At 40.8% G+C, this 115,994-nt stretch overlaps 5 protein-coding genes across 5 annotated transcripts; 3 read left to right on the top strand and 2 right to left on the bottom strand.

The window, feature by feature from the left end:
- Nucleotides 1-1,632: 1,632 nt before the first annotated feature.
- On the top strand, nucleotides 1,633-46,401 carry LOC138725093 (netrin-4-like). Its single transcript, XM_069865625.1, has 10 exons — nucleotides 1,633-2,238; nucleotides 8,886-9,427; nucleotides 19,137-19,400; nucleotides 32,526-32,652; nucleotides 33,178-33,366; nucleotides 40,460-40,673; nucleotides 41,516-41,652; nucleotides 42,646-42,714; nucleotides 43,358-43,528; nucleotides 44,392-46,401. The coding sequence occupies exons 1-10, from the start codon at nucleotides 2,172-2,174 to the stop codon at nucleotides 44,526-44,528; spliced, it is 1,917 nt and encodes a 638-aa protein (XP_069721726.1). The 5' UTR covers nucleotides 1,633-2,171; the 3' UTR covers nucleotides 44,529-46,401.
- A 4,674-nt stretch (nucleotides 46,402-51,075) lies between these two features.
- Nucleotides 51,076-60,710, bottom strand: CHCHD4 (coiled-coil-helix-coiled-coil-helix domain containing 4). The gene is made up of 3 exons (XM_069865893.1): nucleotides 60,585-60,710; nucleotides 58,071-58,169; nucleotides 51,076-52,225 (listed from the first exon to the last, which is right to left on the bottom strand). The coding sequence occupies exons 1-3, from the start codon at nucleotides 60,604-60,606 to the stop codon at nucleotides 51,933-51,935; spliced, it is 414 nt and encodes a 137-aa protein (XP_069721994.1). The 5' UTR covers nucleotides 60,607-60,710; the 3' UTR covers nucleotides 51,076-51,932.
- A 182-nt stretch (nucleotides 60,711-60,892) lies between these two features.
- Nucleotides 60,893-73,279, top strand: TMEM43 (transmembrane protein 43). Its single transcript, XM_069865904.1, has 12 exons — nucleotides 60,893-60,996; nucleotides 62,254-62,403; nucleotides 63,448-63,582; nucleotides 64,072-64,166; nucleotides 65,139-65,188; nucleotides 65,876-65,945; nucleotides 67,583-67,653; nucleotides 67,816-67,937; nucleotides 68,532-68,606; nucleotides 68,688-68,789; nucleotides 70,287-70,404; nucleotides 71,368-73,279. Exons 1-12 carry the CDS (start codon nucleotides 60,985-60,987, stop codon nucleotides 71,568-71,570), a joined length of 1,203 nt encoding a protein of 400 aa, XP_069722005.1. The 5' UTR covers nucleotides 60,893-60,984; the 3' UTR covers nucleotides 71,571-73,279.
- A 1,252-nt stretch (nucleotides 73,280-74,531) lies between these two features.
- Nucleotides 74,532-87,604, bottom strand: XPC (XPC complex subunit, DNA damage recognition and repair factor). Its single transcript, XM_069866335.1, has 16 exons — nucleotides 87,511-87,604; nucleotides 85,140-85,338; nucleotides 84,255-84,376; nucleotides 83,958-84,072; nucleotides 83,395-83,479; nucleotides 82,767-82,924; nucleotides 82,435-82,555; nucleotides 80,980-81,063; nucleotides 79,606-80,541; nucleotides 78,978-79,138; nucleotides 78,638-78,719; nucleotides 78,056-78,190; nucleotides 77,400-77,569; nucleotides 76,567-76,660; nucleotides 76,351-76,440; nucleotides 74,532-75,708 (listed from the first exon to the last, which is right to left on the bottom strand). The coding sequence occupies exons 1-16, from the start codon at nucleotides 87,593-87,595 to the stop codon at nucleotides 75,496-75,498; spliced, it is 2,850 nt and encodes a 949-aa protein (XP_069722436.1). The 5' UTR covers nucleotides 87,596-87,604; the 3' UTR covers nucleotides 74,532-75,495.
- A 23-nt stretch (nucleotides 87,605-87,627) lies between these two features.
- Nucleotides 87,628-91,190, top strand: LSM3 (LSM3 homolog, U6 small nuclear RNA and mRNA degradation associated). Its single transcript, XM_069866336.1, has 4 exons — nucleotides 87,628-87,699; nucleotides 88,970-89,080; nucleotides 90,359-90,454; nucleotides 90,781-91,190. Exons 1-4 carry the CDS (start codon nucleotides 87,679-87,681, stop codon nucleotides 90,859-90,861), a joined length of 309 nt encoding a protein of 102 aa, XP_069722437.1. The 5' UTR covers nucleotides 87,628-87,678; the 3' UTR covers nucleotides 90,862-91,190.
- Nucleotides 91,191-115,994: the final 24,804 nt, after the last annotated feature.

Here is a 115,994-nt window from a genome sequence, read left to right as displayed (position 1 = left end):
AAAAACACGGGCACGAGCATGGACACGGGCACACACACAAGCACACACACACAGGGGCACAGACATAAACACATACACACAAACACACATGCACACACACACGTACAAATGCACACACACACATACAAATGTACACACACATATATGAACACACACACAAATGCACACATGCACAAATGCACACACATGCATACAAATGCACACACACAAATGAACACACGTGCACATGTGCACACACAAGTGCACACACACAAATGCATGCACACATCCAAATGCACACACATAGAAGTGCACACACACAAATACGCACACATATAGAAATGCACACACACAAATGCACAAGCACACATCCAAATGCACACAAGCACATCCACATGTACACGCACACATCCAAATGCACACCCACACAAATGCACATGCACACATCCAAATGCATACCCGCACATCCAAATGCGCACACACACAAATGCACACGCACACACACAAATGCACACGCACACATCTGCACACGCACATCCAAATGCACACACGCACATCCAAATGCACACCCACACAAATGCACACACACACATCCAAATGCACACACAAATGCACAAGCACACATCCAAATGCACAAGCACACATCCAAATGCACACATGCACATCCAAATGCACACCCACACAAATGCACACGCACACATCTGCACACACACATCCAAATGCACACACACACATCCAAATGCACAAGCACACAAATGCACAAGCACACATCCAAATGCACACATGCACATCCAAATGCACATCCACACAAATGCACACACACATCCAAATGCACAAGCACACATCCAAATGCACACCCACACAAATGCACACACACACATCCAGCTACACACTCACAATCGCGCACACATTACCGTCCAACCCCCCCCCCTCAACCCCGCACACACACGCACACGACCACACTTACACAAACACACGCACCGGCTCCTGGCAAAGAAGATGCGGCTGGCAAACACCGCCTGCACCCCAGCGCAACAAGGACCAGCCCAGCCGACGAGGAGGTGCGGAACCGACCCATCCTCCTCCGTTCTAAAAGGAAAAAAAAAAAAAAAAAAGGCACAGAGATAAAGAACAGGAAGAAGATCACATGTTATAATAATCCCCTTTGCAGCCAGACAGGACCAGAGAGGAGAACTGCCCAGTTAGGACTGGGAGATGCGCTAGAGGCTGACAGGGAGGCAGAGACAAAACCTGAGGATAACTCGGCGCTCGGGAGGGAAGGAGCCCCCAGCCCTAAGCGTCGCTGTAGCTGGAGGGAGAGAGGATCCTCCGATCGCCCCTTTTCCCCTGAGCATCGCACCTCCGGGGCAGCAGCCGCGGTCCGAGCCGCCCCGGGGGTTTGTTTTTCACTCGGATCCCCCGGCGAATCCCTTGGAGGGGGGGGAGAAGCGGCTTCCGCGGCAGCGGAGGGAGGAGGGAAACCGAATTAAACCAAACAGAAATAAAAAGAGAGGAGCGCCAAGAAAGCACTTGCTTCTCGGCATCTCTCGGGGAGAAAAGGCAACTCTGCTCTTCCTCTGCAGCGGGCAAAAGAGATTTAGCAAAAAACCAAGGAATAAAGGGGAAGGAGGCAGCCCTAACAAAGCGGGGTGCGCACCCCAGCGCTGTCCCGGGGCCGGAGGGTCGCCAGGCACAGCTAAAAACGGAGCTGAGCCAAAAGCGAGGAGCAGGAATGAAAGTTTGGGACTAGCATCCAGGAGGAGCGGAGCGAAGGGAGCCCCGCGCATCGCATCAGCCCCTGCTGGGGCATCCGAGGGGCTGCGGCGGGGATGTGAACGTCCCTGGTGCTACATGGAGAGGAGTAAAGGCGCAGAAAATCCCTGTTATTTATTTATTTATTGGAAGCAATGTACGGGTGACACCCAGAAGGCATCTGAGCCCTGAGGAAAAAAAAAAAAACCAAAACAAAAAAACAAAACACCACAAAAACCAAACCAACAAAACAACCAGACCCACCTCTGGACCCAAACGAGAACAAGAAGAATGAGAGAGCAGCCTTGAGCCCTACCCTGAGAGGAAGGTGAGCAGAAAGAAAAAAAGAAAATACAGAAAAGCCATGCAAACTCCAAACCTGTAGATTACTGCAGCTCTTTTTTTTTGCTTCACTGAGGACAGATATTTTACTGACAGCCATGCAGCATAAAGGCATCATGCTGATTGTGTTCTTGGAATATTTTATTTCTGGCCATGGGGAAGCAGGTAAGGAAAATAAATCAATATTGCCATTCATGAAACAATTTATTCTAAGTTTAGCAAGGGGAGAGGGGGTAGAAATGAGGTCTGCTTGTGAAAAAGTATGTTGACATCTTTATTTTAGATTGGTTTTTTACAAGTAATCCGTGTTAGTCAATGTATACAAGTGCTTCTTATTCCCTGCAATACAGAGCTTTATTGCTCAGCCTTCTCCCAAAGACATACAATAGGATGTACAGTTTCATACATCCTGAAAAGAATAAAATATATTGTTTTTGTGAACCAATGAAAAGTAAAAGAAGTATGTAGATGGATTGAGATATGCTGGATATTTGTTTTGAGGTTGAAACACTGCCTTCCTGGGCAGGACAAGAGTGAAATGATAACATCCTAGGACAGTATCACTGTAGAAATCTGAATTATTCTTTCTAACTTCTTTTTGCATCATTAAAAGTCAGAGACAGTGTTTACGAATTACTGTTTATCCAAGGCAGTGCTTTCACTCACTGTGTTCCCTGGCTTAATAGTTAACATGCAGTGGATAGGATTAAATTAGCATCAGAGAGAGAATGGATTAGAACAGAAAGAGAAGTTGATTACTTGTGTGTGTGTATGTGGGTGTACAAAGAAGCATATATAGGAATGATACAGTTGTAATGGTATTTTCATAGGGTCCTAAAAATACCTGGATTGTGATGGAGACAAATTCCTTAAGAGAAAGGAAGCAAAGCATTAGGTTGCTTTCCTCTAGCTGTAGTTTAATACATCTTTTAAGGATAAAAGGGATGAATTATGCAGATCAAGTCAGAAAAATAAAATTATGAATTGATAAAACAACAATACATCCTTGGTGAGTTTTCCTTTTTCTTTCTGTAAAGGAAAGCACATCAGTGGTTTAAATTTCACCTGTATGCTCAGAGTATTAGGACAGGAACAACACTCTACCCACAGTGATCTGAAAGCGATTGAAGTGTTGTGCCACCCTGCAAGCTCCAGTAAAGTCAAAGGCAGATCAGGTGGCTTCAGCTCAGTCTATTCCCCAGCTAGAACCTTTATGATAACACAGACATCACATTTCCATAACTGCAAGAGTTACTTTCTTTAAAACTAAAAAGAGCTCATGTATTTACAATCCTGTCCTGCCAGTGACTCATTTGGGAAAAAGGCTGGCTAAGCAATATTACAGGGAATGAGTGGAGGGAGGACATGGTACCTTAGTCCTCTTAGTGTCTTATCTTGGGCACTCACTAGTTTCGCAGGCTAGGACTCTCCCTATAGGATACATATGTTGATGAATAGCACAGAAAGTTAAAGAGATGTCTTGTGAAGATGCCGATAGAGTTGCAGAAAGCAGCCTGTTATAAACCAGCCTAAATTTGCTCTACGTGCAGCTCACAAAGTGAAAATCAGTTTCAAAGAAATGCAGCCCACAGCTGACTGCTTGGAGAGTGAATTTGAAGGGATGGAGCATGTTCTGTATGGAGCAAAAGTCACTCAGAACAGTGGTGTAGGATATAGTAAATAACAGCAAAATAATTGGATAGTGAATTTGATGATGCTGAGGATTCAGTGTCGCTTTAAATAAATATACACTGCTTGGTCAAAAGGTTGCACAAACCCACAGCCTGTGAAAGCACAAGGGTTACCTCTTCATTTTCAATTCTTTTTGTTTGGTTGGTTATTTTTTTGGAAGCAACAGGAAAATCTTGAATTAACACTGAATCTTTACAGGTCCTGTTACAGGCAGAGTCAATACTAGTCAGACTAAGGATAGTGTTCAGACTAAGGACTGTGTTTAGTCAGTCTGTGTAAAATTATTGGGAAGTCTCAGCCTTTTCCTGAGTAGAGAGTTCTACAGGGAAGTACGGTTTTGACATAACATTATTAGCCTATATAGTAAACTCCCTTTTCAGCCCTATAGTTGGTCCCTCCTGGTCAGAAGTGAAATCAAATGATGGAATAAACCCCTTAGTGGTTAGGCTGGAGGAGTCCCATAGGTTTTATATCGTGAGATGTGACACTTAGGTGATCCTTCCCCTGGGATTATGCAGGTGGAGGGTGTTATCCCTCTCAAATAAACTCTGCAGTGGTCTACAACTCTTGCATATTGCGTCAGTTAACAGGACTGACAACAGCGTGGGCTCTTGCTTCAGCCCCAGCCCCACCTAGGGGCGCAGCTCTAGGTCAGACCCCTCCCCATGGCAGCACTCCAAATGGGGTTGGAATGTGCTCAAAAATGGCCATTTCTAGCACTAAGCTTAACATCAATTGCAGGAGCTGGTTGTCCACAGGGTTTGGTTTCCTCTGGTCAGGGGTTTTCAGCTCACCTGCAAATGAGGCTGTAGGTGTTGGAGCCCATCCTTGTTCCAGGAGGGATGCAGGCAGGCAGACTGCGACTGGCCACAGTGGAACATTGCCGAGACCCGGGATTTTATTATCCTTCTGTCTGTGCCACAGGTCGTAGAGGTAGTTTAGTTTCATAGCACATTCAGAACTTCAGAACTTGATGGTATTTATGGAAGGCTTGCTTGTTAGCTGCTATTGTGAAGGCTATTTTAATACAGAAGGACATCAAGCTACTCATACATGGATGAGGACTTGTCAAACTTATTGCATGCTGGTTCCAGAAAAAAACAAGAGTTATATAGCACTTCTGTGTAACCAGCATTAAGGGGTGACGTTCTAGGTCTAACTAATAAAAACTTGAGGAACTCGGTGAACATTTTAAAGTTTACAGTTATTAAGAAAAAAGTTAAACAGATACAGAACAAGCGAGATCCAGGTTGGACATATATGCTGAAATGGCTGCATCAAAAGATGCCCAAAGGTTTTAGTGTTTCACTCTCCTGTCTCACTGTGGAAGACTTCAACACACAAAATCATAAATTTGCATGTGGAAGAGAAATAAAAATTCCAATTCAAATCACTCAGGAAACACTAGACATTTTTCCAGGCACATCAATGGGCTTTGACTGCGTTGCCATGTGATCTTTCTTCTGTTGGGTACCCAATGAAGAGTGGGAAAAAAACCCCCAAAAAATCTTGAACGTGTTTTTATTTAATGTCTACAAAGTTCTGCTGCATTACAAGGCCTTACAAGAGATGTCTGTTTGAAATGGTGTCCCAGGAATATCAGTAGTATGACCTCCCTTGAACTGTATGGTTCCCTAATCATCAGATAACACTGTTGTGATAACACGTGGCGGGCATGTGCCATTGACCTGCCACTTTGTGGCACAGCTCTGAGGGACCAGAAAACAAACAAATAAATTAATCATACCATTTATGGAGCCAAGCCATCCTCCATGGAGTAGAAGCTAATCAACTTCAATAACATACAGTGCCCGTGCACAATCAAAGTGTTTAGTTCTTTATGAATTATTCAGTGAGTCCTCCTGGCAGTTGTGGTAAGTTGTTTGTTCGCCTGGCTGCTGTTTCTCTTCTGCAGCAGTCCCCCCTTGCTCTCCAGATTCAACATTCCATGTTGTTTCCACAGAACCAATGAATGATAGACAGGCTGCGCTATCCTTGTGGCCAAGCAATGTTCTGCCAATTGATTTCTTTAAATGCAAAGCTTTTAATCGACTGCAGATTTTGTTTTCCAATCTCTCTCCTTCTCTCAAACTGCCTTCTGCTAATTTGCACTTTATTCTTCTCCCATTTTCCTAATGACACAGCAGTTCAGACAGGAACTGTTTATTGATGTTCCTGCACTAGCAGGCAGAGCAGATAAACCTTCTTGTGACTGCTGTTCAGAACAACCATGTTTTTCTTCATTTTCTAGGTTCAGATAAAAACAACTGAAAAACTCAATACAAGACTAATAGCCTATTTATGGGAAATACAAAAAGCAGCCATTCCCTTTATAAAATGTTTCATTTTTTCCTTTCTCACATTCTTGTCTGCAAAGCTTCCCTTGTATATCTCCGTAGAACTCCAGCATCCCTTTTCCCCTATGAAAACTTCAGAGGTGTGATTCATCAATAGAGATGGACTTTCTTTTAATTACATGGTATATTTTTATCCATAATCCAATAGCATTTGTAACATGGGACCCATTCTTAATCAAACCTAAGTAACCTGACTCTTAGTCAGAGCTAATGCTTGTTCAAAGCTCAGTTGTAAGACCAGTCACAGTTAAATTCTCTGGATGCAAAGATGAAACATTTCTGCAGCACTGAGCAAAATCAATTAATATCCAATCTACTTTAAACACAGAAATTGCTGTGCTTTCCTTATTCTTAGTAATTTTTACCAAACAACTTGGACATGAACCTAAATGTCACTTGCAAAGACATTCTTGAGGTATGGCTTATTATAGTTTTGCTGAACTGCAAGAACAGATTTATCTTTACTTCAAGATTTCTGCATGACTCAGTGAAATTGACCCTCCAGAGCAGACAAAAATATGGAATTTCAGATGCTCTGCAAAAAGGAGGAAACTATAAGCAACTCTTGTGGAAATCTGAGTACTTTCTTAGGACAAAAAGGCTCAGAGAAATTGCAAGAAACCTCCCAGATAAAATCTCTGAAGTTCCTGGTGTTCTAGTGTAACTGCAACAGGTTCAGATAGAATAAAAAGTTCATAACCAGGAAGCAAATACATTGAAACAGTCATCAAGCAGTCAGGATGATGTGAGGGCTTCGTGGTGAATCTCCAGTAGTGCTAAGAATCACCTGCTTAGTTCAAATGAAGGAGCAAAGAGCACTGATAGAGCCAAACATCTCCATCTTTCCTCCCTTCTTTCCTCTCCAGCTACTTCTGCAACTCATCCTCTCTCATGAAAATTCTTTTCTGTGCTGGCACATGGAGTGGTGGTGGTGGGACTGAGGAGGGACAGCTTTCATTCCTTTGATCTGAGGACTATTCTGTCTGAGCACATGAAATTCAGGCACTGCTGCCCTCCAAGCTCTGCCAATCTGGGACTTCACTGGGATACTGGAAAAGATCATGGCCAGCCCATTCTGGCCACTGGTGGAAGATGACCTCCACCAGGAGGAAACCTGCCGTCTTTCCAGACACTCCCTTTTTCCCTGAGGCTGCTGCTTAAGATGCCTGTAAGGCTTAAGCCTGTTAAGCCCAAGTTCCTTTGAAGGTGGCTTCCACCTGTTTCTAAGAGTAGTCAAGAGCATTTTTGCTTGCTAGTTTTACTTCCTTGCTAGCTGAAGCTTAAGACTACCTTATGTTGTATGTAAGCTAAACTGGCACACGTATATGTCCAATGAGACTCAGTGGACATAGAGCAACTTTGTTTTGTGTCCTGGGAAGCAAAATGCATGAGGTCTTTTCCAAAACAATGTCCATCTCTCACCATTCTCTCTGGCTTGTACAGAAATGTCACTAAGGAACTAAGAACACAAGCAACTCAGACAAAACCATGCACACTGGACACATATTTTCACCTTGAAAAAGTGACATCTGTTTCACCCAACTACATTTACAATTTGACTGTTTTTATAAGGCTGAATCAGAAAGTCTTTTGTTTAACCTAACTTAATTTTAAAGCTAATGTTGCCTGAGGAAAGGCTGAATATAAACCGAGTAGGGATTTTAAAAACTGACCTAGAATGTTGAACTAATAGCTGACCTCTGAACCATTCCTAGATTACCCAGGGTTTATGGTCATCCTATGTTTCATCAAAATGGTTATTTCCTGTAGAACTTACTTCAAGTCATCTGACTTATGACCTCTTGAATTAGATTTATGACTTTGCAAGGTCAGTCTTTAACTCCTTCTAGACTGTTAAGTTGCAAGGAGGACATTGTATGTCATTTGAAAAGTTTTCTCCAGTATGGTAATAAAGTTTTGGGACTGCCCAGTGTCAGTCACTGTGTCACAAGTGTCACAAGATACTACTGGTTTCCAAACAACATGAAGGCTTTGTAGCTATCCCTACCTTTTCTTGATTTAGAAATAAGTAGATATATAGATCAAAGGTACCAAAACTTTTGCCAGTATTTGCAACCTTGGCAAGCAGAATATAGTCATCTACCTCCACACCAAGGTATTTAAACAAAAGAGAGACTTGATTTTCAGCTCCGCTAAGTATTAGTGACTCTGAGTGATCTCAATAACAGCAGTAGAAATTCAGAACCCCTCAAAATCATGCCAGCAATGCGTAACCACAGAACTATAGAAATACATGCTTTCTTTATGTGTTTGGATGTGTGATTACTGTCTGTAATTTGTTGGGTAGGAATCCTCTATTTTCTTTGTGTTTCTACAGTGTATAGTACAGTTTGACTTTGCTTTCTTATAACAGTGAAAATTAATGCATTGAATAGATTCAGACCTTAGATACAGTGCTTTGCTACAGTGAAAGTGAGGAAACACAATATTTGTGTGGTTAAATATAAATTTCAATAGACTGATGCAACTGCATTTTCAACACAAATCAAAGTTAAGCACCATAAGCATGAGTTTTCTAAAGAGCTCAATTTCTGAGTCAGGCACCAAAACCAAGGACTAGATTTACTGAGAAAATCCCTCCAAACTTTTTGTGAAAAGATGAAGCAGCTCTCCTTAGAAGGAGTCCTTTTGGATGTCAATCCCCACATGAGGACTCCAAACATTTGCATGTTCCCCTGCATTACAGCCCGAGAACTATTTGAGAAATTCTACTTCATTGTGTTTCTTTTGTCTGTCTTTCAGATCCCATGAGGCTACGAGCCTTTCGCTGTGATGGCCGTTCTTGCAACCCTCCCGTGGGAAACCTTGCGACAGGGAGGACGCCAGTCACTCTCACCACATGTGGCCAGAACAGTACAGAGCTGTACTGTTCCTACCCAGACCAGAATCTGCTCCATCAGGTCTCCCATGGCTGTGGGCAGCCTCGCTGCACCAAATGCAATGCCAACCAGCCCGATAACTCCCATCTTCCTGCTGACATGACAGATGATTTCTTTGCAAACCCCATCTCCTGGTGGCAGTCTGCCCAAGGGGTACACAGAGAAGAAATCAGACTGGACTTTGAAACAGAATTCTACCTGACTCACGTCATTGCTGTATTCAAGTCACCTCGTCCAGCTGCGATGGTGTTAGAAAGATCCCAGGACTACGGCCAGACTTGGAGGCCCTATAAGTATTTCTCCGTCAACTGTACAGCAACTTTTGGGCTCCAGGATGATCTCATTGAGGAGGGCTCCATGTGCACTTCCAGGTATTCAGATGCAATGCCCTGCACCAGAGGAGAGGTAAGTGATAACCGAGGTTTGGACTAAATTAAATAAGAAGCAGCTGAAGACTGGCTGAAAATCTGAAAATATGTGCTCAAAGAGATAGTGTGCATATATAGTAAGAAAGGTAGCTTATCCCCAAAGGCTTTGTGTTAAGAAGATATAGGGGAAGAAAAAGATAAATGATATATCAATTAAAATGAATGGAAATACTTTAGCAAATTTCTTTTATGAGAGCTGGACAGGATAGAGGTAACATTGCCTAATTTTACATTGCAGATGCTAATAACCGAACTAGAATTCCATCATAATAGATGTAGGGAAATACGTATTTGTAGAGTCTGATTTATCTAAATATTTTCATTCTTTAGGATGACATGAAGTGCATGGTCTTTCTTTTTCTTCTCCATATAAAAAGTTCTAGGTTATTGGATGACCTTTAACTACATCCTTCCCCTAAATTTAATGTAACTCTTCTTGCTGGGGCTGACCGCTCTGATTTGACCAAGCTAGAAATGAAACCATTTAGAAACTGGAAGTGGAAATAAACAGGCAGGTTTCACAGTGCAAAAAGGTCCTCCCTTGGTGTGAATATTCTGATGTGCTATTAAACATATGCAGGTGGCTTTCTTTTAAAACAAACATACAATTACTCTGGTAAATTCCTCTGACAAGAACATTAGTGACTGCTTAGCAATCAGATACTTAGTTTAGTTATAACCCTTTTCATGCATCAGTCTTGAAAGAGTTTAGCTGGGAAGGATGGTAAATATAATTGATAACGTTTTATAGAGGAGACATAAAGGCGCAAAGGGAGATTATCAGACATTCCTATAATCACAGCAGAGGCTGAAATCCTTCCACTTCCTTCTCTCTTCCTTACAGAAGTTGCAACCTTCTTGGTTTCCCTGTCTGGAAGTGATCATGCAGGTCTGGCAGTAATACTTTTCTGCAAATTAAGCTCAGGTGTGAGGTGAATGGTCCAAATAGGCTTCAAAAAATGTAGTCATTTCAGCAGTGTACTTCAAAACGTGCTTGAGAAGAAACTACTGTACTATACCTCAGACAGGGAAACAGTTGTAAGGAGAGACTGAGTTAATCTTTTTGCAACAGGATGGGAAACATATCTGCATATTAGAAATCTGGAGCGGATGATCTGACTACTAAACTCTGGTTTTCCTGGAACAGTAATTCTGCTGCTGGTCAGTTATCATAATACAATTAAGTCAAATGTGTCCCAATATCTTCTATAGAGACACGATTTGCCACGTCAATACAGAATCTAGGCAACTAATAGAATTTTCCACTCTTGTGTGTCTTCCAATCAAAAATCTGGAAATACTTTGCAAGATCCATTTAATGGTCTTCAGTACATATATAAAGGTTCTGTTGCCATTTCAGAGATGAGGAAAGAGCAGCAGAGAAAGGTGAAGTGTTTCATGGTAAAACAAGACAATTCAGGTTGAGCAAAGAACAGAATACAGGATCTAAGGCAAACACCTTGGCCTTAATTGCAAAGCAACTCTCCCTTTTCTAGTACAGGAACCCCTGTTGCCCTGCACCATGTTGGCTTTTGTGCTTACTTAACCTCGGGGAATATCATTAAGACCATGTGTTGCTGCTACAACAAATCTGAGAAGTTGATGGCAGAAAATCGAATAATAAAACATTCATCCAACACAAGCCATTGTGATTACAAGTGTCAAAATGATTCCGTCAGCTTGGGCAGAAACTACACTGAAATGAATATTGTGTGTGCTTAATCAATCTACGCTGTGGTAGTAGATGTTAGGAAACAATAGTAATAGTAGGAACAGTCACACAGTCATATATTTACAGATCATACACTTGCAGATCCCAAATACTTTCATGAATTGAATATATACAGAGGCCATTTCCTCCACGGGATAGAGAGCTGAAGTTTTAAAGCAGCACAATGGAATCTGTATGGCAACTTAACGGAGCAAAAGACAAATACTGTTTCACAGCATATAATCCAAAAGGATTCTGGAGTTCTGGGCAGACTTTACAGAGACCTCTTGATCGATGAAATGCCACTATGGCAGGCTTTTCAGGTCAGCAGTATGACGCAGCAAATTCTTTTGTGAATGAAAATAAAGGAAACCAGAGTGTAGCTATTTAAAGTGATACCTGATCGGATTTGTCTCAGTGACACTGCTACTCTTAGTACAAGTCTCACAGGAGCTTTGCCCATGCATCTCAGAACTACAATTTCACATCTTATTTTAAAGAAGTCACAAATGTCACCAGGGCATCCTCTCAAGCACTGACTCACAACTGACTTGGAAGGAAGCTGATTGACTCCCCATCACTTTCTGTAGTGTTCTCAGCTTCTTTTTCACTTCCACTGTGACCTATCCAATTACTGCTTCTGGCTAAGCCTCGGATTGCCGAGGAGCTCACATCACAATCTGACATTTCTGAAATGATCAAAACATTTTCAACCTAAATGCTAATTAACACTCTGATATAAATGCCAGTTTTCTTTGCTAAGGTGGTTGAAGTAATTTCCACTGCGTGACAGTCAGTTTTTTCTTGAGTGTTGTCATATTCACTTGGAGAAGAGACACAAATTCCTTTTTAATAGGGCACAAAAGGAATCAAAAAAAGACATGATTTACTAAGAACACTTAATATAAACCCCATTTGGGACACATCATGAAACAAGATTTCAGGTCAACTGGCTTCCAGAACTGCAGTAGCTTACATGCATCTGTAAACCAAGATGCGTCTTCCTGAGTTAGCATGCTGTGGTGGACCTCTGAGACTACTGAAAAAGGCTTTACCTGTGAGCATGATGGGAAACTTGGCAGAGGAAATACTTGCAGGATAATAGAATGGAACCAAAAGACATTTGGATGACTGATGTGACAATGTCACAACAGATCATAATGTATCAATAAATTCAGGTTTATCCTTTGTCTCTTGTAGACTATCCCTTATTTTTCACCTCTAACAGGGTCACGCATCTCCATTCCATCTCAGAAAAGATACAGCTGCGACAGGAGTTATCATGCACTGGGGAACAAGTCCTGTAGAAATGAAAGAAATTGACTTCCTAATATCTCTTTTGCAGTCTTCCTTTTACTCCAGCATTTATTAAATCCCTTACTCCTGTCCAGAGTACTTCTGCAGCCAAAATCTGTCTGAGACCCTAGGCCTTCATACTTGCTCTATTGGAGATTTCTGGTCTAGGAGAGGCAGAGTAATTTATTCACTAACAATTGCCTAAACATTATTTTCTTCATAGGAAGCACTGTGAAACCAACACCTAACTTTCTATGCTATGCTCACCAGCTTCAGCATGCCAGCCTTCAACATAATATCATGAACTAAAACCAACTTTGCCTTTTTAAGGTCTGTTCTTCTACTATAAGTGCACCTATAGGTAATGATTGGATGGAGTCTTATTACCCGAGACCTTTTTTTACCTCCCTTTCCACTCATGTCTTTCCTAATTTAAAAACACTGTATCCTATAGTCATGGAGCTGAAAATAAGCCTTCAGTTCAGCTAATGTAAATCAAAACTAAAAAGGAGAAATTACCACAACATTGCATCAGACAGTAGTGTGACTTACAGTTCAAGCATCATATGGGTGAAACAGGGACTGAAATGTTTCAACCTGCATCCTGACAGCACATGCAGTCAAGGATCTGAGAGATTAAGAGCATGTTTTTAATAAACGAGGATATCAGGAAATGAAAACAAATATTCTCCTCCATGGAAGATGATGTTTGCATGAAAAGAAGACATTAGCATGCAAAGTAGGGTAGAACACTGACCTGCCTATAGCCAGCAGACCCAAAAAGGGACCCTTCCCTCTTGGGTCTGGCTAGTGGAAGGGAGTTTTGAATCAAAGGGTGCTTCATTTATGTGAGTGTCTGTGTGACAGATGACACCAATGAAGTGTGATATAATAAACCCATTACTGGAATTCACTGGGGGCTAGAAGAATTGTGTATGCTTGAATTAAGTAACTGGTTTCTATGGCAACATGTTAAGTGTGCCTTGCACAGGAGACCTGTTCGTTCTCCGTTTTGTATCCTGTGGTGACCTCTTTAGGGACAGAAGTCCCCAGCAGTGCCCTTTGTCAAAGATGAGTGGACTCACTTTGTAGCCAAAGGACTTTTAATCAGTCTTCTAAACACACTCTGCATGCCAGATCAAGACATGTTGTGATGGGATACGGTTCTGTCTGCTTTGAAAGCCACCAGGTTGTTCAGGCAGAAGGCCTTTTCCTCTGCAAGGATGCTGAACACCTCTGCTGCCTTTCTCTACATGCTTGGACTACTTGAGCAACAGTTATGGCACAGGGGGACCACTTACCCAGAGCCACCAAACCAGGCCAGGGCTCTGTGTGGAATCTATGTGATCCTGTTCCAAGGACCTACATTTTTTGCTGCCTTTTCTCAGGCTTGTTTTTTTACTACATTCATGCCAAACCTCTTGATAAACACAGGAGGATCCCCCGCACAAACACGCATACCTCATTAAGTGGCAACATCAATAATTCAAGAGGTCACCACTGAGGCTTCAGTGGCTTCTTAAAGGTCTGATCTCATATGGCAGTGGGGTCACAGAAAAGAAACACGCTCAGCACATCACAAGGTTGAATTCCTAGTAGCTGAGATGCAAGGGCAGGGTCTTGCACTGCAGTGAGTTGTCAAGCCTCTCAAACACGCAAGATCATAGAATCATAGAATAACCAGGTTGGAAGAGACCCACCGGATCATCGAGCCCAACCATTCCTATCAAATACTCAGGTTATTCCAATTTCCAGCCAGGGCATTAGTCACTAGTGAAGGTAAGTTCCTGAATGTTATGACTAGGGCTGTCTGTTCGGCATTTCATTTAATAGGAACTGTAGAGGAGACAGAACGCAGAGAGAAGTTGAGAGGAAGCAGTTAACACCAGCAGCGTAAACAAGCAGATAGCGCTGCCAGGCCCTGCTTCCCTGGAGGAAGAATTAAGGGGCTCAAAGATTTGTCTCTGAAGGGAATTTGAACTGACTAGACCAGTCCAGCATTCCTGTCCCTGGCATGTGAACTTCAGGAGGGTACCCAGTGTCCTACTCTGACCTGGTTTGTAATGAGCCATTTCACAGACATTTAGATCCTTATAAACCAGTCAGAAAGACACAGCAGGGTGGGGTTTTTTTAAGTGTTGCTTCTGCATTTCCTGAACATACAAGGCAGCAGATATCAAATGATTTTTTCTTCTCACCATGTCTACTAAAGCCTTAGTGGAGCTGCACCTATGAATTTTTTTTCAAGTCTTAACTGTGAAAAAAATCCCATCTGAAATGCTATCAGTCTTAGAGATTCATTGTTGTCATTTTCGAACTCCAGGCAAAGGAACACTAAACTGTTTGCTCTGCAGTTGTCTACACATCACTGTCATGGAGAGACTATACACTTCACTGTTCACCTGTAAGCTTTGATACAAGACCTAGAGATCTAAGTGGTTCTACTTCTAAGAAATAGATGCTCTCCTATGAGAATACAGCTTGGTTGACACTGACAGTGATGGGTTGTTTTAACTTTCCCTCACAATTCAGCAGAGAGAGTGAAATAACTCCTCATGCTGCCCTTTTCCATTTCAAAGCAAGTATCATTCCTCATAATGAAAAAGAACACTGCTTTGTGGGAGCATGGAAATGTTCTCACATCCCCACGTATGGTGGTGATGTATGGAGTGGAAGGAATTTTGTGCATTACGTGTATATAGACTGCAAGCTGAAGGCTTTTGTGCCTAACAGTCTAAATTTTGTACTCCAAATACAATACCTGGCTTAGCAGAAGGTAGTACTTCTCCCTGCAAATATTACCTTTCTACGCAGATGTAGAGGTTTATATCCCTGGATAACCTGAACCTACAGAATACATTTTGTTTGAGGAGAGAAAAAGGTCACATGGCTCTTCAGGTTTGCCTGCCTCTAACTTCAGTTTTGCAGTCTTTCCCCATCATCATATTGGCAGTAATGCCTAAATATTAATATTAATATTAATGCCACAGTGACTGAATTACTGGAATAACCTCAAAGCAAATTCAAATTGAAAGGATATTGACCCCTTCTGTTTTGGAAAACACAGAATGAATGCAAGATGTCACTGTCTTGGTAGTATCTGAGTTTACCAAGATCAGAGAAATTTAAAAAATTAAATGCACAATTCTTTAACAAACTATCATATTCTATACTGGCTTCTAAGTTTTATTCTCCAGAATGACAGAAAACCAGTGGAACTTGACTGAAAAGCACTGTTCTATGAATCATCAGACTGGGACTTCCAATAACTAAGAGAAAAGCTAGCTTCCTTTGTGCTCTGAATAGTATTTCAAAACAGAAAAAAGACTACGTCTTAGTACTAAGACTACTGTACCTTAAGGTGGAAGAATTCATTTTAGTCCAGGCGCTCCATCAAATAAATGAGAGGATACTTGCCACCGTGTAGGAAAAATTCTGAAACAGTTGTTTACTATTCCTTTATAAACAAAATCAACTTACATGAAAATCTCTTAATGAAGAGTATTTAGGACCAATGAGAGTTTTTATTGCAGCTTCCTTCTGACAGGCCTACTATAAGCACACAGACATTTCTAACCTCATTAACCTGATTGTTTGCAGCATGATCAGCATAGCTTAAGGATGATTTGTAATAACAAATTCTTGTTCTACACAAGGATCTTCTTTTGTAGGAGGCCATGCATTGGCACTGCCCTCCATTTATGACTAATATTCCTTGACCTCAGGCTGTGAGCTTGCAAGGGGGAATATTTGTTGTGTCCATATCTTTTCTGACTAATACTGGCTGGAAGATCAGTTTAAGAAAACAGAATTATCTGCATCAAGAATGGAGAAACAAAACACATGGCAAGAAATCAAAAATCTGAGACACTGTCTCTGGAATGAAGATGAACTCTTGATGGGTGATAAAACATCACCCCATGTGAACCTGTGCCAACTTGTGTACAGCAAAACCAACCCTCTAACACTGGCAACCTGTTTTACCTTTGCACGCTTACAGCATTCGCCAAATTTCCTTGCTCTTACAAAGGTCAGGAGAGGACAGAGTATTGACCATCTTTTTGAGGCGCAGCTGATTGACTTCTGAAAATGAGAATGACAAATATGCGCTTGATAGCAGATATGCAGATAAGCATGAATGTCCCACTCAGCATTCAGCTCCAGCGTCAGCTTCTGATTATAAAGGAAACTCAGGATCTAGGATGTATTTCCACAAAAGGCTGAGACTATAGAGGTGCTGAATACCCTCAACTTCTACCCAGTTTAGCGGAAGAAGAAATATTTCTAGGGTGTCCCTTAGCAGACTTAAATCACCATCAGATTTTCTTCTGCAGCTGTACATATGCTACTTTTATGAAAGCTGCACACCGATGTTTAGAGAAATGACTGGGAGATTTCAGAACAGTCTGTTACAGCAAAAAAAAAGAACAGAGCTTCCACAGAGCCTGATGCCAGATAGAGATTTAATTATATGAGAAATAGCTTTACAGTGAACATCATGGGAAGCTCTTTTCAGAGTTTGCATCTGAATTATAAGAACACACTTCATTTTCATTACTCTGTTCATGTATTTTACATGATTATAATGGCAAACCACAAATTTGAATGGGATCTCTAGGAAATGAAATATTAATCATATTTCTGCCTTTCTGCAAAACACAAAGTCAAATGTCTATCTGGAGAGAAGGTATCTACTCCATAGCCCTCAGAAACACAAAGCTTGTGAACTAAAAAAAGAGAAACAAATAGCACAGTGAAAAGATGGAGTGTCTCTTCCCATGGCTCATGACTCTGGGAATTCACTAATACTTAGATCCATTTCTAATCTAATTTTTAAATCATTTATGCAGAAGTGGTTGAGATGGCCAAACCCTTATTTTTTAATTATTATTATTATGAAAATTGCATGTATTGAACTTCCACTAGGGATTCACAGGGAATGTTACAGATATAATTTTTTTAATTTTCCTCCCATTCCATGAAGCACTTGAATAACTGTCTCCTATTTTTTTAAAAAAATAAGTAGGACATGAAACAGACTTCTCCTATTCCTACAGAATTTGCTGCCATACCAGAACAGCATAAGGCTTAATTTACTCGCTGAATATTATACTGAACAATTGCCCTGGGGCTCTGAACAAAGAGTTGCATTCCCAACTCTTGTATTTTGGTCACAGTGACATCTCTTCTTTTTTTACAGAAATAAAATTCCCCTGTACCACATAAAATTATCAACTCATATATACAACCACCACAAATCTGCCTCCTAATTTAGGATTCATTTTTCCTTAGGGAACATTAAACCCAAATACATTAATTTAAAATATAATCATGTATTTTTAGTACAGAAAAAATGTAGTGGTTTGGGTTTAGGGTTATGTAGGGTAAATTCTGCATTTATGGAAAAATAATTTAGGGCAAGTAAGGTGAGATACCAGATATGTTTTAAAAATTCAGCCCATTGTACAATTATTTTAATCAATAAAGATAGTAGACTAATGAGTAGAATGTACGGATTGTAGCATGCTGCTCTTTGCAGTAGGGCAACACATGCTCATGTGTTAAGGAAAACCTAATGGCTGGCACTTTAATGTGAGAAGAAACATCCAATCAGATATTAAAAATGAGCCAAGAGATGGTGATTACATTATACTCTTCCTTGAGCTCAAGGGTTTTAACTACCAGTATTTCAAGGAGAATGTGTCCTCTAGAAGGGAAGAGAGAGTAAAAAATCAATTTTCCAGTTTTATGAATACATGCAATAATGCTGCTAAACTGATATAAATATGAAATAAAACTCTATTCCTCTGTGCAAAATGCAGCTTGCCTAAACCCTCTTATATTGGCACAATATATCTGCTTTGACTCTGCTGACAGTAAATTTCTTTGTTTAAGTGGGTCCTCAATATCTTTGATTTTTAAAAAGTTAAGGAAGATTAATTCCTTAGTGGTTGAATATAAGAAGAACATATAAACACCACTCCCAAAAGACTTCACTAGTGTTATGTCACCCACATCAGATCTTTAACACTTAACATGCCTGGCCTTGGGAGAGATAAGGACAAACAAATTCAGTCTCACCACTGAGCTTATTCCAACCAGAAATGTGTCATGAATTAATCATACAAGCAAACTCTTGTACTTCAGCTGGAATGGAATACTGGTTTTTTTCTTAAAAGGATGCCACAATCCCTATGAGACATGTAAGCTATTAATATCTCCACTCATAAAAAATGTTCTGAGTTCTAAGGGGATTTGGAAAACGCCAAATCAACTCCCCTCAAGAGATGCAAGCCAGAAATGAAAATATTTGAAAAACAAAAAACTCACAGACAACTCAACTTTTTCCTAAGCTTTCAAGCAAAGAAACAAAACCCAATACAATGTCTTGAAAGCAAGTGGCCCTATGCTGAGAGAAGAACACCAAACAGCTGTTCTTTTGCCTAAAGAACTAACTGCTGTCTGGATGCCAGCTATGACACGGCAAGGATGGATAATTGACTGCAAATCCCAAAACAGGAATCCATCTTTGTAAACTTACCAAACTGTATGCAAAATAGGTTTCCACTAGTGCAATGCAATGCGTGAGATTATCTTCACAGTTGATATAGCACCTTGGGATGTTTGCTGTGTATGAGGTCCTACATCTATTCCTGCATGTGAATCTTCTGTCTTTCAGGTGATTTATCGTGCCTTAAGTCCGGCTAACAAGATTGAAGACCCCTACAATCTTGAGGCTCAAGATCTCCTGAAACTCACCAACCTTCGCCTCCTTTTGTTAAAAAGACAGGACTGTCCATGCCATGGTTCAGAACTGGTAGAGAAACCTCAGAGATTTGCTCACTATGCTATTTATGACCTGATCATCCGGGGAAGCTGCTTTTGCAATGGGCATGCAGAGGAATGTGAGGTTGCCAACAGGACAGGAGTCATGGAGAATGTGGTAAGTTTTAGATGTTCACCAGCTTATTAGACTTGTTACCTGCTTGTGCTTTCTCAGCCTGAATGAACATTTTATGTATGATCCTGTCCAACCCTCCCTAAGGCTAAATAGACCACATTAGTAAAATTTAAACCACTCTGGGTAAAGATTTCCTATAACCCTTGCTGTAGTTAAATGTGTATTAATTGTATTGGCGGAGATGGGTTCTTCTGAAAACTCTGGACTTCAAAATACATATAAATCATGAAAGGGCTTTGTAATTGGAACAGAGATCCAACCCAAAATATAGGAAATCAAAACTCCTGCCTGTATGCCTGCACAGAACGGAACTAATCCCTTTGATGCAAAGAATGCCCTGACCAGAATTTCAGCATCAGATCTCAAATCTCAGATTTTTGGAGTTTGTGTGACATGAACAGTTCTGTCATACTTAGTGTTTCAGCCTTTATTTTTGTTTTCAGCCTTCTGTGCTTTTGTTATTTTCCCTACATAGACAGCAGTCTTCAGGATTTGAAAATAATTTCCACTCTCCCCTCTTATCTATTCAGTTTAAAATAAGTTTGAATATTTTTTTTAAAAGCCAGACTTCATGAGATGATTCTTCATGAGATGTATTATGACAAGCTCTTGTTCACTCTTTAACCTGTGCCTGACCCTGGACATACAGAAGATATGAATTGTGTTTGTATGCATACTCAGATGTTGCAATTCAGGGGGAATGACTACTGCCTCCTTTCTTATTTAGCTGTCAGTATTATTCAGAAGAACTGTAACAACAGTCACAGGGAAATTATGCTAATCAAATATCCAGGTGCATCTAAATACCTACATCACAGACAGAACTCAAGCCACTTTAAACTCAATGGCTCTACTGGTTCCAGAAGGCTATCTGTCTCTCTAATGGGTTTTGAATAACTGTTGAGGGTTTTGTGGGAATAGATGTGGGACCTTTTTTGAATAATCAAAGCAATTTTTAGAACTCTTAGTCCCTGGTGCCCTCTAGCATAATGGATTCAAGAAATATATCCTCAGCTAATTTCTTTAGATATATGGAAGACTTGATATTTGGAGTTATTTTCTCCTGGAATATGTATTCAATTACTTACTTTCGACTTTTCAAGGCTCAGAGGTAGATGGTATAAGATAATTAGGACTGTATGAGTTTCACGATATTTGAAAAATCATTTCTGAATCAGATCCATCTGTGATATAAATCTAAGGTTCAGCTACAGAATTCTAGCATTAAGTGATATTATCAGGTTCTGTTAACTACAAATATAGACTCAATACATAACCCTGTGGAGAAAAGCTGTTTAAAGAGCGCATCATCCCTATTGTAAACTGTTAAATATGCACATAATGAAACCAAATATATGAGTAATATGCTAAATGAATACAGCTGATAGAAGAATAAACACTCTGCCTATCAGAAAAGGAAAACACAATATTGTGTATATTACTGGCATGACCATTGTAAACTACAACTGGATTTTTTTTTCCCCACTAGTCACAAGGGAATAGAATCTTTTGAACCAATGACTTCATGGGGCAGAAGGTGAAATAGTTTTGATGAAATGTGCTTCACGAGTAATTCGAGTCCCAGGAGACAGCAGGGTGGATTCATCACATCATTTGCACAGGCACAGATATTAGCAAGTCTTTGCCTAAGCAGGGATTCAAATGCTGCAGGAAGCAAAAAAAGCCTTCTAGAGCTTTAACTACCTCTAGAATCCTATATGAGGTCTGGAAAACAATATGAGTGAGCTGGTCTAAGTCTTTGCATTAAGGTACGATCAAGCATACCTAAGCCATTCACTAGGCAATGCTTGTTGAACTAGGTTTTAAAAATCTCTAATGAAGGAGATTCAATAGCAACCCTCAGCAGTTGTTCCCATTTTGAAATGTCTTCCTTAAAGCCTCTGCTGTAACCTCTGCTACAAATTAAGGTGATTCCTTCTTGCCCCTCTCCCACAATGATCATGGAGAGCAGTTAATGATCATTCTGCTGATAAGATTGGCAAGTTCTTGCTGCAGCCTTCCTTAGTCTGTGCTTATTTGTACTCACCAGAGAAGCATGAAACCATAGGTGTTCAAAACTTTAAACTCTATACGTAGGTCATACAAATCTGGACTAAAGATGATCATGTTATTCTGCTCCTCTTTTCTGTCCTTTTATCATTACACTTTAGCTCTCTTTTAAATAGGTGAAGAAAAACCACTCTTGGAAGTCCAGGTTCCTGGATCCTTTTCCATTTTACCTAATACTTACCAGTGACGATAGTGAAGGGAGAGTTCACGTAGGTACAGATCTTAGGATTTGGCTTACATAGCTAGCATGAGGGAGTTGATGTAAGCGTATAACTTTGTATTTTGCAATCTGCTAATCCCCTTGTCCACATGCAGAAGGAAAAGGCCTTTGTTGCTGAGTGGCAAACAGTGATGATACATTTCATATCAACTGAACTACTCTGCAACAAAAATCTCTGTCATGTTGCAATTCTCCTTTCTTGGCAGAGACTGGGAAGGTACTTTACTTTCAGTCACATGGTGACTAAAACAAGATTGAGGAAAAGAGATGTTAAAAACAACAAACACTGCATGTCCAATAATAATCTGATTCGTTCCAGTGGCTGCATCTAATATTTAATGAACACATGAGCAGAGCAAGCCTCAAGACACACCGTTTAATGTGGCTAGTGTGGGTGATATAACAGCATGAAAGCAGAGCAGCTTCATGTTTCCTGGGTTGCTGTCAAGTATTAAATAAAATGTTGGAAAAATACAGACCTCCAGAGCAAGGCTTAAGTAATAGGAGTTTCAGTCTCCTAAGAGTTGAGAGCCCTCCTACGATGTATTTATTCTCTGTAGTTAACAAAAACAAAAGCAGCTCTGTGTAGAAAACAACTGTAATTGTTTGCCATGGTGCAGGCCCAAAAACTGAGATCATTCTGCACTTAGGTCTTGGAAGACACATAATTGTGCTAACTTGTAAGTCTGCTCTTTTTGCTTTTGAAAGAAATCTGTTCCCTTTGTAATAGCTCTAACACTGCTAGACTGATACTATGTGGAGGCTAAACAACAGAGAAAACTAACACAAGTTTCTTGATGTTTTTGAACCAACAATTTTCAACAACATTTTGAGGGACTGGGTGATCTATGACTACTAGGTGAGCTGTCAATGACCAGTTTATCTGTGGATCTGTCAATTCAGTCGTGACCACTCATTCAGCTTCTGGCTTCTCTGCTGAGGCTGCCAGTAAGAAATGCAGCTTTATGAGAATCAGTGTCACAGAGCTACAGAGTCGTAGAAACCAATGTACACAAGACAACTGCAAACTGTAAAACCAACCTCCAAATGACACATCATTCCTCACAGCTTGAAATCCTAGATAGTTTCATGCACTAATTTGTGAAAATACCGAGTAGTGCAAGGTTCAAAGTAGACTTCCACAGGATCCAATGGAAATGTCTTTTGACTTCTTATTTTGGCAGCAAACCAGTAACAATTGCTCTCTCAATGTGTAGTGATAGGATGAGGGGGAATGGCTTTAAATTGGAAGGGGGAAGATTTAGATTAGACATAAAGAAGAATTTCTTCACCATAGGAGTGGTAAGGCACTGGCACAGGTTACCAAGGGAAGTTATGAATGCCCCATCCCCGGAGGTGTTCAAGGCCAGGTTGGATGGAGCCTTGAGCAACCTGATCTACTGGGAAGTGTCCCTTCCCGGGGTGGTGGGGCTGGAGCTGGATGACCTTTAGGGTACCTTCTGACTCAAACCATTCTATGTGGCTTTTTTTCCCAACAAGCCATGCATCCACTTCAATAATATTTGTCTAGATCACACTTCCCTGAGAATTCTACTAAGAATATCATGTCAGACTGGAGAAAAACTTTGAGAAATGAAGATGGGAGCTGTAAACAATAGGCTAGAAACTTCTGGACAAACATATCTTGAATTGCTATTGACAGTGATATTTTCTTGTTTTCTGTTTCCCTTCATAAGACCAAAAAAACAGAGACAAAGATTTAACACACCCAACTTAGATAGCTCTTATGAGAGCTAAAGACAAAATTCTCCTTTCTGAATTTCATGACCTTTATTATTCAAACTCTTACAACTAGCTCCTTTGCCAGTGAGGGAAATTATTGAGATTGCACTTTGCTGCAGAAACCACAGAAAAGCATTTTCTTTTAAATGGAACACATTAATATGCCCTTATAAGGGAAACAAATGTGAGGACCTGGCCACCTGAGTAAACCCAGTCTTCACCCACTATATGCAACAGAACACAGTCCTGTCCTGGGTATTGCTGTTGCAGAATGGACAAAGTTAAAGTTATGTGTTTCTCCACAGCAAATTATTTTTTTATTAAGCTCCAACAGAGTTAGTATGAGCTGTCAGGTTTAGGATCAGCTTTGATGACACATTTTAGCTGAGTCCAGAGGTGCTTCCAGAACAAAGTTTACAAAGCAGAAAGTGCACATGGACAGAACACAGAGGCTAGACCAAAGTCCTTTCTGTTTGCCAAACATTTCACAATTCTTTTTCTAGTGCATGTGAACTCAGTCGGGACAGAGAAAAGTGAATTTGGATTAAAATGTTTTTGTATAAAGCATTAGGAGGTTTTTGCTTAGTTATCGGTACCTACACTGCCAGGAAATTCTTACAAGTTGCCTCGGATGTTTCTTTTGCTTCTTTATCCTGTTTACAGAGACCAAATAGACTCCCTTTGGGTCTGACACTCCACAATGAAGCAAATGGAAAGTTTTCCACTTAATTCAAAGGAGGCAGGACCTGGTCCTAAGTAAGATTCCTTGTTTGGCATAAAGGAGGTTACATAAGGTAAAACTTGTTTTTCTACAGCAATTTTCTAGGTGACTTGGCTGTGGTATCCCTTGCAAATATTACCTCCTTTTCAAATATCTTGTGCAGTCCTACCGATAATCCCCAGCTAAGTTTTCACATTATCTGATCCAAGCTGTGCCAGTCTGTATGATGTCCAAAACTCCAAGATACAGGAGGTGTTCTCTGTTGCAGTTGGCAACTCAAAGAGAAGGTTTTGTTTAAAAAAACATCAGTCTATGTACATCAACTATGAAAATAATGTCAGGAATGTTTAAAAAAAAAAATACAAGAGCTTCTAGAGTACATTAGAATGAATTCTAGAAACAGCCCCATGTGCTGATTTTTTTCCAAAAATTAAAACTGAATATGGATGTCCAGCTCTCCCAATAGTAGTCTAAAGGTATAGAAGAAGACCATACAAATTACAGAGCAAAAAGTAGCTGTGAATTACATGAGCAACATGACACCTTTGAACTACAGTGACACCTTTGCTACCTAGAGTGAACCAAAGCATTTCACAAGAATCTTGGTGTGAACATGCAGATGGATGAGAAAATTTCAGATGTTTGTTTTCAGAGATGACAAAGAAGCTGACAGGGGACCATCACAAAGTTTCTCTTTAATTTTAGTAGATAATGTTAGTGAGTTCCTAGTTTCCTAGGGAAAGATGTGCTTCAAAACTGTGACTGTAAAGTTAATTTCTCAAACAATCACTTAGATAAAAGTTGGGAAAGGATATTCAGACTTGTCTTGTTGGACACGTCTAGAAGGTCACATTCTTGCAAAACTCACAAGAAAACTTAACTGAGGAATACCTAAATAAATTTGGAAAATGGCTTGCCTACACATCCCATGCTTCTCTTACTGTTTCAGAGTGACTGTGAGGAAGACTGGCACATTAAAGTAATGGTTCCATTACTGCCAGGAATTGGTTCTTGGCCAACTCACAATCAACACCCCTGTCCTTCTGAGTTGGTAAAAATTTGAAACCAACAAAACATACAATACACATTTCCCCTTTAATTTAGTCTGAGTGCTATTTCATCTTATGAAAGACAGCTAATCTGGCCACTTTGGTGTACCCTGAAATTATAATATATATGCAGTTTAACTTGATATACGAGAAGGCTCTCCATGAGCTCAACTGAGAACCAGTGGTTTGCAGCCAGAGCATCTGGCATTCATGCCACCAATATGATGTTTTGAGTATCTATGGTTTAGAGAATAACCACAATTTTAATGATATGATCCATATAGTGGTTCACTCAGCAGGAATTCTACAATTATAAAGTCAACAAATTTTTCCTACATTTTATTATTGTTGTGGAAATGCCTCTTACTACTACTGAAGTCAAAATCAGAAAAACGTGCCTGTTCAGGAACCGTGCTTAAACACACGCCTAAATGCATTCCTGAATCCAGGCTCAATGTAGATTCCTCCATGCAGACACTCACCTTACTTGTAGGAAACTGCCTCTTATTTTGTGGGATAGGGTAGCAAACAATTTTCTATCTGACATTATTAGCCTTTAAACACAGCTTTTTTTTTTTTAAAGCAATGGCTATGGGTGAGCTGTTAAAATGTGGTTTAATTTTACTGCTTAGCTGCTGTCATTAATAGTGGGTTTTGTTGGTTTAATCACATAAGCGATGGTCTCTGCTACTTTCATCTCTGTGAAAGAACCATAATAAACCTGCTAGCAGAAACACTGGATTGGAAGCACTTGTAAATATATTTTAGGGCTGGTAAAATATGCCTTATAGCTCTTTTAAGGATTGCCTTTCACATCAAAGCTACAAGACTCTGTGTAAGTCTGAGAGAGAAATAGTTACTTCATCGCACAGCTATCAGCAACTGCTTGCTACCAATACCATAGTACAGCACATTTCTGAGGTTCTTTCATTTAAGCTCCATGTAATATATACTGTTCTGTGATTCTAAGTTGAATTTGACACAGCCACCAATGCTATAAAGCTGCTGTGAAGTGACCATCATAGGAGCTGCTGTGTTTGGCCTCATACTTGAAGTTCTTGGTTTTTTAAGCTCCCTTGAGACTAAATAGATGGCTGTATTGTTCTTGTCCTCAGCTCACCTACACGTAAGTAGAACAAAAGTTTTCAGTCTTTAACAGGGTTTTTCAAGGCCTTCCAGCCAGTCCACTCACCACCAATAAATCTCCCAGTAATTTAAGAAAATCTTTCTGGAGTTATGCCTTGTGGGTGCATGGAGTTTGCATTCTAATGCTTCAGCAGCAGGTGCACACAAAATATGGAGAAATTTTTCACAGGATTATAAAGAAATTCCATATTGTTCAGTGAAAAAGTTATACAATTCTACATATATTTCCTTGCCTTGTTGCACTCACTGGGCTGGAAGGGTCTTGGGGATTAGCTTTGCATCATTCAGGAGTTTAGAATCCTTTTCTTCTAGACCACGGACTTTCTCGCCCAACTTCTCCCATTCAAAATTCCTTATAAATTTGGTTGGTCTTGCACCTTTTTTCAGTCCTGCCGTTACCTTCCCCCACTCTCCACGCTGTAGCCATCTGCAGAGAAATGGCAGAAAACTATTTTTCTCTTGGCTTCATCTATTCCATTACTCAACATAATTTCACTTGAATGGGAGCTACACATGCTGCCAAGTTTGCTCAGTGCAGATGTAAAAATTCAGAGTAGAGCTCACAGGCCCACTTTGGGAGTGGGTTTTCGATCACACACCCCTAAAGCCACTGTGGTTTAACCAGTAGAAACCCAGCTAATTCCAGACACTTGCTGGAGTTAGCCAGACTTACTACAAAGTAAATCACAGAATTATTTTGCCTATTGAATGAACAAGTTATGTCCAAACTTCTCTGAACTGTCCACAGTGTGCTAACCCATTATGCCTGACCTGTAAATTCACAAATCCTTGTCTCTATATCAAAGAGAGAATCTTGAGCATTGCTTATGTTCTCCTCTGCTGAAAACTAATTCTGGGTCTTTCTACAGCAAAGATTGGCAGTCAGGCCAGGCTATTCAGTGGCATCAGGAAAAAAGCCTTGGATAAGACCAAACTCATTTCTGCCATTTGCTTTCAGGAAATTTGAACGGTGGTATTAACTCGTTACACTGTGATTCAGGCATTCACCAATTAAAATATTGAGCCTCGCTCCCCTGTGCTTCCTCTGTTCTTAAGACACCCATCAAAAGTTGTGACCTGCTGTAACTCAGAGGTTGTGTTTCAGTGTGACAGCTGTTACTCGTACACAGCTTGTTACAGGTTGATAATGGAGTTGTTGGCACTGTAGGTAAAAATAAGAGAAGAGCCTAGACCAAAGATGAATAAAAATCAAGTTAGCACTGGGGAAAAAGACAGTAGGAGAGTAGGGTAAAATATGGGTGAAGGCACAGCCAGGCATGTGTATGAAGGTGGATGGAGACTGATTCAGGCAGAGGATGGAGTTGTGTCTTGAAGCTGCCACAGTCTGAGTTAGGTTCCCTCACATGAAGCATGAATTTTGTACCTCTTCTGGTCTATTTATCCTGGTTTTTTATTACTGTTCAAAAAGGGGCTTAGTGGTGCCAATCTGAATATTCAACTAAACACTATCATTGATTTTTCTTCCACATTACCTATTTAGTGAATTTGGAACCAGTGGCAGCTTATTCACTCACTGCTGTGGAGACCAAAACCTGCATGGGCTCAGATGGCCGTGCCACGAGTGTCCCAGCTCTGCTTATCCCTGCCAAGTTCCCTCAGACCTAATTTACCAAAGTGACCAAGAATGAGCCAGAAATTCAGTTCCCTCAGAAAACACTCATATGCATACTAGTTTTTAGGCACATATACTTATTAGACCTTTTCCCAGAAACCAGCAAGTGACATTGGAAAATAATGGCTTTTTCATTCCTGATTAGAGGAAGAATTTGAACTGCCAGTCTACCCATAGCAGACACTGCAATCTGGGACTTACTCCCAAGCCACCCATTCTTTTAGGTCTTTGTGAATTTGAAAAAGTTGAAGAACATTTTTTATTTGACCTCTTAAAACTCATATGTGTTCTCAGAATCTGATACTGAAGGATTTATTATAAATCTAAGTGGATACATATCTTCATTTGGAGAGCAAATAGAGCCCATTTGAACTAAAAGAGAAACAAAGCAGGATAGCAAACACTGTTTTATATTTAACCCCTCAAAATGAACGAGAAAGTAATTTAACTAAAGGCAGGTAAGGGACTAGCCTCTGATGTCATTGCAAACTGCTGCATTCAAAATTTCGCTGGCGACATTACAAAGTGAATACAGAGCCCAAAGACAAACATTTTCTCTGAATCAGCAACAGTTGCTCTGCCCTGGAAGGCTTCCAAATTTAGCCTTCATTCACTAGGAAAAACCCTCAAAATAGAATAGCCCAGGAGAAACAGCCACAACTATAACATTTACTGAAAGGACAGAAGGTAAAAGAAACTAAATGGGCAGAGAGAAAGCAAGAGGCTACAGGTATGATAAAATCTGAACAGATTTTTAAAAAAATTAAAAATTGTGGGACAAACAGATGAAAGATGTCCCCTCTCTCTCTCAGCTGCGAATCAGAATTCAGGTGAAGCAACTTTGTGCAGTCATAGGTGAATAAGTACCATGTAATTTCTTGGAACCATTGTATAAAAGCATGATATGGTTCTACACTATTTGCTATAAATCAACCAGAAATTACTGAGACCCATGGATGGACTACTAGATGAAATTCATGGCTTAGTACAGCATGTCAAGCTAAATGATTTGAACGAATCATCCTGGCATTAAAATCCATGAAGCTATAACCTCCTCTGTCCCGATTCAAAGCTGCTCAGGTGGTAGATGTACAAATCAAAGCCTTTGGCAGCAATACCAGACTTGTAACAGCACGATTGTACTGTGAGGCAGATGAGAGAATTAATCCAGATTAAAAAAACTAGTGCCAAGAAAAAAAAAAGCAGGTTTTACCTTTTTTTCACATGTTTTAGTTTCACAGTCCAATTTACAGATGACTCAGGGCATCGATCCATTCCTCACAATAACTTCTGAAGGCACCATGTAGTTTCAAAAAAATTTGTCAGAGGAACTGAACTCTCAATACAATGATGCTCCAATGAATGGGAATGATCCTTGGAGACAACTAGAGTTATCACAGTAATCAGAAAAAGCAGATGAAGGGAGGTGTCATAAAAAGAAATTCCTTAATATTTCTAAGTACCCAGTTATTCTAGTAATGAGCACTGTGGAAAAGACCATACAGGCCAAAATACTTTTGTATCTAAGGATGAGTGTATGTTGAATGATGCAGTGTCATATATTAAACATTAAGGATAAAGTGAAATATGAGAGATGCGAGACAGAAATCTGCTAGATCTCAGTTTTTCTCCTGTTGTACTAATACATTTATACATATTCATGTAAATCTCTGCCATAAACTATTCAGGTTTTAGCTGTGAACTGGCTAAATTTCTGAACTGATGGAATGAATCTCATGCAAACCCCTATTTCTCACACATTACTTTCAAGCTCCCTCCACCTGGATTACCAGATCCAAATTGAGAAAACTGAAGTATTATTTTGACTCAGATGCCTCTGGGTAGTCAGATATCCTAAAGCTTCCAACGGCATTAATCCAGTGGCAATGAAAGCACTGTTAGGATTTTGAAGGCACTGAAAGGACTTTTAACAGCCCTGACCAGCCCCATCTGGGACTCCTACCCACGTTCTCTGTCTGTTGGCGTGCAGGCTCCATTTAAGCTCAGCCCTGGGCTACTAGTCCCTGTTTGAGCTATGCTGTAGATGTGTTTGTTGTGTCTCTGCCTCTGAGCTTGCCTCCTAGATAGACCTTGGGCTTATGACGTAGGTAGCTTCATGGAAAAAATCTTCCATGAGACACCCATCCACAGATAATACATGACAGTCTTGCTTTCTCTTCCATTATCTTTTACCTTTGCCTCAACAGCAATCAATTCTTTTCTTTGTTCTCATACCTGTACAAAAAAAGGCTACTCCTCATACCTGTACAAAATAAGGCTACTCCTCATACCTAGCTCTTTTGAAAAAAGTTCTGTGCCAGCTCCACTGTTTACTTCTGCCTGCTCAGTGGCTCTCCTGATTGCTTGGCTTTTCAGTCCTTTTGTCTATGCCAGTCATCCTTCCACATTTATTTGGTAAACTGTTCAATAGCAGGGATCACAGGCAGGAAGCTTCCTTTATACCTCTGTCCTACTCACAACATGCCATTCCTAGACAGTCTCCACAAACTACAGTTTGCAATAAACCAGTGGGCAATGAGCAAACTAACACATCTACTTGTTCCAAAATTAAAAACAGACTCTTCCATTCTCACTGAATTTTCCTGTTTACTCTCAGAATAATTGTTCATGAATGTTCACACCATCTGTGCTGTGCACTGTAAGCATGGGGTCCTGTGGAATAATGAATATTTGATTATGGCATTCAAGGCTAAAACAAGATTGCAAGGTTTAATTCTTCTGTTTCCCAACTGTTCAATCTCAGCATTTCTCTCATGTAATTTTTTATATATGGCATGCACAATTTGTGTGTATATCTCTAAAACACATCAATGGTCCAACTTATAAATTTTGCATTGAAATACACTAGCATTTCCCTAAGAAGTGATGACTGGGTCAAAGATTTTGGTTCTGATGCATTTTGGAACGAGCTGTAAAGTTCAGGTAGTCTGAAGTTTGGGGGCATTAAACAGGGGTCAGGCTCATTTTATCTTTTCTCACTTAGTCCTTTTCTCTGTCCTATAGCTTCTGAAAAGCAGTCACAGTGTCCAGTGTGCACAGGGGGGTGGGAGTGGGAACTTATAAGCCTGAAGAGCCAAACTCAAACAGGTAGGAGCCCAACACTGTTGCTTATTAGTATTTTTGTCTTTGTCTCTGTAATTCGTCATCCTGTTTAGTGCTTTAAACACAGATGACTTTCTCATACAAAGATCTGGAGAGGCATCACACTATGTGCTGCATGCTGTACCCTCCTGAGGTTTACTGGTGCTGAGCTCTGACAGAAATGCATACCCTGAAGTCTGTGCTCAGTCTTCCGTGAGGAGGCAGCCAACCGCTCTGTGCAGCAGCAAATCTGCCAGCTGGCCATAGAGGGGCAATGGCATCAGCTGCAGCCTATCCCCTTTGCTAGCTACATGACATATCTGGTCTGGGAGGATTAGAAACCAGGGGAGCGGAGAGCAAATTGCTGCAGGAAGATGAGTTTTGGGGGCAGGGGAACACATTCACACAACTGCTCTTTTGACTGTTTCTCTCTTGATCCCAAGCTACCTGCTACATGACGTGGGGGAAGGGGCGACAGCAAAGAGTCTGACTTTCAGGAAAGACTGTGGAGAAACATAACTCACATTAGTGGCGAGATTAAAGGATTAGATGCAATTCACACCCCAGTCAAAATGAAATTTCAGCCTCTGCTTTTTGTATAACGTGCAGTGGGTCAGAGCTGTGATGGGGTTACAGAGCTTAGCATCCTCAACAGTGCACAGGAGGTCAGGGGTCTAGTCCCTGAATTCTGTACATCTTCCAATTTCTCATTTATCTGGTATTAAGATGTTCAAAACTGAACTTAGCATTGCAGGTACAATTTCCTATCCACTTGGGTATACTTTTTAGTATTTTTCCAGGTTTAATATCTTTTGCTACATTTTTTAACTCTGCTAGGAGGTTCAGGGTTACTTGCTCTTTCTTATAACAATTTATAATTTAGTAATTCATGGTGATTTCATTGCCCTATATTTACTCTCTCTTCCAGATCACTATTAATGCCAAATAAGATGGGGTTCAGCATCCTCTGCTAAACTACGCTCTCCTGTGACTCAACTCTGCTAGCCAGGAGTGTATTTTGACACTGCCTGGAGGTGGCTGCCTGCTCAGGCTGTTTGCATGGTCTTGCCCTGAAATTGTAAATCAAAATAAGCCGTGTTAGCTTACCCAGTTTAAATAGTCTAGAGGCTGTTCATTAATGCAGTAGTAAAATAACCAACCAGAGAATTAAATTGTTGAGAGTTAGAAAGAAATTGTTGCCACATGCATTTAAACTGGAAGACAGAGGGAAAATCTACATCATTAGTGTCTGTGTGAAGAGACAAAGCTACACATTTAAGCTCCAGGCTCTGTGGGTTTCCTAAGAGAGCCAGGCAGCTGTGTGGGAGTTGTGCAGAAGTCCCACCTCCTTGGAAGGCTGTTGGGTGCTCCTCCACCATGTTCTTGCTTGTAGCTATTTGAATGTATTTTCTTTCCCCAAAAGGTCCATGGGAAGTGTGTGTGTAGACACAACACAGCAGGGGACCACTGTGAGAAATGTGCACCGCTATACAATGACCAGCCTTGGAAGCCAGGAGATGGAAAAACAGGGGCACCAAATGAATGCAAAAGTAAGTGGTGGGGAGTTTACTGATCCAGGTTTTCATGATGAGTGCTCACAGTGCTAGCAGGCAAAGTTCATTACCAAAGACTTCTGTTGATTTACACAAGTGGTGTGGTTACAGAAACTGGTGATAAGTTGCTGGTCTTTGATGGAAATCTTCAGTATGCATGTTGTTCTGCTGCAGCTGACCCATTTGGGCTATTGGAAAGGGGAATTTACAAGGCAGAAATCTGTTCTTCATGCAACTATGAACCCTCACATGTGTTAGGATTCCAGGGCTTTGTGCAGGGCTTACAATACCATCAGATGGGTTTGTCTTACTTTAGGAATACCACGTAGCTCACCACCACCCAAGCTTTTCAGACCCACCTGGTACTCGCACTCTGCGTTGCAATTCTAGTTTTTATGAAAACCGAGAATTGTTACATTCAGGTATTTCCTCCGTGATTCACAGTAGGAAAATGATACCATTTGAATAGTATTGCTGTGTCCACTATATGAGCCTGAAATACAGTCTTCTATTTCCCACCAGAGTGTCGCTGTCACAACCATGCTGACAGCTGCCACTTTGATCTGAGTGTTTGGCTGGCATCAGGAAAGCGCAGTGGTGGAGTCTGTGACAACTGCAAGCATAACACAGAGGGACATCGGTGTCAAAGATGCAAACCAGGATACTACAGAGATAGAGGGAAACCCATGTCCTCTGCAGAGGTCTGCAAACGTAAGTGACAATTGCTATGTGTGGTGAAGACAAATGGTGGAAGAATCATTAAAGGAATGATTAAAAGAAAGAAATCAATAACTCCTACAAAAGTAACTCAGGAATATTACTATCCTTTCTTTGCAATCTCTTCCTAAACTACAGTTTTCTGATCAAAGGTTGCATTTTTGTGACAACTGCTATCATTCTCCAAATGCATCACAGGGGGAAAGATACAGTCTTGTGCTTTCATTTAAAATAAATTCCTTTTTTCTTGAGGCACATTTTATTTAGCTGGTTTTCTTCTGCATCTCTCAAGACTGTGTGCCTATGTGAAAGCTATCGTTAAACTCCATTTGATTGTGCAACTTCTGTGCACATAAATATATATAATAATGGCTGCAGGAGGTGTAGGAAACATGAGACCATGCATATCCACTTGGGAACAAATAGAGCGGAGCTCCCTCAGACTTATCTCTGGATTCTACAGCTGCATTATGGGGTGCTCTGCCCAAACTAATTGCCTCATTAACACTTCAGCAGGATGTGTTAGTAAGTAACTCGGGCGTAGAAGCATTAATGGCAGTACACAGAGGGTGTACAACCTCTGGATCAAGTTAGTTTGCACTGAGTCCATCTGAGATATAGCCCAAATCTTCCTTACTTAGTGTAAACATTTCCTGAGTATCCTGCCAGGCTTCACACATCTGATTCCATCTGGCATCTATTTGAGAGGCTGCTATGTCCAACAATATACATAATTTCACTTTTCCCTTTGTATAGTTTTCCTTCCCCATAGCTCAGACATCAGTTGCCATCACAGAGAACTTCATTCTCTGTCATCTACGCTCATGCCTACTGGCATCATGTGCTTTTGAAGCTTTCCTCTCCCTTTGATGTTCTTCATCAAGATTCCTCTTAAAGACTCAGGTTACAAACACTCCTCTCCTGCCTGTACGGCCTGTGATATTGCTTAAACTTTCTGCGCACAACACATCCTATGTTGCTGCTTTTTTGTATTCTTTACTCTGGATGTTAGTGCCAGCACAGACTGCTTCCACATGACTCCTCCTTTTTGATTTCACAACATTCATCACAGAACACTGATCAGCAGGCAGGGCTAGGGGTGAGCTTATCTAACTCATAGTGTTAGAACATTCTATCATGTTCTATAGTGGCCCCTTTCTAGTCCTCTTTCTACTCTGAGCAGATTTGCTAGAGGGAAATATTGTAATGAGAATAAATTGTTGTGCCAGAAGATTAGTTTTCAATCTCATGAAAGAATCTGTGTATGAATTCTTGTATTTAACAGCAGGGTGATGGTGTAGTAACCAACATCGTGTAATATTAGATAACTGGTAAAGTCAAGGAGCACTGGAGAGTGGCAAAGAGGAAAAAACATTGTTTGAAAATACAGCCTATCTGTGTGGAAACCCTAGAACAGTCTGCCTGGATGAAATCAGACCTTGCCTCTACCTCTGCCTCTTTTGTCTGGTCTGATTACAGGCCTCTCAGTACCTCCTGCCAATACTCTGCACAGCAAAAGAAACTTAACTTCTTGAAAGAGCTTTATTCCTCTCGTGCCAGTGAAGTACAATAATGTTCTTTTCACCTGGGAACATGCTGCTGCTAGCAGAAAGCTCCCAAATGCAATTGTTTCCACTCTGACTTGCAAGCTCAGGCCTAGATAGCTGCCATCCTGCTTTAGATGCATTAAATCATATGTCTTTTTCTGGTTTCCCTGTATAGTCAGAGGAGAAATAGTGGGAGCTCTGGGGAATGATTTGTTGCAGTTTAACCTAGATGCCCGAGGTAGATGAGCTGAATTGCCCTCTAGAGAATGTTTTTATTCCTTGACTTAAGAAATATTCTGGATCACTTGCTTGCATTAGCGTTTCTGTTGGTTGAGATGAACCTATGGTTACTGCCAATAGGTTAAGCATGACTCTATCAGAGCATGATTCAAGTCAATGGTGCCTTTCGCAGGTATGTAAAGGTATGCATGAATGCTTGCCATATCAACTATACAGAAAGGGTGCTGTAGTTTACTCCAGAGAGCCTGAGCTTTTACAGCAGCCTGATGTGTGCATGACGTTTGTACCTGTGTAGGATGCTTATACCTGTGTAGAAATAGAAGGGACACTGCAGATGTAACTACAGAGTTAAGAGAAACCTGTGAAGAGGGTGTTAGTCTGTGCCTTTTCCCTTTTATTTAGGGTTAGGAGAAGGATTCCAACAATAATATTTGACAAATTACCTGTATTTTGTATGATAAAAGAACTGATCCCCAAACACTTCCCCACCTGGTTTGCAGGCAGTATGTCAGTGTGCACTTCATTATGCAGAGAATTTTCAGGGCAAGTTTCACTGCTTCAGTTATTATCAGTGACAGACATGCAGACAGGCAGAGTTGTAGAACAGACTTGGTTTGGTAGAGACAGAACCCACAGAACCATCATCGGCTCTTCACACCTACAGCTGATATTAAAATGAAAGGCTTCATGCAGGATGTAAGATAGAGGCCCTCTTCAGCATCCTTTAGATCGCAAAACTTGTGCTGTTACTAAGCTTAATCTGGTGTGGTCTGAATAAATTGTTCAGGTTGTGTGACCCTAAAAAAATTCCGGTTATTCAGTAAAAAAACCAGTGTTTCGAGCATTGCTAATATGCAAGAAGTCAGGCAATCAGACCACCAGGAACATTTCTTTCACACCTCAAACTGCTGACCATAAATTGAAAAGCTGCCATTTCTGGATTAGCATGTTTGTGAGGACTTAAATGTGCTGATTCCAAGGCATCATCTCACTTTGAGAAAACCACGCAAACAGTGCCAGAAAAACAACTCTAAATGAAAAACACACTCACTGGGCAAGTGCTGAAAGCAGTAATAAACTGCAAACAGCTGGCTGAATAGCTGATTTTTGGTGAGAGCAACCTGGTCCTCAGCTTCCCATTTTAACTCAGAGGAAAAAAGAAACCCAAAAACCTCAATGGGAGATCAAAACTTGACCCTTGTGTACAGTAGATACTGAGCTGGGAAAGGAAATCTGATGAAAAAGCTGAATGAAATGCTGTGCTAATCCCTTTGAGAAAGCACGCTTGAAGAGTGCTCTGCCATCCAGAGCAAAGTCTAGGTTCAGCTGTGACATCCCCCTCAGGCTCCCAGAAAGTTAACAGGATACTGCCCAAGCCCAGAGAGAGTCTTTAAGCATTAGTCATAATAATGAACAGCATTCTCTCCTAATCACTGCTAGGAGAAAAAAATTTGTATAACAATTGGATGTCCTGGTGCTATCCAAACCATCCTTTGCTGACCTTCCAGTGTGACACTGCAAAGACATTCCCTTGGAAAAAAAATCCGTCAAAATTTGAGGTGTAAGTGTCAATCTGCTATTCCTTTTTGTCTGCAGAAGCAGCCTGCCTCTGATCCCTTTCCTTCTCCTGTTCCTAGCAGCTGGGGATAAATGACAGCCAAGTCGTGTGCAGAGCCTTGTTTTGAGGCTGCTTAGATCTATGTTAAAAAAAAAAAAGAAAAGGAAGGCATGAAAAGATCCCCGGAGCAAGGCACACACCTGCCTGTTATTGGGGGTGACAACACAGGATTAAGTAGTTTGGATATAGACTTGTATGGGAGCTTTAACTCGGAAGCCTAATCATTTCCTAACCAATGGTTAGAAAAGCTGCTGTATCCTTGGCTCTTTCCTGTGGCTTATTTGGAGGCTTAAGGGATCCTTCTGAAATGTCACTACCTTTTGTAATTACCCTTTGCTTAGATTAAAAAATAATGCAGGCATGTACACCCATTAAAAAGGGTCTCCAGGAAAACAAGCTTTTTTACTCTAAGCACTAGGGTTGAAAATTAAAATGTGCCCAGATGCACATGCACACACATGCTCTGAAAAGCTCTGCTCCTCATCCTTTTACTTCTGAGCAGAGGGAGTGAACTCCTAATTGTAATATCACAAAGGCCTGATCACATCTTGGTTCAAAGTCTCTCTTAATCAGCCCTGACCACACACACAGCTGTCTATCTTATTTCCTTCATTTAAGAAACATCAGTGGCTCAGTCAATCCCCACATCTGACGTCCTTTAAAAATTGCCCTGATTTGGTCACATGCTCCAAAGAAGATGCACATGTGTATATTTCAGTTTCAAAAAGCTTTGTTTGATTATTCATTTTGCCTGGTTTTCATCAAATAGCCAGAATCTGCTCATAGCTATATCTTATGCAGTATTATTAGGCAGAAGTTTAAGGCAAGATACCTTGAAGTCCATCGAATTACTTGGAGCACTTGCTGTTTTCCTGTAAGTTGGGACTATATTGTTACAACCAATGTTATATTTTACATTTGTGTCTAATTACATGGGAAGGACAGCTGTGCTGAGGGCAGACAGATTTATTGAGGACTTGACTGGAGATTGCTGTATGAATTATTCATTTTTTCATTATTTCTTGTCTCCTTTTTACAGTAGTTTCTGACAAAACAAACTTAGTACAGGAGTGAGAGTAAAAGGCAAGAGGATGCTTTGTGATACTTGATGACTGATAGCAGCCAGTTCTGAAGTACAATGATGAAAATTTTCATTACACTGCTGTCAAGGGGAGAACCCAAATAAACCAGCCATCTCTGAACCAGAACTGTCTGCACAACGTCCCTAACATAATTGATGATGCCTTTGACAAACAAGGCCATTGTCATGTCAGCTGGTGTTTTGTTAGACAGGGAGGAGGACGGAGAGAAAACTAGGGTTTGCCAAGAGAAAAGAAACAAAAATCAGCAGGGAAAGATGCTGTGTTGTTAAATAGGGGGAAATGTAAAAGGGTGAGGTTTGGGAAACTTGCTTTTATGTTTCTTTAATTGTGAGATTTATCTGCAAATCTGTGGTACTATTAAATAGATAAAACTCAGTCATCAGCAGCTGCCCCTTCAGCATGTGACATGTGGGCTCTTATTTTGGGAGTTACCTTAGATGCACAACTGGGATTTTGGCTGTAATACTCTGGAAGCCAGACAATGTACACACCCAAGCTGAAACGCTAAACAAACACAGACTGAGTAAAGCATTTGCAAGCCACTTGTGTAACTCATCTGAAAGTGTTGTACATTTATTAATTCAGCTTGCCTTCTGATCCACCAGAAGCTGTCCCAGTTTCTAACTGGGGAATATGCCCCACACTTGATTTGGGAATACCAGTTTTCCTGAACTGTAGCCCCCAAATGGGAGGGGAGGAGGAAGGCACTTTTTTCCTGCTTCCTCATCAGCTCTGCCAATGTTGTCAGTCACTGTCCTGTAATACTTTCCCTTACGGATAAGACCAGAGAAGTTCCCATCTTCCTGAATCAGGACCTATTCTTGGTTGGTGATAGGTGGTCTAATGCTTTGTCCATCTGTTACGTGACCCTAACTGATGAAACCTGAAAACTGGCAATAAAGATGGACCCAGAGGTTGCAGAAATATAAGAAATTTCAGGTGGAAACTCCACAAATAGATTCTACATATAGAGATACTACAGTGAAATGAGAAACCTGGATTCAAGCCAACCCAGATGTTGGCAACCTCTTCTTCTGGCTCAGACCTGTCTCCAGGAAAGGAAGCGTATGTTTCCCCTCCTTATCCTCAAATCTATGATATCATTTTTTTTCAGTGATGGAGGAACTAAATGTCCCCTCTTTTAGGGTGATGTAGCCAGCCCTACAAAAATCTGGAAGAAAATAGTTCAAGTTGAGCAACAAATCAGAACTTGCCTTTGAAACTGTCAGTGCTAATGAGCACTTCATTGTTACACCTGCACTCCAGAACTGACAGCAAAATCCCTGGGTTTGCTCCCAAAGTCAAGACTGCTTTGTGGCAAACAGGCGAGCCTGCTGCCATCCGCCAACCAGCTCATTGTGTTGAGTACATTGCCCATGACAGCACGCTTATTTTCTGTCCTTAGGCTATTGTGCTAGTGTCCCTTGAAAACAACAGACTGAGATCCATCTACGGCAGAGTGTAATAATGTTATTAAAAATATTGGCATAAAGAACACAGGGCATGGTGAAAAAAAATAACTATGTTATAAGCAGATCACAAGAGAAATGCCCTTTAAAAAAAAATTACTCAACCTATTTTCTCATACTATTTTCAAAAGATATTTTCATTTCTAGAGCATCAGATACAAGGTTGCAGATGAAAGGGAATCTGTCCCTGCTAAACTTAATGCTCTTTATAGTCATATACTTGCCCATTCCCTTTGGAAAATGATGTGTGGAATCAATGTTCATTTGGTCTCTTATCTATGAGCTCAGGAAGAAAAGTAGTTTGATTAGAAGCAATGATGGGCAAACTTCAAAAGCTTTGGAGATCATGTTTGCTTCAGATAAGCATCCAAAAGGCTGGCCCCTGATCCAAGCTATCTAAACACCTTGGGTGTCCAACATTTAACTGAAAATCTCTGTCAAAGCGGGTCTTGGCCACAAGATTTTTAGTTCTGCCCTCTTCCAGATGGATGGAGTAGTGATGCATTTCTTTTCAGTCTCTGCTACGAGCAAAAGCCAAGGCACACTGCTTTGTTAATACAAAAATGAGCTGAAATATGAAGCCTTTTTGTTCAGCTCAGTTCTCATTTTTATCAAACCTGTTTGAATATCAGAAATGAGTGGGTATGTTTTCAGGTCATCTGAACCTCCAGTATAAACCGCATCTAGCCCCAGAAGAAGCAGTAGTCTTGTGATTTCTCTGTTCACAGGGAAGACAACATAAGCAATAGCTGGTTTTTTTTACCTTGTCCATGCTAGTGAATGTTTTTTCAAAAGAGTTAAAAAATGAGCACACAGTGGAGGCTTCCTTCCACCACTTCAAAACCCCACGTTCCAGATTTGTGTAGTACAGAAGAACCCAATTATACACATAAATAAGTCCCAGTTGTATTTGGTTTGATGTACTTAATGAGTTAAAAATAAACAAAAATAATATTGCAAATGTAGGCTGCCAAAGCACTGTTTACAAGTTCTGACCTAAAACTACTGAGTGTAGGGAAGAGGGCATGAGTTTATCAGCCTTGTAAAAGTGTCACTTAACCAGATGACACCTGGGAACATAATCTGTCACCTCTTACCGTATTTCCGCAGCTTGTGCCTGCCAGCCAATGGGCTCAGTCAACGCAACTTTCAGCCGAAGCTGGCGATGCCATCCCAAGACAGGATTCTGCTACTGCAAGCCAGGAGTGGCGGGCCCCTACTGTGATAGATGTCTCATGGGTTACTGGGATTTTGGAGAAAATGGCTGTCGCCCTTGTGACTGTGCCAGAGACTGCGACCAGCATACTGGAAACTGCTTCAATAGGTAAAGAAGCCCTTTGGATTCACTTTGAGATGAGATTCTGTGAAATGAAACAAAGATTAATTGAAATACTGCTGCAAGGACAGTAATTGGAGGATGCTGGAGGGTGCACAATCACTTGAAAAGGTGGCTGCAGATCATAAAAGGTTTGGTGGCTGGCACACCATTGCATTATCCCAGGCATTCTTGAAATAATAATTTTTTGCAGTAATGATAGGCATCTCCACAAGCCCAAGGAAGTGTTCAAGACCAGGTTAGATGAGGCTATGAGCAACCTGGTCTAGTGGAAGGTGTCCCTCTCTATAGTAGGGGGGTTGGAACTGAGTGATCTTTCAGGTCCCTTCCAACCGAAACCGTTCTATGAAATACGTACTGTGTCTTCAAATACACCTGTTAGACTTGGAAATAGATGGAAGAGTCTGGAGAGCTTGCCTCTCATCTGTGCCCAGGGTAAAATGAATTACAGGGTCTCCCTCTTGCTTCTAGAGAGCAGGCATCTGTACCCCAAACATGCATTAATCAGCACAGAAATCCTACAATTTGCTGAGTGAGTGCAGTTTTATGGATCCTGCAGCTGTCCACAGTTCTAGTGACATCAACAAGTGGTCACAAAATCCAAAAAAGACCCAATGCATAGCTACTTTTTAAAAGGCTAAGCAGAGGTAAGGTCTAAGTAAAAGCCTAGATCTTGTGATTGCTGTATATGGCATGAAGCCTTGCCCTTATTTGCACTCCCTACCTGGAGAAAGCAAGCTCACCTGTCTGGATAGAGCCACAGGCTACAAACACCTGCTTCCCACCCATCTCCTGTCCTAACCAAGTCTTCTGTTTTATGTGTCCCCCAGCTATGAAAATGAGCCATTCTTTAATATCCCCATTGGGGGTCGAATCCCTGACCTTGTGCAAACACCAACCAATGAGAGTGAAGAGGACTGGAAATGGAATGACCATGAGCAAGGGTTTTCTGCACTGAGGCACCCAGGTACAGCACAGAGTCTGGGAACATTTAGTACCTTCTCTCAATGCCAGTTTTTCCTTCTCTCCACCCTGACTTACGTTTCCCTATTCATCTCTAGATTGTCTGTCCCCCATCTGCTGGCAACATCTGCTAATCTGAACTATATAGGTTATCATTATTTTTACATTGTAATTTTCCAAGCCAACGGTTATATCCCACTTTGGTTTGGGAAATTGGTAATTCATAAATAAGATTGTGCAGAAAATATACTCCCCTTTTGTTGTCACAATTATATCCATAAGGCTTATGTTTTTACGCAGATCCTTCTCAGGCATTAAGTTGCTGTTCACAAATTCCAATTATATTTGTAAAAAGATGGCGTCAGCCATCAGGTGCACCACCTCTGGGGTGAAATGCAAGAGTAAGGTACCACCGGTGCACAACAGCTGAAGAGAGAAAGTAGTACAACTGTCTGGCTAAAGTTAGAAAGTAAGTAGGCTCATAGAATGAAATGGAGACTTTAATACTTAGTCCTGAGTTTTGCTTGCTATGTATAAAGGTCAGCATTTAGCAGCATCAATGGCTTTGTAAGAGCCAGAAACAATAGTGCCACCTATTGCATATCTTGCCTTTTCTGTGAGGGGTGTTACCTTAATGCCAGCACGGGTCAGCATTTCTCATCTTACGAGATTGAACAAGGGTATTATTACTTACATGACTTACATCTGCATCTGAGTCTTACAAATCTCTTTATTAGTATCAGTTTATTAACTGTACAATAGACTCCATGAGGGTTGCATTTTATCTGAAAGTAGTGTTCAGATTTCAGAACAATTATTGTACCATCTGAGAAGAAACAGATCTGCAGAAAAGTGACCTCACTCTCAAACATACTCTAAGGTCCATCCAGATTATGGGAGCTGTATACGCAGAACTTTAAAACTGAGTATCATTTGCTTTTCTCTCTCATGTCATGGCTCTTGTCCAACGCTTTGTGTTCTGTGGTTTTCCTGCTAGAAAAGTGTGTGTGCAAAGAAAAGGTGCTTGGAAGTGTCACTGACTTCTGCCAAATGAAATATGCTTATGGTAAGTGGGTGACGTGCCCTCAAGGTATGATAATTTCACAGTGTTCTCTCTATGCATGTTATTAGCTGGTAGCTGTGAAAAATGACAGGACTGGCTAAGTCATGAAATAAGAGGCAAGATTTCTTCTGCTTTTTTTGACTAGTGACATGTCCAACTTCTGATCAGAATTGAATAGCATTTTTCACGCAAAGCTCCATGGTGTCTCCTTTCCACCCAGTTAGCTTCCCTCTTTATAGCAGGAGTGCTAGAACTGTAACTCAGTGGAATGGTTGGCATCTACATCAAGAGTAAAACCTTTGCACCTAAACTGCTATTGTTTTAGCCCTCATTACGCAAGTTTGAATGCCCATGCTCGTTTACCAAGACTGTATTTAATACTGTGGTTTATGAGCACCTGGTTCATACCATCATATGAAATAAGAAAGGAAAGCTCTGGGATCCAAAGGTTTGATGTGCCTGTTTATGGGGCCCACCTAGATGAGACTACCTTGCCAAAAAGTTACAGCTTCCTACTAACAGAACATAAATCTGTCATGGCAACTAGATGTCTTCTTTCAAGGTGTTAAAATTTTACCTTTTAGCAGCATAAACCAAAAATTTAGAAATTCATTGTTGGTCTCTATCTTGGTATGTTTTCTGGCAGTAATAAAAGCAAGAATCCTTTCAGCTCATGACAAAGGGACTCATGCAGAAGTTGTTGTGAAAGTGAAGAAGGTCTTGAAGTCAGGAAAAGTGAAAATTGCTCGGAGCAACAGAAGCATTTACCCAGAATCCTGGACCAACAGGGGATGTACATGTCCTATTCTCAATCCTGGTAAGGACAAAATATTTACCAGGTATTTTTCTTCCCCTGTAAACGGTGGTGACAATTCATTATGAACATTAGCTCTGGCTACTCAACACTTCAGTCTTTCCGGGGGCACCAAAGACCCACACCAAAGATGGAGCTTTTTCTTATTAGAGAACAAAGTTTTACCTAAAAGCCCAAAGATCCTGCAGGTGTTTTCAGTGACCTTATTTGGTCTTACAGAATATTTGTGACTAGAAGAATGTTTGTGAGAGTAAAAAATCCCTGTATTTTCATGTCCAAAGAGTTTTCTTCCTCATTCTGTCACATCATGCTTTTCTGCTTTTTGGAAAAACTAGAAATTATTATGAAAATATTGGAAAAGGGGAGAGAGATTAACTTCTTTTATGTCTTTGTAATGGTTTCAAAAAAGGAAAAGTAAGTTTGCCTTCTTCCTTCTGCTGTAAATTCTGCTGCATTCAGTGGTTTGCTACATCAAAGCCTAAAGCTGACAACCTGCAGCATATTGGAAACTAATCGTGGATGGAGATCATAGCACCAAATTAATTTAATTTCACACCAAGTAAGACAGGAAAATCTTTAGTAGTTAGAAAAAACATCTCTTAAATAAAATCACTGCAGCTAAACCAATTTGTAGTTGTAATTCCTGAGCATAAACATATGACAACATTGAACCTGTGTGCCCAGGAGTCAGCACTGGCAATATGTATATGAAAGTATGTTTACATATAAGATTGTACATACATAAACTGGATGAGGTTGGCTAAGATGCTGCATGTCAGATGCTTATGAAACAGAGAAATTCTGCATTTAGTTCTGCTTTCTTCTATTTATTGACTGATGTTTTTCCTATTCCTTTTTTAAACTAGGTATTGACTATCTTATAGCAGGCCAGGAGGACTCTAGGACGAACAAACTCCTTGTGAACATGAACAGCCTGGTGAAACCCTGGAAAGCATATTTGGGAAAACAAGTATCAGATATTCTTCGAACTGGGTGCAAATAACTTCTGCTTTGGAAGTTACAGTGCTGAACTTTGCCTTTTAGTAACACTGCAGTGAAAGGTGTAGTTAGTTCATGCATTCCCATTCAACACACTCCTAGCTGAAGTGATGAAAGCAGACTTGCCATCCCTTCTCCTTTCACATGCTTAGACAGGAAACTTGGGACTTGACTACTTTTTTTTTTCAGAAAATGCACAGCCTTATCATACAAAATTAAGTAGTGCATCACACAGATTACAAGTCAGTTCTTAATTTGAGCCTGATTATATGCAGCCAGAGAATAATTTTACATGGCAAAACTAAATATATGGATTAGCATTTCCATACTTCAGGTCAGAGCCTGATATTAATATGTATAAGCTGCTTACATAATGCATTCATTACTTGGGTGTAGGTTTTTTTATAAGTGACCACTAACAGGCAGCAGTTTCTTCCAGCTTTACAAGTGGCATAATATTAAACAAGCATGTCAAATAATACTTAAAAGAGCTCAGATTGATTTAATGTCAGACTGCAATTATGCCAATATAACGGGTTGCTTTCTAGAGGGCAGCTTTATCCCAAACTAACATGATTTATGTCACAACATGGTCCTTTATAAATGTAAACTTCTACAATCAATGCTTAGTGCTGAGATCTGCTGCAGAGAGCACCTTGGCTCAAGCCTGAATCCAAATCCTACCCTTGCTCCTGAGGTACTTTTGCTGTATTACTTTAGCCTGTAACACCACAAAAGTTTCACAGTGATTACCACTAAAAGGCCTTGTGTTAGGAAAGAGACAAAACATGTGAGGAACTAGTAATTGCTGTAACATTGAGATTGTTGACACTGCAAAAGCTACAAGGCAGGAGCAGGAGGAGGTAAATGGATTGGCTGGACTGTGTGTTAAATGAGGTATCTATAGTTACTGCGAGAGCAACCTGGCTATTCAAACTGTGCTCAAGTCCAGTGGAATTTCATTGCACTTTGTGCTTTCATTCTGCTTTATTTCTCTTGGTCACATTTCAAGTTAAGATACTGAAGCTAGGCTCCCTTCCCATTGTGCCTCGGGATTATTTTCCCCTCCACAGAAGTATAGGAGTGGTAACATCTGCACTCAAGGTAAAAATAGTTCGGTTCTGCAAAAGCACTCTTTCTAAATCAACCTTAGCCTACCCCATAGTATTTAACAGGTAGCTACTTAAATAATTCCCTAACATAATATTTTGAGGAAACTGTAGTTTAAGACCTGTCCCCTGTTTAAGGACTCACGATCAAATGAAGCTGGTTGCAGTATATTTCCACATCAAGTAAAGCAGAAATTATAATGAGTCAGTCTATTTTTTCAGGGGGTTACAGAGAAAAAGCATGCACACATGCTGGTTTTGCATATTTCTGTTCCATGTCTATATTTTTTAATGCTTTCAGGAAAGAGGTAGTATCTTCATTTAGCATTGTCTGACCAACACATGGGGTACCTAGAAAAGCCTAATATTAATGCAGAAGGATGGTCTTCTGTAGACCAGAAGCCCTGGTCTACATCTTAGGCGATCAGTTTGGTATTTTTATGACTGGGAACCTGAAAAACCAGCTTCTTCCATTCTAGTTGTTGCTGGTTTCCTTTTAACTTCACATTGGTTGAACAGCAGAAGAATCCTCAGCTCATTTGGAAATGGATGACAGGCAGATATTTACAAAATAAAAGCCCCACTTTTCTTCCGTGGTGCATAAACAGTCTTTCTTCCTCCCCCCTCTTCAGAGTCTCCCCTCTTCCATTGCCATTGCTTTCCCTCTTTCACGTCATTATTTATTTGTTGTTACCTGCTGTGGTATCCAACAATGTGGCATCTCCAACAAGCCATTTAATTAATGTAATAAAACACTTTTTTAACTAAGGAATTTGGCTTCATTTGAAATGTCAGCTTACAGAAGTTAAGAGCATAGCAACTGATTTCTTTACTGTCTCCAGAAATCGTCTCACAACAAAAAGACTGACTAGTTCTCTTTCAAGTATTGATAAAAATAAGTATGTGTACATGAATTTACAGTCTGTTCTCAAAGGGCCTCTCAGAATAAATGAAAATCAAGTCTAGGTTTAGAACTATGCTAAGGAACATGCTTTTCAACACAGGCCATTTGACCTGCAGGGGATCTTATTTAACAATGATGGTATTACATTTTGGTTTATAGTCAGTACCATATTAAAGCAAACTCCCATATTCCACTATTGCAGGTACCTATAATTTCCTCCATTAAGAAATACTGTATATTTTGTTTCAACGACAAGCTCTTGTTTAATGGTTTTGCTCAACAGAATAACAGGTATTCCATAAGCACTGAGTCAACACTACAAGTTGACTTTTTATTGCTATCACTACTTCTGCTAATAAGGAATCTGTCTCTGAGAATAAAGTCCCAACTCACACAGAGCTACCACATGCAATCTCTTTGTTCAGCAGTGCTAGAATCCAGGTAGCATTTAAGTGTCTAAATAGAAGTGAAGTGCATAAATCAATTTAGAACTGTTATTGATTCAAGAAGAGATGAGAACGTTGAAGTTGATCACCATGAGACTTTGGAAAGGAAAAAAGTTATTTTCTTGCGTACTGCTACCTGAAATGAGGATGAGTGCGAGAACAAAAGATGACAACTGTTCCATATTCCTCAAAACAAGCAAGCAAGGTCATACATAATAAATTCAAAGAACTACCATAGAATATTTGGTATCCCTGGACCGAAAAAAAGAATTGTTTTGTAGGCCTGTGTACGATATCACATACCTTGTAATCCTCACTGTGCCTGTGTGTCTTAGGTGGCACAGTAATACAACAAATACTAACATGGAAAAAAAGGATTTGTTTGCCCAATATATAAATGGCTGGACAGCTTTTTAGTACATCTGAAATAGGACCTGTCCTTAACATGGCCACAAGAACAACCCTACAGAACCCAAATAGGTAAGGTGTCTCACAACCACATGCAACGATGTATCACTCAGAAATCATTCATAAGGATGAAATACAAGCCTCTACCCACAAGAAAAGCCTGGAAAGCTGCAGAAAATATATATTAGGGCAGGTGATAGCTGGAAGCAGAAGCACATGTAACTTCCCACAGACAGCAGCAAACTCAGTCAAGTAGCTCTCTGTAACAGCTGTGCAGCACACATATCCATGAATACATGATCATTCTGGCATCATTGACCCTTAAAGCATCAAAGTAGTTTATTAAATGGCCATTGTGAGTGCTGAGCCCTAACTCCAATATACTGACACATTGCTGCTAATGCTTTTCCAGCTTCTGCTCCTGACAAGGAGCTAAGGAGGAAAATATACCTACGCAAAACCCTTGTGCACTTTCCGAGTGGCTCACTGCCATAAAGAATAACCTTCTTCTGTAATATTTACCATGTCTCTCAATTTTTCCAGGCTGCCTGATGTATGCTTTCTTTAAATTGACATAATTCACATGATGTGCTTCCGCAAGCCCCCCAGACGTGGAAAAGTCAGTGTGTTATTTGTCATGTGTTGTAGCACTTCTTTTTTTTTTTCTGGACTGAAAACTTTAATTAAAAATACTCATTTATATGGTTGTGAGGTTTGGGATCTAATTTTAAAATTTTAAACCGTGCAGTCCTCAAACCATGTGCATGTTAATTCTTTTTAAGTTAATAAACCACAAGCATTCCAACATCAAGCTCTTGCTTTGATAGTGTTAGCAGAGTCAGGCAAACAGAGAAATGCATTTAGCTAATAAGGCAATCATGATACGTGTTCCTTTTCTACTTAGTAACTTACAAAAACAAAAATAAACCTACGTTTGGTATGAGAACATGCAGATTAGAAACAAAACCAGTTATGGTTAATTTATGTAAATGGCATGTTGGTTCAATAACTGATCAAAACACAATCCTGCAAAATCTTACATGTAGGTACTTGCAAGTGCTTAATTACCCTAAGAAATATAAATATGAAGTTTTACTGGTTTGAAGTCTAATGAGGTCTAAAAAATACTTAACAGGTCCTAAACTGCTCCTTTACAGAGTTGATCTGTGACATGCAAGGCATGAAAACAGAAATGCATGACAGGTAGGAAGAAGATGCCTTACCTATAAATGCTCAGAACTCAGGTAGACAGAAGTCTGCTCATGTCTATCTCCATACTTAAAACCAAGCCAATGTACTACGGCGACATATCCTGGCAAGTCGACGGTCATAGGTCTTGAACTAGAATTCTAGTCATCTAACCATCTGCAGTCAGAACTAACCTACAGTGCAGGACACTAAAGAAAGGCCTAAAATCTTACTGTTCCAGGCCTTGAGAACCTCATCCTCTAGCTATGAATTCACCACCAAATGATCTTGTTTGACATTTTTAATAATTTCACAATGATCTATGGACCATATTTGGTTCTATCTTGCATTACTGGGAAAGAATTATAACACTGGTGTTATAAGTGTTGCTGAACCTTCTCCTCTATTCCTCTATTGGGTGGGTCTTCTCTCCAGTTCTCAGCATCACTAACTAAACATCAGCTTCAAAGGGGTTAAAACCAGTTTGAAAACAACTGCAGAGAGGCTGGTGCTGTTCAACAAAATGAAATCACATCCAGTGAATACAGCTGATTAAGAATAAATGACTGCTGGTGCCTTCTCTGCACTGTTCCACACTAATACTGCTAGAATTTTAATGAGAAGTAAAACAAGAGTCTAAGCAGCATATAATATCCTTTTTTTCTTTCCTAGGAATGGGAAAGTAGGTTCTACCCATTTAAGTAAAAACTTTCTTCAAAGAGATCCATTGACGTATGATCAGATAAGTGCGTTAGATGAACAGGCGATATCGCTGTAAGATTTAACAAGGACATTCTCAATAAGAACTGCGTGGGATATAGATCTTGTTTCCAACACAGCCCTGCCAGATCCCCAGATCTAATGATCCTTAGAATAAACTGCAAGATAAACATCTCCCTCTAGACACTGTTGCGTACATCATTCCTGTTGCAGGAAAGAAACAAAAAAAAAGGTCATTTTCACCCTGAAGCAAGGTCACCACTGTAGGAAAGTTACTAAACACAAGCTAAAGTTAGGTCTTTGAAACGCAGGTAGGCTGCAGAGAGAAGCAAAAGAAAAAGTAACGAGTAACTTCTCAACAAATTCCGAAAACGTGATTTTATTTAATTTTAACCGCTTTTTAGTAATTACATTTTAAAGTATATTTTATGATAAAACATTCCACTATAAGAGATGAGTTTTATAGGCAAACTTTATCAGGAGATGGAACACATGCTCCACAGGTCCAAGCTTACAGCCAATTACGGGAACAAGTTCCCCCTGACAGTATTAGGTTCAGGTCCACTGCTACTAAAGACCAACTCTTCCATTTTGTGTTGTGCACAGACGCTAGAAATAGCGCAACAGAGGATAAATCCAAAACCTGTAGAGCACCGAGGCAACGTGGGAAAGAAAAAAATAGGAGGCAAACTGTTCTTAGAACAGAGCACCCCTTCACAAACGGCTCTTGCTTCTTCACAAGTAATGCACTGGATTTCCATTTGAACAACCAAAAAAAAGCTTGGGTGCATGTGATGGGTTTTTTTGTATTTGGTGCCCAGTGTTTATCTGATTGCCTAAGATTTCATTTTCATGGTCCAACTGCCTACATGCCAAGGTTTATCACTGTTGCTTTTGTGCCCATTAACTCAGGTTAACTTGGCATTTGTCTTCCTGGGCCTGAAAGTCACACTGAGAAGCTCTGTCACATTTTGTTTCTTTTAAAAGCAAAGAGATGCTGAGAGTACCTGTTATCCATGCCCTCGGAACTGAGTAGTTGTCAGCCACTTAATTGCCTACCATCTTTTCTGAGGATTCAACAGCTGTACTGAAATATAAACAGCACAAACACACCATAAAATTTAACAGAAATTCCCCTCAAACATTCACAAGCATCATCACTAACCCTGAAATAACTTATGCAAACCACAAGATACCAAAACATCATATGGAAGCAAGGCTGCAGAGCACTGATACAGGGAAGCGTTTAAACATTAGTAAATTTACTGGGTTGCATTATTGCCACTACAACATTTTATAATTTGGTTAACTAATGCATAAGGAGAGAAAAAAACAACCCTGCAATGATCACTTACTGAAGCCTCAGGTACAATTTATTCTGTAATACAATTCTCAAAGCCTACATTTTGTTAGGAAAGAAAAACAACATAGCATTCCCTTACCCACAAGTATAAACTACTGTGAATCACTACTAAATTATTTGCCCCTCTAAAGTAATTTTCAAATATTTCAATAGCTGTTCAGGTCCTTTGTAGTGCTGTTTCATGATCCACAGCCTACTATAGCTACTGAGAATGCTTTACATTTTTTATGTCTTACTGCCTGGGGCTGGGGAGAAAAGAATGGGACAAGAACAAAAATCTGACAAGCTGAAGAAACTGATCTTTACAACTCACAAATGGATTCAAAGTCTGCTTACAATGCAGAAGAGTGCTTCAAATCCAAGCATTGTTAAGAAGAAAAAAAAACAAAACACAAAGAAACCGGAGCTTTCAATGGAGGTAAAAAGTATTTGCTTTTTAATATGCACTTAAGTCACAGTATCTGTTTTGAGATCATTACACCAGGTAACAATTTCATTGTATTCTTGAAGTATTTTACAAAAGCCTGTCTATACACTGAAGGAGCAGGTACTAAACTAAAGGAACCCAAAACCTGTGGTTTCAGGGCAAACATAAAAGCCAGTGGCCAGCATACATCCCATTCATCTAATCAACTGTTGTACAACACACCATTCTTAAAACTGCAAAAGCCATCACAGTAAGAAAATGAAATCAAAGGAGATATACATTTCAACATTTTTCTGGCAGACCTTACCTGATGTTAGTAGTAAAATGTAACCATAATCTAATAAGACCGTTTTGAAATTATTTCACAAGTTCTAGATTTAGGCCATTTTCAATGTTTTGCATCACTCTGGCAAAAAAAAAAAATCTTTAAGGAAAAACACTCATTTAATGCAATTTCAATTAATACAACAGAAGAGCTATTGATCAGCTATTGATCAAAACATACTGAAATGAAGACAGACCCAGTGTATTAGTGGAATTATACTTGATAGCTAGATATTTGAAGACAACTCAAGGAGAACCTGAGGGCAAAACCCAGCTGTTGAAGTTGTGACTGTGTCAGATAGCAGGTTATACAATACATACACACAATTGCTCTTTTTGCAGTATCTACTTGGCATGGCTGTAGTACTGAGATTTCTCCTTCCACAATAAATTATTCACTATGATACAGTGTATAGAAGAACAGTGAAACATTCCTTGGTGATTCAAAACACAGACATACTGCAAAAGTCCATGTCTCTGAAAATGAGAAATGGAGACAACAGCCTCCTCGCATCTTCATTAGCTAGATCCCTTCTCCTCTTTGGCAGAAGCCTCCATAGAAGCAGCTTCCAAGTCTTCGCTTGACTTCTCTTTTTCTTCATTTTCATCCTCTTGAGGGTAAAGATCTGGGTATTTTTGCATGCATTCCTGCATGGCACGAAATTGGTCCACACAGTCTGATCCCTTTATTTCTTCTGTGCTATAGTGGAAACAAGAAAAGGCTGACTTGAACTGTTCCCCACAGGGACCACTAGCCATTCCGCCCAGACACGGGCAATTCCAATTGATATCTCCATTGGGCAATATCAATCCTGAACAAACAAGAGAGAAGAAAAGTTCAGTGTTTCTTCCAAAAACTGATTTCAGTTAGTGAAAGCTGCTAGATTGCAGGCATAAGCTGAAGTACTGCCAACACTGTATTAGTTCTGTAGCTTCAAGGGTGTGAAAGATCTTTCACCTCCTGGCCAGTCTGTCTGTCTTTGATCTGTATCATCCTTTACTGGGCACAAATGAGATTAGTTCTATATCCATGCCTGAATTGAACCTTTTTCCTTGGACTACAGACCTCTTAAGAATATTCTAACTGCAAAACAGATCATAGTTAAAGTCAACCCACTTGTCAGACTGTCAGGGGAACATGCAAGCCTTAAAATTATGCCCCATTTGGTCACGTGGGCTTCTAGAGTCTCTAATAAATTGCTTTAAAGCAATACAGCTCCATTTCCTTTCCGTACTTTGCATGAATTCGCGTGTAGTTATGTTCATCTACGAAGAACAAGAGAAATACTGTGCTGTGATAGAAGCTGTTTTTTAATCTCTACCAGATTTCCCTAACTTCACATACAGATTGAATTTCTGCAGAAGCCAACAGCATGTGCATAAAAACCTAAAGTTTACATACTTTCCCTTTAGAAGCAGGTATGAAAACACCACTGTCGGAGAATAAAGTTGCACTTACTTTGATGCAAATATAAACTTGTATTTAGTGCCTGATGTAACTTGATGTTGCCTACAATACTCCACGGAATTCAGTAAGTCTACTTATTGTCTTAGTCCTGTGGGATCATAAAATTCCAGACCTACGTTTCACTCCCACTAGTAAGTCCTTGGACACAACACCATAAATCTTACGCATCAGTACAACAAAAGCAGCTCAATCATATTTAATGCTATATTTAAAGGAATGAAAGGAACATTTTACTGATTCACAATTCATCAATGACATGCTCTAACTCCATCAATTTTCAGTTCAGCAGAAAATTACACTGCGCCAGTGAAATCTCAGTGTTGATGTCTCCTTTTCATTACAGAAATTGTCTCCTTTGCGTGATTTAGTCAATTACAGTAATGCTGTCACTTTTCATAGATCATGCTTTATTTAGCAAGATGGTTTTGCAAAGTATGTGTAATAATCACTGTACTGAGAAGATACGCCTAGTACAGTGCATCGTGGCATCTCCAGCTGCCTGGAGGAAAAGCAGACCTGAAACAAGGAAGTAGATGACTGCTGTCAGATTCCTTATTGCCAAGGATGACAAAGCAGAATGATATTGATCACAGAGTGTAAAAGAAAGTCGGCTTGTCTTGTAAACTAGATTCTGAAGTCCTATATTCTTCCTCATCAAAATCAAGAAGTCATTTCGAACAGTCATTTTTCTAATACTTCAAAAAGAAAAAATACATGAGGAGTTCCAAAATGGTCCTGAAGACAGCACAGCAATAAAATTCTCTTAAATAATTAATAATTGTCTTGCAAAACAATTGTCTTAAGGTAAATTGTTCCTTTTAGAACTAGAACTGCCTTGTAAGCATGCATATTTTAACAACAATGTAAGAGTTACCCGATACACAATATATTCTTGCATATCTCATGAGCACTGTTCTGCACCTATTTGATCACCAAAACAGCATCAGTTTTGGGTGTTCTTTACACAGAAAGCATACTTTAAAAATCGAACCAAAAAAACAGATGAAAAAGGCAAGCATTTCCGCACTGATAATTACAGCAGAATACACGCTTCAATGACAGAGTGTATCAGCTAGCCTAGAACACAATTAAAAAGGAAACAGTTTTAATCAATCACTCTCCCTGAATTGCAAGTCTGCAATAGACAGGATTACTGTATTTAATTAAAACTGAATTAAAACTTTTTTCAAATGCAGCCTGAACCTCACTGATTCTGTGGGTCATAATCTACATGAACTTGCGCTTGGAGAAGAAAACACAACCCTGTCTACATCATAGCAGATCAAGGCTTGCATTAGCAATTAACTGCTGACATCACACAACCTAATCTCTCTTAGCTGATGGGATCTGTTAATATCATGGATGAAGGCAGGCTCCTCTGCTTTTGTGTCAACACTTGTCTTTGTACTTGCTGTAATGAAGTCCCACTGTTGTTCTGAGAACAGTTTCTTCCCTTTTATATGACAAACATTCCAGTAACATCTGCCAATGATTCACAATGTAATACATCAGACACATAGAAAGCAGGACTGAAAGGGACATCATCAGTCATAAAAATAATCCTTTACATCTGATCATTCATCAAGTTCTTTTTTAAAAGAATTGTGGGGCTTGCTTCATCGGTCCTCTGTGGAAAACTGTCCCTAAAATAAGATGACGGGGACAAGTTTGGAAAAACAGAGAAGGGAGAGGACAGCAACAACCTGTGTTTGAGGTGCTATGCTGTAAGCAACTTCAGCCAACTCCCCTATCACAACACTAATGCTAATAAAAATTACTTTTCGTGTATAAAACTCACCAGTGCCACCTTCATGTAAGCCTAACAAAACAAAAAATTTGTCTAACTGATGGGAGCAAAGATCTCAACAAAAATTTGAGATCTTTCACATTTAAATTCTTCCATCTGCAACACTTAAAACTCGAAACAAAATTTACAGTGAGAGTACTATTCCAAAACTGCTGCAAAAAGATTCTTGTTTCCATCAGCCACAGCTGTTAACAGACACATGCATTGAACTCTGAGATACGCTGCAGTATGAAATGTTAACTTGAACCTATGCTGGTTTGTCTGCCTTCCTGTTCAACGTGGCTTCATTACTTTCAATGCTTTTGGATTAAAGTGAGCCACTAACACTTTGCCTACCAACGTCTCGTAACTGACATGACTAATGAACTAACAGTCACGATTGATAGAAGTAAAAAATACCTCTACACAACTTTATTTTCCCCCAAGGGAAACAAATCACCAGTTTCCCTGAGTGATGCACTGACTAAAGCAGACGGCTCAAAGAGTAATGTCTGTTAATACCTGAACCAAAAATCAGAACTATCCAAAACTACCAAGCTACATGTTTACTTTAAGCACGAAAAAGACCCCTAGAAAAAAAAACCATCTCTGATACAGAAGTTTCAGCTGTATGAGAAAACAATATAGATTATGGTATGTCTATATGTCTATGACTGTTCTGCATACAGCACAGCAGGAAAGATGAAAAGAGCCATTACAGTTAATCATGCCACAGAAGTCGAACACTGGAAACCAAGTCTTCTATTCAAAGTAGAAGCCTAACTAGAAAAGTCTGCATGTAACTTTGTGTTCAGCAAAGCCTTTCCAATTTTCATTTAAATAAAAACCACTCAAGCCAGAGCTTCTGCACTTCAATCTACTCCAAAACATTTGCCCATATGTCTTTCCTTCCCAAAAATTTCACTTCCACTGGATGCAGCTACATTCTGTGATACGTCAACTGTATCCGTGTTTTGATCTGATGTGTTGTAGCCCGAGATAGTTTAAGTGGGACGTTTTCAGAGAACTCTTAAAACATGCCAGTAACTTACCACACATTAAGGAAACAAAAAATAAAACAAAAACTAAAAACCCCAACCCCAACTCACTAGCAGATTTAAATAGAATTTACAGAATCTTTTAACTTTCTCCAGTTTCTTCCCTGCTCTAGAGTTTAGGAAGCAAGTCACCTAGGATGTTGTAAATACAGGACTGCTACGAAAACCCCTACCACCTCTGCTCCTCTTCATCCCTTTGCATGTCCAGCAAAACACATGTAAAAGGCATCAAAGAAGATGGCATTTAAACCAGGAGAGAGCAGCTCTTAATTTTGGCTAGTTTACTACCTAAACGTATGGCACAAGACCATATATACTTGTGGTATGTGTATAACCACAGAAAGAATAATTTGGGTGGAGTGGTGGGCCAAGAGATAGAAGTACGAAGAGAATTGTTTTCTACACTCACTTTCTAAGCCTTTGTAGTGTCTGTTACATTAGATCTGAGACAAGCATCGTTTCCTTTCCTCTTTAAAAGCCTGTGTCAAAAATAGATGCTTAGTTACAGGACCAACATGCATCCACATGCTGCTGCTAGACAGGCACCTCTTATTAACAGAATATTTAATTATCAAAAAAAATGATGGCTGATTATGAGAAGGAAGACAGGTGAACGTTAAACAGCCACATGTAACATCAATACAGATCGCACACATTACTTTACCTAACTAAACAGCAAGCCACTCTGTTTCGCTGTTGATCACACAATGTGAGTTAACAGTTCAGTGAACAACAAAATCTCCAAGGGTTTGTATGCTCTCCAGATGTGATATCTAGAAAAAATATCTTCCTTAGCTTTATTTTGCAAGCACTCTCCAATTTTTTAGAGGAAACAGAAAGCCACAGGCCACAGAAAAGGAATAAGGAACTTAATTCCACCATATGATCATTAGAGGCCATTAACTCCTGACTTAAGCAATTTGGCTATTGGTTCTCAGCCAGTAAAACAACCTTCCTGAAAATACGAGGTAGAAGAATTCCTAAATACCAGGTACCAAATTGCAGGTTTTACACATCTTTCTGAAACTGTAATTCTCTCATTGTTCTCGTTTGGGTAATTATAAAACTGAACAGACTAATCACTGTTGATAAGCTAAACTTTATACTGACTACAGACAGTTGTAATGAAGCCAAACTAGGCAGCTAAATGCAAAATCATTTGAACACAAATCTATGCATGGAAAAATTAATTTTAATGACATAGGGAGATGTAGTTCGAACTACACACAATATCAGCAAAGAAACCCTGTGTGCTCCAGCTGCTGAAATGTGCTTAAACACTGCCCTCTAAAGGTCACAGAGTTGCTCACATAACTTTTACTTTCTAACAAAATTTCAAAAAGGATGAAGTGATTACTTTAATCTCAGCTGAGCTGAAAGGAATGAGATCACTTCACACAAAGTGAAGAGGCTGTAAGCATAAAGGTAATTTGAAAAAGATACATCAAAATTCACAGATGTTCATGACAATTTATTAACCTAGGGCAAAATTTATACCTTGACAGGAAGACTGTTTCATCTACTCATTAGAAACAACATAAAATATGCTCTGTTCAATGAGATTATTACAAGTCTTGATCTTGGAAACATTCTGCTCTCTCCACCTGTAGGTTAGATCTACTTCATATAAAAACTGTAGTCTCCACTGAAAACTTTAACTTGCATCTTTTCTAGGCAAGACAGCTACAGTTGAAAACTGAGTAATTTGAATTCACCTGTCACATGGCATTGAAAGATATTACTACTAGTTACTGACTGTAATGCTACTCGTATAGTACAGGACTAGTCAGATGTAATTTATGTTAAATCAGATAGTCAGAGGTCACCAAATTAGGCAACTGCAGCTTCACACAGGCAGGATAAACTCACATCAATAGCAGTGGTACATAACTCACCTTAGTTTCTTTGAAAATTGCACTTGATCATTTAAAACAGTGAAAAAATCACCACAACTCTCACTGATTAAACCCTAACTTTCTTAATAAGAGAAAGGAAGGAAAAGTCTTTTTCTAGGTACCTCTGACTACTAACCAAAACTATAAGCCATCAACTGATGTATTTGAACAGGCCACATTGAAAAATCACCAAAAGTATACAAAACACCCCCTGTAAGGAGGCGTGTGTCATTTGCGATGTTTTAATTTGGAAGTTAAAAACTCTAAGAGTTTGGGTGTTTGTCTACTGAAAAATCAGCTGTCTTCAGTCTTTAAAAATGAATGAATAATTTTTTTCTACTTCATACAACTTCTGTTTTTTCTTCTTGTATTTTAAAATTGTTAGAATATCTAACATGTGACAATGATAATATCTGACATATGACTCCTTACTTCCACTCTGGTACTGACCTTGTTCTTCGTAAGGGTCATCTGGGTCATCTGCAACCAGCTCGGCGCTGCTTGGAGTCTCATGGTCCTCCTTGGTCGCAAATATAATTCTGTCTTTTCCTACACATAGGAAACAGCAAGCATAAGTTCAGAGAAAGATGAGGTGGAAGAAGTCACTTATAAAGCCACTGAACACCACAAGGTAATGGAGATAGTCAATGTGATACATTAATGTTAAGAGTGAATTAATTTTCCTGTATTTATCAAGAACTGTTGGTTCAGAGAAACACACACACAGCTGAAATCCTACTTCTCTACAGGTCCAATTTTCACAGCAACATACTGCAACAGCTACAGATCACAGTACAGTTCAATGACCTATAAAGTTAAAAAGCTGTTTCAAAACAAGCTCAAACTATTCTTACAAGGACTAACCTAGATGAAGAGGTTAGAAAAAAAAAAGAACAGTGAAAGAAAAACTACACTAAACTGTTCAATAAAATACTTAATAATAATAGTACTCCTCATTAAAGACTCCTGTAATGTTTTATGATAATTATCTGAACTAAATACTGAATAGCACCTTAACAGTGTAGAACCAACTATATTGAAAGGTGCTGGGAATGTTACCAAGGTCAGATAAACAACACAACACACTCCCTTGGGCCTTTCTTGATTTAACAAAGAAATTCTGTAGGTGGAAGCTTGGCTGGAAACCTGAGTAGAGCTTTCTAAACTCTGCAAAACTGCAAAAAACGCCATGAGGCAGACACAAGCAGAACAGAACAGCCAGTCAAAGCTGTTTCGAATGTATAACCGAGTATTTAGCGAGTGGAGAAGAAATTCCAAAGTTCCACAAGAACTTCCTTTCCTTTTACAAATTCATGAAGGTCACTACAGTGAGTCGGCACACTAGAAATTAGTGTTTCCATGCCCCTCAGTGTGACCTCAACAAGATGTTCAGTGACTCTGTTTACTTTGCTCAGTAACTACTTTGCATTTAAACATGTGTGAGAAACAGATAAATATAAACCCTCTATAAAAGGGAAAGTTTTCTGTCAACCCTGCATTGTACTCCAGTGATCTTTACAATGTAGAACATCCAGTCATTTCTTATTTAAAAGGAAATAGAAATACATGAACTTTAACCCTTGCCACTGTAATCTGGTAGGATGCCATAAGGGAAACTTGGATCTTGCAAAGATTAAAGATGTTAAGTAAGTAAAAGCATGAATGTCCATAGGTTATGAGTCCCTCGTCACAGTTTATAAGCAGCAGTGTACCGAAGCTTATGACTTCAAAATGGCATTCAGAACTACAAAATAGCTTTTTTCCAGTTTGAAACTTTACATTTAGTCATTTTGCATCACTTAAGGGGATGGTGGTGAGCGGAATATATCCCTCAGCATGCAAAGTGGTCAAGCCTCATGAACCATAGAATGATTCAGGTTGGACAGGACCTTAAAGGTCATCTAATTCCAACCTTCCTGCCATGGGCAGAGACGCCTCCCACTGGGCCAGGCTGCTCAAGGCCCCATCCAACCTGAATACTTCCAGGGAGAAGACACGGACAACTTCCCTAGGCAACCTTTGCCAATGCCTCACCACCTTCATTGTGAAGAATTTCTTCCTAATGCCTAATCTAAATCTTGCCGCCTACAATTTAAAGCCATTCCCTCTTGTCTTATCACTACAAACAAGCCTTTGTAAAAAGTCCCTACCCAGTTTTCTTACAGTCCCGGCAGGTCCTGGTGTAAGGTCTCTCTGGAGCCTTCTATTCTCTAGGCTTAACAACCAGAGCCCTCTCAGCCTGTTCTCATAGCAGAGATGCTCCAGCCCTCAGATCATCTTCGTGGCCTCCTCTGGACCCGTTCCAACAGTTCCATATCCTTCTTATGTTGGGGCTCCCAGAACTGGACACAGGACTCCAGGTGTGATCTCACCAGAGCGGAGTAGAGGTGGAGAATCACTTTGCCCTGCTGGCCACGCTTTTTTTTGATGCACCCCAGGATACAGTTTGCCCTCTGGGCTGTGAGCGGGCATTGCTGGCTCACGTGGAGCTTCTCCTCAATGAGCACCTCCACGAAGGTTACAAGTCCCTCACCGACATTCAGCAGCTGCAATCAGTGTGCCAAAGTTTACGGCTTCAAAAGAACATTTAGAACTACAGAACAAGTTTGAAACCTTAAGTTTAGCTACTTAAGAGGCTGGCGGTTTGTGGAACATGCCCCCAGGATACAAAGTGGCCGCGCCTAATAAATAACCCAACCCGTACAACGAAATACCTTGTACGGATAAGGAAACGTGAAGCTGGCTCGCTGCTCACCCCTTAGAGAGGTGCAAGCCCCCACCTCTGGCTGCTTAAGCCAGGCTGGCAGGAGCTTCTCCCCGGGGGCGCTCAAGCTCGGCCCTGGCCGCGCTGCTCCCCTCCCGCCCGCCGCGAGGAGAGCGGGGCCCGCAGCTCCCCCCCCGCCTCTTCTCCCCTCAGGCTGCGCCTCCTCCCCGCGGGCAGCCGGGAAGACGCTCGGGGCGCACCTTCTTGCCTGCAGTAAGACATGGCGGAGCCGCCCGGCGCCTTTCCCCTCCCGCTCCGCTTCTCCTCAGCCGCCGCCGCTCCACGCCGTGACCTCCCGCCCCCGGAAGCGCCGCCCGCGCCTCCCGCGCGGCAGGAGGTGGACTGCATCTCCCAGCGTGCCCCGCGCCCGGCGGGGAGGGGCTTCCTGTCCCAGGCGGGAACTACGCGTCCCGGCGTGCATTGCGGCAGGGAGAGTTCCAGCCAAGGCGGGAACTACATGTCCCAGCGTGCTTTGCGGCGGGGGCGGCTCGGAGGCGGGAAAGCCCTGAGGAAGGGGCGCGGCGGCCTTTGGGGCGCGGCTCCTGCGGCGGCTCTTGTGGTGGCTCCGGGCTGGTACCTGGCGAGCGGAAGAGGTTCAAGATGTCCAGGAATGTAAGTGCCCGTCCTGCGTGTGGCGGTCCTCTGGGGTGGCCCCCTGCTCCTCCGGGATGCCGCAGCGCCTGCTGTGGGGGTGGGGGGGGCGCTGCCACCTCCCTCCTCGCCTCCTGCTGTGGCTGCGAGTCTGAACCTACATCCCGCCTGGCGTTTCGAGATGAGCGAAAGAGAAGCCTTGCCTCGTCTCCTACCTTATACAATAAGTACTTTCCCAAAAAAGCGGAGTATTTATTGTTTTAAGCTAAAGTAGAGTTAAGTTTCGTCTAAGTGGTTGTGTTCTTTGCAAGTCAGACAGAACGTCCCTCTGAACAGATGTCTCTTTTGTAACCACCCTTGTTTAGGGTCCCTTTCCATCTCAAAGGCAAGGTCAGGCAGAGCTGGAGCCAGCTCCAGATTAGAGTTTTGACTGTTGTGAATTTCGTATTAACATTAAAATTAGTCCTTGGCATAAGGCTTCTGGGAAGATTTTTACATGTGTATATAAGTGGGAAATACATTCTGTAACCAGCATTTATCTTGCTGCACGTGATTGATGGAGATCACCTCTTCACATTGCCTAGGCCTGATAAAAGATGTTTGCTTCTAAAAGTCCAGAACAAGTCTTAGAGAGTTTATTTTCTGGTATTTTTGGTATTATGGCTATGTGTGCAAATCTGAATCCACATCCTTGCCTGGCAGCTTGAGCAAAAGAGGAGCCTTCCCTCCTCTGGGCTAAGTGTGCTGAAGTTACTTCTTGTTACTCTCAGATAAACCTCTGGGTTTTCTTGCTTTCGTGTGGCACTGGCTAGGACAGCAATAGCAAATTTAAGTTATCTCTTTTTGTTGCCCCAGATACAATTATTTTAAAGTACGCAGGCACTTGCCACTGGTGAGGTTAGAATGTAACTTGTTATTTATAGCTATGTTTTAGTTGGTTTGGAATTCAGGAGTATTACTCAATTTGTCATGGCCCGAATGCAGGGTGTGGACACCAAACAGGCAGCCTAGAGACAGACCGAAGAAAGCTTGAGCGAATACGTTTGAACCACTGTAATAGCAATTGTTTTTTCCATTAGGCTTGAGTTTTATTTATTGACTGTGTATCTGGTACTAGAAGTGTGATGAGGCATTTAACAAGTGTGGGAAAGCTTTTCTCCAAGGCAAGAGGTGCTACTCTGCAGAGCGGCAGTATTAACAAAGCTAAAAGGCTTATTTTGCAACAGAATGCCTTCCCCTGTTACAGCAATATTGTATTTTTCGGTTTATCTCCAACAGTTCTCTGACACAGGCAGCAGAAAAGAACATGTTAAAATCACAAGTGAGTCCAAACCAGGGTTCCTGGAGAGGCTCAGCGAGACTTCTGGAGGAATGTTGATGGGACTAGTGACGTTTCTTCTGTCTTTCTACCTTCTTTTTACCAATGAAGTAAGTTAAATACTGACAGTGTTTATACGCAGCTTTAAAATGTCACAGCTGAGGTGACATTCAACTAGTTTTATAGTCTTACTAAAATGATCACTTTAAAGCTTTATTACTTCATCGATGAGAAGAGGTTGTTATGTCTGGAGAGCCTGGTGCTTACCCTTGGAATAAAACAGAACAGCAAAATCACTGGGCCACAGATAGTCTTTCTGTAGAACTGAGTGTGGGAAGAACAGTGGCAGTGTGTGGTGAAAGATAAGACCCAAGACCTTTGAGCTGGTGCAGAAACAGGCTGCAGTATTATTGAAAGAGGATCGTATGAGCCAGCCGTGTTCTGGTCTTCTCTGTTCTCTTGGGATAATGCAAGATCCTAATTTCTGGAGTTGTTTTAGTTGAGTTAAAGGATTTCATACTCCATGTTGCAAAATTGAGGGTGCTAATTACTCTCAGTGTTATTTTAAGTCTTAGTTTTAGACTGAAAAAAATAATTAAAGTAAGCAGGGAATCCTAGCACCCTATCGTTGCAAACATACCTATTTTTGCTGGTTTTGGGGGAAGCAGAATTCTGTGAATTTTCACTGAATAATTGCTTTTAAACCTCTACAAGAGAAAAACAGAACTACTCACAATCTCACAAAGTGACTTTACAGGAAAATGCACACCATAACATGATGGTAATGTAAGGAAAACATCTGCCAAGTAGCCATAGAGGTCTACGGTAAAAGGAACACAATTGGCATAATTTTTGGAGTTATTCGTGAACAACGAACAAGTTAAGACTTTAAAGAGCAATAACTTTGGATAACCTTGTGGGAATAATCTCCATGTGTTAATGGTCCTTCTTGAGGGAGAAGTACTGCCCCAAATGGTGTCAGACACAGAGAAAGAGAGAGTGGAGGAGTGCAAGTGTGTTTTGAGAATATGCCTTGAGGCTCAATGTACAAGCATTCCCTGTGGTCTTCGGATCATTTGTCTGCTAACCTGTTTCACAAAATACTGCTGAACCATTGGTGCTCCACAATTTGGTTTTCCTTTTCTTGATTGCAGGGACGAGCTTTAAAGACAGCCAAATCTCTTGATGAGGGACTTTCTCTTGTGCTCCCTCTTGACAGCATCCACAGTGTGTCTCAGCAGAATGAAGGGAGACTGGTGCACTTAGCTGGCGCTCTGAGTACATCTAAGGTAAATAAAGCAGCATCTTGAAGATGTGAGTATTTCAAGCTTAGAGGGAATGAAAAGTCCTTGCTAATTAAAATTATGTTTGATATTGTTGTAGTTTAGCCCTTACCCTGTATGGGTAAGAATTACAGCCCCAAACTGTCAGATACAGAGAAAGAGAGAGTGAAGTACGAGCATCCCTTGAGGTCTTCAGATTGCTCGTCTGCTAACCTTTTTCACTAAATACTGCTGTACCGTTGATTCTCCACAACTTCATTTTGATTTTCTTGAAGATGATGTTATGGGATGGAATATTCCGTTGACCAGTTAGGGTTACCTGTACTGTCAACTTTTTGTCTTTTGTAACATTTATTCTATATTCAGCTTTGTGTAACCTTAGTACTAACTATGAACAGCAGGTTATGTGAATGGGTTTGATAATAAAAGTACAGGGTTTGAGTTTTTGAGGTACAGCGTTTATGCTGACTTGTATTTTCTTTAATTTTTAAATAGCCTTTGTTTGATCCCAGCTATGGGCTTTCCATCCATGCCGTCAAACTTAAGCGTGAAGTGGAAATGTACCAGTGGGTAGAATATGAAGATTCCAGGTAAGTGAAATGAATATTTAAAAGTTGCTTACAAAGCTGCTGTGTTAACAGGATCCTATCAAATTTTTTTTGTCAGAAAAAATCCGAACCAGTAAGTCTTTATGTCAGGAGAATTCTACAGCTGTTGGGATTTTTTTAGAGTCACTTTAATTTCCTTGAAGATATCAGGTTCTTGTAGATGGTCAGTTCTGCAGAATTTCCATCTGATAAAATTTGGATAACATCCAAGATCTTTTATCAAATGTTTCCACTTCCTGATTTTGTATAATTTCATATGGGGTTTCTTGGCCTCCACACTGCAGCAATTTTCTGTTATATGTATTGTCAATAAAATTCAGAGATCTTTACCAATCTGTGCGAAAACAAAGAGAAAGCACATGTTTTTTTCCCTAAGACTCAGTTGATTTTTATCCTCTCTAATGATCCTAATGATTCTTTTATTTATTGTTGTACTTTCTGCCCATTAGGATTTCTGTAACTCCACCTCCATAACACTCCTTGCCTGCTAGTTGATTAGCAGAATCAAAACCATTGTTCCAAAACACACAATCCTAAATTTTTTTAAAATAAAACTTTATAATCCTCTTTCCCCCTGCATGTCAAAGGCTGCAAAGGTGTGAAAAATACAGTTTAAAACTGATGATCATGCAGCATCTCTAGAAGACTTGTTGATTTAGGTCAGCTTGCCTTATTGTCTTTAATACTGATGCTTCCACATCTCTCTCGTCAACATCTCCCTGTTTGCAAGGTGGGAACGAGAAGATTGTGGCTGTTTAGCATTTGTGTGTAGTTTTCTCCTTGTACAGAGAATGTCTTCAGAGTAGGTAGTTCAGAGAAGAGTTTGTTTACTTGTAAAGATAAGTTTGTGTTGCCAGTGAGCTATCTGTGCATTTCATTTGTAAAGTGTTTTTTGCCCTGAGCAGGGGTGTGTATACCCTGTTTTGGTTCTCACTGCACCCATTTTCTCTGCAGGGAATATGAAGAGAATGGTGAGATTAAGAAAGAGACAACGTATTCATACAGTAAGCTGATCAACAGAAAGTCCCTTTTCCTTTATGCACGTGACTTTGGACATTTTGTGTGTGTGTGTATTTTGTTTTCTTATTGTAAACCCTCTATTTTCTTGTTTAACCAAACACCCCTTCCTTCCTTTCTGGTCCATCATGTAAGTAGAGCAAGCTATATTTAATACAGAAACTGCTCAAAAAAGGGGCCCTAGTTTTGTAGGAGTTAGAATAAACCTACTGGTATCTGTTCTAGGGGTGTGGGAAGGCTGTTGTGGCTTGAATGAAGGCAGCATGGTGTATTTTTGTCAGTGACACATATAGGTACCATCTCTATCTGTTACTTGACTGCTCTGAAGTTTGCTAGTTCCAGCAGAATTTATAGCCTTTCCTCACAAAATCACATTATTCCTAGAATGTGGAGCCAGGAATCAAAGCCAACAGCAAAGCTTACACTGAGTGAAGCTGAGTTACAATTTTATCACTAAAATCCTTTTTTTTTTTTTTTAACCCTGCCATTTCTCATTAATGTGCTAGAAAGGTGGATTTAAGTGTCAGCGTAGACTGTCACATACTGTGATGTAAACATCATTACTGGAAGTGGAACTTAGAACTGATTCATTGATTGAAAGATGTCTTGAATAACTAAGATCTGAGTGGCTATTTTTCCTGTTTTCTCCTCAAACTTCATATCATTTTCTTTAGATACCGAATGGAAATCAGAAGTTGTGAACAGCAGAAACTTTGATCGAGAAATTGGACACAAAAACCCTAGGTAATTTACCACCTAGTGCAGAACTTCTCGATTACGTCACTGTATCTGATCAAAGATGAAAGCCAAATGACATGGTGAAGTAGGTGGAAACTGTTGGTCTTTTGGTAGTTGGGAAAATTAAGGCATAGAGAGCTTAGCAGTTCAGAGCTGCCTGGAGGAACAAGAGTTATGCTTTCTATTAGTAATGGCCAGGCCTGTGGGCCATGTGGTCTCTGTATAGTAGAACTTGAATAGGTTCTGTTCTGACTTCTATTGTTTATCAGTGCAGTCTGTCCTTTCCTCTATTACAAGTACAGGGTTAGAATAGCAGACATCCCATGAGCTTGGCATGCCACTTGCATACTGCTTTTTCTAAGCTAGCATGTGTGAGCTCACAGGTTTGTTTGTGGCAGTCAGTCATGTATAAGTTGTTTCCTGTTATCTCATCTGCAGCATTTTAGTTACGCTACAATGTGCCATTTTTAATGCTGCATTTTAGCTTGCATATCATTCTCACATCACCTGCTCAGTTCTGAGGATTCAAGGTGCCAGCTGTAAAAAAACAAACCAAACCAAAACAAAAAGGTGTGAGTGAAAAATACAGCTGGATAGATAGTAGGACCAGGATTTCAACAAAACTTTGAAGTTTGGACTATCTTCCGAACTTTGTTTTAGTTCTGTGAGCTCATCCAAAACCACTGTCCTTTACTTGGGAGTAGTGTATGAGGAGGGAAAATGACGATATGTGTGCTTTTTTGTTCATGAAAATTCTTCAAGCTTTCTCCAGTAAATGCAAATCTCCAACTAAGAGTAAGAAGCATTTTTAATTAGTGCTACTGCAGGTCATTACTTAAGTGCTGCATCTAAGAACACTTCATCTGAGTGTATTGGTACAAACTCAGGAGACTGGATCCTTGCATGAGACAGCACAGACATGTTGAACTTTAGAATTCATGCCTATCATTAATGAGACTCTATTTTAAGTGTATGCTATGTGTCATCTTCCTCCTGTCCATCCATCTTATCCTTTTATGCAACTTAGATATTTGTGAAAATAAAATCTGTTGTATATTGCCAAGGAGATTCTAGTAGTACTGCTTATGAGAACGAAGTCAGCTCTGTAAGTAAAGGATTCCTGAGCTTTGAATTTAGTTAAGCTGGGCGTGATAAAGAATTACCTTTATATGGAGAAGCTTTATGATCTAAGTTTCTTAATTTAGCACGTAAGATCTAGCAGTTGACAGCAGAGACTAAATTCAGGATAGAAATAAAGTGCATTTATGAGTGTAGTTAAATGTTGCAGGAATTAATCTAGGAATGTGATTGATTCGTTGTCACTCAGACCTGCTTGTCCCCGGCTTCTGAATAGCTGAACTCTATTTCAGACAGAAAAAACAAGTGTAGATCCTATAGTGTGAATGGAAGGTCAGACCAGGGGTTGACACAGTCATATCTTGTCTTATGTGAAAAGCTCCAACACTGTGAAGTCTGGACACAGTTTCTTGATAGGTTTGTTTTAATATCATGAAAATCATTTAGCTCTTTGTGTTTCTCCTGATGTTTGACAGAGTACCTTTTATGTGCTTTATATTACATACTGCGAATCTAGAATGTGATCATAATTCTGGGACTTATCAGAGACTCTCTCTGTTCCTCAGTGCAATGGCTGTGGAGTCTTTCACTGCTGTTTCTTCTAACGTCCAAGTTGGCAGCTTTGTTCTTTCCAAGGGTAAGGATTGCTTTGTACGCTTTGTGTCTGCTGTTGCTTCAGCAGCAGACTTTGGTCTTTCCACAATGGCAGTCATTTCAAGTGATAATCAGGAAGCCAACCAGCAAATTGGCTGTTCCATGTTATACACCAGACCTGAGCTTGTTTCTTTGTTCTGCTTAGGTCTTGTGGATAAAATTGATGACTTCAAGCAGCTGAGCTTGGCGAACCTTGAGGATCCACATGCTGATGTTACCCGAGCAGGAAATTACTTTTACCACAGTGAGAACCCAAGGCGTCCAGAAGTAAGATGAAAAGATAAACAAAAGCAGTGATTACTATTATGTGAAAAAGAAAGTTGAGGCATGTCCTATTTCTATTTAAATATGTAGAAATTAGAGTGCGGACCCTCGCATTGGGTGACACCCATAGTACCATCCTTCAGCATGAGTGCTTCTCTTGCAGAAAGCTTTTGATCCTGCTCCTTTGTCTTTGGTTTTTCTTGAGTCTGCCATGCTTTTGAATGGAAAGATGCAGGATGGTGCTGGGAGATGTGTTCTACGGAATACAATAAAATGGCTTGTCAGCTTGTGCTGTCTGCCCTCCTCTGCCAAAAGATGAAATTACAAGGAAAGAACATAGGATCTCATTTGTGTTAATGTGCTCCTGCAACTACACCAGACAGGGTATTGCAAAACAGCATTTGAGCTATCCTGTTTTGGCTGTCAACTAGGCTGAAAAAAGTACATCCTGGAAATCATTCTGGGTATCCTCAGGCTTGGTATAGACATTCAGAAGAAGTGGTGATATATAAAGGGTGTTCCCGTGCAGAGTTGTCTTTCCTGTAATTCTTCTTGTAGAGAAATCTTTCTTGATTTCCAATATCCTCTTGTTCGTAGGTAGGAGACCTTCGTGTCTCATTCTTCTATGCAGGTCTGAGTGGAGATGACCCCCATTTGGGCTCTGCTGATAAGGTGAGTCTTCAGCTTTTTCTGTATTTTGCAAACTCTGTTCCCAACTTGGTAACTAGTAAATATTTTCCCTTTTCATCCAAGGTGACTGTGGTTGCTCGCCAACGAGGTGATCAGCTGGTTCCATATCATACCAAGTCGGGAGATGTCCTGCAGATTCTGTACCCTGGGGACCTCTCTGTGGAGGTGAGCTCCCATGCTGTAGTAGTGGAAGGATAATATTGAAGGTGGTAGTGCAGAAGCAACAGGGGAGTGAGTGCTCATTCTCCTTCAGACATGCTCTAGAGGAGGAGGCGGCACTTGATGGAAACACTGGCTTTTCTCTCTCTATGTAGGACAAGGCATTATAGCCTGTGTTTGCCTTCCAGATTTCTCTTTAGTTTGTGTTGCAGCAAAATGCCATGCTTCACCCACTGGCGGTATATAACTTAGCTATAGCTGTTCCTGGTGGGTTTTTCAAGTTTAAAAATGAACCGTAGCTAAACTAGCTTTGTTTGTTTGTTTTGTTTTTAAAAAAAAAAATCCCCGTGTGTTACTGTTGAACATCCTTTGCTTGAAAGGCTGTTTCTGTGCCTTCTCATTCTGCTTTTATTTGCTCTTTGGTACTTTCCCACTTACACATGCAAACACGTGCTTTTGAAAGGTCATATGTAAAAATAGTAAAAACTAGGCTTTAATTAAATGAATGATGGGAGCCATCCTGTCTTCAGCTTTTAGTAACAGGAGTTCAGGCTTGTTTGAAATGTTTATTGCTATCCTGGCTGAGAAAGAACCTTCAGGCATATCATTATGCTCCAATAAATCCTGCATGCTCCAGCAATTTGGTGATTCATTTACTCCTTTTAGTAGGTTTGTTTCCATTAATGATTGTTTCATGCCCTGCTGCAAAAATCCCAGATGTCAAGAAGTTACAGACACTCCCAAAAGCAATTGAAAAGGTTTTTGTTTGGAGTTGAGAGAGAGTAGCAGTAGAATCAGCTCTCTGCTGTGAGCTCTGAATCCTCATTAGACGAAATTTTAGTTAATTGGAAATTAACTCATTACAAATGAATAATTTGTAGTGTACTTGTATGTACAAGGAGTGAATCAGTCACACACATCTTTTCCCAGTTAGTGCTTTATTATGTGTATGGTTTATAGACCCAGAGGGGCACATTACCCATCTTGAAAATTTCTTACTAGAATTCTTGCAGATAGATGCTTTGTGTTGCCCCACACAATGTACACTTACCTTTTACCTCTTCTTCACTGCATACTGTTTGCTTTCTTTCACACACCTCTCCTTTGGCTATTTTTTTCTCTCTTCCTTCAAACAGTGAAATCGGATCATTCCTCCTTATTACACTTATTTATTAGTGTCTTGTTTTCCACAATAATGTTGAATGTATCCATCTGCAGCAAAAACTGCTTTCTGCCTGTGGTTATGGTGTGTCGAACAGTGCTTGTTTAGCTGTCCTAATATAGAAAGATGCCAGTTTCTCTTGTGCTGCACTTCAAAATCTGTTGTAGTGTGCAGCAATACTACGCAATAAGACTCTGCGGAATGAGTTGCAATATATCTTCTACAAGAGAATTTGTGCTCCTAAAGTGCTATAGACTCTGATTTGCTCATAATATGCTGGAACCAAGTGGATTTCGAAAGAAGTTGAGAAGCAGGCTGGATATAGTGGTGTTTGCTTTCAGGAAGTGTTTCAGAAGGAGCATGAGAGTAACACCATGAAGACCTGGGCCCTCCGTGCAGCAGGCTGGCTGGCAATGTTTGTAGGCATCAGCCTAATGACCCGAATCTTTTACACTTTAGGTAAGTATTTTTACAGAAAAAAAAATGTTTTAGAAACAGGATCATAATCCCTAGGGAGGTTATTTCTTGCTCACATATGCAATTAATTAGTTTGAAGGTCAGGAGGAATCTGGTTTGAACTGAGACTGGATTTGATCTGCAAGTCATTGTAGGCAATTGCAGATAAGCAGGATCCCAGAACCAGATGGTTGCTTTGTGAACATTAAAAAAAACGCAGGTATCTGTTACCAGTCTCAGAAGATCCCAGCCCAAGGCTTACCAACATCAGAAGCCAAAGCACATATTGGTCTGGTTCTTTTAAGTCAGGGTGCTGCAATCCATTTATTTTCTACACCCATACACAAGTGGTCTCCTCAACTTAGTCTTAATTAGTAGTTGTATAGTAACATGTCTTTGGGTGTGGTTATTGTATGCTGCTGTGAACACACAGCAAGAAGGTTTTCATTTATCCTTCTGGTGTAGAAAAATGTTGGAGTATAAACTTAAGAGAAAACAAGATGACGCCTTCAGCTTGTATAAACTTCAAACATCAAAGCTCTCATTTGCTTTGTAGCAGTGTGTTCTCTCTTTTTTTTTTTTTCTTATTTATTTATCCATGTGCATGCTACTGCAAGAAATTAATTTTTGTGCTATCATATTGTATCAGTCATCCTAGACTTGTTCCATAGCTGCAAGGCTTATTGGTCTACTTTGCCTCTCAAGCCTTTGACAAGACTTCAGACTTAATTCTGGATTACTTCCTGTCTGAAGACATGGGCATACGATTGTCTGAGATGTTCAGCTGTTGCTTTAATTATCAAATACCTTGAGGATACTCTGCTGAAATGCCTAATCCAATGCTCTTGATAAAGGAGTCTGTCCTTTGATTGCAATAGTTAGTGTGCAAACCCTAGGCATGGATTAGACTTCCTTTTAAACTATCATCTTGTCAACTACTTTATCCCTATTTAATTCTTTCTGCAGTGGACTGGTTTCCTGTTGTGAGAGATCTGGTTAACATTGGATTAAAAGCATTTGCCCTCTGCGTCGCCAGTTCGCTGTCGCTCCTGACCATCTCCATTGGTTGGCTCTTTTACCGCCCTCTCTGGGCCTTGCTGATTGGGTTGCTGTCTGTAGTTCCAATTGTGGTTGCAAAATCTCGTGTTCCACCAAAGAAGCAGCAGTGAGGAGGAGGTGATTGGGGTTTGCACTGAGTCCTGGTTAAAAACTTTCCAAGTGCATTTCTGTCCTGGTTACTGCAGCGTGCTTACAGCATATCACAGCTCAGCAGTGCGCACCAGGGGCAGGGGAAGGGGGCTTGCATGGGGTTATTGATACACGTTATCCATGAAAAATATGACTATAGGACTTGGAGGAAGTCAATTGCATTGACTTTGGGGTGAAAAGGGATTTTGGAATGTCTGAATTCATTGTAAGTCAATAAGCAAGTAGATTTGTACGTCTTGCCACTTACTGATACCCCAGGTTTGAGATCTGGCAAGTCCTCACTGACAGTTGCGGGTACCTCGTGTATTATGGAGAAAGTGCCAACGTTATCACGTGAACTATGCCTGGATATCCTTAGGAAATACGTGTGTGTACCTGGCTCTGACAAACCTTCCCTCTGCTGCCTTGTCTTACAGGCACAGTCATGTATCATCGACTTTGATACATTTGGAAGTGTATGTATGTGTTCAAAGGAAAAACAGCTGAATTTTCACAGTACTGGTATAAAATATATGCTCTTGGACAGAGGATTTTCAAAATAACTTGAAATAATGAGTGGTCAGGTTAGCAGTGCTGCGAGGTATGGCACATTTGTCAGAAAGGATTGATTTCCCCCAACTTTTTAGAAGTCTCTGAAGTTGTTGGTTAAACATCCAAAATGGTAGCGTGGAAAATAGCACTGCATAACTATTTAAAAATGTAGCTTTGAATTGTACTTATTTAAAGGGATACTCAAGAGGTGACTGCCCTGTAAAAGTAAAACATACTGCCTTGTAATGTAATTTACTTTTATAATTTAATGTATATTCTTTCAAGTATTGGTTTGGGGTTTTTTTTGCTATGCATACTGTTTCTTTCTTGAATTTCACTTAGTAAGGACTATCAACATCCTTCATATATTAAATCATTATAATTTTGCCTGTATAGACTTTAGTAGCCTTAATTTTTGAGCTTTGTATCATGTTAGAGGAATGCTGCCTTGTTGTGTTGTGATGGCTCATGTTTACATATTTCTGCTGTAACCAGTACTTGAGATTAGAGACTGTCTTGCACTGGTTTTAAGTCTCTCTCCACTAAGCTAGAGGCTGGCTTCCAGATGTGCCGTCCCTATACTACAGTAGTTTTTATTTCCTTTAATTATACGTAAATCAGTACAAAAATACCTTATTTATGAAATGCAGTTATGACTGTCAGGAGAAATGCCTTCTCCATACCAAAGGAAATTAACTTGAACATAAATAGAAGGAAATGTTTTCTACAAATGGTACTGAAATAGAGAGCTGAGTTATAAATGTTTTGAGAAGTAGTAATTACTTTATTAGTCATAACTATTTTCATTCTTTTGGTATTTGAATGCTGTCAGTTGAGTCTTGTGGCTCGGTTCTGCTGGTGAAAGTAGTAGTAGTGAGTGAAAGGTTGCAGGAAGTGCAAGTCTCATGCATACAGCTAACATGCATTAGCGATACTGCGCAGTCTTCTTGCAGCTCACTAACATGAACTTCTATTTCATCAATTAAGAATTGCACTTCATACGGGAGAAATGTGGAGTTGGAGTGCAGTTTTACCAAAGCTGCAGGGCACTGACCAGCATTACCAAATGAGAGATGAAGTACACTTTTCTACAGAAGTGCTGAGCTTTTGTATATTTAATAAAGTACAATTTTCAAAAGGTTGGTCTGTAGGTTTGTTTTTTTATTACCTGTAAGTACTGCACTTTTCACGTCCAGGAATAATGTCTAGGTACATAGAGGATTAGTTTGTAGCTTCCAATGCACTAGTTTTCTATTTCTGGTTAAGCTAAATGTGCAGTTTGGTTTTTTTAGCCTGCAGACGTTTCCCCATTTTGGGAATCAAGATCCTAGTAACTGCACAGCTGCTCCCTGGTTCATGTACTTCTGTGTGACGAAAGGCTGATGCCAGCCAACTCCCCACTACTCACTGCTTAAGTAATAGTGACTTCCCTGCCTCCATAAGATTATTTGAAAAATGTGATGGTTCAACCAGTCTGGATAGAGCATGTGGTATTTTTACATGGACTAGAGAAGACAGCATTAAACACCTTAAAGTACTTTTGTCTTACACAAAGTGTGCACAGGAATCATGCAAAATAAAGACTTCTCTAACAGACAGGAACTTCATGTTTCCTAGGACAGGCATGCTGCTGGAGCCAAGGCTCGCTTTCAGTGCTCCTACTCAAACATTTTTATTTTCCTCTGGCTTCCTTACCAAAATGTGACAGAACGTGTATCTGATCTGTCAGTTGTCTTCTCTTTCTGCTCTGGGCTCCCTTAAACGACATTTACTCTTTCACCTTTGGCATGCTTAGGTCCCTGTGTAGCTGAGGAGAAGGCTCCTGCCATCTGGAGATGTTATTGTCTGTTTCCCCACTGACTATAAATAGTCCCTGGACTCACAACTTCGTGTATCTGTGGTGAGTGTCCCAAGTATGGAGTCACTTTGGTACAGCTGGTACCAGCTCCCATTTTAAGCAGATGAAAAATTGATCCCAGCAGGAGCTGGATTTGGGCCTGTATATTCAAAGTGCTCATCTCAGGATGTATCCTCCATATCGGCACAAGGACTAACAGAAGGAACTATGTCCTCTGCAGTTTTACCAGGTCCTGAAAGATGGATATTTTTTCCTAAGCCTTACACACAGGTCCTATCTTTTCCCCAAGGCTCCAAATTAAGTTGGTCTTTACTTATTTAGAATTCGATAGCAAAAACCTAAAATCTCAGAATGAAGACCCTTAACATTGAAAACAATTCACAAGCAGGTAGCTCTGAGATATCCTGGGACCCAGTTTGTAACTTCAGGAAATATGCAGTGTGCTCTTACTCTTGCATGAGAGCTCTCCAAGGGCAACAGAGCTGCTTACAGAACAATGAAGTGGCTGAAGGTGTAACAGACAATATACTCTCTTTTTCCATACTTTATTTTGTCCTACAAATACAGTACAAAAATAGATATTTTTCTGAACATAACTAAATGTAAGTAATTTTCTTGCATTTCAGTCTTTTCTCTATGACCGTGTCCACCAATGCCTAGACTATTCCCCCCTATTTTTGAATAGCATCAGTGTAATTTAGTTAGCTATAACAGCACTGCAGAACACAGATCAGCATTTCTATTACAGAGCTGCAAGAAAAGCTTGTGTAAATTTAACATTCCTTTCTTAAAGAGTTTTTAAATGCTCAGGTACTGGCTAACATTTACAAGTGCTCTCTGGTTTCAGTGAATTCTGGCAAAGACGCACAGGTGGTCTTGATAAAACAAAACTGAAACAAATATGTATATATTCAAATTACTTAAGAAGACCCATTTAAGACTGAAATGAGGACAGGGCTTCTTCCTTCTAACACACAAGAAGACGACTGCAGGCTGAAAAGCCAAAACTGAGTTTTGACAGAGGGCCGGTATTCTTTAGAAAGCAAATTTTGGGATTCTTCCAAAGCCTGATTGCATCTCACCGCCGCTTTGGGTAAAGTACAAAGCAAAGAGGGCATTAGTAGTCCCTCGGCCAGCTGACCATAGGCTTCAACAGCAACTGCACGCTTTAGTTCTGGGGAAGGATTTAAAAATGGAAAGGAGAAAACTGGGAAAGGCAGTGCTGGTGAAAGGAATCCCTCAAAAGCAGAATTATTAGTGCTGAGTGATACAACAGAGAGCAAAAAAACCCCAGCAGCACAAAGTGATCTCAGAAGGTACAACTGCACGTCTACTTAAGTCTAAGGATGGGAGGATGAGGAAACTCTTGGTACTGAATTAAGCTGGTCCCTGATAGCTTAGATGTCCCACACGAAGACTATCCTTAACAATCAAAGGATACTTTTGTTGTGACTATTGTTCTTGTATCTGGATACAGCAAAGAAATGCTTGTTTGATCACAATTTCTCAAAAGGGAACAACTGTGCTGCTTCTCCTCTCTGTTCTCGCTTGCTCTTCCTGGTTGTCTTCTCTTCTTTTTTTTTCTCTAACTGGCGATTTTGGGGCCAAGAAATGGCCACATTCTCTACTGCAGTCTCTGAACTTGGACCTCCTTCTTCATCAGAAGAGAATCCAGATCCTTTCTCTGTCTCAGGTGCTGATGGCTCAGTCTGGAAAAATACAAGCATGAAAACTGAAAAGTTGCTCTAGGAACCACTTGTAACCACCCCTTTCTAAAAAGGCTTGTTTTCCATCACAGTAACACAACAACATTACAAAAGCTGCCTGCTCTGGTTTGGGCTTCTCACCCCAAAGCAGTGTGTTCCTGGATGTCAAGCAGTCTTTCAATAGAAGCTAAATACTTCTACTTGTCAAAGAAAAGAAATAAACCTGCTTTAAAAAGATCGTGCCTCTCACCCTTCTCAATGGGGAAATGATTGAAAACTAAAACATCTGACTTCATAAGAAAAAAGCAGTCCCTTCTCTACCTGTTAGTTACTTGATGGCTTGGAGCAATAATCTAGGAAGGGAGTATATCAAACCAGAAGATAAAAAAAAAATGATACTTTGGGAAACACTAATAAAGCAATGAGTCTTTCATGGACATAACTACATCAAATTTCTGGTGTATTTTTTTTAATAGTTGCTAATGGCATGCTAGCAATGGGAAAGAAAAAAAAGATATTTGAGCAACTGACACCACAATTTCTATGCTCTACAGCTGGAAACATAACATGCTGGAAAGACTAGAAAAAATCTCTTGGTAGAGAAATATCCTGAAAAAAGAAATCACCAATAGAAATGCAGAATACCTTAACGGAGTAGCGTTGCTTCAGTCTTTCTCTGATGAGAAGGCCTTTTGTCAGCAGCTTCCAATTCCCCAGAGCTCTCTTCTCACGCTTCTGTGTGGGATTATTATTTAGAAGAGAAAAGATTACTATCATAAATTTCAGTGTGTTTACACCACAGTGTAAATGAAATTTACATAATACATTTAACAGTAAGGAGGCTGCAAAAATAATTCTCACCTCCTTTTCCTTCTTTTCTATTTCTGCTTGTTCATTCTCCCAGGCAGCAAGGAGGATCTCTTTATACTCCTCACAGACAACGTAGCCATCGGTACTAGGAAGGAATCATAGTATCATAGAATAACCAGGTTGGAAGAGACCCACCGGATCATTGAGTCCAACCATTCCTATGAAACACTAAACCATGTCCCTTAGCACCTCGTCCACCCGTGCATTAAACACCTCCAGGGAAGGTGACTCAACCACCTCCCTGGGTAGCCTGTTCCAGTGCCCAATGACCCTTTCTGTGAAAATGTTTTTCCTAATGTCCAGCCTAAACCTCCCCTGACAGAGCTTGAGGCCATTCCCTCTCGTCCTGTCCCCTGTCACTTGGGAGGAGATGCCAGCACCCTCCTCTCTACAACCTCCTTCCAGGTAGTTGGAGAGAGCAATGAGGTCTCCCCTCAGCCTCCTCTTCTCCAGGCTAAACACCCCCAGCTCTCTCAGCCGTTCCTCATAAGGCCTGTTCTCCAGCCCCTTCACCAGCTTCGTAGCTCTTCTCTGGAAGGAGAACAATCGTCTGTCAGCTACTAGAAGAAAGCAGAAAGGGAGCAAATGCCTGTTGACCCAGCCAAACCAAGATACTGAATACTGACAGAACCATCTGTCTGTCTTATAGGATCCATGTGTGTAACTCATCACCCCTCCTCCCCATGCAAGTGCAGACTCAAAGCATATAAAGTCACCTCTGTATGCCAGAGCCACTGACTACTCTGCCACTACTAGAACAGAAGAGGAGAGCATGTATTCCTTAACGCAGGGTATGCCAGCTGCAACAAAGGAGCTTTACATACACAGGGTGTGAGTAGCCGCCGTGAAAATCAAATCCAGTAACAGCCTGAGCACAGTCAATGTCCAGCTTCCGTGCCAGTCTGTTCAGGTTTGGGAGTCTCAGCTGCACACAGCCAATGGGTAACATGGATGGCAGGAAGAGATAAACATTTCCATATTCATTCCGAGGAACCTATTATTGCAAAATTGAAGAGAAATGGTGATACTTCTGCTCTCTGGAGAGGTGAAAATATCTTCTGCAACTCAGGGACTCTCCCTTCCTTCTGCTACATTCCACTTCAGTATTCGATTAATGTTCACATGACAAGGCACAACCCTAGATTTTAGCTGCGTGGTTATCTCCTAGTTATGTTCTCTGCCCAGGCCTTCTTACTCAGGCTCTAATGCAGAGAATTAGCAAGACAAACACAGGGTAGGCAAATGAGATCAACGAAATGATAAAGTGAACAGTCTGAACTACTCATTACTTGTACTCAGGAAAGAAAGGCCTTGGTGAAGTTTTGACCATTTTCTCCTGGGTACAGTAACTTCAGAAGTCTTAATCCCAAATCCAGATGTTATTGACTGATCTCACCTCTGAGACATGCAAATTCTGGAAAAATAATGCCCACAGCTCCATACAAACACTTTAACACCAGCCATCTGCCTTCCTACTTACCTTTCCATCCACTGCTATGGGTGGCTGATACTCCTCTGTCTGCCAGCGACCAAACAGCGCCAGGTCCATTTTGTCCCGGTTTGCAGGCTCTGCAAGACGCGCCTTCCTGGCCTGGTTGGAATAGCCTTTCACCATCTGTCCAAATACAACAACCAAACCTGTAACACCACAACAAGCCACCAGCAATTCTAGACTTTCCTAGGACAGCAAAGGAGAAGGCTCTGCGAGAGAAGAAATGCCTATTTCCCTGTTTCAGTACCCACTGCTTATAAATTATAACCTATGGCATCTGCACACAGCAGGGAGCCAGATCCCATAGTTCACATAAAACTCTAGGATGCCTTGGAACTTGATGAAGAGGGTGCAGTTCTGCTAGATACTCTTAGGGCAAGAGGAACATACAGCTGGGCTTTGGGTAGCATATAGGCACAGTAGGCGGACAGATTTATGATGAAGCTACCCCAAACTATGCAAGGGAGAAAGCTACATCTGCTGAGAGAGAGAAGGCAAAAAACAGAACAGAATTGAGCTTATACTTTAGAGAACAGACATGTTGCACAGGAAGAAGTCAAACCCTCTTACCTTGTAAGGCACTTCTCCAATCCTCACCACTCGAGCTTGCTTTAGCCAAGTGTCCTTAGAGTGCAGCGTGTGTACACAGTCTCTAGAAAGGCCAAAAGGAAGCCACTATAAGAGTTCTGAAGTCTCTCCTCAGAGACTTCCAAACTGTTATTCTCATTATGAATGGTTAAAAAGCTGTATCTGAATGATATGCAAATGTTGTCTGTGTAGCTAAATGCTTCACCCTGTCTATGCATGTGGCCTGAGACTGCTGCCGATACCATGTTGGTCTTCACACAGATTACCTCTTGAATTTGTTACAAAGACTGCAGTTGCACATGACAATGTGTGCACCACTCACCTGGAGTAGACCTCTTCACCCCTGCAGTACCCTAGGACAGCAGCTGACTCAGGATAGATCGCCTGGTATTTCAAGAGGTGCCTCTTCAGTGCATAAAGAGGGTGGTTTTTGTACTCTCCAATTGATGTTGGTAGAGGCTGATCTTGAAGCTTAACTTGAAACTGTAGGAATTATACAAAGAGTGATTTCGCAACTCTTTTGCACTACCCTTTATAATAAAATGATCATAGTATGGATGAAAGAAAAAAAACACCAGAAACTTAAATCAGATGAGCCAACAGACCAAAGCATTCTTTTTGTAAATACGTACTCAGATGTGTACACACATCTACACATTTTAAAGACTCTCCTCGCAAAGCGTAATGCTAAACTGTACAGATCCAACATTAGTAAGTTCCCAGCACAGGCTGCCCAGTACTTTTGCTATCCAGATTTCTCTGAACAGCCTCCATTTGATATTTTAATCTAGCATTATATGTTCCCTTCAAAACATGCTCAATCTTGACATTTCAAGCTCAAATACAAACTTGCTTCCTCATGGAGAGATTCCTAATGATTTTTGCCTGAATGAGAATCCAAGGACTGGACTTCAGGCACTACATGTCCCGAATAACCTACTGCCATTTACCTCATTTTCCTCCTTCTTGTCTCTTTCCACGTTGGGACTTTTATATGGCTGCAGGGTGTCTTCCCACCACTCAGGGTCCACGCGACTTTTCCTCGTTGCAGTCATCCACACTGGGTCATATCTTTGCGTCACATCCCTGACACTCCCATCATTGTCAAATCCCACAATGTAGGAAAGCGGCTTTGTGGCATATGTGAAGCACAGCTGGGGCTGTCCAACGTTGCCATGAACACAGTCTACACACACCCACTTGTCCTCACGTTCCAGGAAAACCTCCAGCCACTGGTCTGTGCCCATCACTTTCCTCACCTCCTGCTGTCCATCATCCTCATCACTAGAAATTATTTTGTTTCTCTTTCTCTGTGCATGAGGCAAAGGTGGAGCTGTACTTTTTGCTGGCTTAGGCTCAGCTCCACATGTATTTTTCGATAGCCTTGATTCTGAAGTTGAAGGTTTTGGGCTTTTTATAGCTGTTACCTTTGACTTCTGGGAGCCCAGTGAGCTCTTGCGCCTTTTAGGGACTGTTTCAAAATCCTCATCAGAGAGATCACTGTCCTCCTCTGAAACCTCAAATTCTGAAATATTGCCCTCATCGCTTCCACTCTCTTCTTTGTAACACACTTTGGAGGCCACTCGTCTCCGGCGATTATTCTTGGGCCTGACTGGCACATCTTTTTCCGCTAAACTGGTCTCTTCATTACTAGATTCCTTCTGCTCCTGACTGCCTGCAGTAAACTTTGACTTGTGTGTCCTTTTGGTCTGAGCAGTCTTGCATTTCTTTGACTCCTTGCTGTCTTCTTTGCTCTCTGAGGATTTTTCATTCTGCTTGGCTTTTCTGCAGGGGCATTTTTTTCCCACAGATTTTGGTGTTGTAGCAGAGCTTTCCTGCCCCTCCGAGGTACCACTGAGAGACTGCCTCTTGGATGCGCTTTTTCCCTGCAAAGAAAGAAGCTGGGTCACTTCTATTACCATGGCTAAACATATGTTAAAAAGAAGACTGGAATCAGCATGAGGTGTGTGCACACCAAAGGTTGGCAGGCATGGTCAATATGTGGGCCTTAAGGACCTGAAAACTTCAGGAAAATGGCTGAAGAGGGGTTTATGCAAGCAGGAAGCATTTGCTGTCTATGTTTTAAAGAGATTTCAAACCATTCAAGCATAAGAAGTCTTTGCTGAAACACACAAAATGTTCTTTTTTTTAAAGGAGAAACCTAAAAATTAAGGGTTTGCATCTTCTACACTACAGAACATTCTCATCACCCTGGTTAATGCAGTAAGCGATTTACTTCAAGCTGCAACAGCCAGAAAGTTTTTTCAGTCTTGCTCTCTAAACCAGTGACCTATTCCTTATTTCACACAGCTGAGAAAATCTACCTTTGTCTCCTTGAAAGGAATAGGCTGGAAAGACAGCACGAGGCGACACAGCAGCTGCAATGCCCGCAGAATAATTAAAAATATCTGCAAAAGAAAAAATAAAAGCAAGTTTAACCCTTTTTTCAAGGTATATTAAAAGAACCTTCTCAGAACTCCTTTATAATCTGGGCTCTGTCACAAATCATTTTCATTCCTACCTTTCACCCTGTGTGGTGCACACTGACACGTGTAGGTAGCCCTGTTGCTAGAGTACTAAAACACCACACAGTTTCCCCTGACTCTTATTTATGGTACTACTGAGACAGGGGTACTGCTGTTAACTCACAGATGAAAAGCCAACTCCTAAAGAGACCAAAGGAACCATCCCTCTTGGAGCAAATAGAGTAATTCACCCAAATCCCATCTACCCTATCAGTCTTTCATTCCTGAGGAAAACTGAATAAGATGACTCTAAATCCTGCCTCCCAAAGGTGGCCAAAGCCAACCACACACTATCAGTTGAACCCAGCAGAAACACCAGCCATCAGAGATCTCACTACAGTCACAACTGAGTGACTAACAGCTGTGACCTGTAAACTGCCTCCCTGCATGGGACTCAACAGAAGCTGTCTAAGCAAGGCTTGCTTTGTCTCTTTCTCCTGTTCCAGGAAGCGACATCTCTGCATTTCCACAGCGAGGCTGCAAAGCCACCACAACACACCACAACTACTTCCAGCTTTGCAGCACAGAAGCTGCAATCTGTCATTTTACCAGCAACAAGACAGAACTGCAAGCCATGCTCCTGCAAAACAGCAGCTCTTTTCTGCTTTCAAATGTCAATGGCCAATTAGATCTCCTGTGTTTCCCCCTCCCTTGGTTGTTTTACCAAAATCTCCACATGACTTGAAGCAACTGAGTCCACTTCTTCCCTTAATCCATTTCCACCACAGAGTGTGCGTCTTTTTGAAGCCTTGGCCTCAGGCTAATGTAAATCAAAGCTCAATTTTTTTTAGCCTTCAACAGTCACTCATAGTAACAAACTACCAAATTTCTAACTCAAAGATCTGTTAAGATCTTGGCTGCAAGTAAGCCCAAGAATTTCCTCACTCTCATTAGTATTTAAGAAGAAACCTATAAGGCTGGTTTTCTTTGATCTACACTGCTAAAGCAATATAAATAAGCCAGAACAAGTAGCTTAGTACATTATACATCCATGGTATCCACAGCAGAACCCAGAGTGTGCAGTGACACCAACCAGAACTAGAGGCTCCAGTTAGGCACAGTTTACATTGAATAATTTGATCACAGAAGGACTCCAGATAAAAATACAAGGGCAAAAAAAGCAAGCCATGGAATCACCTAAGACACCGATTAGTTTTCTCCAAATCCATCCCTCAATCACCACTTTGTGTATGACCTGACAGCACTGACCTAGCATGAAAACTCCACAAGCAACTCTGCACTTCCGACACTTACATGAACCAACTCTTCATCATCTCGTGCAGAATAGATGGCAAAGCGCCTCTCCAAGGTTGACTGAAGGGGCTCTCCTTTTTCAGTGGAAAGCTCATCATTGACAGTGAAGGTTCCAACAAACCTGAAATATGAGACACCTACCTATTGTCTAGAGTTTGTGGCTGTATTGTTAAACTTCACAGTTCACCCTTTCCTTCTGTGAAAAGGACAGGCTCTCACCCTTGTATTTTAAATCAAAAATATCACTGAAAATTGGTAATTACATTTACCCCTCTCCCTGAAGCCTAGCTCTACATTCTATGTAACAGCATGATCAGGAAAGAATATTTTACCATTTCACCAAGTTGGAAAGGTAGAGAAGGTCCACCTGGCCTGCAGGCACTTTTGTAAAGTGGGTGGGGATGATGGACAGGCCAATAGCATGAAGATCTGGCTGGTTGCAGACCCTGTTCCTATAAAAACCATTTGCTAATAAACACAAGAGGTGAACCTGAAAGAAAAAAGTTTCTATAGTGAGTTGACAAGAAATTTTCTTCGCTGCATAGACAAGGAAGGCTCTATTGCTCCTTTTAACAGAAACAAGGAATATGAAGCCTCCCAAGCACATACCTGGCTGTCTTCAGATCACCATCAGAACACAGTAAAGCCTTGAAGCCCCCATCAATGTCTCCTGTTCTACATGACCGACAGTTTAACCCCAATGGAATGAGCGGATACACACTCAATGGAGAGATATACTACTCACATCTGCTTTGATTTAGAAATTTACTGATGTGGTCAGTGATGTTTGTAACTTCCAGTTCAGCCGACGTCTAATAAGCATGTCAGAACGACAGCCTTTTTATTTTTTCACTTCTAGCCACCAACTATTTGATCAAAATTAGTTTCTTCTTCATCACAAATCAGTTCAGACACTTCTATGCTCAAATTTTCTTTGCCAGCGTTCTCTGTGACCAATACCTTATGTGTGTCCTCACGAACCTCCTTGCTGAAACGTTTCATAATTCTTCGAAGATACATCTCAAACTCGGCTTTCCTTTTTTCTCTGCATAAGATTACAAAAGAAATGGATGTTGTGGGTTTTATATGGACCTGCCTTTCTAGACCCCTGAATTTGTTCATTTCACAAAGAGAATCCATCCCAGAGAATCTTCTGTGCACACTTGACAAAGGTTTCATTACTGGCTATGTGAATATGCACGTGACTAATAAACTGAACACCACACACTCAGCTACTGAGCACTTGGCTGTACTGTCCCTGCTTTGGAAATGTAGATATTAAAGCACAAGTTACGCACTTGATTTTCAAGGAAGCTGAAAAATCTCCATTCCCATCGACTTCCACTGAAATTTTTTTGTAAAATTGTCAGTGTGTAAACAGTTCTACATCCCATAACCTTCCATCATTCCATCTCAACAGTCTGCACAAAGCAGGGACTTCTACCCAGAACAGCTCAAGTCAAGGCTTAGTGTATTTTTAACTTCATTCTTCAATCGCTCTCCACTGCCTTCCCTGCTTTTACCTCCTTTCTCTTTTCTTCATCTGCTCTGGTGTTTCAATCTCTATCTCAACAGGATTGCTTGGTGCTGGAAGAACAGCAGCATCTTCTAACTCATCTGTGACAGGTTCCTGGAGCTCTGGAAAAATGAGGTATTACTAAATGATAAGTAAACACGGAATGGATGCCCCAGGGAAGTCTAACAATCGTCAGCAGATGTCTGGTTTTTTTCTGCTGTGGAACCATTCTAAAAGTAAATAAGAAATGGTTCAAAAATCAAAGTTTTAGAATTTTTACTCTGAATAAATATTCATCTGTTACCTTCGACATCTTCCCATTCATCTTCACTTTCATCATCACCTGCATTGCCTTCATCCATCTCTTTTTTAACAGGAGATTCTCTCACCAACTTTATCTCCTTCTCAGGGGCCTTCAGTGAGTCACTGTTAGAATTAACAAAATGGCTTTAGCATTAGGAAGTATAGGTCCTTGTTTATTTAAGAAAAATAGAGAAACACCACACTAAAAATAGGGAGATAAATGAAGCATGACTTCAGATTATTTGACAGTTAAACCACAGATACCTTCTCTGTAAAGCAAACCGTCTTTGCCGTAAATAACCATGGGCTCAATGGAGCAACATTTTTTCAGTGAAAAAAGTCCTGGTTTTGCAAGGATGTTTAGGAAGGAAGATGCCTGCACCTACAAAAGGCCCCATTCCTTAGAACAGTTTGTACAAACAGGTCCTTGGAGAAATGGTTCACTGAATCATTTGTTCTTACTGACCCTTCACAGTGTACTGAAATTGGAGCTGTTTCTGTTTCACTACACTGATAGCTAAGGCTCTGGATGGCCAGTAAAATTAGACCAATCAGTTTAATTTCTTTTTATTAATTCATCTGCTATAGTAATCTCCAAGGACAGACTATGCTGATACCATATTTGGAGTCAAAAAACTCACCATAGAACGATATGTTTAAAGAATCCTGCTCATCATTTTAAAGGGTTGGAACTAGATGATCTTTAAGGTCCCTTCCAACCCTAACTATTCTATGATTCTATGATTTTAAATCCAAATCTCAGGTCAATAATTCTATTCATGACGGATTCCGTAAAGCCTCCCTAGTCCTATGTGAAAAATACAGCAAAATAACATGTAACTATGAATATGGAGCTGCCATAGACTTCAATGACAGGTGTAAGTACCTGCATGTTTCCTCTTTGTTATGACTCCCTTTACTTCTAGTAGGTTTTTTGTTTTCTTTTATTGGTGATTTTGCCCCTTTTGGTTTTGCAGCTTTATTCGCTGAGTTGGAAACTGCAGTATCACGACCTTCTTCCTTCTTCCTAGCTGGAGCTTTTGAGTTGTTCCTCTTTATATTGGGGTTTTGCTCTTCAAAATCATCTGTACGGGACAGAAGAAAGGAAGAGAAGTTAAAGGATGAAATTTCATCTCTGTGGCAATCAGAAACACTACCTCCACAGACTACAGATCAGAACTACTGAGGAAAGCACGCTCTCATGAGGAGCATGTCACCGTTTTAGAACAAACAGGTGAAAACTGAACAATGAGATCCATGAAAGGAAAACATTCATAATATCGTGGAGAAGTAGTACATAAGCATTCCTGTAAGTCCTACTGATACAGAAAATGCTGGCAAATAAAACTCTTTAAGACTCATTTTGGAGTTTTAGAAAGAGAACATCTTTTATCAGGCCTGGGCAACATAAGGACTGATCATCATCAACTACGCAGTGAGACAAGCGCTGGGGACAGAATGTATTTCCCACTTACATGCATGTGTATAAGTTTTCCCAGAACTCTTACGCATATTCTATTACTTTCCCAGGTCTAACTTTAACATTATTACGAAATTTCACAACAGTCAAAACTCTGGCCAATTTGGAGTTTGCTCCAGCTCTCTGCTGACCTTGCATTTGAGATACAAAGAAAACTCCGAACAGAGGTGATTACAGAAGAAAAGGCATCTGTTCAGCACAGATCATATTTCACACACGACATTATCATCTTCAAAGAACAAACAATTTCTGGAAAACCGCTGTTTTAAAGAAAACATGCTATCAGAGGGACATTCTGTCCAACCTTTGAAGTATACAATTACTTAGCTTAAATCATAATACTCCACTTTTTTTGTAATAGTAACTACTTCTTGTGTCACTACCAATGGAATCAGTTGAAAAACTAGCCTCGCAAGAGATTATGACTTTGTGAAGCCACTCTGGTGAACCCTTTTCAGGGCATTCCTGGGACAGGGACCCGCAGCTGCCACCCCGCTGCAGGGGGACAAACCCTGTGGAGCTGCACAGGGCTCGATGACAACCGTTGCCTTCCCACAGCGTGGGACCCCACAGCCGCGCCACAGCACGATCTCGCCCCTTCGCTGGAATTCACACCGAAATCACAGAACCACAGAATCACTAGGTTAGAAAAGACCCACTGGATCATCAAGACCAACCATTCCTACCAATCATTAAACCATGCCCCTCAGCACCTCATCCACCCGTTTTTTAAATACCCCCCTGGGCAGCCTGTTCCAGTGCCCAATGACCCTTTCTGTGAAAAATTTTTTCCTGATGTCCAGCCTGAACCTCCCCTGGCGGAGCTTGAGGCCATTCCCTCTCGTCCTGTCCCCTGTCCCTTGGGAGAAGAGCCCAGCTCCCTCCTCTCCACAACCTCCTTTCAGGCAGTTGTAGAGAGCAATGAGGTCTCCCCTCATCATAGAATCATAGACTAGTTTGGGTTGGAAGGGACCTTGAAGATCACTTAGTTTCAACCCCCTGCCATGGGCAGGGACACCTCCCACAAGATCAGGCTGCCCAAGCCCCATCCAGCCTGGCCCCAAATATCTCCAGCAATGGGGCAGCCACAACCTCTCTTGGTAACCTGGGCCAGCGCCTCACCGCTCTTATAGTGAAAAATTCCTCCTTATATCTGAGAGAGCTGGGGTTGTTTAGCCTGGAGAAGAGGAGGCTGAGGGGAGACCTCATTGCTCTCTACAACTACCTGAAAGGAGGTTGTGGAGAGGAGGGAGCTGGGCTCTTCTCCCAAGTGACAGGGGACAGGACGAGAGGGAATGGCCTCAAGCTCCGCCAGGGGAGGTTTAGGCTGGACATTAGGAAAAGATTTTTCATGGAAGGGGTCATTGGGCACTGGCAGAGGCTGCCCAAGGAGGGGTTTGAGTCACCTTCCCTGGAGGTGTTTAAGGCACGGGTGGACGAGGTGCTGAGGGGCATGGTTTAGTGTTTGATAGGAATGGTTGGACTCAATGATCCGGTGGGTCTCTTCCAACCTGGTTATTCTATGATCCTATGATCTATAAATCTGCCCCTCTCCACTTTATACCCAGTGCCCCCAAGCCTTTGTGAACAGTCCCTCCCCAGCTTTCTTGTAGCCCCTTCAGATACTGGAAGGTCGCTATCAGGTCTCCTCCGAGCCTTCTCCAGGCTGAACAACCCCAGCTCTCCCAGCCTGTCCTCGCACGGGAGCTGCTCCAGCGCTCGGATCACCCTTGCGGCCTCCTCTGGACCCGGCTCCAACAGCTCCTCCGGCACTCACCGGTCCCTCCGGCCGCCCCCGACTCCCCCGAGCGCCGCTTGCGGGCGGCCCCGGGCCGGGGCGACCCCGGCCGCTTCCTGGCCATGGCGGGAGCGCAGCCCCGGCCCGGGAAGGGGAAGGGGAGGAGCCATAAAGCCTCGCGGGAAGGCGCGGGAGGCGGTTTGAAAGATGGCGGATGAGGTGGATCAGGTGAGCGGCCGTGCTCTGCAGTGCGGGGGCCTGAGGGGCGGGCGGGACACAGCCCCGGCTCAGGCAGCGTCTGTGCCTTCCTCCCTTCCCTCCTTCTATTCCTCTCTTCCCTCCCTCCCCTCCCTCCTTTTATTTCTCTCTGCTGTTCCTCCCCCTACTCCTCCCTTCCCTCCCTCGGTCCCTCTATATCTCCCTTCCCTCCCTCCCTATTCCTTCCTCCCCTCCTTCTCTCCCTCTATTCCTCCCTCCCTATTCCTCCCTCCCTATTCCTCCCTATTCCTCTCACGTTCCCTCCTGGGGTCACACAACCTCTCCCCCATCCCTACCCTTCTCTCTCGGGGTCGCAGAGCTCTCTCCTACCTTCCCCTTCCCAGCATCAGACCCATTCCCCCAGGAACTAGGGAGTTTGAGGAAAGCTACAGAGGAAAACATGCTTGGCTCTGCCTTACTGAGAAGGAAATAGGTAGCGTGCTGTGGGGTGTGCACAAAGGTGCAACCACACCTGGAGTCGTGCGTCCAGCTCTGGAACTTTTAGCACAGGGAAGACGGGGACCTGTTGGAGCGGGTCCAGAGGAGGCCATGAAAATGATCAAAAAGCCTGGAACACCTCTCCTGTGGAGAGAGGCTGAGAGTTGGGTTGTTCAGCTCTAAGAAGAGAAGACGCCAAGGAGACCTTATTGCAGCCTTTCAATACTTAAAGGAGGCTTAAAAGAAATATGGGGAACAACTTTTTAGCAGAGCCTGTAGCAATAGGACATGGGGTAATGGTATTAAACTAAAAGAGGAGAGGTTTAGATTAGATTTTAGGAATAAATTTTTTACAGTGGTGGTAGTGAAACACTGTAACAGATAGCGAAGGGAGGTGGTGGATGCCTCCTCCCTGGGACTTTTGAAGATCAGGCTGGATGGGGCTCTCAGCAACCTCATGTAATTGAAGGCTTCCCTGCTCACTGCAGGGGGAGTTGGACTGGATGACCTTCATGGTCCCTTCCAACCCAAGCCATTCTATTATTCTAACTATGATCCCAAAAGTGTGACTTTCTCACAAAAGAGAGATCTGAGCTGAGTTTTTAACTCATTTTGCTCTGGCGGGTGAATATCCGTAGAGTGGTAACATCTGCTGCACTCTGATTCAACAGGATGTGAAGGAATGGTTTGGAAAGTTTGCATCTATGTTCTTATCTGTTTGTTTTCAGTGTCTCACACTGAGGAATGGAAATATTTGGAGTCTTTTTCCATGTGAATAACTTGTTAATTTTATTTTTTTTAGCAACAGACAACAAATACTGTAGAGGAGCCACTTGATCTCATCAGACTAAGTCTAGATGAGCGAATCTATGTCAAAATGAGGAATGACAGAGAGCTTAGAGGCAGACTACATGTAAGTAAAACTTTGAGAACACTACCATGCTTATTCAGCTAAGTGCTGGGCAGACGTTTTTATGTACAACATTCTGGTATACAGATGCTCCATCCCTGGGAACATTCAGGGTCGGTTTGGACAAGGTTATGAAAAACCTCATCCAGCTGAAGATGTCCTTGTTCACTGCAGGGTGGTTAGACCAGATGGCCTTTGAAGGTCCCTTCCAATTCAAATTATGCTGATACTTCCATTCATAGTTTAAAAACATTAGTTTAAAAGTGCAGGCAATTCTGCCTCATTTTTAGAAGTGCAGAAGTGGTCAGAGAAGGTAAATCAAAAATCATCTTGGTAACAAGGGCTGAACTCGTCCTCTTATCAAAAGTGTAACGTGATCAGTGGCAAAATCTAATTTGTTCAGTTCTCTGCTATTAAATGTTTCTCTAGAGACTCAAGAGATATATTTTGTTTTTCTCGTCTCCTGAATACCAAGCAATTCATTCCATTGCTTTTGGCTTCTGTTTCTGTGTCTGAAATAAGCAATATTCTGCAGGTCTGTTCATGTGAGGTTTGGTGCAGTCTCTAAGACTGAATTAAGAATGAGATTATCATTATCAAACAAGCATCTCTAAAGGCACACCCTTTGAGGGCATGATGGGATACGTACTCAGCTGGATTCTCTGCAAATCTTGTATAAGTTCTTTCTTCTGAGAGTAATGCATCTTGATGAGGCAGATTTTTGCATTCTGTTAAATTAGTCATCCTTCCCGCATACTGTGTTGGGGAAGTGATCCAGCTGCCACATGTGTTAAGTGGGGCTCAGCTCCTTTGGGAAACACACAGAAGAGGAGAAATCCGTGGGGTGTATGGAACATGTGCTTCTTTTAAGTTTTTGCAGCATTGTGTGAATTGCAGCTTTCATATCACTTAAGTTGACCCCAGGCAATCGATCCCAGGAGGCTGGACTGGCAGGAGCAAATGTGTACCTGGTTTAATGTTCAAGATGTATGTCTGTCTTGGAGTTCTTGTATGTGTTAACACTGAAGGCTTCAGAGGTATTTCCTGGAAGAGAGGTCCAGTGAATATAAGCATCTTCCTTTTTCTGATGCTGTAGAGTACTGATTTGTTTGCATTGATGTTTGAAACTATACCGATAACTGATGCTACTTTGTTTTGACATAGTGCACATTTTGGTCAAAAATAGATTAAACCAATTATGTGTGAAAGTCTTGTTATCATTCTCATTTTGATGAGATTATGTTTGAATTTTGGAAGAAATAATTAACTTTATTCCTACAGGCATATGATCAGCACTTAAATATGATTTTGGGTGATGTGGAAGAAACTGTAACTACAATAGAGATTGATGAAGAAACCTATGAAGAGATTTATAAAGTAAGGACTTAAATGTTTTCTGCAGGGATAAATACACTAAAAACTGAACTATCTTATGTTGTTGAAGTAGTTTATTGCTGACTTCTTTTTGAACCAAGATCTAAAAGATGGTTTGAGCAAACTGTCATGAAAGTACAAAGAATATCCAAACATGTGGTGTTAGTTGTGTTGATCTCTTTGGCATGCCAGAATATTGTATGTTTGAGCTTATATTTGCTGGAGTTGTTTCTGGTGTTTTATTATGCTTGCACTTTGAAATATGCGTAGCAGATACGTTTTGTAAAGTATAGTTTTGTAAATGTAAACTTTTCTTTCCTTCTTCATAGTCTACCAAAAGGAATATTCCAATGCTCTTTGTCAGAGGTGACGGCGTTGTGCTTGTAGCTCCCCCATTGAGGGTTGGTTGAAGAAGCAAAGGATTTAACCTTGTTGGAAAGTTTCGGGCTTTTGGACAATGGTTCGTGTTTCAATCATGTGTTTCAAAATTCTGTACATGTTTTTTATAGGATGTTTTTGTCTGTTCTTTTGGGAAGGGGGGAGAAGGGGAACCGCTTTGTCTTGCAGAAGGTACATGTAGTCAACTGAAGCATTGTAAGCCCAACCTGACTTTTTCAGAATTAATGCTGTAAATTGGCTGTCTTGTCACAACAGTAAAAGAATCCTTAGTTTTTTTTCTATCTTGGCAATAGCACTGTCCTATTCTTTTGTTTTAAATAAATTTGGTTTGTCTTTCAGACTTGAGTTGTCATGTTTTATATTGAAAACATTCTAGCTTTTCTGTAGAGCTAGTGCTATGTTAAGTTGTATCGTATAGCCTACCTTTCTGAGAAAATAGTAACTTTTGTGTGTGTAGTGTTTAATATCTGTTCTTACTAATACTTGAGTCTGGAAGATTGATGTTTGGGGAGGGACAATATTGCATGAATCTGCCTTGCTATAATTTATGGCCTTTCTGTGTTCAAATTCTTGATGCATATCCTCATAGCAGGGAAGTGGTGTATGACTAGGCATCTCCCACTTTGACAGGTAAAGAAGATGGGCTTCTTAACAATGTTTTCGGGTGTTTTTATTGTGGCTTTGTGAACAGAGCTGTGGTTTGCAAGTGCGTAAGTAGAGGCTGAGGCTCATTAGTCTGCAGTGAAGCTGCACTAGAACCCTGAACAAAGGGCTGGGGGTTTTGGGGTTTTTTTTCACTTTCTCAGTCCCACCCTGTTGCAGTTTATTCTCATTGTATGAAAAAAAAAATACTTATGTTATAAAGTGTTTTAGTAAGTATGTTTGAAAGGCACATGAGATCTAAATCTAGACAGGTACATTTCCTACAGAGATTGACTTGTGACTTAAGGAATGTAATTTATCTAGGCTGTAGGCATGCTCTGGAAGGTTAGTAAAAGCATCTTGCTCTGGCACTTTCTCCTGCATTAAAATCTTCTTTATTTATGTCCACAGCTTGTAGCAGTGGTGAGGATGCAAAGTCTGCCTCAGTAGGCTCCAACTCAGAGTCTTCCTAAAGAAATACTATGTCTTTTGGTAATGAAATGTATACACTCAGAAGGTGAATGTATACTTCATGCTGTTCATGAAAGAAGGAAAACAGGGACTGATAAAAAGTCTGCTCTTACAGTACAGATGCAAGCTAGATGTCCCTCGCGGTATGATCCTTGCTTGAGGTTGGTCTGGGCTAGGATTAAAACAATTTCCTGTGATTCTCACCCCTTCCCAGCATTCTGTCTCTGCTGCAGTTAGCTCGGCAAGCTCGGCTCTTGTTCCATGTGTACACAACCCTTTGTGTTGGAAGAAAGCTGGGGCTGTTCCTCCTGTGGAAGGATGACTACACTGAGATCCTGTTTAGTCTGCTAGCTTATTTGCTACCACTCTAGGAGGCCAGAATAAATGCTTAGGGGGAGAGAGTAAGAATAGGTGAACACAGCGATAGTCCTCCACTTCCCTGGGACCTGTGCATCTGGAAAAGGGGTGTGTTTCACAGAACCTGAGAGATTTCTCTTTCATTCATTAGTCTTTTTAGGAGTCTGGTAAGCCCCTTGCTATTTATTATCATGGTATGTCACAGGCTGAGCATGTGTTCTCTGAAGAAATACTTCTGGGTTTGGCTTTGTCTGGTTTGGGCTTGGTTTTGAACTCACTGCCAATCATATGTGTTACAGATAATGTTGGCTTAGTGGTATTCAGAGAGAGAATATACATTTACCCTTCCATCTCCTCTACTCCTAATTTTCCTTCAATTATTTTTCTTTTCCAGGTTGCAAACAGATTTTCTGTTAAATCATTTTTGATGAAAGCTGTTCCATTCCTTTTTGTACTAGGTGATGTTTGTATTGGAGGACTGAAATGATACACAACGTGCTGGTACATCAGGAACTTCTGCCTTGCTAAATTTTAGAATGAATGTCTGTTAATAACACTTGTTAGGCTTTCTGAAAATGATACTAGAAATGAAGTCTACATTTCATTTACTTGAGCCGTATTTGCCAGCATAATGCATTTATCTGTCTGTCCAGTAATGCTTTAATACAGGGTATCAGCATGGTTGAAAGGTGTCAGCTCACATGAATCCCTGTAGAATTCTCTTAGAAATGGTCTGATTTGTCACTTTCTGCTTCTTTTGAAGTTTTAAGCAAGAGATTTCATAGAACCACAGAATGGTTGTGTTGGAAGCGCCCTCTGGAGATCATCCAGTCCAAAACCCCTGCTCAAGCAGGGTCGTCCACAGCAGAATGCACAGGAACACATCCAGGTGGGATTTGAATATCTCCAGAGAAGGACACTCCATGCCTCCCTGGGCAGCTGGTTCCAGTGACCCTCACAGGAAAGAAGTTTTTCCTCATGTTCAAGTTGAACTTCTTGTGCTCTAGTGTGTGTCCATTGCCCCTTGTCCTGTCACTGTGCACCACTGAAAAGAGTGTGGCCCCATCCTCCTGACACTGCTGTAGATTTATAAGCATTGATGAGATCCCATCTCAGTCATCTTCTCTAGGCTCAACAGATCCATTTTGCCTGGTGGTTGCTAGCTCAATTAGTGTCTAATTGATTTCTTGGGTATTTGTTGTTATTATGTCCCTGAAATGTCCAGTAGCATCTTTTACTGACACTCCAATTTGAAATGAGCTCTCCAGAGTGGGAGCCAGTCCAGGCTTCTCCGTGATGAATGTGGATAAAAAAAAAAATAATTAGAAAAACTTCTCTGCACTCTTTCTTCTTTCTTACTGTTCTTCCTATTCTTTTTTCTCTTTTATTACATAATTCAGAATCACTGGTATAGTTGGACCTCTGGTGTCTCACTGCTTTTATGAGAGTGTCAGCTTCCTGTGAAACTTCAGTGTGGGCTCATTACAAAACTGATTTTTTTTTTTAATCTTTCACATAGGACGGTAGATGGTGCTGCATTTCCTCAAATTCGAGCTCGGTTGGCTTTGCCTGGCTGATCTATGTAGCCTGTGTCAACAGGCCCTGTAGTTGTACAATTAGTCATTTGTTTTTAATTATGATGGCACTTGCTGACAGTTTTAAATTAACTCTGCTGCTCACCCATAAGTAAAGATCAAAATATGTTTTGATGTTTATGTAGGCATAGACCAAGCTCCCAAGAGTTAAGTAAAACAGTATGCGTGCCTTGTATTGTCAGATTTTAAAATGCATGAACTCCAGACTACAGCTCTGCCGTTAGTGTTAGCTGAAGAATTATGCTGTATAGAATAAATTGTGGTTAACCACTGCTGCTAAGCCCTGCTTGGAGAAGAACAGCACACGTGGCTGCTTGTTCATCCTCTGGTTCAAGTGCTGGTTGTATGGCTGTCCAGTCGCATCACTGGATATCTTTGTCGCAATTAAAATTTACCAGGGGGAACTGCCTGCAGTTATTGTACATAAATTAAACTCCTGGAGTGACAACTATTTCAGTTTATTTCTAGTCATCAACCCTAGTACATTTTTGACCCCAAGAGATAGATTTTCATCCAGTTTGTGTATTTGAACAAGGTATAATTTTATTTTATGTCATGTAGAGTCTGGGAGGATGGTTTTTTTAAAGTTGAACAGAGGTTACATTGCATTTCATTCCTATTACGCAGCACAGGACAAGCCTAGGAATTGGATAATAGATTATAGTAAGGCTTGAGCAATGGCAGAGTACTGCAGGGACTTGGGGCTGGAAAAGCAGACCAGTATTGATAATACTGGGAGTTTTGCCACAACACTGACTCCTCCTGATGATCCTGTTCTTTGCTCTGTAGGCAGTGGAAATCTAGAATTTGAAATAGTTGGCTTGTAAGTCCTTAGAATTCTTATTAGAGCTGTAGCACTGGGAAGAAAGTTGATTCAGTGCAAGATGACAAATGTGCATTGTTTTTTGAACCGATGATGACATGTACAGCAAATCCCATCAGGCTTATTAAGGTTTAAAGCATTCATGCCAAGATCATTGATGGGCTGAACACATCATTATTAAGGGTGTAGGACTCCCATGTTTCTAAACAGGAAGCTGCTTTCATGTACTAAACAAAAAGAATGGGAAAGAAAAATAAAAAGTTCTGCTGAAAATTGAAGCTCAGTGTCCAAGCCAGCCTTCTGGGGGGGGTAGGAAAGAATGGGTGGAAGGAAGAGAATAGATGATGTGGGTTGGGGCGGAAAGCAAGAACCACTGACGGAAAAAGATGTAGTCAGAAACCCTGTTTATGAGATGAATTTTTTCATTGTTACCCAAATTAGTTTGAATGGAAGACAGGCCTACTCCCAAATTTTGGAAACGTAGGCCAAAAGGCCTATTTAGTTTTACAGTGGCATTTGATAAGTTTATGATGTGACTGCCTGCAACAGCAAGGGACAAGGTGTGCTGTCTGTCTGGGTGGACAAACTGTTGCAGAAAACACTGCATAAGCCTTTGGAAGAGTTGGGTAATGACTGATCATAAAGGGGGGAAGCATTGTATGCTACATGGTAAAAATGCAGACTTACTCAAGATGCATACAGAAATTTTTGGAGACTTCTGATGTAAGCACATTTTGTGGTTTGGAAGGATGTTATTTGATCCACAGTATGTACAGTGTTCCTTAGTCTTACACATTTTTGTATTCTGAAAGTAAGGGATAGCATAAACCTTATATGGAAAAGATAAATTGTCTTAATTGTGAAGATAATAAAGTATTCATGTGGCAACATAAAATGGTTCTTTAAAACTGGTATAGTTCCAGAGATTTCAGTAAGCCTAATGTGTGTTGTATATTTAGAGCATAACGTATATTTAATTTAATTGATGAGTTTTCAGTTTCTCTTTGGTTTTAATGATGAAAATTACTCCAGGTTTTTAGAACCAGAGTAATTGCCTAATAAAGACCTATGGTTTATGCATCTGTGCTGGCTAAACACAACACTTTTTGATGCTCTCTTGGTTCATGTCACCCAAAGCCCGTGTCAGTACATTGTTGTTCTCTGCAATAGATGATATTGTGTTTTGCCCAGTCTGTTTCTGGGTGATGCGAGCAAGGAACTTTCAGCAGTGTCTTAAAACTGTTTGATAAGTGGTAACCCTAATTTTATGAACTATTGCAATAGTGGGTCAGTTTTAGCCTCAGTTTTAGTCTAAGCAGGAGAACTTAGTGCTGCAGGCGGCTTAGTCCTGTTCCTTTCTCGCAGCACGCAGCTGTTGCACAGAAAAGTTACCATCTTTGTTGGTAAGGAAGCTGCAGAAATGGCACAGTTTATTAAATGATTCATAGTCTGATCAGTGCCTAACAAGTCACAGTTGTGGCACTTCTACTACAGTAAATTTTCACATACTCTTCTCCAATCTGCTAAACTGTTGAGCAGTAAAACCTCTAGCTTCGTGTAAATCATTGCATGAAACGTACATCACTGAAGCCTGCAACTTAACACTAATCAGTGTGAAATGCTGTGTGAAATTTTGATCAAGGAAGTCACACAATCACTTCCCCAGGATGTCTTATGGAAATCACAAAGAACTTTTATAAAAGCAAACATTTTCCTTTTAAAAAGAAAAAAGTGTACTGCTCTAAATTTGAAGTTAAAATATGTCAAATATTGAGTGTAAAGCGTATGGTTGTTGGGATTGAATGCATTACTGAATTCTTCCAGAGCTTTCAAATATCAGTGGCAGGGAAAAAACTTGAAATAAGTAAATGGTGCTTCAAATCTTGGCTTTTTTTTTTTTTTCCACTAACCTCTGCAGCAGCTGACTGTAACTTTGTCATTCATCCTTACCATATAATTGCTCTAATTAAGTTGGGGGTTTATGCTGTAAAGGTGACACAGGCTAGGTATTCCTAGTCAGCTTTTTTGCTGCAGGTGACTGTTACATGTATATCCTGTGCTGTAGCTAATGTGATAAAGCAGTGTGTTGTAATTTGTTCTCTAGCAGCTATACTTGGTACTTTTCAGTAAAACAGTTGTCTTGCTCAGCTGCCCAGATGTTGCATTCCAGTGGTTAGCAGAAGTCTGAGGAAGAAATGAGATATCAACAGATAAGATCTGAGAGCTAATTTGATTTGTTCTACATTTGTAATGCATTCCTCAAAGCTAAATTCTTGTTGACTGAGGTGCTGTTTATAAAAGGCAAGAGACCCAAAACTGCTGCAGCCCAGGAGAACACACTGGAGTTAAATTGAACACAACTTTTAACAATTTTTTTTTTTAAACCAAGCCTTCTGATGATCATTGCTGCCTGTTGGTGTAACTTTAATACTTGGAATTGTTTCTGTATTAATAATGCCCTATCCATAAAACACAGGCTCTAATCTCGGTACCAGTTAATGGAGACTTTCCTCGTGATTAAATGTTAAGCTTTTAGAACTTTTGTCCTACATTCATTCCCTGAAAGCCAGCCTAAAACCAGCATTGCTATGTGCATGCACTTCTAGATTCACAGCATCCTGTGGGTAACACAAGAGGTCCCTGTCCACTGTACTCAATCCTAAAGCCAGCTGTCATAACTATTTTTTCTTTCTTAAGGCAGAGTGATGTCTATAAAATTATTTCTCCCCCATACACTGTCTCAGGAGTTAAGGAGAAATATTTTACATTTGGTGTTTCAGTTGTTGAATGTGAATTTTACTGTGCAATTTTCTATTACTTCTGTTTTCCTCTGGATTTCTTTTAGTATTGTCATCCCACTGAAAAGTTACAAGGTTTCGTTTTTGTGAAGGGCTGACATATCTGAGCTGAAACTTCCTAGACAGACATTTCTCCACCTTACTCTCTTCTTTCTCACATCAGTCTTGATACACAGCTCTGACAAGAGGGTGAGCACTGCTCTTTGGCGCAGCTGCACAGAGAAGACAATCAGTCACTCAGAGGCAGGGGTGGACGAGGTGCTAAGGGGCATGGTTTAGTGTTTGATAGGAATGGTTGGACTCGATGATCTGGTGGGTCTCTTCCAACCTGGTTATTCTATGATTCTAGGTATAGTAGTATTACCACGCTTGCAACAGAGATCTGTGATCCAGTGTCTCTTCTACAGCCTGCATTCCTTCAGTACAGTTCTGTCTTTTATAACCTTGATTTCTTTTTTGAAAGGGATGCAAGGTATATATCTGATTCAATACCAGTGATCCATTTGATCACAGAAAAGAACTTTTTAAGGATGTAAACAAAACCACGGACAAATCTCCCTTGCATTTTCCTTCTCTTGGAGCCTGTTGTCAGCTTCAAGAATATACTCCAATATGTTCTTCATAGTAACTGGTAGTTTGTTTTTTGGTTGGTTTTTTTTTTTCATTTCTCTACTGTTCTCCTCAAACTAGTAATTTGCTTTTTTTTTTTTTCCCCTGTAAAAAAACCCTGTCTTTAACATCAATGAACCCTTAAACATGTTGTTGAAGCTTCTGCAGATTCTGTATTGATCTCACACACGATGAGTCAGTAAAGCTGGCATTAGTGGGCATGATCTGCCATGTCAAGCAAATCTCTGAGACTTTTCAAACCACAGTCACAAACTGCAGTTGCAGTTTTGAAGTGATGATAATCTCAGCCTACTAGTAGAATAAATGTCAAGTACATTACTTCCTTTTCAAAGGCACCTACTATCATCAGCTGTTTCATGAAGAAATGCAGCCATGTAAGGAAGGTTTTAACTTCTGGCCTGTTCAAAACATGCAGGTACATCTCTCAAGCATTTATTTTCTGTTCAAGATGTTTCTACCCCAGAAAATCCTCTCCTAGTGCTGAAGGGAAGGTGTTAGACTGTAGGTTGCAGGGCATTGTTTGAATTAATTGTCCACCCACTTGTTTTTTTTGTTTAAGATAAGCCTTGCCTGTGGCATTAACAGTTGCATTGTGCTAATGCTAGTTGTTAATACCAAGGATTTTTATTTCTGAGAGTTAAATGATGGCTGAATATCTAAAGCCATTGAATTCTGTATGCAAAAGGTATATCAAAATATTTGAAACCTTTGAGTCTGACTAAAAAATTTTCAGTGTCCAGAAATGTAACATATGTGGTCTTTGCAGTGTTACCTCCTAGCTGGAGATAACCCCCTCCTCCTTCCTCTAACATTGCTCTGCTCAGGGATATTCAAGTTTTGGAAGAAATTAGATTTTGTATTTCCACTCTTGAAACCTACTGTCACAGCTCTGCTTGAGTGCTCGTCTCCTGCATGCCTTGCTGAGAGGTGCAAGTCTGTGTGATGGATGAGGGAGATTTTCCAGGAAGTTTTAAGTTATTCAGTGCTTGCTGATAAAAGTGCTCGCAGGGCCTAAGGAGGAATTGTTTGCAGTGTCTGAGCAGCTTGGGGAACTGACACAGGTGCTGAGGGGCATGGTTTAGTGTTTGATAGGAATGGTTGGACTCGATGATCCGGTGGGTCTCTTCCAACCTGGTTATTCTATGATTCTATGATCTGTAGCTTTAACTTGAATCAATACTCTGGTCAGTTCAGGGAACAGGAGCTGCTTAAGCCAGCAGTGCTACTAGGGGAAAATGTTCATTAAGCTTCTGCTTAAAGTAACATCAGAGTGCCCTTAATGAAGAATTGAGGTTTCAGAGTCCCCTTTTTAGCTTTTAAGTACTGATATGAAGCAGGAATGTGTGCAAAAGAGTTCAGAAGCACTGAATGTGGTAGGAATTGTGGTCTCAACAAAGAATTCTCACGGGTTATGTGGAAGGTATTCTCAGTCATCATACTTAGCCTGTTATAGATTTAGACACTTGAAAAAACAAGCAAACAAAAGATGCCTTGGCTAAACATGTGACATTTAAAAGACTGTGTTCAGTTGGAATTTGTGGTGAACGTTCAGTAAGTTGTTTGTCTTTTTCTTATGTCCTCAGAAGATACCCACGCCTTATACAGAAGAGTTGTGAGATTCCTATACAGAGAGTTTGTAAACAGGGCATGAAAATATATGATGTAAGCAGCCAGTTTGCCTTCAGCAGTTTTTCCTCTTCTTCAGGGCCCTGTTGCGTAACCGTTCCCTTCAGCCTGGCTCTGTCATTTATGGGCTGGAGGATTATGTGAGAAACTTAATAAGAACATTTTACTCCTAAGGACTAGGAATTTCTAGAGAAATCCAGAATTTCTGCATGTAGTAATAGGGTCCAGAGAAGCAAGGGTTAATTTCTATAGGATTCTTTCCCAGAGTTTTCTTCAAATAAATATTCTTTATAAGTTAGGAATGAATGCAGTATTTTGTGTAACTTTGGGACAAGAGGCTTTGTGTTTATCTCTTTTTTACTGCTCTGCTGTTCTGGGCGTTGTGTGGGGTGGCTGCTGATCTGTGGGTCTAAGAGCAACCGAAGCAATTGTTGTAGGTCACACTGACTTCGGGTGATGTTCCTTTTGGTTTTAGGTTGCTTATTAGTTACCCTTCTAATCCAACAACCTTTGTTTCAGACAGAAAGCTGTTGGCAGGAATGCAATAACAAGGAAAGGAGGAATGCTTCATTCAAATATCTGAAAGTATTTGCAAAGGAGGCTATAAATTATTATCTAATTTTTTTCATCTGAAGAAAAGAAAGCAGGATATTGCAATTAAACATTTTGTTCAAGATTTCATGCTGAGACTGTGGCAGAGCTGCAAATAGGGTACGTTGCTGTCATCTGCAAATGGTCTGTTGTGTCCTAGAGCCCAGTAATGCAAGCTGCACTATGCATACATGGATCTTTGTTTCCACTGTTATACTGGTAACACAAAGGAAGCTGGTACATCTAATACTTGAAGGTACCGAAGGAGGAAATAAACTGAATCTATGGGGTAAATTTTAGTTTCCTTCAATACATAATGCAAATGAGTGAGTAACATTAGTAGAAAATACATTTCGATTTTAAGACTTTTATGGGGGATTAATATTATAAAGATGACAGTATGAAAAAATATTTTTGTGTGAGGCTTAGAAAAAGATCCAACCTGAATAACTCAATGTCTTTCTCTACAGAGAGCTGATAGGGGTTGATCATACCATGGTAATTTCAACTCAACAAAAGGTATCTGAAAAGACAGAATAGAATGTTAGGCTGAGAACTGATGTGTGATCCTTGGTTTTGGCCCAAGATTTGAGAATGAGAAATTGCAAATTTATTCTAATCCTTTCTTATTCTATTGCCACTGTTAACTTGGGTGTCATATCAAACTGATACTTTTGTACTGATAGTTCTGGATCTACGTTAGGCTGTAAACAGACTTGATTGAAACTGTTGGCATGCAAACTCTTTGCGTCTGTACATTTCAGTCTGTTCTTAACTATTTCACGGGTGTATTGAGACCTTGTTTGTAATGTTTGTTTAAGAGCAAGGTACCATATCTGTATTAAATGTAATTACAAATTTCCACTATCAATCTGGAAAGGTAGATTATACTACCAGGTGTCTTCACTGGGCCTGTTAAATCCTGGATAGGTATTACAGCGATAGAGCTGCAACCGCATTTGTTCTAGCTCCATTTTTCTAACACTACTTGTTATTTAACACTGGGTCACAGGATATAAGTTGTGAAACTTTGTGTAACCTTATTCCTTGCTGTCTTTTCAGACATCTTCACAACCAAGCATATACTCAATTCCTATATAATTTTGCTTGTGCAGCACTGGATTTTGGTGAGGTAGGAAGGAAATAAGCTTGGTTTGTATTGTTTACTGACTTGTAAATATTAGCATAGGACATGCATTACATGAGAATGCAGTTCATCAAGAATTAGCAAGTGGTGGGTAAATGTGTGCACCGTTGACTAGTGACTGCTGAACAAGAAGCAGCATTGTGGGAACCTCAATAATTGCATAAGTTACACCCGAGTTTCACAGTCTTGAAATCCAAACTAAGGCCTCCACCCCTGGAGTACTTAAAGATACAGCAAGCTGGGAGCCTTCTTGATTGTGGTGTGACAGTACAGCTCACAGAAGGCACAGGCCCTAGCATGTGATATGCATTAGTGTGGAGCAAGATGGAGCATTCGCTGCATGTTGAGATCCTATAGTCCGTGGGCTGCTGTACCTCGGGGTGCTGAAGATGAAAGCTTCAACAGTGTGAAGCTCTGCGTGGGCTGTGTTTGGCCCACAGGCTATGTTCGCCGTCCTTCACGTTCACTGGAATGTGGAACTTTCCAGCCTAATACAGATTGTGTTTGGTTTTTTAACTGTTTAACAAAATAGAACTTGTAATTATCTTACCGTAAGTGGGAGTCACTTAAAATGCATTAGTTGAGGCCAAAGGAATTTCCATTTCAACCATGGCTAACACTAAGCTCTTCTATGTTGAGAAACCGCCAACTCAGCTGTGGGTGACCTGTCTTTACTGGCATGATGTGGCTCAGATTGATGCCAAGCATTCTCACTCTGGTCTCAGTCTTTTACATAGTAACCCTGCATATCCCTTGGGTACATTTTTACACAAGTGTGGACTCTCTGCTTAGCTTTGTGCCTTCTCTGAAACTTGAGGCTGAATTGATGAACCAGAGCACCCCAGCTCTGTTGCTGCACCGAGAAGACTTAAATAGGCTAGGAGAAGTCTATCTGGAAAGCTGCCTGGAGGAGAGGGACCTGGGGATGTTGGTTGACAGCCAGCTGAACATGAGCCAGCAGTGTGCCCAGGTGGCCAAGAAGGCCAATGGCATCTTGGCTTGTATCAGAAACGGTGTGACCAGCAGGTCCAGGGAGGTTCTTCTCCCTCTGTACTCGGTACTGGTGAGACTGCTCCTTGAATCCTGTGTTCAGTTCTGGGCCCCTCACCACAAGAAGGATGTTGAGGCTCTGGAGCAAGTCCAGAGAAGGGCAATGAAGCTGGTGAAGGGGCTGGAGAACAGGCCTTATGAGGAGCGGCTGAGAGAGCTGAGGGTGTTTAGCCTGGAGAAGAGGAGGCTGAGGGGAGACTTCATTGCTCTCTATACCTACCTGAAAGGAGGTTGTAGAGGAGGGTGCTGGCCTCTTCTCCCAAGTGACAGGGGACAGGACGAGAGGGAATGGCCTCAAGCTCCGCTAGGGGAGATTTAGGCTGGACATTAGGAAAAAATTTTTCACAGAAAGGGTCATTGGGCACTGGAACAGGCTACCCAGGGAGGTGGTTGATTCACCTTCCCTGGAGGTGTTTAATGCACGGGTGGACGAGGTGCTGAGGGACATGGTTTAGTGTTTGATAGGAATGGTTGGACTCGATGATCTGGTGGGTCTCTTCCAACCTGGTTATTCTATGATTCTATGAAAACTCATTCAGAATTTACTTTTTATAGAGAAATGAAGGCAAGTTAAGAAAAGCATTGCAGCCAGACAAGGTAACCCCTCTAAAATAGATCAGAATTCACTGGCTATCAGGATTACAAAGTGCAAATAACTTTTAACAAAGGTTTGTACAGTCAAGTTTGTCTTTGGTACACTCTGGCTTCTTCAGTGTTCCGACAGCAGCTTCACTCTTTTCTTTTGCTCCCAGTAGAGTCTCTCTACATATTTAAGTCCCTCTGAAGGTAGATGGGAATTCACTTTTAAAAGTTGGTGTTTGATACTCAAAATCTGCACTGTTTTTGGCAAAACATCCTGTCTCAGATGTAATGTTGCATTCAGATCTGTAGGGATAGCATACAACTTGGAGTTAGATGAATGTAAGCATCTACCCATCTCCTTATCTTCCAGACCAAGGAAATACAAGGAGGCTTTATCTTTTCTTTGTCCTTACAGAAAACATCTATGAAGGTGATAAGGCATAAAGAGCAGTTGTAATACAGAATGTTCTTAATATAGGGTTATGCGAATGACTAGATGTAACAGAGAAAGGAAAACTGTATGTGTGGCACAGTTCTGCCTTGGCTAGCTGGTGGCCTTAATGACTTGATAATCTTGGAGAGAGGGATGGTATTTTTCCTGTTTTTTTCTCCTGGAACTTCTCTGATCAATAGATTTTCCAATAGTTACATGATGGAATGACAAAAATGGTCATGTTTCCTAAGAAATGTCTCTGGTGGCAAAGTTTTTAAAGGTCTGGGAGTTTCCCTATTGCATTTATTGGAGCCTTTGGCTCATAAACACATTAAACAAAGAAACAATAGATCCCTAGGGGAATTTTAAAAGCTGAAGTGTAGGAACTTTAATATTATGAGGACCTAATGCGTCTGATGTGGGAACTTAAATCTGAAGCAAGAATTATGAAAAGAATGTTTGAAGTGAAGATTTAATTACATGATTTGTTGTTAATCATTTATTATTATATATACAGTGCCAGGGGCACTCCTGGCGCTTTACAGATGATTACAGAATAGCAATTCCCAGATCAAAGATCTTGATCATGCAATCTTTGTTCGTGTAAATATTCCCCATGGTGCCTGATCTTGTTCCATGTTAAAACTCAATAATCCCCCCCAACACAGCCCATCAGAGACAATTAAAAGAAGTTCATCAAGGGAACACTGATTAATTATCCTCCCCAGAACACTGACTATTTTGGTGCCATATATTGTATTGATAAAAGATATCTATTGTGTTTTAGTAAACCTCACATTTTGCTACAGCCTCAGTTCTTAATTACAGGGTAAATTATTATTTCGGTGATGGAAGCAGCTTATTTCTGGGAGAAAAAAGTCCAGTGGTTTGTCCCCATATGTTTTGGACCCTGTTGATTTAATGGAGCCAATTTACTTGCATGTAATTGTTCCCTTAGTGACCAGTATAGAAAGTTTCACCTTCAAAGACAGATGCTGGATGTGAAAACATGAAATACTCCTCCAAGCTATGCAGATGCTGAAATCTCTACTTGCAGAGCATTCTGCTTTTCAGTGTTCCATCCTGTGACACTTTGCACTCCACTGGAAATGCCCCCAGCGAGCAATGCACTTAAATGGTTTTCATATTCTTTGGCTGAAATGACTGTTGCTTATCTATTGTCTCGCTGTAGGCAGCCGCAGAAGTGAGCACAGCTTGTGCAGTCATCTTTTGGCTTATGTCTTTGAGACATAACAGCTCTGGTGGGGAGAGATTGAGGTGATTGTGCGCAGAAGGCAAAGGAGCCTTTTTTTTTTCAATTCCTCCAACTGTTACAGGAATTTAATATAGCTTTTTGCAGCGCGCTGTCCCATTGCTCTAAAAGCAGCGACATGTAGCACAGAGAAAGGTATTCTGTCTAGTGATGTATGATGATCTGCATGCCTAAGATTCAAGCGTAGTGATCAGGATTCATATCATTGGGCTACACAGTGGGTAGGGAGTATTGCTGGAGTTTGGATGATACCCAACATTGCCTATTCTTGCAAACACTTTTTGTTTTTCCTTTCAAGGTTGTGTGCAATCATTAAGATTTAAACAATCTAAGATGTCATATACTTACCCAGAATGTTAATGAAGTCTAATACTTCGTGCAGGAATGAGCATTGCTCTGGATGGCACTGACCAGTTTTGTGTTTACAGCTAATAATAGGAAAGCACTTTTCCATGCAATCCCTCATTACATTTAGAAACTTACTGCCACGAGATGGTATGGAGGTTAGAAGTCTGTATAGATTAAAAATGGGACTAGTGTAATTTATGGCTGGTAGGTCTGTTTGGGACTGTAAAATACATTAGTTCTGATGTGAACTCTCAGTCCTAAATTGTTGATTGCTGGAGAATATATTGATGTCCCTGGGGAAGAATTGCTCTATATACACACCCTGTTTCTTATACTCTTTACCTTACTGTTGAAAACAATGCACTGGGCTAAAGGGAGCTGTCAGCTGGTTCTGAATGATTGTTTTTACTTTCTCACGTGTTCCAGGTTCTTGGAAACTCCTGATTTCAGCCTCTAATAGTGTGGCTCATAGCACTTTTAATTCTCTTTGTATTGTGTTCACAGCCACACAACCCTTCCTCAACTCCCCAGTTCCTGTCTCAGCATGCCTAGGCCTGAATTCTCAAGAAGGGATGGTCTGTAGTTGTTACCAGTTGCACGTGTGAAATTCTGACTTCTCTGAATCAATGACAAACCTTCACAGGGACTGGAGATTCACTGCAGTCATGGATCCCCTGAAGGCTGCTGAGATTCAGCAGGAAATGAATGCTGACTAACCCCCATGGCTTCGTTCTAGCTCTCTCCAAAACACTTCGGTAATAAGTGGTTTTGGCATACAAAGTGGAAGTATGGCTATGAAGTGTTTTACTTAAGGTACAAGTGAATGAATTGTGAACCAGAATTAGGATTGTCTAGACCCAGAATGTTGAGTTTTTGTCTGAGCAATATAATAGCACTTTTGGAGGGCTCCTAAGTCATCAAATATTATATTAAGGAACAGCTTTACAGTCACAGGCAGCTATGACTGTCATCAGCAGAAGACATATCCCTGTCTTCCCCTCTGTATTCCCACTTTTCTTGAGCTATCACTGTTCCCAGTCTAAAGTATTAGCAAAGAGTACAGTTAATTTTAGTCTACTTGAATAAAGCAAGCTATATTGCATGGAAAGTGAATAGGACTACATATACCATTGAGTCTTTCTCATTGTGAGACCAGTCAACTCTGGCTTAAAAAAATGGTGTAAGCAGATGGGAACAATAACTGCTTCAGTTCCTACACCTACATCCACCTCTGATCGTAAGCCAGAGACCTTACAGTGCAAAATCATTTGGGAGCAGGACAGACTCATCCTGTAGGTCGGATACAGTCTGTAGCCTGTCACTTCCTCTGATCCAGGCAGCCGTGATATTCAGTTGTAGTCAGAAGGACCCTAAACATGCTAAATGTTAGTTATTCTTGTGCATATTCCAGTAGTGCTTGAAAGCCCAAACTGAGATTGGGATTCTGCTGTGCTAGGTGCTGTGCTAATACACTGCATTTTCATTTCCAGTCTGTCTTTGAGTTCAGCAAGAAGCATCAAAATGAAAACAGAAATTAAAGGTAAGGGACTACTGATGAATTGTCATAGCTCCACTCCAAACAGCGGATGGTCTCAGGTTCAGTGTTTCCCTAAAGTGTTTCCCGGAGACTGAAATGTTTTCTTCACTTTTTGAAACAATTTTAGACATTTTTTCTTTGTCTATGGTGCTGTATGTCGGTATAAAGCCTCACAACAGAGCCTGGAACTAGACAAGTGATTCCAACATGGTTGCAACCAATCTTGCATGGTTGCAACAGTGAATAGAAAGTGAACTGAGACTTACTTTGTCCAGACTTTAGGTTTTCTAACTTCACTGTAAATGGATGCTTAAGAAAACAAGTGACCCCCCTGAAGACCTCGTGATTCATAGAGTAACTCAGAAGTGTCCATACAGGTTAGTATGACCCACAAAATATCCGTTACTCATTCCTCTCTAATTCTGAAACAGCAATGGCTTTGTTTCTCTTTCTTCCTCTTTCTCTTTTTCTCTAACTTGAAGGCAATAATAGGACCTGTGGCTTTGCTCTCTACATGTCACTGCCTGCCAAGAACAGCAGGCAATGAGTAATCCAATTCCTCCCTTGAAATTCTTTCCTTGAAGTGAAATTAATTAAAATCTTTACCATGAAAGAGAAGAATCCAGTTTTGTGAGGAGGCAAAGGAAGGATTTAGACTTAGATTGGTTTACCCCATTTTCAATTGTTTTTATCATAGTGGTGGTAGACATAGCTAGAAAAACAATGATAAAAAGAAAATAATTATTTAAGTATCAAAAAACCCCCTTATCTTCTGGCTCATCAGAAGCTAGAAATGTGAACTTAGACAGGACAGCATTGTGTTCAAAATGGGAAATTTAGTTGTGAAAATACCTTTCCAGTCTCTAATGCAAGAGTAGTCTTTGTTAAACTGTTTTTGCACCAAGAACAGGGAGCTTCAGGACAGAATTTTGTAAAGTTCATCATTGAAAGAACAAAAAAATCTGTTCACCGCAAAGTATGCTGTTAAGCTGATTCTTCAAAGCCAGGAGGTAAACATGGAAACAGTCTCTAGAGCAGCAGAGATAAGTGGTGAAAGGGCTTGCTTTTTCTTCCTTGTGCTTAAGCAGAGTGTCTACCAGATTTTGGTGGTGTTATCATCAGGCAAGTATTCTCTTGTAAAGTTGATACCTCCCAGTCTACTTCTTATTAGTAATGTAGTAGCCATGTTGGAGTCATGGTGGTCTAAGGATAAAATGGAAGCTAGGCATTCAGAGAGAGATGCTATCTTTTATTAGATATTTGTATGTACATTCTGCCTTCCCTGAGAGACCCTAAAAGAATTTAGCAGGCAAATTTATAATATAAGTTGATGAATGAAAGGGATGCTTTCTCGCCCTCAGACTTGTTCTTTCTGGGCATGGTACAAGAATGATAGCAGAGTAATGTAAAGAAGGAGCTTCCACTATTGTTGTCTGTGCAGTTTGCTGTGTGAGTAAACAAAGGACTTCAATCTCCAGCACTGCTTTTGCTATGATGAATGCTTCGCAAATGCTGATGGATGGATCAGGAGAGGATAGAAAGATAAAAGTCACATCTTGCCAGTACTGAATTCATATATGGATTGAAAGTGAAGTGTAATTACCACCCAGATCAAATTCTTTCAAGAGCCAGAGCTGTCTAGACCAACAGCAGATATTTATTTTTAGGGTTGATCTTTGTGGGTTTTATTAGCAATGCTGCCTTCCCTGGGGTAAAAGTAGGGGAGAAAATAACACAAAATCCTCTTGAGCTTCCATTGTTAAAACAAGCTACGTAAAGTTTACAGGAGAAACCTTAATTCTGAGCACAAGCTGCATTTTTGTGATGTTCCTTCTGAAATATTCTCTGCTTTAAAGTGGCTTGAGAGATCAGTGTAATAAAACTGGCATTTGAGAACTAAATTGTGTAGTTAGGGAAAAAAATATATTTGTAACTCAGATGAAGGGTGTGATAATGAAGGTTTTTCATCAATTGAGACAATTCCTAGGCAGTTAATTTTATTAGTGTTCACAATGTGTATCTGATGAGGTTTGCAGGTTAGTGCAGACCACGGAATGGCTCTGTTCACTGTGGGTATGTGGAAGGAGTTGAACCCATTCTGCTAGCAGGGCCCCTTTTTTAGCAAATTGGTTAGCCATTGCTGGGCTCGGATGTGCATTGCTTCTGTACTTGGGTTTGCTCCCACGAAACACCTGCACACAAATCTTTCAAACACAGCAAGCACCAATTTCCTTATGTCCAGCTCAGTTGTGGGAAATGAGCAATCTGAAGGTGTGTTATGAAATTTTTCAAGTTGGGTACTCAAATTGGAAAGCTGAAGAGACAAACCTGGATATGTTCTTAAACAACAAATCTTATAAAGAAACCAGAGTGGGATTCTAGCAACATGATTTCACCGTCTGTAGGTGGGTGCTAATTTTTCCTCTTTGCCATCTGCGGGGCAAGACAGACCTTCTTAAGGCTTCAAAATGTTCTAAGGGTCTTACCTTGAACATCTCAATACAAAATCAGGTCTTATTTCTGCAGCATTTTGTTTGAACAGGGCTGTTCTGCCCAGCAAAGTTTAGTTACTGCCTATTCATAATGTATCGTCTCAGCACTGGGAAGTATTTGTGCTTGAACATGTTGAATCACAGACCTTTAACGGTTGCTCTGAAGAACCTTCCAGTTAAGGCAGAAGTAAACACGCTTCTTTCTAGTACCCTTTTCAAAATGGGTTTATGGGGAGGATGAGAATAAGAGATAATGAAGAGCATTGAATTCCTGTTTGTTATTCACAAGCAGCAAGTTGATGTTTAGTTAGAGGTGGGTGGCTGCTTCTCACCCCTTGTACCAGGGACTTGGCACCATAGACTTGTGGTGTTGTAAGAGCACAACTGGTTCCCTGCTCTCCGGGGTGGCCTCCGCTAGATGCCGATGTTGTACTGAGTTACCTCTGCCTGCCACCCTCGGTGCTTTGCTCCTGACACAGGGAGCAAAAGCAGGTCTTCTGTATTAAATGGGTACTTTCTCTGATGGATTTGCTGTATAACTGCATAGGGGGATGCTGAGAATGAGAAAACGCTGAGAAGTACTGCAAATGTGTCAGCTGGTTGATCTGGGATTACAGACAGTATTCAGGATTCCCACACGTCGTTGGAAATGTATATATGATGAGGATAGAGTTTTAACTTTGCTGCAATACGTGCCATAGCAGTTCAGGGTGCATGGCTGTGTAACAGCTGAGTTCTTTACGTTCCTGTGCACATATATAATGCAATTATTGCTTACGGGTGGCTCATAGACTAGCGTGACTTGTCTGCAGTTTTGAAAACACAGAAATTTTCCTCCTGGGAGCAGGAATTTGGTTCCCAAGCAGATGTGGTGTTGTAGTTATTATAAAGGAGTTTTGCCCACATTTGCCTATGAGAAATGGGATTCAGTGGCCAGGATTAGAATATTGACATTTCTGGCTGCCAATCCAACGAGGAGGAGAATAGATTAGAATTGATTTTGCTTTTTCTCAGTCATGAGTCAATGCTCTTTTCCTCTGACATGTTGTTTCTGTCCTTTCTGGACAGTGTGACTTTTTATGTAATAGCGAATAAAACAAGACAAGTGGATCAGGAGCTTCTAAGCTCTATCTCAGACTTAAGAACAAACATCATATAATTTCCTGACAGTTGACAAGTTCACACTGGATAAAAGCAAATACTTTCAACCATAAAAGCAAATGCTTTCAACCATCATTAAATATAACTCTTTATTACACAGTGTGGAAAGCGTTGCAGATGATCTTTCTTGGTGACAGTCTCTTTTCAAGACAAATTACTGTGTATAAGAAAATTTTACAGTCGCTTTATATTTTGTTTAAATTTCTTAGAGTAAACCTTTGTAAAAGCAGTTCTTCAGGAGCATGTATGGAATGGTGTGATTCTGTGTCTGAACTGTGCATGTTCTTATCACTGTGACATCTCCCAATGCACAGTCACCTGCGTGCATGATTTGTTGTTTGTGTACCTGGAAGTTGAAAAGCATACAGCCTGGAGGACAACGGGAATATGAATTATTTGTTATTTGAAATAGCACATGGCCTCTTGACCGTCTGTGTCTTCACATGGTACAGGTAAAGCAAATGTCAGGGTGATGCTACAGGCTACAATAGCAGGTGCAGCTGGATGATTTGTCTGCCTTGGAAATGGTACCTTCTACTTGCATATTCCAACTTCCCATCTCTCTGAGTCTTTGCTTTTCCCATATTCCCTGTAGGCAGTTGGATGGCAACTTGTCTTGATGGTCAAGTCAAGGCTCAGAATACACTTTTCTTATGATATTCCTGTAGCTTTCTCTATGACACAGGCTTTCCCATCGCTTTTTGTTGTGTTTCCCTCTTGTCCACTGTTTTGGTGGGGCTGGAGGGCTCTAGGGGGTGTAATCATAGAATCATAGAATAACCAGGTTGGAAGAGACCTGGATCATCAAGTCCAACCATTCCTATCAAACACTAAACCATGTCCTGTAGCACCTCGTCCACCTGTGCATTAAACCCCTCCAGAGAAGGTGAATCAACCACCTCCCTGGGCAGCCTGTTCCAGTGCCCAATGACCCTTTCTGTGAAAAATTTTTTCCTAATATCCAGCCTAAACCTCCCCTGGCGGAGCTGGAGGCCATTCCCTCTCATCCTGTCCCCTGTCCCTTGGGAGAAGAGCCCAGCTCCCTCCTCTGTACAACCTCCTTTCAGGTAGTTGTAGAGAGCAATGAGGTCTCCCCTCAGCCTCCTCTTCTCCAGGCTAAACACCCCCAGCTCTCTCAGCCGTTCCTCATAAGGCCTGTTCTCCAGCCCCCTCACCAGCTTTGTTGCTCTTCTCTGGACTCGCTCCAGAGCCTCAACATCCTTCTTGTGGTGAGGGGCCCAGAACTGAACACAGGATTCAAGGAGCGGTCTCACCAGTGCTGAGTACAGAGGGAATGTGAGAATGCATGCAAAGTTTCAGAGATTTCCTGTTCTAACGATGCTGCATCTACTCCTGTTGCATCCTGACCCTGTTAGGATACTCTCTACTCCTGATGTAGTATTTCCTCTGTCCTATCCTGTGACTATAGTCCCATGGTGAAAAAGACATGTTCTGTCCTGTATTACCAAAGTTGCTTAGGAAGACCTATATCTACCTCACACTTTTGTAATGCTATTCGTAAACAACACTATACTTACCAAGAATAAGTAGAATTTAATGGCAGGATTAGCACTGCAACATTTATTAAGGTCAAGATAATGAAAAGGTCCACAGAAATGCTATCCCAACTTAGGGAGAAGAAATGACAGTAGAAAGGGTGCCAAAGCAGAACCAAGTCTTGTTAGCCCTGAAATTTGAGGACATCTGGATCCAGATGAAAAGATGTGGTCAGCTTTCTTTTTTAATCTGAACTGAATCCAGAAACCCTGAGCCAGTTCTGGAATCCATCCTCTTCTCTAACCTTTGTTGATCTATGTCCCTTTTTGTGTGAAGCTAAATTAAGAGAGTTTGGCATTCTCATAAAATAGCCGAACCAAACACTCAAAACTTGGGAAATGCAAGAATTTAAGGTGTTGCTACAAATTCACTATAGCTTTTGTGCACGTGCATAATGGTATTGTCTTTAATCATGGACTTGCATGCTATTAAATCTCTCCTCTGTTTAATGTGCAGGATGGATATCCTGCAAACATAAAAAATGTTTTCTTTTATCTTCATTGTTCAGCGGGTACCCCATGGCTTATTTACTGCACGCTATTCAAACCCTATGCTGAATACAGCATTATTAATTTCCTTGGGAGCTTTCCTTCAGCAGTCATCGTTATTGTATCTGGGTGCTTCACAGACATGAAATTATCTATTTTCTCAACGTCTCAGTGAAGTGATGGGATGCTGCACCCCTACTTGGGCAGATGATAAACAGAGATATGAAGATGAAGAGAAAACATTGCCAAAGGTTTTTAAGTATCTGGAACTTGAAATTGTTGGCTTTTTTTTCTTTGTGTGCACGCCACTACAAAATATTTTATGTATTCAGAGCATAGTTCCTGCCAATTTCAGTTGTAGCTGTCAATGCTCAGCAGTTTTGCAGATCAGACTCCAGGGTCTCCTGTTGGGTCCCTAAGAGGATGACTGACAAACTGTAAAAATGTGGATTAATTGATTTGCTTAGCAACACATAAAAACACTGCGGAAGTTGGTGAGGCGGTGTCTGGTTCTGCAGGAGCAGCATTCGTACATTTTTAAGAGAAGCCTGGATTGATAAGCAGAGGGAGAAGAGACTCAGTTCCCCTACTCCCAGTTGCATTCCCAAACCCTTCCTCCAGCCGGACCCTGGCAATGAATAAATGCTTTCCTTTGCCTTTGTCACAACTTCTCTTTCACAGAGTCTAACTTTACTCTCTGCAGCCTCGTTTCCCTGGTAAAGAAAGGTTTCTCCAGAGGGCAACTCCAAGTAGGAGCATAGTCTGGTGACTGTGATCTGCAATCCAGAGGTGCAAGTGTTTTCAGCATTAACTGCAGAGGGACCTGAAGGATGCCATCCTCACTAGGCTGAAGTTACTCAGTGTAAATGGCCTACATTTCCATACCTGCTACCTGCTCTTAAGCTCCACTCAATGCATTTCTAGGCTACCAGTTCCAGTAGTTAAGTCTTCTTTCCTCTCCCTCCATCCCCAGTTCTTTCATCTTAAATAGCCCTGCAGCCCTTACTGCACCAAAGCATTTCAGCCAGTTTCTTTCCCTTCTGCATCAAGACAGTTTTGCTATCAGTACTACTGGCTTGGCAGCAAGGTGGTCATTAAAAGCACAGGGGAGCTGTGGACCTTCCCTCACCTTTTAATACTGGGATGTATCTCAAACAAGTAGGAATGAGAGTATACAGAAAAAAAACCCAAAACCAAACAGCTCCAGCAACACAGTCCTGAATCCTCAGTTGAGAGGTCTAAGTGGACTGACACGTGTGTGCACACCTTCCCCATGCAGGTCCTGGTGGGGAAAGGAGATGTGTAGTGAAAATGGATTTATCTATTTATTTGTTGGTTTATTTTCAAAATTTTACCTAGTACTGCAGGTACTTTTCTCTCCAAGAAATATTGATTAAGTCTTTAGTTTCTGAGTTTCACAGGAAATGTCATGAGACATTTGAATGATACAAACTCACTTCTCCTTCAGGATCTTTTCTGAAGTGTAAAGATTTCCAGATTTCTTTTCTTGAAGATGGTAAAATGATGCAATTTTTGCTAGTTTTGTTCTTGGAGAAGGTAGACTGTTTTGGGTAAAATATCCCTTTAAATAAATAAATCAGCCAAAGAGAGACACTCAGCATGGAAAATTTCAAACTGGATAGCTGACGTTTGGCAAAGCTTTCAGGAATTGAAAAGAGGATTTTATGATAAATGGGAAGTGTCAAGCAACCTTTGTAATAATTGATGCTACCAGCCCTTGCTTATAATAAGTGCAATTATCAAATGTTTCAGTAAAATCATCTCAGCCCCAAAAAGAAGTTCCATTTCAGTGCCTTCAGGCTTAATACCCTTGTTGCTAAATGAAGCCTTGATTGCCAACCTCTAAGTATTTACAAAGGAATGTTCTACTTAACTCCCATTCATAGTTGTAATTCATGACTAGTCTGAACTTTGAGTGCACCTGTAAAGGCACTGTTTGTGTGTACGGTATTGCTGGCAGCAGTGACTGTAGTAAAATGCATGAAATCGATGCCACAGTTAGAGCTTTTTCCTAAGATAATAAGAATATTAGTCAATTAGAGCAATCCAATCGAGATCAAAATCAGTAGAGAGGGTAGGAGGAGGATGAGGTAAGTCACACTGCTGTTACCGAGCAGTGTTTTCTAGAGAAACAGAAAATGTCACTCTCCAGTCTTAAGTAACTCTAATCTGATGATGAGAATATTAGCAGTGAAAATGAACACAGCAGATCTGTGGGTAAAGGTTATTGAAAGCTGAGCCTATCTTAATTGTGAGGGTGTGTATGTATATATGTAGGCGATGACGAGTTCTGAGATTGGTTTTCAGATATAATTCGGAGACCAACTGCAAGGAAACCAAAATTAGAGCCAGGAGTTCTATTCAGTTAAAATGCAGCAATGTCCTGTAAAGGGGGTATGTGAGAATGAGATTTTCCCACTCAACTGATTTCTAGGCAGAGTCTGGGCTTTGAAAAATGCGTTTGCATTTACCGCTTTTTGCCTTGTTCTTTCCTTGAAAGCCAAAGCAGCGTAGAGGAATTGGAGGCAGTTCCACCACGGTATTAGTGGGGTTTCTTTTCAAGGCATCGGTATTGGATGACTGTCTTTGAAAATGTTTGGCCTGCAGACTCTTTACAGATGATAAGAACAAAGGATCTAATCACAGCCCAAAAGCTGCACGGTCCATTTGCAGAGTGACTTAAAATGTTGTTTACCCAGCATTTGGCATTTGTTTTTAATCTTGGGTTTTGGGAAAAGTAGACATGAAAACTAGTGAGGAACAATTTAGGGGAGAATTCTGCCTGCAGTACTTCACTCATAGGTGTGATGCAGACCACATTTCTTGACACTTCATCAGATCTTTAACTTAAACTCGTTTCTTCATCTTGTGGCAACGTGCTGGAGCGTTTGTATCCCATGTGATCTTAACAGCTTCCAGCACTGAATATACCAAATACATGGGAAAAGTCAGTTGATAAGGCTAAAGAAAGATGAAACAGAGCCACAATACAGTATGATAAAATGGTAAACCAGGAAAAATGAGTGGCAAAGAAGATCTAGAAATCTACTATTTTTTTTGTTTGGTTTATTATTTTGGTGGACGAGTGTCCCCTTCAGTCAATCTGATTTGCTCAGGAATCAGTTCTGCAAGCCGTGTGAGGCTTGCAGCATTAACAGCTCTGTTGGTACCCTGGAACTCCAATATTCAACATCTCTCTTTGATATGGATTTGTCTAACAAAACTTAAAAGTTCTATCTAGAGGGATTGCTGCATTTTCCTAAAAGATAGTCTCCTGAAAACAGAACTAACAAATTACCAATAACAACCTGAACACGTGTCCAATCCACTTACTAATGATTCCCAAGGACGCCTTTGTTTCAGTGGATTCTCATCTGTCACCTTAAAATTTCATAACCCTATGACAGTAGTCTATGTAAGACTGGTTATGATCAGCTTGGTTTTATGTATCACTTCCTTCTATTAGTAGTTTAAAAAATGTACCTATTGATTTGTTTTAAATTATCAGGGCATTTCTTTTTC

This window comes from Phaenicophaeus curvirostris, chromosome 11, assembly GCF_032191515.1.
Source record: "Phaenicophaeus curvirostris isolate KB17595 chromosome 11, BPBGC_Pcur_1.0, whole genome shotgun sequence".
Classification (NCBI taxonomy): domain Eukaryota; kingdom Metazoa; phylum Chordata; class Aves; order Cuculiformes; family Cuculidae; genus Phaenicophaeus; species Phaenicophaeus curvirostris.
The sequence above is the reverse complement of the archived record's forward strand: the minus strand, read 5'-3'. Positions and strand labels throughout refer to the sequence as shown.

What these genes read in the sequence shown, in the direction of transcription:
- LOC138725093 (XM_069865625.1), top strand. Translation starts at nt 2,172, where the DNA reads ATGCAGCATAAAGGCATCATGCTGATTGTGTTCTTGGAATATTTTATT. An exon ending in TTCTGCACTGAGGCACCCAG is followed by an intron (nt 41,653 to 42,645) that starts GTACAGCACAGA and finishes TTTTCCTGCTAG; the next exon opens with AAAAGTGTGTGTGCAAAGAA. An exon ending in ATGTCCTATTCTCAATCCTG is followed by an intron (nt 43,529 to 44,391) that starts GTAAGGACAAAA and finishes TTTTTAAACTAG; the next exon opens with GTATTGACTATCTTATAGCA.
- CHCHD4 (XM_069865893.1), bottom strand. Translation starts at nt 60,606, where the DNA reads ATGTCTTACTGCAGGCAAGAAG. An exon ending in GTCTTACTGCAGGCAAGAAG is followed by an intron (nt 58,170 to 60,584) that starts GTGCGCCCCGAG and finishes TCCTATGTGTAG; the next exon opens with GAAAAGACAGAATTATATTT. An exon ending in TGACCCTTACGAAGAACAAG is followed by an intron (nt 52,226 to 58,070) that starts GTCAGTACCAGA and finishes TTGTTTGTTCAG; the next exon opens with GATTGATATTGCCCAATGGA.
- TMEM43 (XM_069865904.1), top strand. An exon ending in ATTTGGGCTCTGCTGATAAG is followed by an intron (nt 68,607 to 68,687) that starts GTGAGTCTTCAG and finishes TTTTCATCCAAG; the next exon opens with GTGACTGTGGTTGCTCGCCA. An exon ending in CTGGGGACCTCTCTGTGGAG is followed by an intron (nt 68,790 to 70,286) that starts GTGAGCTCCCAT and finishes GTTTGCTTTCAG; the next exon opens with GAAGTGTTTCAGAAGGAGCA.
- XPC (XM_069866335.1), bottom strand. Translation starts at nt 87,595, where the DNA reads ATGGCCAGGAAGCGGCCGGGGTCGCCCCGGCCCGGGGCCGCCCGCAAG. An exon ending in TTGGAGAAGTGCCTTACAAG is followed by an intron (nt 78,191 to 78,637) that starts GTAAGAGGGTTT and finishes GTATTTGGACAG; the next exon opens with ATGGTGAAAGGCTATTCCAA. An exon ending in GGCGGCTACTCACACCCTGT is followed by an intron (nt 76,661 to 77,399) that starts GTATGTAAAGCT and finishes ATTCCTTCCTAG; the next exon opens with TACCGATGGCTACGTTGTCT.
- LSM3 (XM_069866336.1), top strand. Translation starts at nt 87,679, where the DNA reads ATGGCGGATGAGGTGGATCAG. An exon ending in AGCTTAGAGGCAGACTACAT is followed by an intron (nt 89,081 to 90,358) that starts GTAAGTAAAACT and finishes TTATTCCTACAG; the next exon opens with GCATATGATCAGCACTTAAA. An exon ending in CCTATGAAGAGATTTATAAA is followed by an intron (nt 90,455 to 90,780) that starts GTAAGGACTTAA and finishes CCTTCTTCATAG; the next exon opens with TCTACCAAAAGGAATATTCC.